This window comes from Globicephala melas, chromosome 10, assembly GCF_963455315.2.
Source record: "Globicephala melas chromosome 10, mGloMel1.2, whole genome shotgun sequence".
NCBI lineage: Eukaryota > Metazoa > Chordata > Mammalia > Artiodactyla > Delphinidae > Globicephala > Globicephala melas.
In genome coordinates this window covers 16283627-16427805 of record NC_083323.1, presented here as the reverse complement: position 1 = coordinate 16427805, position 144179 = coordinate 16283627, and the positions used below count along the sequence as shown (strand labels likewise).

The following is a 144179-nucleotide window of genomic DNA, read 5'->3' as shown; positions in this document are numbered from 1 at the left end:
ATCGGATGGGCCGAATTCTGGGACATTGCCCAGGCTGTGTCTGCTGATGAACCTGGTCATTATATTTTAAATGTCAAGTAGTTTTCTCCTCCCTTTGCTGCTGCCTGCTGCTGTTTCGCTGTGATATCCCTAAGCTGAGCCCAGATCCCTCAGTGTCTGACTACCGTATCCTGCCTTTTGTTTTCTTGGCATGCCTTCCTAAAAGTTGTCACGAAAACCCTGGTCCCCTGGATCATCCGGCCCATCCAGAAGGTGATTAATACCCATAATACCCAAAAGTTGCAGTTGGGAGGCAGGAGCCTTTGTAAGCAATTAGACCAGTTTGCTTACCAGAGTGCCACATGCTGGAGCATCAGATACTGATCCCAATAAAAATGAAGTTTTACCTTGTATACATCTGGTCTTGTTTCCTGTGTGTATAGCACCTTCAGGACCAATAGCTAGCATTTATTGAGTGCATACTAGGTGCCACACAGCGAGTGTTTTGAATAAAGTAGTTCATTTTATTTTCGTAACAACCCTGCGAGAAGGTACTATTATTATCCATTTTTTTTCCTAGGTGAAAAAGTTGCCTGACGTTTTCTCACTGGTGAGTGAGCAAGATTTAAACCTAGGCCACCTACCTCATGCATCCTACTCTACCCTGACCATACTTTATCACCTTAGGAAATCCCTGGGGGACGGGATGGGTGAGCAAGATAGAAGGTTGGAATTCTTGGGTCCCCTGGATATATACCATCTTAATATCATCCAAGATCTGCCTAGAACTCCTAGTAGAGGGCAACTCAAAGGCGAAAGGACACAGGAATGCAAAGACATGATCTGGCTAATTAGAACCAAAACTCTATTTTGAGTTGCATTAACTAGACAGATTTTTTCAATAGCTTGCTGTCTTTCTGTTGAATGAGTACGTAACTCTGGCCTCTCTTAGCTGCTGTTGAAATTTCTATAACCTCAGTGGTTCTGGGATCAACGGATGACAAAACTTTTTAGCAGATTCATTTTCTCTGAGCCAGTTGACAAGAACAGGGCTGGTATTCCCTATCTTAGAACAAACTATAATCAGAAAGAAAGGCTGCAACCATAAATCGACATGAATTGGGTACGATCGTCCCCGAATGACTTTGCCCTGCCAAGAGTGTTCTTAGCTTTATAACATTGGTCGACACTGGCCCTAGCCCAGCGGTTTCCAGTTTTTCTTTATGGAGGTAAATAGACTAAACTCAGCACTTTCTCCGTCTCTCAAATAAGTGCACTGACATCATTTGGAAATTATAAGAATCCACATATCAAGCCAAATTCCACCCTGGGTTCAACATCCGCTGCCCCCCTCCCCCGAATCAACCCCCGAGAGTATGGTTAAGTGAGGGCAGAAGTTGGCCGGAAGCTTGTTATTTCTGCAGTTTTAATTACACATACCTCAGCCATTTGCCCAAATTAGGAGAAAAGGTTCACAGAGGGAACCTTCGCCTATTGGCTTGCTTCAACGTCTGGTTCTTCTATCACCTAACTTGGGAATTTTAAGAAAACAGTCAAGAATTGACATTTTACATTTTTAGGGATGGAAAGAACTTGGATCATGAGTATCTAGGCCCATGGTTATCTAAACCCCATGGTTTTACAGACCAAAAAACAAAAACAAAAAACTTCCTGAGATTCAGAGAAGCAAAGTGCTCAGAGTCATAGGAGAGGTATGGTGAGCCAGGCTCCCCAGAAAAACAAAAAAAAAGCTGGCATCGGTCTCTCTTCTTTAGTGTGCTTTCTACACATCCCACCAGAAAGGGTAATTTTTCATAGAAATTTGCTCCTGTTGCGTTCAGTAGTGGAAAGGACCTAGGTTTTTAGAGGTAGAAAGAGATAGGAGTAGATCCAACTTCAACTACTTCCTAGTCGTGTGTGCCTAGTTTCTTAACTTCTCTGGGTCTTTGTTTGCCTATTTATCACATGGGGAAGACTAATACATACTTCCTGCAATTAAGTGAAGTGATACTCCCTCCCCAGGCAAGTGGGACACAGAAACTGTTTGGTCCCCTTCCTCTTAGAATTCTTGGGTTGCAAATGATAGAAACTCAAACTGGCTTGAGCGTAAAAGGGAATTTGTCCGGCTACCTGTATGAGTTTGAGTAGATTTTGGTTCAAGAGAGGCTGGTTCTACAGGCCTAAATGTAATCACTAGAAATGCATCAGTGACATTCTCAGTCCATTTCCATCCTGGTGTGATGAGGTGGCTGTCAGCATCTCCAGGCTTCTCCTGCAAGGTTCTAGTCCAGAGAAAAGAAAACTTTCCTTTCTCAGTGTTTCCATTGAAGGTCCTTGAATTAAACCACATTGAGCTAGCTCTGATAAACATAAAACGGAACAAATTAGGTACAGAAAAAATCACTGTGTCATAAAGCTGGGTAGTAGATCAGAAGGTCAGGTGGAGGTCATATGCCCACTCCTGGAACTTGGGGGTGGTGGTGAGTGAGGATGGGGCCAACCTCCAGGAACAGATATAGATTAAGAGTGGGACAGCGTTAGTTCGCCATAAAACCATCCAAATGTTCTTGACAGGATAAAGTCAATGGACACCGAAGTTGGAAAAACAAGATTCTCTTTCCTCTCCCTTCTCCTTGCCCTAGGCTGTTCGTTTTCTCAAAATGTTTGTATGTTCTATCTGTGCAAGGAGGTAGTAGGTATTACTGAAGTTAGCGCCTCCTAGGCTGAGTAATTAGGCTTCCTCGGTTCAGAAGAAAGAATTGGTCAAAGGAAGTATTCTTTTCCATTCAGCTGTGCTTTATCTTTCGTTATGAAAACATCACACTATATTAAAATAGACAAATAAGGCTTGCAAATAGACATATAAAATGCTACCCATTATTAAGCATGTCATCACACTCTATAGCACTATGTCCTATTTAGATGTAATAATGCATATTAAAGCAAAAATTATTTATTAAACATTTACTATGTGCTAGGCACTGCGATGGAGGTAAGTGCTGGGGACACAGCTAGTTTTGATAGTAATCTATCTTAAGATTCAGTTAATGCAAAAGTATTTATTGAGGCCCAGCCATGTGTTGACCATCTTTCCAGGCAGAGCAGGAAGTGAAATATTAAAAGCCAGGAGAACGTGTTGGTTAAGTACATGCAGCTTTGAAGAGGGACAGATAATGTGCTCAAAACTCGGCTTCATCACAGATCCACTGCATGGCCTTGAGGGACTTGCCATTGAACTCAGTTTCTGTAAAAGAAGCATGAGAATTGCATTTCTTTTTCACGGTCATCGTCAAAATTAGCAGTCATCATGTATTTTAAGTTATTTGGCACATGACACAAAGTAGGTTACAAAATGGTAAGTAGTGTACATTGACTTCCTGCCACTCACCTCAAAGCCCTTACATGCATGTGTACACACACACACACACACACACAGCCACTGATGTAATAGAAGCAAAGGCTAAATACACGTGCTGTGAGCAAACTGTGTCAGACCTCATTTCGTAACCCCTAGTTATTAGAGGGTATCTTGCTATCAGTGCATTTGGCCTGCAGCTTCCGCCATGACACACGTGTCCAAGAACATATGAAATGTGAATTGTTGATGATACATGAGAAACCAGGGTCCCCATGTGGTTCATAGCTGTGACTCTCACACCAAAAATAGCTTGTTTGTAGTGAGGGCAGCCCAGCTGCTAATTGTGTGACAAAAAAAGTGAAATAGCAGTGGTAGAACTTCTACCTCTGGTCATGATGGACTAACAGGTACTTTATCCATTAGACCTTTCAGCATATTAATCAAAATTGTTTCAAATTCCTGGTCTGATAATTCCGACACCCATGACCTATTTGACTCTGGTTCTGATGCTTGGTCAGTCCCTTCAAACTGTGTGTTTTGCTTTTTTTTTTTTGGCTCATTTTGATGCCTTTTAGAATGTCTTATAATTTTCTGTTGAAATGCAGACATAATGTACTAGGTGGAAGGAACTAAATGCGGTAGGTAGTGCATTTAATGATGTAGCGGCAGGGCATGGGGAGAGGAGAGAGGGTGATCATTCTATAGCCCGCGGATTAAGTCTCAGTCGTTTGGTGACCTTGTGCCACTGGACTGTGAATCTCACCAGTGCTTCTCAGTTTTTCCTCCTTAGGTGGGACTAGAGGGAAGGAGGGGGCTGGAGTTGAGTATTCCCTCGCCCCAGGTAGGCTAGGCTTTGCTCTAACCATAGCCGGTGAGGCAATGGTAAATAGTTTTTCCTGAGGGCAGACCTTGTTAAGAACAACAAATGTTCTGGCATATTCACAATGGTTCCTTTTTTCCTCCCCCTGCTGGAAGCAAGAAATTTTCTCCAATATTCACTGGGAGGACCAAACAGAGTTCCTGGAGGTAAAACTCACAGAAGGGTGAGGTGCTCCTGTGAGTGAGTTCCCCTGGAATTCCTTCTCTTGGGGTGGGGTCTGTACTAAGCCTCCGGCAGTTCCTCAATTACAGTTCAAGTTTTCGCACTGTTTCCCATGGAAGTTTCTTCTCCAGCAAATTGTGATTCTCTATATCCACCTGTCTGTCTCTAATTTTGGAAGCAGCCGTTTGCCCTGTGACTTCCCTTCTCTGACAGATCTAAGAAGAGTTGTTGATTGTTTCAGTTTGTTCAGGTGTTTATTGATTGTTAGATGGACAGAAGACTTCTAAGTTCCTTACACACCAGACCAGAAACCAGAAGTCTACACTGACTTTTAAATACTTATCCCACACCTGACACATGTCACTTTTACTGCCCAAATATTGGCCACATCCAGTCACGTGACCCAGCCTATGTAAAGAGATCCTTGACGTGTCCTCCAAGCCTCTTCCCAGAAGGGGGAGAAGAGAAACTATTTGGCAAACAGCATTAATGTCTACCACGGAGATCAACATACATTTTTATTACTGATCAACTTGGACTGGTTCTGCCTAGATATAGAGACACAGCAGGAACTCAGTACTCCCCCTGAATTAGATACTTACCAGTAGTCACTCTCTTCCCCCCTACCTCTTCGGAGCCCTCTTTCCCCAGGATGCCAAGGAGACCAGAATGTATTCTCTCTGCAGGCAGATCAGAATAGAGAATCCTAAGAGGCTGAGAGGAGCATGCCCAGTTTCTCCTCTCAGGCTCATCATTAGGTAGACCTGTCCTCCTCCTTGGTGCGAAGTGAGACAGGAGAGCATGACGGGGAAGGGCAGGAATCTTACTCCATTGAGAGTCCCCTCATGGAAAATAACAACCCTGCTTTCTCACCAAGAATCATGGTTTCATGGAAACGGTTATAGAAACTCTGTGTTGTGCTCATGGCGCCTGTGCCCGTGGCTGAATGCCTTTGAATGAAAGCACCAACTAGAACGTGGCAGATCCCACCTCAATGATTCACATTATTCAGAAGACTCTGTTTCCTGGAAGAGTTTGTCAAGCACTGTAACTCTCTCTGGAGTAACCTTCAAATGGCACGTCTGGGCTACCGAGGGGAAGATCATGGTCAGAAGAGTTGCTTTGGAAGAGGGAGGAAGGGAAGCGAACGAACACAATTGGAAGGCCTGTTACGGACCAGGAACTAAGACGGGTACTTTGACATGTGTTTTCATCCAATAACGTAACAATGTTTTATTAAATGCCTGCTATTTTCCAGCTGTCTCTTGTAACCCTCAAAACATGCTGGCAGATCGGGTGGGTGGCTACAGTGTATTGGTTAAAAACATGGGCCAGACCGCCCACTTAGATCCTGGCTCTGACCCTTGTGTGTTAACCTTGGGCAAACCACTTACCTTCTTGTGACTCGGTTTCCATCTGCAGAATGAAGATAGTAATAGCTTCCTCCTCACAGGCTTCTTTGGAGGATGAAATGAACTAATCTGTGGCAAATGCAAAGTGCTCTCTCACTGTCATCTATGACGGCCATTATTACAGGCCAGGAAGCTAAAATTCGAAGAGCTGTGTCCAGGGTCAAGCAGCCAAGAATCTGTCGACTTGAGGTGAAGGAGTGAGCGTTGAAGGACAGTTAGACTTGGATGAGCAGACAGCAGTGGGGAGTGTCACCTACAAACTGGCACTTGCCAGCTACCTCTACAAGGATCAAATCATGAGCCGCTGCAGCTGCTGACCATCAACACCCCCTGAAAGGAGCTCAGGGTGGAGAGCAGAAATGAGGTCCTCTGTGCTCTGGGAAAAACTGGCAGAACAGGTCATCAGATGGTCAGATATTTTCAGAAGATTTTATGAGCCCAATTCTTGCATCTCCTCATATCTAGAAAAGCACTAAAATCCTTCATGGTGACGTTGCGCCTCGTGACTAGCAGTAACCTTCGCGAGAGTAGCAGAAACCTTCTGCGAAGAATGTGTGCCTGATTGCATGTGCTCCGCCTTCACCAAAATCACATGTATACTGACCTGACCCCCACCTCTTCGGAGCAATTTCTCAGAGCTCTCTGAAATGCTGTCTCCTGGACTATAGTCCTCATTTTGCCCCAAATAAAATATTCACGACCCTCAAGTGCATTTTTTTCAGTCGATAGGAGAGTGCTAAAGGATTAGACAAGGATAAGATGATGGAGAATTGCCTGCAGGGAGCTTGGATATTGTAAGGAAGTGCGGTGAAGATGGAGTTTCCAAAAGTGAACTATTTTCCTAATTTTTTTTCCCACGGAGGCGTCCCTGCAGCTTGCTTTTTACTGATAATCATGCAGGATGTGATCTCCTGGGAAGATAAATGGGAAATGGGGTCCCCCAAGCACAAGTGATGAGTCATGGCCTATTTTGGTTCAGGTTAGAAGGGTAACCTGGTGAAATTCCAAGGCTGGTTGGTGGAAAGAGTTTTCTTCTTTGCTTTCCTTACAGAGCTAGATGTCGTAAACAGAGTTTCCCAGACAGGAAGAGGAAACTAGGTTCCAGTAAAAACAAGTCACTCGAGGAGAGCCAGGAAGGAAGCTGTGTAGGTGTTTGGGTCTACTTGCTTTGGTTCTGGGTGGTCTCTTAGATCCTTACATGTGGCCAGGGAATTTCATCAGCCTTGGAATAAAGCTGATAAGGACCCTGCAGGCTTATAGAGCCTCCACCAGTGATGCCTTCTGGGAGGTATCGTGTCACGCCTAAAGCCCCGCATGTTTGCTGTTTATGCCGATTGAGGAGTTTTAAGCCCTTTTTGGTGTCCACATTTTATATAATGTTTCATTTCTTCCAAGTCTTCTGCGACTGTTGTCTCAAGGCTACACAGCTACCATGATGAGGTGGGCAGGATGGGAGTGATTATTCCCATTTTGCAAATGAGAAAGCAGTTTCTAAGAGAATACATTTCCTGCCTGAGGTCCCACAGCTGGCAAGCCGAAACGCTGAGGTTGAACCCAGAGCTTAAGAAGAAGCCCACTGGCCTGAGGCGGGGGGTATGTGTATGTGGGGAGTGGGGCTGGACTACGAGATGTGGAAGTGGAGGCCGTCTTCTGCACCTTTGCACTCTGCTGCCCAACCCTGTGCCAGCCGGTCACAGGAGGTCTCACATATTTCTTTAAATGCATTAAAAGGAAGCCACCGGAAGTCAGGGTTGGCTTGGGACCAGGGCAGGGCTGAGCCTTTTTGTAGCAAGAGCAGGGGTCCTGGCTGGGGAGATGCACAATAAAGTTTTAATAAAAGACTGCCCAAGAGATGTGTTTTTAGACTGTATCGTGCAACAGCAATAAAATATGTTGCTTTCCCTTGTTTTGGTCAGAAAGGAAGTGCCTGAGACCAGCAAGTAGAACGAGACGCCTTTCTCTGCCTCGGTGTTGCCCCAACACGAAACAGCCACCCTTCAGCACCTCCTGTGTGTTTTACATCCCTGCCCCATCCTCCCTTCCCTCCCGCCTGACACCCCAGTGGCTCCAGCACATAGCCATCTTCCCTCATCCCAGGTGAAGCTCTTTGGACCCAGCTTAAGAAGGACAAACGGACCCCTTCATGTTACTGGAGACAGTGTAGGGAGGCAAGGCTTTGCAGGCAGGCAGCCTTGGGGTCTCCCACTCCAGGGTTTCCCGCGTGCATCCCTGGCCTTACGGTAGCTCCCTTCTCCTTTGCCCTCTGCCGCGGCCCAAACCACAGGCCCAGGTGTGCGGTCTGGATGAGTCACATCTGGCTCTTCAGAGAACACGCAGGGGAAACAGCCTGCGCCCGAGAAGCTGAGAGAGCGCCCTGAAGAGCTTATTAGGTGTGGAATCCCAGGGAGTGTCGTGGCGCTGTCAGAGAGGGTGCTTTGTTCTTCCTCCCCTGCTCCTCAGGCCTCACTCACATGCAGGGATGCCAGCTTCTCAGTCGCCCTGTGCGGCTGCCTGCCTTTCACTAAGGGACAGCATTGCTCTTTCTGCAGGTGCAAGTGGCTTGTGTTTCTGGAAGCCTCCTTTCAGTTTTGAATAGTTAGCCCGACTTGGGAAGAGCCTAACCTAGTGAGTCTTTCTGCCATGCTGCATGGACACCAGTGAATAGTACCAGGAGTAACGGTGGTAATAACAAAGGTGAGCTTTAATTGAACATCTGCTGCGTGCCAGACACTGTTGTTGGTGGTTTTTTTTAAACATCGTTATTGGAGTGTAATTGCTTTACAATGGTGTGTTAGTTTCTGCTTTATAACAAAGTGAATCGGTTACACATATACATATGTCCCCGTATCTCTTCCCTCTTGCGTCTCCCTCCCTCCTACCCTCCCTATCCCACCCCTCTAGGTGGTCACAAAGCACCGAGCTGATCTCCCTGTGCTATGCAGCTGCTTCCCACTAGCTAGCTATTTTGTGTTTGGTAGTAGACACTGTTTTAATTGCATTGCACACGTCATTTCTCTTAGTCCTCATGGCAATATGTAGTAGGTACGACAGTCACATTTCAGGATGAAAATATTGACACTCCGAGAGCTTACATCATTTGCCCACGGACAAAGTATGTGACGGTGAGCACCTGACAGAGCCTGGGTTCTGTCACAGGCCTTTTGACTCCCCGGTCCATCCAGCCTTGTAACTGCTACATCACACGGCTTCTCTCAGATGCCGAGCATCTGTGCCTGTGGACGTTATGTGACGGCCTTTGCTGATGTGTCCTTTCACCAGATGGAGTTCAGAGAGGCTGGTTGGAGGGGGCATCATACTCCTCCATCACCCCTGCCACGGCCTTGCCTGCCAAGGCTACAAACCTCATCAACACGCTCCGGACACTTCTGACCTCACATCCCGCTACCCTTCTAGCCCCTCACTCCTGTTCTGCTCTCATTGACCTCCTCACGGTCCCTCAAACATACTAAGCATTCCCCTGTCTCAGGGATTTTGTGCTTCCTGTTCTCTCATTCTGGAATGTTCTTCACCCTGATGACTGCTGGGTTCACACTCTCGTTTCCCTCAGGTCTGCTCAAGTATCACATTAGCTGAGAGGCTGTCTCTATTGTGTATAAAAAAGCATCCTCTTCTTCCCCCACCCCCCTGGGCCTCTACTCCTTTCCACTGCTTCATTCTCCAATCTCACTTTATAACTTAGAGTAAATGTTGACATATCAAGGTAGAAGCTGATAAAAACCCAGAGGGTTGCTGTTAAACACAGTAGCTGAAAATAGCACAAGGGTTTTAAAAGAAAAAATGTGGGTTTTTTAATGATCATATACAGGTTATGTGCTTGTAACTATTGCATGAAAAATTAGACTTTTGGACTTGATCCCAGCTAGAAAAGTATTTGTTATTACCTGTATGAATGTGTGTATTTAGAACTCTGTATAGAAGTTATATGTGCTTTCTCCATGAAGTCTCCTAACTTTCCCAGTAGGAATTAATACCTATGTCCTTGGGAATTCCAGAACACGGTTTTTGTACCTCTCTAATAAATAAGGCAGTTAAGCCAAAGTGATTCAAATAAACGCTGGATTTAAAGTCTAGCAAATACAAGTTCAAATCCTTCTTTTTTGACATTTGCTGGGTAGGTAACTGGATGATCCACATAACCACTCTCAACTTGTTTCTGCATTTGAAAAATGAGGGTGCAATAATGTGGTCAATATTTCATTCATTCAACAGATATTTCTTAAGTATTTTCTATATGCCAGGTGTGTTTGTGATACATTCTCGAACAAAACATACAAGAGATCCCTGAGCTCATGGAGTTTATATTCAAGTGATCATGTGTATAAAAAGGATCTGAATACCATCAAATGCCAAGTTAACATTAAATATTCTAGCAGATGTTGTTGGTTGCCCTCCTGCCGTCTATCCTGTTTCTCCTGAGTTCCAGAATCTCAGTTATGTTTTGGTGTCTGCCTCTCCCACATGTTTCATGTTTCTGAGAACAGTGACCACATCGATAGCCTCAGGAATAAATCCTTACCATGGTGGTCCCAGATGCATTTGCCAGTGGTTGGGGTAGGGATGGGAATGTCACCTGGGTCTGGACAATGAGATGGGAGAGAGGTTTTATGGGAAAGGTCTCCTTTCTTCTGCAAATAAGGCAACAGAAGAGACAGCCTCATTTTTGCCTCTGGAAATTGTCATGTCCAGGTGTCACATCTGGAACTGGCACAGAAGAATTAAGTAACTCCCTAAACTGAGGAAGAAGGCAATATTGAAAATGCAGAGCAGAGAAGTGGAAAGGATCTAGGTACTTGATGTTATTGTCAACCACAAGTTCAGGATTGTCACCCAATTCTAAAACCTATCCCGCCTTTGGACTTGCTGCTGCATTTCCAAATTATCGTAGTCAGTATGAATTAGCATTTCCTATTATTTGCATCCAAAGATACTTTATTATTTGTCACCACTTCCACTGCTTATGAGTAGCATCATTGGGAGTTGTGTCTGTCTCAGGTCTATGTTTGTATTTGTACTCCTTGGCACACAGGGCACCATGTTTGATACAGAGTGGACAGTGAATGCATATCTCAATGAAAATGTATCTACAAGCATATATTTATAGTTTTGTGTGTATATGGTCTTTTAGATTTTTTGCAGGTCTCGGGTTCAATGCTTTATACAATTATATGAGAGGATAATAAATACCACCATACTTGCAAATGTTTGGATATGGCAGATCCAAAATTAAAAAAAAAAAATTTTTAAATCCATGTACTTTAAGTGCAGATTCTCAGATTCAGTGTGTCTAAAGTGGGTTTACTTGAAGCAGTGGCGTGTAAGTCAACACAAATATCTTTTATAAAACACTATCAGCATGGCTGAGACTTGCAATTCCACTGAATAAGCAAGGACGGTCCTGCCCTGATGTCTGCTGCGTGTTCATGCCAGTGAGCTAGAGTGAGGGTGGGGTCTACCCTGCCCCATGATTTTGTTTGATGAGGTCATGGGAACTGGATAAGGTTTGCCCTGGGTTCCAAGCTGACAGCCTGAGGTCTGGTGATGTAGTGTTTGCATGTCATGGGCCAGTTACTCTGCTTTCACAGGTGGAGAAGCTGAAACAAAAGCAGCAGGAAGAAACTGGCCTACTTCAGAAGGACACTGAGAATTTATGGGGAGAGTTCTCACTGCTCCCAAGAGTGTACCCGTCCCTCCACAGAGCAGGCCCTTTAGTTCAGGTCAGCTTCACGTTCAACACCTATTTCATGTTTGGTACTTGTGAGGTGTATAAAGTTGAGAAAAATGCAAGCTTTCCTCAAGGGATGAACCATCTAGTAGAAGAATATGACAAGGATATAATTCTTTCATACATATGCTCATTTGTTCATTCATCCCTTCACTCATTCAGCCAACTTCTAGAAACTTGAAATAAAGCAGTGAATGATGCAGGTGTGGGCTCCGCCTCAGTGGAGCTTGTATTCTAACAGAGAAGACAGATATTCAAGCACGTATTACCTAACCATTGACCTAACTGCATTGGTAGTGTGTGCCACAAAGGAACGGACAGGCTGCCACGAGCTCATTGACAGGGATCTGATGCAAAGTGGGAGGATTATTATCTCCATTTTATAGGTGAGGAGCCACATGAGGAATTAAGTAACTTGCCCAAGATCACCCAGGTAGGTGTGACGGAGCCAGGCTGTCTTATCCAGAGCTCTTAACCACCCTGCTTTTCAGGGAGAGGTCATGAGCCCCAGGTTTGTCATGGAGCGGGCGGTGGGGTGAATAAGGCCGTACCCATGAGGAGGCATCTGGGCAGGGGCTGTGAAACAAAATCCAGTGAACGGCACCAGAGAAGCACAGCAGGCTGCAGGGGGACTTGAGGGAGAGACTGCATCTATCTGAGAGAAACATAAGTGACTTTCCAGGGAGGGTGCCCTTTCCTTCAGACCCTGAAGGAGATATGGAAGAATTTCTGCAGGGAGAGAGAGATCAAGGGCTAAAAAGGGCTTTGCAGGCGGAGAGGAATAAGGAGTCAGCAGAGGCAGAGTGGGTGTTAAAGACCCTGCCAGCCCTTTCTCCTGCCTTGCCTATTTCTTCCTGACATTCTGAACAGCATAGGTGCACTTGCAGGCACGTGGGCACACACAGAACTGTAGCTAGTTGTTCAATACTCCCCAGGGCCTCCGTTTTACAACCACTGAGCAGCAAAGAAACCAAACGCAGCATCTGTCCCGACAAGGGACCCAGAGGTCATCCAGCCCAAAGTTCCGATTTTACTGCCTATGAATTGAAGCTCAAGATGGGAAGTGACCATCCCAAAATCATGCAGCCCTTTGCTCAGGAATTCCATTCCTTCCCCCAGCCTCTTTCTCCCTTCTTCCAACCCCACTGCTTTAGTAAATTACTCTACCCTCAGGCACACTGCACCCATTCATCACCTCACTGCAGGGCTCTGTAATGTACATCTATTCTCCCTACCCTGCCCCCCAGCTATGTTTTTTGTGTGTTTTGCTGTGTTGTATTTTGTTCTCCACCGTTTATGGAGCATTACCATGGGCCAGGGGACTCTGCTAATTGATTTACATGCATCATCTTCTGTAATCCTACAACCCTCCTGTAAGTTATGGGAATTCTGCCCTTTTTACAGATACAAAAACAGAGACACTAAGAGATTGAAGTGCTCTTCTCCAGCTCACAAAGCAGGCGTTTAGTGGAGCCAGGATTTCAGCCCTTTCTGCCTGACTCAGAGCCTGTGCTCCTGTCTAGTCACCCTTGATGCCTCTTCGCCCACAGCTGCCACCTCATGGGAGCCTCATGGCTTTTAGGCTAGAAGCCTAACAGTCTGTATTCTCCTTGAGACGTGGGTGTCCCTACACACAAGGAACAGTTTCCTCTCTTATAAGTGTATTTCCTATGGTTTCTTGGCCATTTGGCTAAGACCAGGTGTAAAAGTGTGTTTTCTCTGTGTGCCATTCATTGTTAACAACTGGTATTTTCAGCCAAGACTGAAATTGAAATTCATGCTACGGTGTAATGGCTTCTTCTCTTCCTCACCCAGGCAAATAGCAATTAGATTTAATATATTTAATAGATTGAATTATTTAATCTGTATTACATAGAGTTTTAATATTAATTTTTGATGATTTCTTATCTAAAAACATCTGATCCTCAGAACTTTGAAGGAGGGGGATAGCATTACTAACCTTGACTGTCTTAATTTTGGATAAACACTTAATTTCCATAGTCCATATATACCTCCTTAGGAAAGATAGAATAAATTTGATCTGGTACCCAAAAAGATACAATACTGCATCTCGCTGTGTTCCATGTCTCTCTGATGGAGTGTCAGCAATGGCTCTTTTCCTGGCCTCATTTAGCCTGGCCTGGAACCAGAGAACATTATCTCCATTCCCAGAATGCTCGTGGATGAGGCTCCATGTCAAATTTCCAGGCATTACCCAGGAATGCCAGGACTCTTGGCCGCTCACTGTGAATTTACAGTTCTTCTTCCTCTTCCAAACTCCTAGCATTTCTTTTGATGTGAAAAAGCAATTTAAAAATGTACCATATCTAATATAACACATGGACGTATTCACCACACACACTCTTTTAATGAAAAGGATCGGTACCCTGCCTTTTGCTGACAGTTAACACCAGTGCTTTAATGCCATTTTCTATTATGGATTTATGAGGTGCATACTCAAAGCAAATTAGGGAATAAATCATTGATGACATTGATTGCTTACCAGCTCTCCAGTAAATGTGTGTAATTAATTGTGGGTGTGCTACCTGTCTCTGCTAGTTGAGACCTTCCCACAGCTTGTGGCCTCTCCTCTTTGTTACACTGCTGGGCTTAATGGAGAAGGATTGGTAGCATCCCTGAGGGAGTAGTGCAGCTAAGAGCTTAATCCACCAATGCAGCTGATACTCGGAGGTGGAAAAGGAATTTTTGCAGGAAAGGTGGTGAGGAGACGGGTGGGGAGGGAGTTTCTGCCTGAGTGAGGCAGCTCATTATTTCAAAGGGCTTACCTGGGTCTCAGTAACACCTCTGGAACTGGTCATTTCTCAACCAGCTTGGCTGTAGACCCAAGTGGTTTTTACTCTGGTGGTCATGCTGGGAAAAGGGCTTGGTCTGCAGGCGTCAGGTAGAGGAACAAGCAGCCCCTGCTCTTGACTGATTGGTCGAAGGGTCTGCTCTTGTAAGAGCAAGTGTCTCCTCTGGATGCCGGTGGGGTGTTCAGTACCCCTCCAGGAGGCGGGGTCTTGAGAGGCCGCAGGGTGTGGTAGGTGGCTGTACTTTAGTCTCTAGAGCCAGCTTGGTTTGAATCCCAGCAATGTCACTTTACTCTCACATTTTAGTGTGACCTCTGGCAAGTTATTTAACTCCTCACTCTCAGCTTCCTTGTTTATAAAGGAGGAAATAATAGCAGTAGCTACCTCTTAGGGTTGCTATAAGGATTAAATGAGATAAGTTGTGTGAAGTTCTTAGGCTAGAGCCTGGAACACAACTGCGCCAGCATTATATGGTCACCATTATTATTTATTATTCTGGAATCCTTGGGTGGGCTTTTGTGCAAACTTTGTGTGTATGTACATGTTTCGGGGGGGTGGGTCCATAATATTCATTAGAGTCTCAGAGCGGTCCCAGGCCTCCTAAGAGTTCAAGGCTCTCTGCCAGAGGAGAGCTCTTTCCTATTTTTAGAGCACTCCTAACTTTCCTCCCTGCTTTGAACATACTTTTCCACCTGGAATTCTGTGTGGAATACACTGCCCCCAACCGCTCTCCCTCCTTTTCAGTAATAATAATAATATACTAACAATGACAGTAAAAGCAGCTAATGTTTATAGAGCATCTACTATAGGGCAGATGTCAACTTGAGTTCATTACTAATTTTTCTCTGAGCTCAGTTTCCCATCTTGTATGGCTGTTGTAGAAATTAAATGAGATAGTGTGGGCAGACGAGCTGACATTTTATTGGTATGTAGGATATAATCAATATATCCCCTTTATTTTCCTGCTTTCACATATCATTTTGCAATCCACAATGGATAAGAAGCATGGGGAGAATAAGTCTTTGTTGTTTTAAGACATTATGTTCTTGGGATTGTTTGTTACTGCAACATAACAGAGCCCATCCTGACAGATACATCGCTATATTCTCCAGTGCCCCAGGATAACCAGGTACATGACTAAATACTCAGTGATTATATGTTGACCAATTGAATAAGGGAAAGAAGAAAAGAAGGGTGGGAAGAAGGGGGGAGGAAAAAAGTTGGAGAGAGTTACGATGAGGCTAACTGAAATGACTCACATGGGTCATCTTTTCTAGAGTCATCTTAAAACAATAAAAGTTCTTCCATCTAGAAAAATAAGGACTTTCCAAAGCCTCCAAAAGACTGAGATATAATTATAAACGGCAGGCATATTTGGGTTTGTGATGGGATCCAGGAGTCTTGGGGTATCCTACTCTTTTATAGGTGGTTATCGGGTTAATCACTGGGTGTGGTATCACCAGTCCTCTTCGGTGCCTGTGATCTCCTAAGAAAAACAGACTATAGGGATGCTCTGCAGGAAGACTCCTTTGCATGTAGGCCTTGATCCAGTATTGCGTTCCTGGTCTTTAACAAAAAGAGCCCTCTCCCCTGCTAGCCCAGTTCTCATTGGAGTGTGACTCGCACCTTTGTGGGCATGTCTGGCCCCAAAGGCTCTAGGTCATGAGGTTCACTTGGTCCTCGGTGCACTCCTGGCTGCATGGTCCCATAGAATAAAGAACGAGACCAATTAAAGCCAGATGCCTCGCCAACCACCAGGTCCTCTCTCTCTTTCTAATCTCCCTGAGCCACACCGTGCTGTTTCTCAGAGCTCAGGAAGACTCTGGCTGGGGATGTGGAGTGTAAAGGACTGCTGAATTATTGGCATTCTTTTGTTCTGAGGAGAATAAACTAGTTTCAGCTAAAATAAGAACCAGATTGCCCCCCAAATGTCTAAGCCTTGGGACTTGCTGGTTAAAAACAATTCCTAGAGTGTTTGAATGAGAACTTTTCCCAAGGATGGCTTTGGCGAAGGAGGAGAGGCTGCCAGATACTGCGCTGTTAGCTGAATACCACAGAAAACGGCTCTCTGTTTTATTGCTGTGTGTGTTAAACTATGGAGAACAAGAAGCTGGAACGCCCAGCCGTAGTCAAAGAATGAAGAACAAATGCCCCAGCTGTTCTGTTCGGGGAAGGATAATTCATAAACACAGAGACAGGCAACACATTTTCTGGATCTGGCTCAGCAGCTACTTGGAAGCCACGATGGGGGCAGAACTCTTCCGGCCACTGAGCAGCATTCCCTACCTTCTCCCCTCAGGTGGGCTGAAGCCATGTCTCAGTCCCACTCAGGACCAAGTCAAGCAGCGCGCACAGCACTGTTCAGCAAGTTGCCTTGGTCCTTTTGGTGACCATTTCTTGCTGATCTGGGCCTTGCAGAGGGATGCACAACCTAACACGAAACCAGGGCAGCTGCTGGTGCTCCTAAGTTCGGGTTAAAAGAGAGAAAAAGGACTAAAGAAAGTGGCAAAACTGTGACCTCCCCACTGTCTACTGTTAGAATCTTATTAGAGCTTCCATTCAAGTCTGGAAAAATTCCTCTGATGACATCTGCTTGACCTCCTGGGCAGTGGAAGAGCGGTGGGGCTCACCAACGAGAGAGCTTCTTCCTTCCCCCACATCCGGCAGCCTCCTGCTCCAGCAGCGCCCATGGCTGCCTTCCAGCTGGGCCTGGCTACTCTTCTATCGTGGACCCCACCCTGCACGTTCGTGTCTGCATCTGGAGGCCCCTCGGCCTCTGGCTGCTGTCCTACTAGAGCAAGACAGACTTTCCCAGCCCAACAAAGGCGTTGGCTCTGGAGACAAGAAGTTAGAGAGGACTTGAGAAGCTGATGGATAAGGAATTCCAAGGTCTTAGAGGAGCTCCCAGTGAAAACTGTGGGTCAATATTCCTGTTTCTGAAAGAGTTCTTCCTTTAGGAGTGTTGGACTCTGTTATTCCCTTTGAGCAAAAGCGTGGACTAAAATAAGGAGAATCCGTTTCATTCCATTTTTGTTTGTGGATTAATTGCCACCATTCAACTGTTTTTGAGCTACGAAACTGGCATTTTCATCTGCTTCCAACTGTATTACTTTAGCACTGTGCTGGGCACTGAGGATAAAAAGGACAGTAAGGACAGGTCCTTCAGAGAACGCAGCATCCAATAAGGGAGATGGATATTACTGGATGGTTACAGAACATCGTGTAGTGTAATTGGAGAGGGCATGGCGAATCCTGCTTGACAGCACTTAGTAACTGCATGCGCGTGAGCTTCTTTGTTTAAGACTACTTGCTGTCAGCTTTTAGAGTGGGGAGAAGGAGGTGTGTAGCATTCCTGTTTAATTCAGCTTTTTATTTTTGAAGAATTTTACGTTTATAGAAAAGTTGCAAAGATAGCACAGAGAATCTTTGTACACCCACCACCCAGTTTCCCCTAGTGTCTCACATTGCCACGCTACATTTGTCAAAACTAAGCAATTAGCTTTGGTATATTACTAGTAACTGAACTGGACTTCATTCAGTTTCACCAGTTTTTCCACTGATGTCCTTTTTCTAACCACGTTGCATTTAAGTGTGGTTTTAAAATGCGTTTGCAAACTTTTTGATGCCTTCCTCTTGGAAAGTGGGGTCTATATCCCTTTACCTTGAAACTGGATAGGCTTTGGTGACAGTTTTGGCTGATAGAGTACAGCGGAAGTGACAATACATAACTTTCCAAGTCTACATCATAAGTAGTGATTCATCGTGAAGCCTCCAGTCTCCACATAAGCAGTCAACTGCCCTGAGCTGCCATGTTGGGAGGAAGCCCAAACTGGCCCACTTAGAGAGACCACACAGAGAGGCCTTGAGACTACATGGAGAAAGATACCCGGCCACACTCCAGCCTCTTCGTTCCCAGCTGCTCCAGCCCCACACTGTTCCAACTTTAATCACTATCGGACTGCAACCAAGTGAGAGACCCTGAGCCAGAGCTTGCCAGCCAAGTATCTCCTGAAGTCCTAACACACAGACACTGTGAGAGGTATTACAGTGATTGGTTATTGTGTTTTTAAGCTGCTGTATGTTGAAGAGTTTTGTATGTAGATTAGTGGGATCAGGTGGCTGCATCAGCAGGTCTTAAATGAGGTATGAGGCTCATTCGCGTGTAATAACCTCCCAGATGTTCCACTGTTTCATTTTTCACACATTCGTTGAACACCTATTATGTGCCATGTGCTGGGGGAACTAGGTGACTAAGATAGTTTCTGACCTTAGAGCATTCACATCAGAAAGAAAAGCAGACAGATGGCCACAGTAAGATATGTTAAGGCAAAGCGTCATGACACGAGAGAAAAGGGACAGCTTTCCTGGAGACCCCGTGCTTGAACCAGGACTTAAAGGATGAATCCGAGTTTTCCCCTGGGGAAGGGGTTGAGAGAGCATGGGGTGTTTGGGGCTGGGAACCCAGAATAGTTCTGTGTAGCTGTAAACACCGAATTTCTTTGCATGAATGTGTTTTGAGGGTTGGGAGTGGAGTCAGGCATGGAATAGGAAGTAAAAGTGAACAGGGAGACAGAGGTTGAGTTTCCAGAGTGTAATCTGGGGTCCGAAGTGGAATATCAGCCATTTTAGCCTGGATCTGATTCTGTTTCCCTGAAACTTCTCAAGAAGGTGATGTTTAAATGTTAGTCGTTGGTGTCCTCGGGAATTTGGACTCAAAATATGCATTCACTGTAGGTAGCTTGACTTTCTGGAAGAATAAACTTCGGAAATATCTGGAGGTTAGGATTCAAAACATCTACGCGAGCCTGTCAAAGTAGTGGTCAAGAGGGTTATGAAGTTTTTATTTCTGTGGTTCGTCTTTTCCGTGGAAACAAGTGTATGCGGAGGGGGGAATGGAATGAAAACAGGCATTTTCAAAAGTAAACAGGTGAAAGGAAATCCACTAAACTCTGTAAAGGCAACAACTGAGGGCTGAAGTGGGAAAAGGGTTGAAGGAGAATGAACTCAATGTGGTGGGAAAAGGAAAGGAGTTAGAGCTGAGAGGAAAGGGGCAGTCGACGGGGTGGAGAGAGAGCCTGCACTTTGGGAACTCAGAGTGTTGTTTGTTCTAAAGTGGTCCCTTTTTGGTTTAATCTGCTTTGAGTCTGTTTCTGTCCTTTTGAAACAGAAGAGTCTTGACTACTTCTCCAGGCTTATATATACTCCCTCATTTGATTCCTCCCCAAATGCAGATTCTCAAGGAGATAAAATAATATGCTCAAAGTCACACAAGTGGTAAATGGCATGGCTGGATTTGACTCCAAAGCTGGCGGTCTTCCCAGAATCTGAGGCAACGCTTCCCCGATTTTACCTGCCTCTCTGACTGCTCACCTTCTTTCTCCGCTCACTCCCTCTGCTAGCGAAAGACGGCTGATGCCCCGGAAGCCACCATGGGCTCTTGTAAACTCTAAGTTACTGGAAGGAATATCACTGTAGAAGGTTACATCACCTGCTCTTGTCTCTCAACTTAGAGAGAGAGGATATACCTCTCAGCTGCCATTCAAGGCAAGGCAAAGTGTATTAGTCTGCTCAGGCTGCTGTAACGAAGTATCATAGGTTGGGTGGTTTATGCAACAGACGTTTGTTTTCTCACAGTTCTGGAGGCTGGAAGTTTGAGATCTGAGTGCCGGCAGGGTTGGGTTCTGGCGAAGGTCTTCCTGGCTTGCAGACTGCTGCCATCTTGCTGCGTCCTCACATGGACTTCTCTTGGTGGGAGCTCTCTCTTCATCTTCTTATGAGGCCACCAGTCCTGTCAGATCAGGGCCTTACCCTTATGACCTCATGTAACTTTCAATTACCTCCTAAAAGCCCCATCTTCAAATATAGTCATATTGAAGGTTAGTGCTTCAACATACGAATTTTGGGGAGATACAGTTCAGTCCATAGCAGCAAGGGAGACAACACTGCTGTCATTTCTCACATTAGGGAGCTGAGGCTCAAAGAAGTTGTCTCACAGTCAGGAAGTATCCAAGGTGGAGTCTGAGACCAGGTCTCTGACTCCAAAATCCGTGATCTCCATTCCCAGAACTTTTGATGCATTCTTATCATTGCTGATGATAATATGGTACAATTACTCAGTATATACATAGTGCTTACTGTGTGCCCGGCACTGTTCTGGTACTTACAGGTATTAACTGATTTAATCTTTGTGGCAGTCCTGTGTTAGACTTCGAAGGTGGTGAGTGCAAAAGTGAATAATTAGAAACGAGTCTTCAGAGCAAGTGAACTTCCACCCTGGCCCCTTCCCTTCCGTCAGCACCTTCTTGGCATCCTGCTTGTGCTTCAGAGGCGCTTGATGGTACTCGTCTGGGTAAGAAGTGGGGGGTTGGGGGAGTCCAGATCCTCTGATTAAGGTCTGTGATTTGCTTACCTGCACCCTTCCAGGCTCAGCGGCTTCTATGCACACCCTCCCCATTTCTTAGAGCTCCTGGTGGGGGCCCTTTCCCATCGAGGTCCTGTTTCTCCATCTCCCCTCCCGTCTCCTTTGGCTAAGTCTGACGGCTGGACACCTGTTGCCAAGAGAAATAATCCCCGTGTGTACAGGGTGTTACGGAAGGGAACAGGGTGGAGAGAGGAGGGAAGGGCTTCCTGCCAGCAGCCCAGTGGGCAGGGGGGAGGAGCAGGAAGGCTGGTTGGGCTGGGAGGGTGGGGCAGATGTGTGCAGGGAGAGGATGTGCCAGGGGAAGGAGTGGGGTCCTGGGGCAGCTGGGAAATAGCAGGGATGGGAGAAGCCCGGAAGCAGAGGGGAAGAGGAGGCAGCTTCCAACGAGCAGGGGAGAGGGGAGCGGCTGGAGCCTGAGGATGCCCACGGGGAGGGGAGTGGCACTGGTGAAGGAGACGGGTGGGTGGTGGTAGCTACTCACAGCTGCACAGCATTTCACGGAACACACAGCACTGCGACCTACGTTGTAATACCAGACTTCCCGAGGCTACCCACTTGGCTGAAAAGTCAGCTGAGGCTCAAATCATGAAGTGCATAGTAATAATGCTTGTTGGGTGCCCACTGTGTGCTGGGTAAGGTAGCAGGTGCTTTTGCACCTGTGAATTGAAGCGGTTCTCAAAAGCCAGTGGCAGGAGGTACTTAGACTTAGCTGCCCTTTTGCAGATGAAGAATGAGGCTCCAGCTAATCCCTGCATCTTTGAAACACCTACTGGCCAGTACTAGTTTCCAGGTGCCATACGAAGCCTGGAGGTGAAATCAGTGCAAACGTTCCCCCTGGGCCAGGATTGTTCCAAGCGTTTTGCGCACATGATTTCCTTACATTTTCACAGCCAATAGATAAGCACACAATTGTCATCATTCCCTTTTGACAGATGAAGAAACTGAGCCACAGACAGGTAAAGTGTCACAGGGTATGTTGTGAATGAGGTTTGAACCTAGGCATTCTGGCTGTAAAGTCTAAGGTTGCATCTACCGTGCTCTACAGCAGTGAGTAAAAAGAAACACAGCAGTGTTCTTAATTTCGACTGAATAACTCCAAATCCTGTGTACTTTCCACTAACCCAGACTGCCTTTCAGGTTAATTAAAGGGTCAACGTGTACGATCTAAACATAGTGAAAAAGGGACAGTCATGCACCACATGCCGAGCTGAGCCAAGCGAGTGGCCCTTTCCCCTGATTGCCAGGGCATAGCCAGACACTAGGACCCCACACCAGGACCTGCAGACCAACCAACAAACCAGTATGTCAAGGAAGAGGCCATGGTCTCTGGTTCCTTGCAGATTAGCCAGGTCTCAGGCACTTGGGCAACATCCAGCTCCAGAATAATCTCTACACATAGGGAAGTAAGGTATTCAGGTGGTTTGAGTGCCAGGCTCAGGTGACAGACCCGGCTTCCGTTCTTGTGCTGCCACTTGCTGGCGTGGGACCTCCAGCTTATTGCCTCACCTTCTTGAGCCTTAGTTTTCTACTGCAAAATGGGTGAAACAGTACCAGTTTGTTCAGGTTTGTTGTCAGAATGCTCAAGGCAGGATCCCTTTATATGGGCTTTGCATCCAGGCCGATCTAGGTTTCACATTTGGGGTAGGCTGCTTTGCCTTCCTGAATTGCCATTTCCTTTTCTGTAAGACAGGGAGAATGATTTTGACCTTGCATGTGCTACAGGATGATTAAAGGAAAGGGCCCAGGACTTTACCTGGCATGTAACAAATATTAAGCAAATGATGATTATTATTCTTGACCATAGGAGTCAGTGTTTTTTTTTTAGAGTATGTAATACTGAATGGAAAAGTTTTCACATTCTTTTGTTAAGAAATATACAATATCATCTTTATATCGTGAATAACTGATTTTTTAGTTGAGGAAGGAAAGGAGGGGTAAAAAGAAGGAAGGAAGCAAAAAGAAGGTAAAAAGAAGGAAGGGAGGGAGGGAGGGAGGGAGGGAGGGAGAGAGGGGTGGATTCAAAGTTAGAGTTACTGTAGGTCCTGCCACAATCTTTTATTTCTTGTACTATACCATCTATCTCTTCCTTTCTCTGCTGCACCCCCCATCCCTTCCTCAAATCCATTTATACATTCTGTTGGACACTTGTTTTGTATAAAGAAGTGGTCTAGTTAAATAGCTTTTATACAGTGAGTGTAAGATTAAAGTGTAACTTAATTACAAATGTATAAATATGGCAACTCATAGTTACAGAGAAAAGGGAGAGTGAGTTTCTACAGAAGAGCTAACTATAACTATATTTACTTTCTCCCCACAACCTTCTGAACTGCTTTTAACGAAGTTGATTTCTGAAAGGTTTCTATTTAAAGGATTCATCTAAGACATCCTCTAAGGACCCAGCTCCTTCCTGGACCCTGCATTACAGGCAGAGGTTTGGGGACAGAAATGTTTGCGTATGGCTGTGCTTATGTTTCAAAAGCCAAATGGAATTTTGTGCCTCTTTTTTTCTGCGCTGAAACCTTACAGTCACTTTGGCTCCTTGAAATGATATTCAATGGTATAGTTCCCTTTCTCACTTTCTTTAATTCTTTTGTTTCTTAACGTCAATCTGTACCAAGGAATCGATGAACTTCTGGTCATGGCAGCTAAAAAAGATACCTAATCTGGGCTTTATCTGGGTCCTCTTTATTATACATCATTCTTTACCTGTGTTGTATTCTGAGCTCCATCAGCATCCATTAGTAGTCTATACCTCATGTTGATCCATTTTTGTGGGCCTGTGCTGAGTTATTCAGCGTCCTCTGTGGGGTCTTTCATAGAGCAAATGTTTTAAATTTTGATGAAGTCCTTATTATCAACTTTTTTCTTTTACGGATCATGCTTTTGGTGTCATGTCTAAGATCTTTTCACCAAGCTGTAAGTCCTGAAGATTTTTTCCTATGTATTCTTCTAAAAGTTTTGTAGTTTTATGTTTTACATTTGAATCTGTGATCCATTTTGAGTTCATTTTTCTATAACCTGTGAGGCTTAGGTTGAGCTTCATTTTTTGCCTATGTGCAATCGCACCATATGTTGAAAAGACTATGTTTCCTCCATTGAATAGTTTTTGTACCTTTGTCAAAAATAAGTTGGCTGGGTATGCAGTTAGGATAGCTTTGTCTTTGTGGAGTAACCCTTTTAGCACTTTGTAATGTCCCTCTCTGTCCCTGCTCATTTTCTTTGCTCCAGAGTCTATTTTATTTGGTATTAATGTAGCTGTTCCTACTTTCTTTTGGTTAATGTTTGCATGGTGTATCTTTTCCCCTCCTTTTACTTTCAGTCTACCTTTTATTTTCAATCTACCTTCATCATTATATTTGAAGTAAGTTTCTTGTAGATGGGACATGATTAGATCATGTTTTTTAATCAATTCTGCCAGTCTCTGTTTTTTAATTGGTGTATTTAGACCTTTTTTATTTAATGTAATTATTGGCTCATTAACCCTGAGCAGTGGTTAAAGTCCTGACTCGCCACTAGGCCTCCTCTGATAGCAGCCCTATGAGTAGGGGATGGGATCCTTGTTGCCTCCAGGTAAGAGTAGAAGCTCATTTCCCTCCCTGTGTTGAAGGGAAGAAGGGAGAAGGACTCTAGCAGTGATACAAATCTTGGCTTCCTATTTGGCCTTCTCTAAAACCACCCCGGTGGGGGTGTTAAGAACCTTGTTACAGCCTGAGTGGAATTCCTCTATTGCTGTACCTAATCCACTATTTTCTTTGCTCCAAAGGAACACCAGAGAGAGTTGCTAGCACTGTTTCTCAGAGTCAATATGCACTGACTCCACAATGACCTGCCTTCCTGTCCTGGGAATGCCTTTCCTTTTTGTCTCATGACAAACTGGTTTGGATCTACCTATTTACTGAGGACTTCTTCTGTGCATTAGACCATGGGTAGGACTCTGAGCCTCAGTCTCTTCTTTGCACACCCAGGATACCCACTGCCTACAAAGGGCTGTTGGGTAATGGAGCAAGTGCTAGAAGATGCCAGATGCACCCTGGGTTAGTCACCTGGCTCCTTGAATGTGCTGAAGTTGAGTCTCCTTGTTCCTCTATGGGTATCGCAATACCTCCTATACTTCCCAGAGTTATTGTAGAAATCTAAGGACATAATGAAGTATAAATGCTAAAACACTGGAGCAAGGGCAGGATTAGTAGTTATTGTGGAATTCAACAGGAATCTTTATTACAACAAGAAAATTATTAGTAGACACTGCTAGTTGTCATTCAATATCTATTCTCTGCTTTTCTAAGAAATATGTATTTCAAATTTGAGCTGAGCTACCCAGAATAAACAATAAAGTTCCCAATGTCTCTTGTAACTAAGCATGGCCAATGGGATGTAAGTAGAAGAGATGTGTGCACCTTCCCATGAGTATTCCTCAAAAGAAAAGAGCATCACCTTCTTTCTTTCTTTCTTCTTTCCGTTGAATGAAATTTGGACATAATGACTAGTGCTCCAGCAGCCATCTAGAATAAGGAACCACACTGTAGGAATTTCAGACTGAGTGGAAGAAGCCTGGTTCTCTGATAGATTCACAAAATTGTAATACCAGCTCTGGACAGTTGATCCAGAATGACTGCATAAGGAAATAAGGCCTTTTGTATTTAAGCAACAGCTAAATTGGATTTTCTCTTTCTTGTAATTGAACCAACCCTAACCCATAAAAATGCACACTCCAGTAAAAAGTACAGATTTCAAATTAATTGCCTATGTTAGAAATGAACATCATTAGCAATTACACAGCCTTAGGAAGATTGGTGTGGGCTAAATACTGATGAAAGCTCTTTTTTTCATTGAAGCTTTACCTGTCAGAACTTACAAACTCTTATATGAGGATTTTTCAAAGCCTAATCTGTGAAACAATTGAATTAGAATCAATTTGTGGGATTATTTTTTAACATGGAGATTTCTGGGCCACTCCCCCAAATTATAAGTAGAAATTCTGAAGAAAGGAATCATGATTCTGCATGATTCCCACATGATTCTTGATTATTCCAAAGCTTGAGAACCAACTTAAATGTTGGCTTTTATTCAAAATTTCATTGAATGTTGTCTATCACAGAACCACAGATGAAGAGTATTGAAGTGATCTTTAAAGACTGCAGCCATATACTGTCAAACTTAATTTATAAACCCACTCATCTTTTTCTCATGAAGAGCAGCTAAAATTTTCTTAAATTTGCTTGTTAAATATTTCCTAACCTTTATTATTAATATTATCAGAAAATTCCATGTGTTTGTGACAATCTGATAATGAAATGCATTATAGGTAATTAAAAAACAAACAAAATCCAAGGAAGTTTTCTCTATTTAACTGACAGGAACCATGGCAGCAAAGACTTAGGCAGCCAGGATCACAGAGAGAAGGAAAGGGAAACACAAAGAAGTGAGGCCTATATTCCAAGTTGATTTTCCCTTTAAGGAATTTGCTGTTCTGAGATTAATAGCCAACAATATAAGCAGCTATGAGCTTGAGTAACTGACAAAGCTACTGGCCAACTCATAGAACTGGGGAGACAAAAATAGTTCAGGACTCACTAAAGAGGAAGATCCCTGATTAAAAGCACAAAGTTTTTTTGTTTGGGTCCTCTGAAAGGCTACACTCTAGGAGTAAGGCTTAACTAGAAATAAATCAATGCGTCCAAACACTCAAATGCAACTTCAGTTTAGCTCAATCCTAAACTGAATTGTGATCCACCTTTATCTTAACTGCCTGATAAAAGAAAAAGTAAATCCTCTCTTGAAGACTATAATATTACCTAGAGCCTTATATTACATCTCAAGTTTTTCATGTGTGAAGTCTGGCATTCAGGAAATAATTATTAGGTACACAAGGAGATTAAATTAACTGATTGAAAGACCAAACCAATAAAAACAGACTCTACAAGTAAACCCACAGGAGATTCTGTTAAAATAACTGTGATTAATAGATTCAAGAGAATAGAGAACAATGAGGACATTTTTATTGCATGTGAAACTTATAAAATAGTAATTTTACATCTAAAAAAGCAATAGGTGACATTAACAAATTGGACATTGGGTTTAGTAGAAAATTAGACTCTGCTGAAGAGAGAATTAGTAAACTAAAAGATGCATCAGAAGAAAATGATCAGAGTAAAGAGTGGATTAAAAAAAGATGCAAAATACAAAAACAAGCATAAGAAACATATGGGACACAGTAAATGGACTTAACATATTTACAATGGATTCTAAGAAGTGAAGGAAGGGGAAAAAAGATGGATCAGAAGAAATATGTTTTTCCCCACAGCATTAAAAAAAGAATGAGTGTGAAGAGAATGTACAGATTTAAGATGGATCAATACAAGGAAAACCAACCCAAGCGAAGAATATTAAAACTGATGAAAATAAAAGACAAAGATGAAACCTTAAAATACGTGAGAGAAAAAGACACATTGCCATCAAAGGAGCAAAAATACACCTGACAGCTGGCCTCTTAATAGAAATGACAGAAATCAAATTCCTTGTCTGCATCTTCTAAAAACAAACAATCAGGCAAAAGAAAGCCAACCTCGAATTTGATACACAATGAAAAAAAATCTTTATACATGCAGGTGAAATAAGGACAAAGACTTTTTCAGATAAATAAGAATAAGAGTGAATTTGTGGGATTCCCTGGTGGTGCAGTGGTTGAGAGTCCGCCTGCCAATGCAGGGGACATGGGTTTGTACCCTGGTCTGGGAGGATCCCACATGCTGCGGAGCGACTGGGCCCGTGAGCCATGGCCGCTGAGCGTGCGCGTCCGGAGCCTGTGCTCCGCAACAGGAGAGGCCACAACAGTGAGAGCCCTGCGTACCGCAAAAAAAAAAAAAAAAAAAAAAGTGAATTTGTTACAACCAGTCCTGCACTAAAAAAATACTTTAGGGAATACTTTAGGTGGAAGGAAGATGATTCCAAATGGAAGCCTGTAGATTCAGGTCTGGATGAAGAACAGTGGAAATGGTAACTAAGAAAAATTAAATATTACTTATTATTTAAAAAAAAATAACTGTTTTGTAGAATTTAAAATGTATTTAGAAATAAAATGCCTAACAACAATAATATAAAATAAGGTGGTATAATGGAATTAGAGTATTCTTAGGTCTTGAAAAATCTAAGTAGTAAAAACACAAATTTATATTTGACTTTGATAGGTTAAAGCTGCATATTATAATCGCTAGAGTAATCACTAAAAGAATAGTGAAATAATAGATAAGAATTTAATAGAGGAATGTCAGCAAGATGGCAGAGTAGATATCCCAGCCTCTGTTCCCCTCATTCCCCCCACAAAAAACAATTAGACAGCTATCCTTAACAAAAATACCTCTGGGAGAGCTCAGGAGCCCACTTAAGAAGTTTCAGAAACATAGAGGAGCAAAAAATCTGAGAAGAACTGCACAAAAAGGGTAGGAAGAATAGTTTCATTTTGCCTACATCATCCCATTGCCCAGGCTGGCACTGCTCAGCACCAAGAGGGAACTCTCTAGCCTGAGACTTGCCCTAGCAAAAAAAAGGAAAGCAGGGTGAGTGACCAGATTTCACAGCCTTTTGGGTCACTGACCAAAGGATCTGCTTCAGTTCTACGCCACCCAGATGGCTGGGGAGACCAACATAGCTGAGATATGTGGAGATGGCTAGGAAAAAAGAAAAAGGGCAGGGGCTATCAGTATCAGCCTAATGGCAGGAGCAACCATGGTACCCAGTGGTCTGATTTGCAGAAGACCTCAGGAGCCTTCATTGCTGAGGACCTCAACAGACCTCATGGTAGCCACGTACACCTACCCTCACTGCAGCTTTAACGTCTGAGAACCCTGCCATGTTCACCGTTGCAGACACCAGCAGCATACCCTGCAGAGGACACAAGGAACTTTGACTTCTGAAGAAACTAACAGCCAGTGCAGTTGCCTCAGACCCCCCACAGGTTTCAGAACCACCTCAGCCAGCACCACTGCAGGAGCCCTGGTCTTGGCAACACAGCCACCACATGTGTGCCTGCAGCCAGCTCCAGCCCTTGCAAGCTCGTTGCATGCACACTGCCAGCCCTGACCACCACCACTGCATGCCCCAGTTCCTTGCCACTGAACTCATCTTTAGCGTTCCAATGGTATTTTTCACAGACATAGAGAAAACAATATTAAAATTCATACAGACTCACAAAAGACCCCCAAATAATTAAAGCAATCTTGAGCAAGAACAAAGCTGGAGGCATCATATTTCCCATTTCAAATTATATTACAAAGCTATAGTAATCAGAAGAGTATGGAACTGGCATAAAAACAGACAAATAGACCAATGCAGCAGAATGGAGGGCCCAAAAATAAACCTATGCATGTATGGTCAACTAATTTTTGACAAAGGTGCCAGGAATACACAGTGGTGAAAGGACTGTCTCTTCAATAAATGGTCTTGGGAAAACTGGACGGCCACATGCAGAAGAATGAAATTGGACCCTTTTTTTTTTTTTTTTTACACCATACACAAAAAGCAACCCAAAATGGATTAAAGACTTAAATGTACTACCTGAAACTCCCAAGAGAAAACATAGGGGAAAATCTCCTTGACATTGTTACTGGCAGTAATTTTTTGAATTTGGCATCAAAAGCACAGCCAACAAAAGTATCAAACTAAAACATTTCTGCACAACAAAGGAAACAACACAATGAAAAGGCAACCTTCAGAATGAGAGAAAATAGTTGTATCTCATCCCTTGGTATCTGTGGGGGATTTGTTCCAGGACGTGCCCCAAATACCAAAACCCGTGGAAGCTCAAGTCTCATATAAAATGATGTAGTACAATCACCCCTCTAGATCTGTGGGGTTTTCATCTGTGGATTCAACCAACCTCTGATCAAATTTTGATGGGCTGTTGGATCTGTGCATGCAGAACCCATGGATACAGGGAGCTGACTGTATTTGCAAACCATATAATTGTTAAGAGATTAATGTCCAGAGTATATAAGGAACTGGTACCACTCAGTATCAAAAAAAACAAAGACAAAATAGAATAACCCAACTAAAAAATGAGCAAAGGATCTGAATGGATATTTTTCCAGAAAAGATCTACAAATGGCCAACAGGCATATGAAAAGATGCTCAATGTCATAATTGTTGGGGGAATGCAAATCAAAATCACAATGAAATATCACCTCACACTTGTTAGAATGACTGTTATCAAAAAGGCAACAAGATGACTGTTATTAAAAGGTAACAAGTAATGGTAAAAATGTAGAGAAAAGAGAACTCTTGGACACAGTTGGTGGGAATGTCAATTGGTACAGTCATTATGGAAAACAGTATGAATCTGGAGGTTCTTCAAAAAGTTAAAAATAGAATTACCATATAATCTAGCAATTCTGCTTCTGGGTATATAGTCAAAAGAAAGTCACTATCTTGAAGAGCTATCTACACTCCCATGTTCATTGCAGTATTATTCACAGTAGCCAAGACATGGAAGCAACCTCAGTGTTGACAGATGAATGAATAAAGAGAATGTGGTATATTGTTCAATCCAAGGGAATATTATTCAGCCTTAAAAACGAAGGAGATCCTGCCATTTGCAACAAAATGGATGAACCTGGAGGACATTACACTAAGTGAAATAAGCCAGACACAGAAAGACAAATACTGCATGAGCTCACCTATATGTGGACTCTATAAAAAAAAAAGTTAAATTCATAATAACAGAGAATTGAATAGTGGTTATTCAGAGGCTGGTAGCTGTGGGGGAAAGGGAGCTATTGATCAAAAGGTGCAAACTTTTAGTTGCAAGATGATTAAGTTCTGGAGACCTAATGTACAGCAAAGTAACTACAGTTAATAATAATGTATTGTATACCTGAAATTTGCTAATAGAGTAGATATAAACACACACACACACACACACACACACACACACTATGTGAGCTGATAGATATGTTAAAAAAAAAAAAAGCGAGGTAATTGCTTCTCAACAACCCCTGCTGGTCCTCAATAGTTTCTTTCTTGCTGAGATTGTAATTAGGGAATCAGTAAAGTTAAATAGAAAAATCTTAAAAAGAGGAAGTTAATACAGGAAAACTGCAGTAATTAATGCATAATTGATTAATGCAAAAGAAAGCAAAGAAGGCAATAAAAAGGAATATTGTGAGAAATAAAACTGAAGTGACATCAGTAATCATATAAAATGTAAGTAGACTACTCCAATTAAAACAGAAAGAAATTGTCAGACTGCTGCTAGAATACAGAAATTATGAAAGTAAAAGGATAGAAAAATATATAGCATCTGAACACTAACCTAAAATAGACCTTAAGGCAAAAAGCATTACTAGATGTAAAAAGGAACATTTTGTAATAACAAAATGTCCATTTCCCTGAAATACATAATAATTCTAACTTTGAGTGTATTTAATAAGAGTATCAAAAAATAAAATGAAAATTCTCAGAACGAGAAGGAGAAATAGATTAACTCACAATTCTATTTAGAGATTTTAACATCTCTCATAGTAAGTGAAAGAAGACCAAAACAAAAAATCAGCAAGAAATAGAAAATTTAAACTTGATTAACAAACATCAGATATAGGATACTGTACTTCAAAACCAAAGAACATACTTTCTTTTCAGATGCAAATGGAATAATTACCATTTGCTGAGCTATAAAGCATGGCTTAACAAATTTGAAAGAATTCCAATAATCCAGAGAACATTTTCTGACCACAGTAGATTTAAGTCTGAAACTTAAAGGTACCCAGAAAATCAGTCCTATGTGTACTTCAAAATAATCCATGAGTCAAATTTTTAAAAATCAGGTTGGAAATTGCAAATTTTTTAAATTGAATAATAATGTATGGGATGTCCACCTGCCCCTTATGTGTTGACTGAACATTTCCCTTACTGACTTGCAATATCTTAAACCCAGGAAAGGACTGCACCAACTAGATCCAGAAAACAAATTTTCATGAATCCCCCTCTCCTCAGAATTTCGGGGAAGGAATAGAGAGGACTGGTGGAACTCTGCAGTAGGGCCTTAGGGGCTATGAGGCCTTGTGAAGCAGAGCTCTGAGAACATTTCCACCATAAAAACACTCCTCTTCACCCTTCTCTCTAAGGAAAAAAAAATGTGGGATGCTGCTAAAGCAGAGAAAACAGAAAAGCTAGAGCCTTAAATACATTTATTATAAAAGAAAGGTCAAAAATCAGTGGTTAACTATCTATCAAAAAGGTTGGCAAAAGAACAGCAAATTAAATCCAAAGAAAGTAGAAGAAGGAAATAATAAAGATAAGGGCAGAAATTAGTGAAATAAAAAATAAACATTGGAAAGAAAATAATCAGCAAAACCAAAACTTGTTTCCTTGGAAAGGACTTTTTCCTTGAAAAGACTAATAAAATTGATAACCTCAGGAAAAAATAATTAAAAGGAAAAAAAGAGAAAGCACAAATAACCAGTATAAACAAAAGAACAGACATTAAAGAGATAATTATAGGTTATTATAAACACTTTTTATGAATAAACTTGTCAACTGAGATAAAATGGATAAATTCCTAGAAAAACACAAGAAGATATAAACATTTAGATAATTCTATATCTATTAAAAACAGTAAATTCATAATTTAAATCTTCCTATGAAGAAAAATCCAGTCCAAATGGTTTCACTGATGAATTCTTCCAAACATTTAAGGAAGAAATAACACTAATCTTAGATCAACTTTCTCAGAGAATAGTAACAAAAAGAATACTCCTCAGCTTTTATTAGGTCTGCAAACCTTGATACCTGACAAGGCTATTACTAGAAAGAATTAAATTTTTCTCATGAATACACATGATGATATTTTAAACAAAATATATATATAACAAGATATACAAAAAAAGTACACATCATGATCAAGTCATGTTTTTTCCCCAACAAAGCAGAGTTGATTTAACAGTAGAAAATCACCACTGTTATTCAGTACATTAATAGAAAAGAGAAGAGAAATCAGGTAATCATGTTCATAGATGTAGAAAAATACTTGATAAAATTCAACATCTGTACATGACTTAAAATAATCATGGCAAACTAGAAATAGAGAGAACTTCCTTAATTTGATAAATATTTATAAAATGTTACAGGAAACTTTATATTTAATGATGAACTATTAAAAAGTTCTTTCTTGAGACTGAGATTTAGGAAGAAATGCTGGAGCTCATCATTGTATAGCACCATTTTATTGCCTCTATTCAACATTGTATTGGAGGGCCTAGCATTTGCAATAAGGCAAGAAAAAGGAATGAAATGCATAAGAATTGAAATGTAGAAATTACCATTACTCACATATAATATGATTATGTACCTAGAAAATCCAAAATAATCTACAAATAATACATTAGAATTAGTAAGTGATTTAAGCAAAACTACACAATATTATTAAGGGAAATTAAGCAAGATCTAAAGAAAAAGAGAAAGATACCATGGTTTCTTCCCAAATTGATCTATAGATTTATTGCAGTTTTAATCAAAGTCCAGTTGTTTTATTGGAAATTATCAAGTTGATTTTAAAATTTATACAGAAATGCAAAAGGCAACCTTGAGGAGGAGGAGCAAGTTTGGACCTCATATACTACTGGCTATTAAGAATTAAATAGCTACAGTAATTAAAAGTGCATGGTATTGTTGACACAAGAATAGACAAACCAATGGAGCAAAATAAAGTCCAGGTAGAGAACCAAACATACATGAACACTTAATTTATGACAAAGGGAGCATAGTAAGGCACTGGAGAGAGGATGGTCTTCTTAATAATATGTTCTGGTCAAGTGTAAAACTGATATTGACCTCTGTCTCACATTGTACTAAAAAAAATTAATTCCAGATGGACTGTGCATCTCAATGTGAAAGAAGAAACAGTGGGGTTTCTGGAAGATAATATAGAGAATATCTTCATGATCTTGGGGTGGAAAGATTTTTTAAATAGGGTATAAAATTACCAAGCATAATGGAATTGGTTGATTTACTGTAATATATTAAAATAAAGAACTTATGTTCCTCAGAGGGCACCTTTCAGTGAGTGAAAATGCAAAGCACACAGTGGGAGATGTTTTGAATATATATAACCAACAAAGGACTCATATCCACTGTTACAAATCAATTTTTATTTATTTATTTTTAAATTTTTATTAGAGTATAGTTGATTTACAGTGTTGCGTTAGTTTCTGCTGTACAGCAAAGTGAAACAGTTATACATACACATATATCCAGTCTTTTTTAGATTCTTTTTCCATGTAGGTCATTACAGACTATTGAGTAGAGTTCCCTGTGCTATACAGTAGGTCCTTATTAGTTACCTATTTTATATATAGTAGTGGGTGTATGCCAATCCCAATCTCCCAATTTATCCCTCCCCTTTCCCCCCACAAATCAATTTTTAAAAAAGACAGACAAACCAACTTAAAAATGGGCAAAATAATGAAGCATTTCACATCTAAATGATCAATAATTACTTAAGAATGTGCTTAAGATCATCTGGAGAAGGCAAATTAAAATCACAATCTGATACCATTACAAACCTACTAGAATGACAATTTCTAATGTCGATGAAGCTGTGGTGCCCCATTGGAATTCATATACTGTGGGTAGGAGTGTAAATTGATACAACCATTTGGAAAAAATGGTTGTGTCCCCTATTACCCAGCAATTCTACTTCCAGGTATGTACCCAAGATAAATGCTTACATCTCTTCATAAAAATGCCTGTAGAAGATGTGATGCCATATGAAATACACAGCATTGCCAGTGAAGAATTTTGCCCCAAATATTTAACCCAAATCTATTTAAGCTTTTAAACCTAATGTCCAGTTTACAGTGAATTCAGGGTAAAGAGGAACCATGATAACTACAATAAAACACTCAGATAAATCCAGAACGTTAGGTACTGCACAAAATGGCCTGAACTCTTTAAAAAGTCACTATCAAGGAGGAAACAAAACAAAGCAAAGGTGAGTCAAAAAATAAAACACCTAGTGGAATGCATGAACCAGGACTGGCTGTTGGTTAAGAAAAAACAATCTATGTGGCAGTCTTGTGACAGCTGGGGAAATGTGAAGGCTAGATATCAGATGTTATTATGAAGCCATCATTATTTGTCATTGTGTGAAAAAATACAGAAGTATGTTCTTATTCTCAGGAGGTACACGCTGTGTATTTAGGGGAACATATTATGGTGTCTGCAACTTATTTTCAAATATTTAGCAAACGTAAGTATAGATAGATGATGAATGAATATAGACGTTGGTCTATATATATTATGAGAAATAAGGCAAATACGTCAATAGGTACAAGTTGTTCAATTTACGCAGTGGGTATTTTGGTGCTTATTATACCACTCTTTCAACTTGCCTACTTAAAATTGCAATAAATTTCTGGAATATATTTTTTAAATGGAATTTTGCACCTAGACGTCATTAGAAGGGCAGTTAAGTTCTGCTCTATTTACGAAAATAGAAACTACAAATCCTAAAATATGTGTTATGGCTGTAATTTATTTTAGAGATAATATTAAAACTCTAATCAGGGAACTTAAAAGTCAAAGAAAATGCCTTGGCTCTACATCAAAAGTCTGGTTCACGAATGTACATTGATATATTTTAGGTTAACATAAAATGCTTAATGTGTGTGTACATCACCTTTTAATGATTCCCAGCTTTAGCCATGTTTTTCCGATGAGCCAACCAATGACTAGTGCCAATTAATGACAGATAAGAGGGCATCCTCTGTGTATTTTGTGTATGGGAAGAATGTAGCACCCCGCAAAGAGTTGGTTCAATGATTATGATCAGAATAACCATCTGTTAGTGCCGTTGGGCTTTCCAAGAGAAAATAGGAAAAGTGAAGAGTGTCTTGGTGTTCTGGGGGGCTGCATGCAGCACAGTACCTCAACAGCCATTCTCCGCACTGTCGTGTGGCATGTGTCCCCCACCCGAGAGCACCAGGACAGTTTTTCTCAACCTATTTTTTTTTTTTTTTTTTTTTTTTTTGGCGGTACGCGGGCCTCTCAATGTTGTGGCCTCTCCCGTTGCGGAGCACAGGCTCCGGACGCGCAGGCTCAGCGGCTCAGCGGCCATGGCTCACGGGCCCAGCTGCTCCGTGGCATGTGGGATCTTCCCGGACCGGGGCACGAACCCGCGTCCCCTGCATCGGCAGGTGGACTCTCAACCACTGCGCCACCAGGGAAGCCCTCAACCTATTTTTTTTTTTTTTGGAAAGCACTAATGGATGGTTATTCCAACCAGAGGGATATGGCATTAAATTCTGGAGATGCATAACCTTGGGAAGGTCATTTAACCAATATGAGTCCAGTTCTTTCACGTGAAAGGCGAGACCTACCTCACCGAGTTTTGGTAGGGGTTGAATGTGCTGATGTCTCTACAGCAACTGTGTAATGCAGATTTACCACAAATGAATTATTGCTGGTGGTGCTATGTGTGTAGGGAGGTCTGGCAGGAGGAAGAGGGTTCTGGTACATCAGCCAAGGCTGTAACTGTTGCTGGAGACATATGGGAAATGGAGGTCCTGCTTTCTCAGAAAATTCTAGAGGGGGAACTAGGTTAAATTTACCAAATATTTTTAAAGTGATCTGATTCTTATAAACCGGCTGAACCAATTTTCTTCAAAGGATGACCAGGCCCTTGGGTATCAGTGTCACCTCTTGCAGTTGTTCAAGATGGAGATTCCTGAGCCAAGCCCTGTACCGACTGATCAGAAGCTCTGGGAGTGGGGGTGGGGTGGGGGAGGGCACGCTGGGAAGCTGCATTTCACATGTTTGAAAGCTACTGAGCCCATCCTGTTCACTGCTGTGTCCCCTGAACCTGGCAGAGCGCCTGGCACACAGAGGTGTTTAGTAAATGCTGATGATTCAGTGGTCGGACAGGTGAATCAACAACATACTGCTCCATGACTCTTACAAAGGGGGTGGAAGGGTAGGACTGATTTCTGCCCTTCCTTACATACCTTTTAGGCTGCAAGTTGCCCTCTCCCTCTTTTCCTTTTTACCACGGCCCCTAGGGCCTTTATAACTTGATTTTGCTGCAGGGACTTGCTTAGGCTAGAAAAAGGAGGGACTCTACCTGTACCGCCTGGTAAGTCCTGTCCAGGGAGCTGCAGACAGCAGTGGTTCTCACTCCTGGCTGCACTTCAGAATGACCTGAGGCTTGGCCCGCACTCTAGACAAATTAAATCAGAATCACTGGAATTAAGGTCTAGATATTGGTATTTTTCAAGAGCTCCCCAGGTGATTCTGTTATGTAGTAGAGTTGAGAGCCACTGGCAAACTGTAATATGGATAGCTCTAAAATTCTCAGTGTTGAGTGCAAAAGGTGGAAAATGATTTATAACACAATACCACTTAAGGGTATTAAAATTTAACATACACATTAATCGAAGCTACATGTTTTTCAAAGATACGTACAAATATAAAGACATACATGAAATCCCAGGAAGGAGGAGAAAGGAGGGCAGTGGGAGCGAGGTTGTGGGATAAATGGTGAAATATAAAATAAAACAAGAGAGAGGCCTTGCATGGGGCTTAAAGCCATGGGCTAAGGAGTATGGCCTCCAAAGATCTCTGTTCATCTTTATAACAATTATGAAGTAGATATTATTACTTAGAGTCATTTTAAAGATGAAAAAAACTAAGGCTTACAGTTTAAGAATATTAACTAAGGTCTTAAAACTAGTAAGTAGCCGAGTTGGCTATAAGCCCTGGCAGCCTGACCAGAGTTGAGCGAGTCTCTCTTTGCTCCATTCATGGCCTCTCTTGGGTCTTCATGAGCATCTGCTGGAAGGGAAGCTTCCTTCTCCCCTCTCCCTCTTTTCATCCCCACCTGCTCTTGCCCAGGATGGGAAAGAGAATGACTTCAATGCTCTGTGCCCACAGCAGAGGAAGGAGGCTACATATAATCTTCCTGACCTGGAAACACCCAGAAAGAAGCCTCCTATGATGGAACAGAGGAAAACAATAGTGGGGTTAAGATGGAGAAGAGGGAAGCTCAGAGCTCATTTAACATATTTAATTTACTTTAATATATTTAATAACAGCAGATATACTTTTTGCCTTATTCAGACCCATCTCATGGAATACTTCTGTGTAACTTCATATCCACTACTCACAACACCTATCTCTGAGGACAGGGTCTTCCCACCAATCTCAGGATCCTTAGAAATTATTTTTATTAATAATATTTATCAAGGCAGGCACAAATATTAGTTCGCATTCTCCACAGAGAAAACTGAGGCACAGAGGGGCCACTTGAACAAGATGTCCCAGCTAGAAAGTGATGAGGCAGGAGAGACAGGAAGCTCATACTCCGCTCATCTGGCTTGGTGCCCTCGGGAGGTGAGTTGACTCTCTGCGGGCCCTTCTCCCTCCCAACGGGATACCCAAGTTTCCAGGTAGAGTTCTTCACTGCAGAATCCAGCCCCTGCCAGTCTCATAAGTGCTCCACCTGTGAGGGGCAGAATAGAGAAGGCTGACCTTTGTTGTAGCTGCACGTGCAGCTGCCTACCTGGGACAAATCGAGAAGCGCTGGAAACCTCTCTTACCCCACTTACTTAAAGGACCTCCTCTGCTGCACTGCCACAGTATCCAAAGTCATCCCATTGGTTTGTGGAACTAAAGGCTTTTGTTCAAATATAAATCTCTAATCTGAGGGGTGGTGGGTGAAAGGATAAGAGAGGTTGCTCAAACGTTACTGTGCCTAAAACTCAACTTGAAAACTTGCTGAACATGCAGAGTCTTCGGTCCCCGTAGCAAAGGTTCTGATTCAACAGGTACAGAGTGGGGCCTGGAAACCTGGACTTTTAGCAGACTCTTCCGGTGATGCTGTGGTGGAGTTCCGCGCACCTCACTTTGAGAAGCACTGTGTTAACATGAACTCTCCGGGTTTCATTAGTTCATCAGGCTCTCGGCCCGAAGGTGAGCTCAGGCGATCCTGGCCACGTCTCTTACGAGGCAGAGGAGAGGTACCCCGCTGCTCCCCCCGCACCCCGACCTGGTCTCTATTGCCGTTCAGAGCTGTGTTCTCAGCTCATGGCTGAGAGGGAACCTTCAAGGCCCTAACCCAGAACTTGAACTCAGCCCTCATCCTGGAGACTGACCAGGTTTTGTCCAGACACACATTTGGGGGGATGACCTGTGCTATGTCAAAATCTCATGCGGTAGTTCTCAGCTTCAGAGGCCCACTCAAGAAGTAAAGGTGGAGAGAGAAAAGTGATAGTTTGAATTGTAGTGACACTGCTTGGACCTATTAGAGCCTTCCACAGTCTTGCGTGGTATTACAACAGAGGGCCACCTGAGGGCGCTCTAGCGAATCACCAGGAGCGGATTGCAGAGGAAATGAGGAGTTGAAGAGATTTCACCTTTTGGTGTGATTGAGCCTCCTCAGCCTGGAAGGATCCGCAGAGCTTCCACCTGCGTGTGCTTGCATGCTCGTGCTCAGCGTGTGGGTGTGTACGTGTGTGCGTTGCACACATGGAGGGGTGAGGAGTAGAGAGGAATGAAATTGATGAAGAACCATAGGGAAAGAAAATTAAAATAATGAGCCTTCAGAGGTCAGCTTCCCTGTGATTAGAGAGACAGTTTTCTGCACTGCCATGAAAATGCTCCCACCCCTTTCCTTCGAGGGAAAAAATACCAGTTCCCAGAGCCCTTGAGGAGGAGGGAGCACAGGGGAAAACGCTCCGGAAGAAAAGGCAGACGGAGGAAGGCTTGTCGGTGCAGGCGCATCTCTCGGGGTCAGCTTTTGCGGGGGCGGGTCAGGCTCCCACCCTATGTCAGCCTCACAGTGCTCTCTCGGCAGCTGCCCCGAGAGGCTCACGCCCCAGAAAGAGCAGCTCCGGTTACACGTTAGTCACAAAAATAATAAAGATCAAAGGGAGCAAAAGGCATGAAACGGCTTCATTTTCCCCATTTAATTATGGGACTTGCAGATCCATTTAGATCTGGAAGAAGTCTGATTTTAACTTGCTATAAAATAGTTGAACAAAGTACTGGGTATTATTTTTATTCCCCACTTTCCCAGCTTTTTCTCCCCTCCCCGCCTTCAGTGCAAGCTTTTAATGGGCTCCTGGGTCCTTGTTATTCCCTCCCCGTAGCCCCAAGATAAGAAACATAAATGGAAAACCGTATTTGCCCCCTATTCACCTGGGAAAGCCTTGCCAAGAGGCTGAAGGGTCCAGTCAGAGGCTGCAGTTAAAGGTCCTTGGAGTGTTCTGGGCCTCCGCCCCTCCCCACCAAAGGACCGACAGCAGGTGCGTAATGAAGGGACTTCCCCCCTCAGGGCAGTGCAGTGGCCTCGTTGTGAAGATACTTGGTCATCGGAAAAAAGGGGCCTTTGGAGGCTGGATCAGGGAACAGGGCTCCAGGTGCACTCGTGGTTACAAGTTGTTTTACTGGGCAGTGGAAGATGCCGATAGAAGCCGTGTTCCAGGTGCACTAGATGGCTTTCCTCTCAACCGCACTCCCTCGGACACACACGTGCACACACCCATATGCACACACACGGACCGTCTTGCCCCAGAGCCAGGCCTTGAGCTTTGAAAGGCTGGCTGAAAGAAATAGACCAGGGGATGTGTCCTCTTAGAGGCTAGTGGGTTTTTTTTTTTTTTTTTGCGGTACACGGGCCTCTCACTGTCGCGGCCGCTCCCATTGTGGAGCACAGGCTCCGGACGCGCAGGCTCAGCGGCTGTGGCTCACGGGCCCAGCCGCTCCGCGGTATGTGGGATCCTCCCGGACCGGGGCACGAACCCGCGTCCCCTGCATCGGCAGGCGGACTCTCAACCACTGCGCCACCAGGGAAGTCCGAGGCTGGTGGGGTTTTATACGTAGGAGTTACAGAGTATGATGACTTTGTTGCTTCGTGAGGATAAGGCCACCAGGTCACTTGGGGAACAGTGATTAGAAAGTCTTTTTGGGTCATGCATTGTCCATAAAGTGTTCGGTTGGGACCCCGTAGTGGGCAAAATCATCTAAAGCTTGGATTGGCAGCACAGAGGCAGCTGGGGTGAGGGGTGCTGAAAATCAGGGGTGCAGTTTGGGGACCAGCTCTGCCACTGACTTGCTGTGGGTGTTTGGGAGGGGCTGCTCTGGGGTTCATGCTCTTCCTCTGTACTAGGCAGTTTCTCTCACTGGATCTTTTGAGCTCCAAGGTTCTGGGAGTCCAACATCTGTGTGCAGCATTTTTAGGGGGCCTCTGTTCTTTCCATGCACATTGCTTTGGGATTTGTTTGGAATTTTACTTATTCTCTACAAGGTTTAACTTTAGTGCAAGGTGAGTCTTTTTCCTACCTCCCAGGAATTAACTCACAATGCGTATTATAGGCAGGAAGTAGATGAGGCAGATAAGCATCGAAAGTTCTGACTTCTCTTTCTTTTCCTTTGGGCCTCTTTCCTTGTCCGTATTAAAGCCCAACTCTGGCTTTCTTCCTGCACATACCTATTACGGGCTACATAGGACAAGGCTGTCTCCACCAGGTTTAATTTGGCTTCTTCTCATTTAAATTTTGAGTGAACTCTTCTTTATGAAATGGGTTCGCCGTTTTTAAAAAAAGTGATGTGGCTAAGGTGAAAAGCAAAAAGGACATACGTGAACAACAAAGCAAAATTACATTGATACCTTCCCTTAGCCAAAAGTGACAGGTTTCTTTACAACTTGTACATGTAACAGATGCCATATGAAAGCAACTTCAAGGCTGATTTCACATTGAAATGTACATACTCCAAACTGATAAGAAGCCACACATAGAGTAACTTACGCCTTATGCCTTATGTGATATACTTGGCAATGTAAATAATCACATCTGAAGGCCCACAATCAGCATTGGCTAACGAGAACGCAGACTCCATGTGTATAGGCAAGGGAGGGTGGAAAGAATTTTAACCTTGGGGTTCCCTGTTTATTGACTATTTAGGATCCTAATCTTAGAGCTGGATACAAGAGGTTTTTTGTTTGGGTTGACTTTAATATTTATGTATTTTTCCAAAAAAGGGCCAAAGAATAAAAGAAAGGTTTAAGTTTTCTAATATCCAGGTTCACTCCTGGTTTAACAAAATGGTGCTTTTACTGGGCATTAAAATCACTGGGAACTTGTTTAAAATGTTGATTCTCAGACTCCAACCCTCAGAGTGTTGGATTCTGTAAGCTGAGTTGGGTGCAAACATCTGTATCTTAGCAGGCACTCCACAATGATTCATATGCCTTTAGGCCAGGGAGATTCCGCTGTATGACACTGATCTCATATATATTCATTTTTGTCCAATTAGAAGGTTTCCATTTTCATTTTGACTATTTTATACACTCAAAGGCATAGGTGTATTATTAATATTATAGCTGAACTTATTTGATAACATTTTATAGATTCTAAGACACACTAGGTAGAGGCTTTAACATCTTTCTAATTCCAGAACTTAGTGCACTGCCTGCCCTGCAGGAGACTCTCAGAATGTGTTCACGCATCTCATGGAACCAAAGGTTCAGCTGTGATTTAAAATCTTGGACCTTCCGGGCACAACCTGGAACTCTGAAGACAAATGTCAACATTATCTGATCTCCAAAGAGGCCAGTTCTTGCATCTTTGCACTAATTCCTGTCCTCAGCCATAGATTTTTAGGTTATCATTTAAGTAGTATCTGTAACAAGCTTGCTTATCTTGCTTCCTAGCTTAAAGGAAATGAAGGGGAATTAGAGGAGGCACCTCAACAGCTTTTTCCTTCACTTGTCATCACCCAGGTAGCACGTTCTCCTGCCAGGGATCCTTCCTCTACCTCTGTTCTTGTCTGAAACCTACTCATCCTCCAAGGCTCAGCTCAGGCCTCAGTGGAAGCTCACCCTAGGTATTCTCACCTTCTCCTTTGGTCTTCCATGTCTAGTCTTCTTTGTGTCTAGCAGCTCTTCCAAACCAGTCCTCACATTGGCCAGGCAAATCTTTATTACCTTTTGGCTCTGCCCATCCCCCCACCCCTCACCTTAGAGATGCTGCTTGGAGCTAGAATCCTAATCCCCTCACTGCCTTTTCTTCCCACATTCCTGAGATCTGCAGTAGAAAATGTAAGTGGTTTCAAAGTCCGCAGCATGGTGTTGAAAACACTGAGTTCATACTGCCCAGTTAGCAGCTCAAACATATCCTGCCTCAGATGCTTATTTGTCTTTTCATATATACCTAATCTATCACAAATCCTTCTACTTTCAGCTCCTAAAAGTCTCACAAAGCCATCCACCTTTCTCCCTCTCCACTGCCACTTATCTAGCTCGGCCAAAGTACCGTCTTTCCTCACTTAGGCGTTTGTCCTAATTTCCTGCTCGGTGTTCCCACATACCATCTGTTCTCCATCCCATGATCAGAGTGATCTCAAAATGCATAATGATCTTATCTCTCTTGAGCTTCAATGCTGTCTAGTTTCCTGTTGCTTTTGAGATAGATAAAGCTTCTGGACATGAACCATAGGGCCCTGTGTGCTGTGGACCCTGCCCACTTCTCCAGCCTCATCCTCCCGCAAGCTCACCCGGTTCTCTCTGCGCCAGCCACCATAGCCTTTCAGTGTCCTGTATTTTCCAGATTCCCTTTTGCCATGGGGTCTTTGCACACACTTCTCCATCTGCTTGATCTTCCCTCACTTCTTCATTCAAGTAACTGCTATTTACAGTGCATAACTCAGCTGAGATGCTTGCCTGATTTCCCTAGCTACGTCAAACCCCGTTCTAAACACACCCCTGCATCTTCCTTCAGGACACTTAGTGCAGTTTTAGATTCACAGGTATCTTTGTACTTGCCTGATGAATACTTGGTTTCTGCAATTGACTGCTAGCTTCGTGAGGACAGAGGTCCTATCTGGTTTTGCTCACCATCATGTCTCAGGTGTTTAGTCCAGCACTTGTCAGATTGGCAAGCACGCGATAAATATTTGTTGAATGATAAATATTGGTTAGATTTATTCAACAACACTGAATGTGTCATTCACTGGGCACGTGAATGTACATTAAATATTGCCCTTTATAGTTAGGATCTCACCATCTAGTGGAGAAAAGGAACTTGAAAGCTCTTAATTTCAAGAGTGTAACATGGAGATGACCGTAGATCTTGGGATCCAAAGGAGAGAGCAAATAAATCTGCCTAGAGGAATTTATAGAGACTTCACAGAGAATGAAATATCTGAACTGTGTCATGAAAGACAAATGGGAGTTTTCCACGTGTAGAAACATCCCAAACAGAAGAAAAGTGTATGCAAATGCCTGAAGGTGTGCAGTAACTGGGTAGAGTTCTGGAGTGGTGTTGGGTTGGGAGGATGGGCATGATGATGAATGGGTGGCAGGTTGAGGTGAAAGGTCTTGCTCAGAACATTAGACTATAAGAAATCAGTGGAAGAATTAGTGGAAGTATAGATAAAATAAATTTAAGGGTGTTTGCATTTTGGGAAAGTCGTTCAGACAAGAGTGAGAAATCATGGGCAGGACAGAGAGAGGAGCTAGGGAAAACAATGAAGAAGCAATTTAGTAGCTCAGATGAGGAAAAAACAGGATCTACACAAGGCAGTGATAGCAGAAAAGGGGGAAGTTAAATTTGAGAGCTGTTTCAGAGGAAGAATCAACAAGACTTGATGATTGATTAGCTGTGGGGCTTGAGAAAGAGGGAGAAGTTTAAGATCAAGTTTACTGGTTTGCAAGGCAGAAATAGAGACACAGATGTAGAGAACAAACACGTGGACACCAAGGCGGGGAGGGGGGTGGGATGAACTGGGAGATTGGGATTGACATATATGCACCAATATGTATAAAATGGGTAACTAATCGGAACCCACTGTGTAGCACGGGGAACTCCACTTCGCTGTACAGCAGAAACTAATACAACATTGTAAAACAACTATACCCCAAGTAAAAAAAAAAAAGATAGTTCAAGTTCAGTAGACTTAGTAAAATGGCAGAATTGTTAATCTGCAGAGAAAACATTCCAGGAAGAACAGTTTGGGGTATAAGGGAAGAGAGAAATAGCTCAGTTTGAACCAGGTTGAGTTTTTGGTACCTGTGGAGCATCTGGGTAGGGAGAAGGTTGGACGATCAATGCAAGTGTGTTCCTATAACTACCTGTTACTCCCTGTTTCTCTCACTTTGGGGGTGACCTATAAAAATACATCAGTCCTGTGTGTCTTTAAAAAGACAGTAGGCAGCATCAGTTGCCATGCCTGGAGCCAGGTATATCATCACTAGAGCCAAGCGCCACTCAAACAATAGCTTAATTGAGGGAAGGTCATCATATATTGTCTGCATAATTGAAAAGGCACCTCTAGTATTTAAGTGGAGCTTTAGTTTGGAATTAGCTATCAACAGATAGGTGCTGGCTAGGCAAGTGAGTAGATGGGAACTCTTTTAAGATTTAATATTACCAGGTAGGGCACAGAAGACACCTACAAAGGATCATTGCATTTGCATTCAGGTTCAGAATCTCTTGGCAAGAGGTGACAAAGCCAACTTTGGTCCTTGTTCTTAGTTAAAACACATGGGCTCCAGAGCCAGAGAACTTTGGGTTCAGATCTTGGCTCTGCCACTTACTGACGGCATGATTAATTTTATTTTCTGCGTCTCAGTTTCATTTTCAATAAAACAAAGAATAATGGTAACTATTTTAGGGATTTTGTGATGATTAAGTGACTCCATACATGTGACCCCCTCAGGGGAATGCCTGGCATTTAGGAAATGCCTAATAAATGTTAGGTTTACTGCTGGATCTTGAAGTTCAAGGATTGCAAACTGGGGTATTTTCTTGATAATCAGCATCTTAAAAAACAAATTTAAATGACTTTAGAGGAGCAGGTACTATCCAGTTTCCCAGGCTCCGCTAATCATCCTAGTTACACATTTTTGTTAACCTGGCCCCTGTATGTTTTGGAGTCTGTACACGCCAGTACGTTCCAATCTAAGAAACTACTTCAGATCATGGCCTAATGATGAGAGGGAGGATAATTTTTCTCATCTCTATAAATAAGAGTAATTTGTCCTATATGAGGGCAGAATAAGCAGTTAACCTGATACGATTAGAAAAAGGTAAGGAAATCTCTTTGATTCTGAAATCCCACCATTGAAGAACAATTTCCTTGGATGAAGTACCACGGGGCTGGGGATGTTCAGAGAAGCAGAGGCTGGTAAGTCCAGCTTCAGATATAAGCAGCATTTTGATGTGTAGAGATTTAAGCCCCTGTGGATTCTGACCCAGATTAAAAAATTGCATTGGTATTTGAACCTGGTAGAAGATGACTCTTGAATTCCAGTTAAATGTGGGTCTCAAATGGGCTCTCGGGCATCTGGGGCTTTCTATTGTGAGTCAGGCAGTGTACATGATGCTTTATCACAGGAGCCCTTTTCTTCTTAAGCTATCTTGTGCTTGCCATGGTTAGCATTGGGAAACATGAGACTCGAGGGTCGCAGAAGTGACAATGAAGGCATTCATTCCTGCCTGCCCCCCACCTCCGTCATTCGCATGTAACCCAAGCTGGTTTATTTCCAGGAAGCAGGAGACAGGGCAAAAATAAATTCATGAATGAAGCTAATTGCATTCAATGGTAAAGCTAGCACCAAGCTGTTCTTAACATAAATTCAGTGACTCAGGTTACACACTGAATTCAGCAGCATGAGCGCAGGGACTTCTCTGAAAGCCGCTCACAGCTGTTACCGTTCATTCCAGCCCCTCCCGGAAAATTCCAAACAGAAGACATATTCCCCTATACTGCCTTGACTTGTATGGTTTTGGTGTTCATCCACGGAGAAAAAACTGGATTGTATTCAATGACAAAGCTGTCACCAAGCTGTTCTAGTTAAACTTCCCTGGTTACGGGACTATTTGTTGCCCGACGCTTCTGAACTTAGAAATCTATGTGGCCCATTACAAATCGGCCTCATTCATCTTTTGCTTTGCTTGTTGCTTTGCCTTGTGTTGTTTTCACTTTCTTATATATATGGATAACCTGGAACAAAATTGGGAAGGAGGGGAAGTGTGCCTTCACCACTCTTTCTCTTTCTCTTTGTACCTTTTTTGCTCTTTTAATGGACCAACATCCAGTGGACCAGATCCTCCGCTACTAATGGTGGTGCAACTAACTGATTGGGCTGGATAACTTTAGGAAAGTTGCTTCTTCTTTTGGGGCCATATCTGTGCCACTGAGAGTTGTTCTTGCTGCTCTAGCATCAACTATTATGTCATTAACCTCTCTGCTGAACCCCTTGCCCTAGAACAGTGTTCGCTAATTCACAGACCTTGATGCAGCCCTTTCCCTTCCTGTGCTCAAGGCAGACATCAGTAATCAATCATACCCCTCTTTCTGACTGAGCCTAGGCTCAGCCTCAACAGCTCCTTTCAACACATCACCTAAGCAGTCAACGGAATGGAGTTGTGCTCAAGTAGAACACCATTTGCCATCCTAGTCTAATCTCTCATTAGAGCATATTTGTTTGTGTTTAAGTAAACATCTTTTCCCTTTGATTTTAAGATGGTGAGATGGGACACACTGATAGACAACACTTCTTTGAGCTTGGGTAGTCTGTGTGCCTATCATTCTAAAGCCGACTTTATATATTCTTATTGAAATAAAGGTATTAATATTAAAACTGACACGTGACAGTATGCCTTCTACATCTGTCACCTTCTTTGTCAGTTCCACAGAGTCCGAGAATTTCTGTGTGCATTGTTCGTGGCCCACTGGACCACACTGGATTTGTAGAGTCCAGATTTGATTACCCAGAGTAGGAAAAATTCAGACACATTTGTCTGAAGGAGGCTTATTTCTATCTGATGTTGCTATGATGTACATAATAAGGTAATCTGAAAAATTATATTGGGGAAAGGATTTGGGAGAACACAGGCTGGGGGGCATGACGTATTGTATGAATAAATAGACTCTTAAGTGTGTGATATAAGCAAAGCAGCAGTTCTACAGAGGGTTTCAAGACTATAGTCAGATCTAAGTAAGATGACAAGAGGAAAAGAAAGAAAAATGTAATGGGCCTCAGAAGTTTATTCTTGTCAAAATGAGCCTTTAGACATGGACTGTTAGTAGGGTGACAACATAATTTATTGTCCAAACCAGGACGTGCTTGAGAGTGAAAGGCCCACTATAAATGGTTACAGTGGGACAACAGGTGTGAGCTGGGCCATGTGATCACTGCAGCCAGAGTCCAACCCTTTGCAGAAACTTCTGAGTGTGTGTCAGTCAGAAGGGAGTACATGAGTGAAATACATTCGACAGAGGAGCAAAGTCTGTGAGCGCTGTCTTCCTTCCCAGGAGGGGCATCAGGCATGGGGGCAAAAGCCAGGTAAAGACACAAGGAAGAGGATTCAAAATATACAGTTTTCCTACCAATGTGCTGTTCATCATGTCTTTTTGTTTCAAAGTAGGGATAAATTGGAAGAAAAAAATTTGATTTAAAAGTAAATCTGTATATTCCTCAAAAAGAGTGAATCTTAAAGAATGAGAAACCTCAACTGTATCATTTTGAAGCCAGCTCTGTAGCTTTAACAACCAGAAGTTTCTGTCTGGCCCAACCGAGAAGTTACATTTCTCTGTTTAGGACACTGCAGAATGTTGCCACGAGGATCACCTGACTTTCTTTGCATCAGCTCAGATTTCCTAGAGGAAAAAACTAACACCATATTATTTAATCTCACAAAAATTCTGAGTATTTTATAGATTCACCATTTTACAAATAAAGAAACAGGGCTCAGAGATGACTTCCCCAGGGTCACCGTGTTTAAGACAGTCAGGGATTCAAATTCATCAGGTCCAACTTTTCCCATAGCGCCTAGGATAAAGGCATCGAACAAAAACAGCAAAACATTCAACTCACTCATTAGTTCTTCAAATCTTTATTGAGCATCTACTGTGTGGTAGACAGTGTTCTATGTATAAAGGGTAAAGAGATGAACCCAAACAGTGCCTTTTTGATGCTTATATTCTAGAGGGAAAGGCAGGAAGAGGATTCTTGGCAAGGGGAACAGCATATGCAAAGGTTGTGAAGAGAAGTTTTCTCGGCCGTGTTAAAGGACCACTAGGGAAATCGATCTGACCATAGAGAAGTGGGTTAGAGAAGCTTGCAGAGAGAACCAGGGGACAGAGTGTGTGGGGTCCTGTCACCCCCGTGTAAGAACTTTGGCTTCTGAATAAGATGGGAAATCAGAGAAATGATGTGATCTTATTATAACTGTGTGGAACCTGGACTATAGGGGGCAAAAAGGAAGCTGAAAGACCAGAGAAGGTGCTACCACAGTCTTCCAGGCTAGAGCGGATGGCGGTTTAGATAAAGCAGCAGCAGCTGAGTGGCGAAAGTGGATGGAACGAGGAAATGCTCTGAAGGCCAAGGGGCAAGGTTGTCTGATGAATCAGATGCTGGCGCTGGAAGCAAGAGAGGCAACTGTTAGTGGAACCACGAATGTAAGGTTGGTGGTGAGGAGAGATGAGGTGGGGAACGTGGGCAGGACTTTATTTTTCTTCCAATGGAAGGATTTGAGATGTTTAGTGGAACTTCAGGCCCTAAAGGGTCTCCTAGGGGATACCTTGGGAAGTTTGGTTTTTTAAAAAAATTTTATTGGAGTATAGTTGATTTACAATGTTGTCCTAGTTTCAGATGTACAGCAAAGTGAGTCAGTTATACATATACATATATCCATTCTTTTTTTTTTTAGATTCCTTTCCCATATAGGCCATTACAGATTATTGAGTAGAGTTCCCTGTGCTATACCGCAGGTTCTTATTAGTTATCTATTTTATGTATAGTGGTGTGTATATGTCAGTCCCAACCTCCCAATTTATCCCTCCCCTCCTTATCCCCGGGTAACCATAGGTTTGTTTTCTACATCCATGACTCTACTTCTGTTTTGTAAATAAGTTCTTTTGTACCCTTTTTTTTTTTTAGATTCCACATATAAGCGCTATCATATGATATATGTCTTTCTGTGTCCGACTTATTTCACTCAGTGTGACAATCTCTGGTTTCATCCATGTTGCTGCACATGGCATTATTTTGTTCTTAAGCAAAGGAGAAAACTCATTCCACTTCCCTTTTGGAAAGACCTCTCTTGTGGCAGTGTTTGGGTGCATTACAGCAAAGGGGAGAGAAGAACAGGGAGAACAATTGGAAAGCTAATTGCTGAGTTAGATAAAGGATTATGAAGGCTTGGATCACGACAAAGAGGATAAAGAGGAGAGCTTATTTTGAGAGATATTTAGGGGCGGGGAGTTAAAAATAGCAGCTTCTTAGGTGTAAGAGGAGAAGGAGAATATTAAAGTAGTTCCCCTTTTCTGAATATTCTGAAGTCTGGGAAGTACAAAAAATTCAACAAATCCATATTTCCTTAAAGGACAAGTATATGTAGATTAATGAACCATTAAAAACTTTTTCCACAGAAAAGTAGACTTTTAGAAGAGAGAGTGAAGAAATTTATTTTTACATTGGATCCAGAATTGAAATAGATACCAGGGATTGGAACTGTAGTGATCTTTTTATCGACTCTGTATACCACAGATAAGCACAGCGTCAGATAATGTGACATTCTAACAGTCCATTCCAACACGTCCTCTCTCAAGGAGTCACCGTGGGAGTTTGTTTAGAGACTTACTGTCATGATGCTGCCCACTGTTGCTGCAAACCTTTCTGTTCTTTTAGGAGAAAGTAATTTTTTAAGTCAGGCTATGAACTGCCCAAGAATGTAAGTCCCATTATTTTGCCACCCCTCATGCTGGCCTTAGGATAGAAACACCCATCTCAATGGCGCAATTTGTTCACATGACTTAGCTCCCAGTGATTCTGGCTGCTTCAGAAAGTCAAATCAGTGCTCAAAGGATGGAAATTTTTTCCACTGAGAATATGTAAGAGGATGTGCTGCAGGTTTTGAAAGCCATATGGAACCACTGTACTGTCGTTTCCCCTGAGACAGCATGGTCCTCTCTGGCCTCTGTGCCTCTGGGGAGACTGCATCTTCCACCCCTGGGGCTCTTCCTCCCTCCCACCTAGATTCACACAACTTGTCTCTGGGAACCAGCTCAGCTATCTCTTCCCCTGGAACGTGTCCTTTGCCCTCCAAGGACAGGTCGTCCCTGCCATCCCTCCTGTGTGCTCCTGGACCTCTGGTGTTTACCTCTGTCTGCCCTGTGCTGTGATGCTCTATTGGCTGCTTCTACGACTTGTCTGTGACCTATTAGAGAATTGGGACCTGCGTTTTTATATTCCCATCACTTAGCATAGGGCTTAGGTGTAAATACATATTTGTGTAATAATTGAATAATAGTCTGCTCTAAGGATTGAAACAACTTTATTTTTTTTTAAGCAGCATCAAAACAGTTGATCTATATTCTCTGCTGGTAACAACTTTGGCAGGTGCATATGAATGCTGACATGTGGGTGTCTGAAATCAGCTGTATTATCCTGTTGTTCGTACGGAAGAATGGGAGTGTGTTTTAAAGACCCATTTTTGTTGACACGTCTCTAACAACAACAACGGCAACAGCGACAGCAACTAACCTTAACTGGGCACTTGCTTCTTGCACCAGGTCCTGTGGCAGAGACTGTTCGTCCCTGCTAACACCCAGGCTCTCTTTCCTTACTAACAGAACCCTTATTTTATTGAGGTAATGAGGTGTAAGTCTATATTTTCCAGTCTCCCTTGGTTTGGGTGTGGCTACGTGACCAGTTCTAGCCAATGATCTGGAACAAAGATGTTGGAAGTGACTGCCAGCAGGGCTTCTTAAAAGGTGGACAGACGTTTGAGGAAAGCCCTTTTCCGCATTCCTGACACTTGCAATGGAGCCATTTTGGACCATGAGATTACCCTGAAGATTCAGTCTATCTCTAAGATGTCAGAGCCAAAAGACATCAGACTCCTAGCTCCCTGTGATGTCATGGGACCAACATATTAGCTGTAGTCGGCTGTCTCCCGACCTCTTTCACATGTGGAAATGAATCCTTGTGCAGTGAAGACGTTCTTATTTCGGATTTTCTGTTGCGGGCAGCTAAACCTATTCCTAATGAGTTTAGGTGTTTTACAGAGACTATTTCAATTAACCTTCACAATATCCCTGTGAGTTAGCTATGATTGTCCCCACTTTATAGATGAGGAAATTGAGGTGGCAAAGTTGGGTTTGAACCCATGGACTGCCTGGCTCCAGACCCTGCTATAATATAAGGATGATCCTTTGTTTTTAATGAGTTTATGCTTTTCCACCCACTCGGGAATTGTGGATTTTATACTTTTCTAAACATTTCTTTAGGTCATTCTTCCTTGTACCTTCTTTTAAGCATGTTTCATGTGATCAAGATTTATGATCGGACAAGAAACCAGGAAGACCTTGTCCCTAAAAATTTTAGCCCAGAGAAGAAGGCCTAATGATAGCCCCTCAACCAGAGGGGATGTCCTATTGCTCTCCTGGTGTCTGTATAGCAGGTGTTTTGCTTTAGAGAAATGCCGACACTTCCTTCATCCTGTTTCGTCCTCGTGATTCTTATTTTTTTTTCATTTAGAAAACAGTTACTTTTTTTTTTAACATCTTTATTGGGGTATAATTGCTTTACAATGGTGTGTTAGTTTCTGCTTTATAATAAAGTGAATCAGTTATACATATACATATGTTCCCATATGTCTTCCCTCTTGCGTCTCCCTCCCTCCCACCCTCCCTATCCCACCCCTCCAGGCTGTCACAAAGCACCGAGCCAATATCCCTGTGCCATGCGGCTGCTTCCCACTAGCTATCTACCTTACTACGTTTGTTAGTGTGTATATGTCCATGACTCTCTCTCGCCCTGTCACAGCTCACCCTTCCCCCTCCCCATATCCTCAAGTCCGTTCTCCAGTAGGTCTGTGTCTTTATTTCTGTCTTACCCCTAGGTTCTTCATGACATTTTTTTTTCTTAAATTCCATATATATGTATTAGCATACGGTATTTGTCTTTTTCTTTCTGACTTCGTCCTCGTGATTCTTGTTACCGAGTCCAAGCTCGCTCTGCTTGCCACACGACAGGCCAGTGAATCAGAGACGAGGTGTTGAGGCAGGGAGTACGACTTTATTCAGAAAGCCGGCAGACTGAGAAGGTGGCGGACTAGTGTCTCCGATAAACCATCTTACGGGGGGTGGGGGTGGGTGGGGAGGGTTAGGATGCCAGTTTCTTTTATATATAGCACAGAGAGGGGGAGGAGATGAGGAAGTAAAGTGAAAAGGCCATAAGTTTTGCAAATGTCCCCTGGAATGGCCGGTCTCGGGGAGGGGATGTGTTAATTTCTTCTTTCTTGTGACCATACACAGGTGGGCGGGGTCAGATTGTCTCCCTGTGAGCTGAACCATTCAGGCAGAGGGCAGGGTTCCCTGAGGCAAGCCATTATGTGTGATTATAATAACAAAAGCAACGAAAAGCAAAGGTTAAATTCAAAGCAGCAGATAAAACATGGAGTCCGATTTAGCTCTTCCCTGTTACACTCTGAGACCTGGGCAGGACTGCCTACGTTTCCATTGTTTAGTGAGTAAGAAGATTGAGGCTCCCAGGGTTAGCTCTGAGCAGAGCCAGTTGGAGGCTGCTGACCACTTTTTACTTGTACTGGGGATTCAGTATTTGAGGCCACTCTGTCCTGCCTGGGGAGTTTGGGGGAAACAATGTAGTAAATAATACCCTGGAGAAATTTTAGAACAACAGAGAAACTGTCTCTAATATCACTCTCTCAATATATCTGTTTCAATTCAATTGCAATTTTCAAACTTATGTACATTTTTGTAGCAAGAATTCTAAAGAACTCTCAAAACAAAACAAAACCCAGTAAAAAGATTCCAAGTATTTGTTCATTTGCTTTTTAGGGGTGTAAAAGAGCAATCATGCAAACATACTTTATCTGGACTTTATCTGCCACATCTTGTGTATCTATAAAAAGATAACTCAATTTCTAATAAATATCTTGGATTCCTTTATAAGACACTAAGCTCAACTGTGTTCTTGCCTTTCATCTAATGAAACTCATTCTGTTAAGAGGATCATGTCATTTTGCACATCAGTGAATAAGCCTCACAACTCCCATTTCAACCCACAGCAAACGCCCTTGAGGTTAGAGCTTGATGGTTAAACACAAAAGGTCCCAATGCCCCAAGATTCCACAGATGCCTGTTGAATTACCAGGATGCCCACAGACTGCAAATACTTAACAAAAGAGGTTTCTCCTCCCTGACACCCCCTGCACTCCCACCCCACCACAACTAAGGGAGAAAGAAAGCCCCCAAACTTCAAACAGTGCACCTGGCTGTATAATCTTTTCTACTTGAACTAATTGCTATTTGCAGTGGCATAAAGTTGCGGACTGGGGGTGTGTGGAGACTCCTCCGGCTAATAGTGAAGTATCAAACCACAAAATGATTTCATACGGTTGGTTGTTCCATTCCAGGACAGCCAACATCTTACATTAATTTTCAGTTGCAGGAACTATAGTTCTCATACAAAGAAATACATTCCTAACAAGGTACAGGAATTAATTTTCAAAATGCCCTTAATGCAAAAGGAGGCAAAGAGTTTCAACTTGTTTCAGGGATTTGGAGTGACCTTTACAGACGTCTAAAAATGACTCAACTTCCGGACTTTTAAAAATGTTCTTAAAAGGGGAAAACCCCAGTATTTATAATTAACCACAGTTTTAATTGGGCTTTCGTGTTTATGATTTTTCATTTAATGTCTGTCTCACCGATTAAATTGCACACGTTACAGTCACCATCACATCCTCAGTATTCTCTAGAGTGGCTGGCATATGGCAGGTGTTCAGTAAATCTTTGTTGATCAAGTGAATGAATCAAATCCCAAGGATAATTCTTTAAATATTTTCAGTAATATCCTGTTGCCAGATAATTAAAAGGGAAGAGATAGAAGGAAGGGAATTTATAAAATTCTGTAAATTGGGTTGTTTATAGAGTGCCTTACCTAACTGGAAATATTTTCACATATAGTAATAATAATGATTACCAGTAGTAGTTGTAGTAGTGATAGCAGTGGCGTGGTGGTAGTGACCTTGAGTGATTACTACGTGCCAGGTGTTGGGCTTAGCTCTCTGCATAAATCATATTTTATTTTTTCAACTTCTCTATGGGGTAGTTATTACCACTATCTTCGTGTGTGAGAAAACTAGGCATAGATACACTAAATAACTTTCCTAAAGTTCTAGCTTTCCCATAGCTAGGAAGTGGCAGAGCTGGGACTAAACTTCAGCCCATCTGTAGCCCACATTTTCTCCCCTCCCGTCCCCTCCCCTCCCCTCCCCTCTCTTCCCCTCACCTCTCCTCCCCTCCTCTCCGTTCCCCTCCCCTTCCCTTTCCTTTCCTCTGTTCTTCAAACAGCATAATGGTGGTATGTCAGCATCATGGTAGACATTGTAGTTTGACGCTTCAGACATCCATCCCCAGGCACCTTCTCCCCAACCCTTCCTCTCCTAAGAGACTGGAAACCTAAGCACCTCATTTCCCAGTATCCTTGGCATCAAGGCTGGACGTGTGACCAAATCTGAGGCAGTGAGTTAGAAGAGGAAGTCAGCAGAGAGGCTGCAAGTGGGGGCCTGGGGAAGCTCTTGATTTCTTTAAAAAATGGACAGGTGCAGCTGGCATTCCCCCATTCCCCATCTGCTCATATCCATTATTAAACATGTTTGTTTCGAGGGACAGCAACCATGTTGTAACCTTGAGGCCAAGAGAATCACAGCGCAGTCAACCCCAGCATTGTGGACCCACTGCACCAACCTCAGTCACCACCTACCTGTGGACTTTGCGTCATGTCAGGAAAACCAGCCTCCATTTTTCTTTAGCTGTTCAAAAGTGATTTGCTGAGCATAAAGTTAGTGATGAAAATAGGTGTTTCATTACTACAGCCCCAAATAATGTTATAAAGGAATAGGACTCAAGTGTATCTGTAAATATGTGTATGTTGGGACAAAGTGGCTATGTGTGCCAATGTGACATGTTTTTGATAGCCTCACCCCTAAATTGTATGCACAGGAAGAATCGAAATGAATATCTGAGGGTACATTTTACTGTAAGCAAATTACACCTAAAGAATCCTGACTTTCAAAATGAACGAATGAATGCATGAATGAGTGAGTGAGTGAATACATGAAAGTTAGATTGTATTACTCTCTAACATGCAGTGTATTATCAATTTTGGAATTTTGTAGAGTAGGAACATAAAGTCAACAACATTTTCATTTCATTTCATTTAAACAAAGCCTAGTGGTATAACTGTTAAGCCCTTGAGTTTGTCCAGAACAAGGACAAAATAAGGCTTTCCAATACAAAATTGGTGATTTAATTAAGGCAGTGAAGCAACCAAGGCTCTTGAAGTATCATCCAAATTCCTACTCCTTGAAGCAAAACATCTTAGTTACACTGTGGCCAAGACCATTATAAGACTAGCCTCAAGTTAAAAAATATGCCCTGGAAGAAATCAGAATGAGGCTTTGGCAAGATTCCCTCATCCAGTGACACTTCTGGATTTCTTATTCATGGTGGTGCACAATGGAGAGATTGCTGTTGCTTTTCTGTTGGTTGACTCTATTGATGTTCAGAGTATGAATGAGCTCTTAGCCTTTTGCAGGACACATATGAGGGGAAAGTGCAAGACAACATCTTGTTCTATTTAATTGTTTAAGGCCCTGACACAGGAGAAGACATTTTCCATGCAGTTAACAGTTATTTTGTGATTCACTTGCAGGCTGCGAAAGGTGGCTAGAATCAGTAATGATGGCAGTGCTCTGCAAATAAAGGAGCTCTCACCCAATGCTGGTTCACACACTGCTTGATTCAAAGGGAACTGGCAGAAACAACTCCAAGAAACAGTACTGACATTGTGCTTGAGGAAGACAGTGGCAGTGTTATCAGCCAGAGTAGTGCAGTGAGGTAGCCCTGATGCTGTACCACCCGTTCCTAAGTCAGGGTTGAAAGAAATGGAGAAAATTCCAAGTCCTAGCAAACCACGTCTAATGAGTGTAGGTCTTTTCTGGGTCTTTGTTAATTAACTGAGCTGTACACATTCTGCATTTTGGCACTAGCATATGCTGGCTCTTGTGGGGGAATGTGTTCTCACAATTTTTTTTTTCAAATGAAGGATGAGGAAAAAAACCACATTTTTCCACGATACGAAAATACCCTTTTAAAAATATTGTTTCAAGTAGCTTGCTCAAGTGGACCATCTCAACAACGTAAACTCCATGTCGGTTCCAAAATGCCACGACTTTTAATATCAAGGATTACATAACGTATTAGGATTACTTACAAAAATCAAACTGGTACAACAAACACTTCCATTGCTGGGAATTTGATTCATTCCCAGTGCTTGATGATTTTCTTCACTTACTGAAGATAATCACTGATGATGTATTACTGGTTATATTTTAAAACCCATCCAAACGTTCCAACATACCACGAAGAAATACTTTTGAGAGCAGAAGGCAACAAAACGGGTGCATTAGGAATTCACTGACCAGTGAAGATCTCCCAAGTTGAAAAAGGCAATTTCCAACATCTGAATAAGATAAACTTATTAACATGATATCCAAAACGACTAAATGCTTGCTGCCAGCCCTGACCACCTTTCTCTGTGTTCAAACAGACATGTAAATTAATATCTGAATAGACACACATATGTTCTCTTCATTCTCATTCTTTTTTTTTTTGCGGTACGTGAGCCTCTCACTGCTGTGACCTCTCCGGGGCACAGGCCCCGCGGCATGTGGGATCTTCCCGAACTGGGGCACGAACCCGTGTCCCCTGCAACAGCAGGCGGACTCTCAACCACTGCGCCACCAGGGAAGCCCTCTCATTCTTTTTATTAACAAAAGGATGACATTTTACCATACATTTTACTCCGCAACTTGCTTTTTATTAACTCAAGAATTTATCATGGTAACTCTCCAAGTCAATAGGGACAAAAATTTATTTAGGCTATTCTAATTTTGTAAGTAAAATAATAAAAAGAAACCAACTAAATGTGAAACTTACCACAGATGAAGAAAAATTGCAAATGAATCCCTCATTAATAGGCCAAAACCTTATTATTCATTTTGAAATTTCATATAACATCTGATCATTTAAAAACTGAAACATATTTTGAACAATTATTGCAGTATCATTTGACATACAATAAACTGCAGGTAGTTAAACTGTAAAGTTTGATGTTTGGACATATGAATATATCTGTGAAACCATCACTACAATCAAGGTAGTGAACACATCATTCACCCCCGAACGTTCTCTCATGCACCTGTGTAATCTCTCCCTCCAGCCACACCTGGCCTCAGGCTGCAGGTAAGGTTCAAGTCTGCTCCAGATATCTCATTCTGGGACCCGTGGTCACGTAAGGTGTACTCCTTCCCTTGTGATGACAGAAGCCCAAGAGGCCAAGCCAAGTCATGCAGATGCATTGAAAACTTTTCCTTGTTTCATGACTACTAACATTGCGTTGGCCAAAGCAAGTCACATGGCAAAGCCTAACGTCAAAGTGGTGGGGAATTATACGCTACCCACTCTAGTGGGATGTCCTGCATAGTTACCTGGCAAAGGACGCAGGTGTGTTGTTCTTTAACTGAGAGGAGGTAAAAGATGGGGAAGAATAACTCGGTTACAATAAATGGGCAGCTGAAAATATGGGATGGGAATTCATGTTTGGTAGCTGAAGCCCCTATGTGTTTGACAGCGTACAGAAGGGAGGGTATTGAATGATAAGACAATGCTGGAACTTTAGGCTGGGCCACAAACAGGGAGTGAGTGCAGGATAAGGGGAACGAGTAGAGTCCTCAGGAGGCTTAGAGGATCCAAAGGGCAAGAGGAAGTGTTGTCAGAAGGCATCTTTCAAACAGCAAAAGGTCCTATAGAAACTCTAATGGTTCTAACCATAGGCATTTTATGATTAATTCCCTCTACTCTCAATCTCCTACTTTCCTTCTCCATTACTTTCCCTTAAACTTTGGTTTTAAATAAGGGACCCAAACTATGTGCTAAATTTTCTGATCTCATTTTTAAAAAATCACTAGATTCCTATCATAACCAAAACACGTATTATAAAGGGGCAGAATAGAGATAATTTCTATTTTCTTTCAAGCGTTTAGAACATACACAGTGAGAGGTTATTCACTGTTCCACAAAACCTTCCATATACAAATGTATATATATATGTCTAAATTTCATATATGTTTGCTACAGATGGTCTGAAGTATAAATATATCGTATGGTCCGGCTTCTGGAATAATGGATGCTCCCTCATTGTTTGTGACTCATCACTTCACGAACACTGGGAGGACCTGACCGCAGCTGTACAGAAACTTCCATAATGGCCATTGCGCAAATTGCCTTTTTTAGATTTGGGGTTTCGTTGCAGTTGGGAATGTTGGACGAATTTCCTTGAGGCTTGGCTTGAGAAACATCCAGTTGCTGTTTGCCCAATCCTGAATCTGGAACATGGTTTTAGGTGGAAAGTATGCTCTAAACTCAGTGCTAGGTGAGGTGGTGGTTTGTTGTTGTGTACAGCAGACTCTATAGAAAATTAAGACCAACAAGTAATTATTTAGGCGAAGAGCTACTTTTCCTTCTTGGGCTTGTATTGAGAAGAGAAAGTGATGTAGTTCATTTAAAATTTTCTGACACGGTATGTCAGTTATCAATTTATGGCCTGTGATTTCCCCTGTTTAACCTACCGTGTGATTTCTGCCTCCTGATCAGATCAACACTGCTTCCCAAGGTGTTTAAGGATTTCACAAACTAGCCCCAGACTTTCCCCCAGCTCTCCTCTCTTATCCCTCCTTTTCTCAGAGTTGATTCTTCAGTCTTAAACCCTCTCTCATCTCTGGCTTGGGTCACCCTTTCCCTGCTTTTCTCTTCCCATACCTTTTGTCATTAAATCCCACTCATCCTTCCCATGTCAGAAAGGAATCATTTCTTCTGGAAAATCGTTTCTGAACCAGTCAACACTGGGTTGAGTGTCTTTCCCAAGTGTTCCCATAACTAAGTTTAGTACCGATCACTCTGTGTTGTCTTTATCAACTTACTTCTCTTTCTGCTCATGAAATAAGCTCCTGGAAAGTGTAGAGTTTACATCTTTCCCTGTGACAACCTTAGCCCCCAGCTGGGCCCAGGCACATGCACCCAATTGGTACCTCATACATGTTTATTGAATGAACACCTGAATGACAAGATACCATTAGGGAAATCATAATCAACCACACAGATTAGTGTACAGAACACTAGAGCAATTTAAAATTTTAATTGTGTTGTTTAGACAGAAAAATCTTGATGGAGAAAGCAGTATTTACACTAATCTTTGAAGGATTTCATGGGCGGAGGGAACAGAATAAACAAATATATAGAAGGGACTCATTTATGTTCTGGGCGCATAGAAAAAAAATCTCCGTCTTTTGGGCTGGGCAGGTGCATGATGGGGAACCTAACTGTGGCGAAGAAGCGTGAGCGAGAGACTTGGGGCCAGGTCCTGAAAAGTCTCACAATATATGCAGGAAGAGTGGTTACGAAAATGTGGTCTAGCAGTATCAGCACCAACTGGGAACTTGTAAGAAATGCAAATTCTCGGCTTCCATCCCACACTTCCTGATTCAGGAGCTCTGGGGATGGGCCCAGCAACCCCGGTTTTCACAAGCCTTCCTGGCCATCCTGGTGTGTGCTAGGGCTTGGGAACTGCTCTCAGATGTTTGGACCTCTGCTTTGAACCCAAGCCACTGTTGCTGTGTTTGTGTTGACTGTAGAACATCTTCCCCAGTCCTCCTGAGGGATGCTGTACTTTGAGGTTAATTTGCCCAGAGAAATAAAATGTGGTGCATTCTGCTGCGTTTTTGGATCATATGTCAGACATCTTCAGAGAAGTCTGACCTCAAAAATCAGCCCCAGTCCATAATTTCCACATTAGCACGTCACATCCTCTCTCCAGCTCCCAAGTTTATCAATGGACCACTCTTCCCCTCCTTACAGAGGTTGTTTGTGGGATATTTCCAAGAGAAGAGGCAAGACTCTCTGGAATGGTTTATGTTCATCTGTTTGGGGGTGAAGTCGTGGCCCACTGCGCCTCCTAAATCTGTTTCCTTAGTGGACAGTAATTCTTACACTGACGCTCGCACTGTCATTTGGAGAAATAGGTATTCTGTCCACAGGATGCACGCTGAGGTCAACTCTACCCCCTTCCCACCCCCACCCCCCTTCTCATGGGGACCGATTAGCAAGAGAACAGTCACGTCTCTCCCATCACAAAATCTCTTAACTACCCAAACTAAGTCTGTTCTCCCAGTTATAAGCACGCCTAAGATCCTGCACCTTACTTTTGCAATGCTCATCATTCTTGTAATTATTCAACATGTCTTTGGATTGTGAATTCCATGAGGTAGGGCACCATTTCTGATTTGTTCAGGGCTACATCCCCATGTTTTAGAGGCAGAGGCTGGATCATGGTAAGTGCTCAGTAACTATTTTTAATTCTATGACTGAAGGAGTGATGCAGTTTTATAATGCAGGTCACAGGAATTTACCTCTTCGTAGCCCCAAGGGCTTGGAGTCATGTGCACAGTGGGTACTAAATAAATTGTTCTTGATACCTTTACATGTACTCTTTCCCTCTACCTGGACTGCCCTCCTTCCTCTTCCGTACCTACCCAAATCCTAGTCCTTCAAGGCTCAAGACACGGTCACCAGGTAAGACCCCACAGGTTGTTCCACTTCACACCTCCGGGGGTGCCGTTGGCATAGACTGTGGTGGGAATGTGCAATACAGAGGCCCCTCCCAGCTCGGATGTCTCCCCTACTGGGAAGCTTTTCTGGATATAGACTGTCATCTCCACGAGGGCACTGATTTTTTTCTCAGCGGCACCTAGAGCAGTGCCTGCCTCATAGCAAGTAGTGTATAAATATTTGTTGAATATGTGAATGTCTTCCTCAGTCATAAAGAGCCCTCTGTGCTCTATGTTTTACACCTTGTTCTTGCTTCTAGTTTGGCAGTTTTTTTATGTGGAATGATATTAATAAGTTCACTCATGATTGTAACCCAGCTCCCTGTGATTCTGAACTGTGTTCTTTATTATACCAGAACATGAGTGTTTCAGAGAGCCTGTAATTATAAGATTGAAGGCCATGTGCCACATCTATAGACAGGTGGGTCAACTCTCCATAGAAATTTCTGGAAGTTGGGCACACCCATGTTTTAATGTGGCCTGGAAGTTTTACCTCAGGGTGTGGTACATGCAGTTTAGGCCACAAACCATGGTTTCTAAGTTCTAAGAAGGACTGTTTTGAGAGTGAAGGCTCTGGAAACTTGGATAGGAAGCATGAATAAGTTCTAATGGAGGACAGTTATACTCAGAGGCTGCCAGCCTAGCCCCAAACATTAGGTACGACTGCCAGACATTGCTACTTGAATTATATGAAAGGGTGGTGCCCCGTGTTCTAAAGAGAGGGGGGAAGGAGGGACCGCACCGTGAGCTTGGATGAAAAGACCTTGTATTTTCGGCAGAGCCATCTGGGGTATATGATTTCATGTTCTGTGTATTTAGGGGTCTTGGACAGATCCTACAGAATCGTGTGTTCTCTTTATACAATGCCCAAGGATCTGTCCACACTTCCCTGGACACACCTCACTTGACAGGACATTTATGCATTGATGTTCTATGTTGGCCTGAAAAAGTGGTCAAGCCATCGTCCAGTGTAGAACGAAGGGTCGGTGTGGGAAAACTATGGTCCCTGGGTCAAATCTGGCTTGCATCCTCTTTTTATCGATAAAGTTTTATTGGAACACAGCTCTGTTCACTGTTTATATATCGTCTATGGCTGCTTTCACTCTACAAGTTGAGAAGTTAAGACAGAGACCATGTGACCCACAAAACTGAAACTATCTACTTCCTGGCCCTTCACAGAAAAAGTTTGCCTACCTCTTACTTAGGAGATGAAGCCTTCCTCTTGTCAGTCGGAGGTGTCCTGTTTTAATTGCTTATTATTATAACTCTTTCCCTCAATAGATTAAGTTCCATGATAGCAGGGAGGCATCTGTCTCACTCACTGTCAGACCCCCAGGAACTGGCCCATGCTAAATACTTGCTAAATATTAGTCAAATTAAGAACTAAGTAGGTGGCTATAGAATATGGGAAATGAAATATACCCTTGAGGGGCAAAAAATGACCAATTTTTTGAAATTCACATCCTTTTTTTTGAGACTTATACTTTAATTTTTGTTGTTTAATTTTTTAAAGATGAAACACTCAAGAAAAAGTTGCATGTAAAGTAGATGTTCGTCTATTGATTCATATGCCCCTAATGAGTTCTATTTTAATTTCAGAAAAGTTTGCATAGAAAATTTTGACCTTTGATATGCAATAAAATGTATACTTAGGAAGTCTAAGTATATGTTTTCAGGGGCACTGTAACATCATTGCACTTATCTATTGTATTAATTTCTAGGGCTGCTGTAACAAAATACTATAGACTGGGTGGCTTAACCAACAAAAACTTACTTTCTCACAGTTCTAGAGGCTAGAAGTTCAAGGTCAAGTTTTCAGCAGGTTTGGTTTCTTCTGCGGCCTCTCTCCTGGGCTTGTAGGTGGCCACCTTCTCCTGTGTCCTCACATGGTTTTCCCTCTGGGTACATCCCTGGTGTTTCTTTTTGTGTCCAAATTTCCTCTTCCTATAAGGACAGCAGTCAGATTGGATTAGGACCCGCCCCCCCCCCCCCCCGCCAATGACCTCTTTTTATCCTAATTATTGACACCTCTTTAAAGACCCTGTCTCCAAATATAGTCACATTCTGAGCTACTGAGGGTTGGGTCTTCAACATATGAATTTCGGGGGGACACAGTTCAGCCTGTTACACATCCATACTCTATGTACTTCTTTTCTGTAAGTCCTAAGTACTTGTGACGTGACTGTCACATCACTGACCAAGGCTGATGTGGCCCATCCAGCTGGTAAGGCAGGTGTCCTCACCTTCTCCACCTTTTCCAACAGAGAAATTTAAATTCCTTGTTTGGTCAAGGGCTTACTAATGACTGTTTCCCCCAGTTCAAGCCTCCAACTGAGTTTTCAAGGTCAAATTTTGCCCAGCATAGATAAATCATTTCAATTACTTTCAGTGCCCTACATATATTTAAAAATGGGGGGAGGGTATGGGGGAACTCAACCTAAATGTTCAACCATAGAGGGTTGGATAAACCCATTATAATAGAGCCATAGTATGGAATATGATGTAGTCTTAAAGAGTGGTATGCTGAAGAATATTTAGTGACCCTGAAGGCTCTGTACAATATTGTTAAAGGGAAAAAATGCAGGTTACCAAAACATGTTTATTCACTCATTTAACCAATATGTATTGAGCACCTATTATGGGCCAGGCATTGTTCCAGGTTGTAGAAATTCAGTAGTGAATGAAAAAACGTTCTTCCTCCAGATACTCTGATGACTAGCTCCCTTGCCTTCGTTGGTTTACTGCTCAATGTCCCTTCCTCCAAGAAGACTCCCTGATCACACAAGCTGTCTTCTTGGAGTTTAAATTGCAGTGGGAAGCACCCATAATAAATAAACGACTCTGTAATAGGGCATCAGGTAATGTAGTGCATTGAAGGAGAATAAAGCAGAGCACGGGAATAGAAGAATGACAAAGCGAAGCAATTATTTCAGCCTGTCTGGGGAAATACACTCCGGGCAGTGTGGCCAGAGTGGAAGAAAACAAAGGCTTTTTTTCTCTCTTTTTTTTTTTACAGGAACAGCATAATTTCAGCTCTATAGAAATGAAAAGCAAATGCAGATAAAAAGGTTAGCAAGAGATATATTAGGATTATGACATTCTAGGTGATCTTTATTCCCTTCCCTTTGAGTATCTTAGTTTTCTAGATTTTCTACTCAATGTATGTATTGTTTTAGAAAGGAAAAAAAATAAATGTTTCAGTATGAAACTTTCCCTGGAGCTCATTATCTTTGCCCTGGAGGCTCTCACTGATCCCACGGCACCTGGGTATTTAGACAGCCACTCCGGATGTGCACTACTCCAGGAGCAGAGGGGTAGAGAGAACCCCGAGCTGGAAAAGCCAGACGGAGGTGTTTTTGCAGATGCTCGCAGACAACTGGAGTGGCCCCTGATTTACTGTTAGCGGTAGAGGTGTTAATGTCTCCTCTCAATGGCATCTCTGCTATCAGTAAGTGTTGGCTGAGTCTAAGGACGACGTAGTTGGCAACAGAGATTGAAACAGATGTCTCATGTAATAAAAAGCCTTTGTGTCCAAGGGCTGACCCCTTTTGGGCTTAGCTGGGCTTTGGTACTGTGAGTGATTCCACTTGGCAATTGTCATTGATCAAACATGCTCAGTGATGGTTGCTTGGTGAGTACCAAGCATCTTGGATAAACCTGGACCCACTGAGCATGCTCAGCCTGGTTTTCCCTGAACTCTGACCTAGCCTTGTCTTCTGTCACCTCATTTAATACACATACAGGTTAGACTCGTCATCCATGCATTCATTCACTCTACGAGTCCTCGGTGGATTTACAATGGATCCTCCACTCCCCAGATGTAGGTAAGTGAAGAGATCATTACTGGTTCTTATCTCTCTCTTTGACAAAGAGGGGCTGTGTGTAGTGTGAAGTGAACTGGCCTGAGTTTCCATCCTGTGGTAGAATTGAGACCAAGGACTTTCTATGCTGGGAGGGAAGGGAAGCAAGTGCCTTGGAGCTTCGATATCCCCTTTACCTCCTTTTGAATGCATACCTGATCAGGTATGGTCAAGATGACGGCTATCAGCTTGCAAAGGCAAAGGCATTTTACCTGTCGAATTTCTGGTTGAATTAAATATATTGATGAATAAAATATACTATTGTTAAGAGAATAGCCTCTTTATGGAGGCCTAAACAACTAGTTAACGGAATTAAGGAATATTAAATTAAGGCCAGATGCCCAGGAGGCAGCATTCAGGACACAAGTAGAGCACTCCCTTGAGAACCAAAACCTTGAAACATTTGTGCTGTAATCCGAATTCCAAAATTCATCAAGTAGTCATAAGAAAAGGAAAAGAAATTTCCATGGTCAAATAAATTTGGGCCTCACTATGTTAGACAAATCTAGACAGGTTGCTTTATCTACAGGACTTATCAGAGCCTTCAGTGTAAATTATAATTAATGGAAGTGTATTATTTCCACTCAACCTTTCTTCCAAAGAGTTGTATTAGGCCAACACTGGTAAGTCATTATACAGAACCTGACATGCCTATCTTTTTTCCAATTTTTATATTTGATATTTCAGAAATTTCTAATATAAGAAGAAAAGTTGAAGTTTTCAAGCTCTCCATTGGTTTCACTAGATATAACAGTTTTCTGAATTCATGAATAGATGGGGAGATGGATAAGATGGGATGGGATGGGATGGGATGAGATGGGCTGGAAAAGCATAGCAGCAAAATATTCTCAAGAGTCTTGTTGCTTCCCCTCCAGCTCTGTTTTTATTATTGTGTGATTTGGGGACACTTCCTGTTATTATTACACGTATTGTGGTCACAGGAAGCCAATTCATTTTAATATTAGCCTGAGCAAAACATAATTAGGAAAAGAATCTGCTACCAAAAAGGAAACATGTAATTTCTGCGTTACATTCCAAACCCCAGTACTCAGATTGAAGAAAACACCCAGAGATTGCTCTCCACACAGTTTCAAAACATCCTGCCCCTGTCCGGCCAGTGAAAAATCCAGTCACTCCGAGGAAACACAGCCGGAGAACCAGATGATCTACCAAGCTTGCCACTATTCCTATTTGTATTTTGGAAGAGGAAGGAGAAGAGGCGAGAGAGAAAGGGACAGAAAAGAAGGGGCGCAGAAAGGGAACAGCGTGGAGCACTGAAAATGTCTCCAGACCCCAGGCTGAAGGCTGAACTGCTGGCCTCCTTTCCTTAGATCTTTCAGCACCTCCAGGGCCACAACTGACATTTCCTCCTGGGAACCGAGAGCTCCTGAGGGCCTGAAAGTCCGTCATCTCTGTGTGCTAAGGCTTCTTTTTCTCCTTTCTCTCTCCTCCTCCTCCCTTACTAACAAAGCATTTCCTCTTAATTGTGTGGGATGTACACTCATCTTGAAAGGAGTGCGATTTCCTGGGCATGCGCGGGAGGTGTGGGAAGATGGAAGAGGAGAAGGGACAGGGACGCAGCATGTGAGGGATCCAGCCCTGTGCCCAGCCGTGCTAAGTCTTTTCACATCATTTATTTCATGCAGTCCTCACAATCACAGTCTGAGGTAGGTGTCATTATCATCCCCATACTACAGGTGAGGAGATCAAGGGCTTGGAGAGGCCAAGGAACATGTCCAAGGTAGCAAGGCTCTGAAGTACTGGAGGCAGGGTTTAAATACAGGTGTTTACTTTAAAAGCCCATGCTTTTAACCACAGTCCTAATGTGCTTCACTTCTTCAAACCTTTGGGTTCTCACTCAGGAAAAGAGTGTCCTTGTTTTTGCCTTTGTCCCCCTTATAGTTCATTCTCTACACCGTGGCTGGGTAAAATTATACCATTGAGGAGTAGGCTCAACTGCCTGCAGCAGAGGCACAAAATCAATGTCTGGAGGTGGCCTGTATGGGCAGGTATGAATCTGCTCCATGGACTCCTTGGGGACTTAAGCTTCTTCCAACTCACTACTATCCCATCCAGAGGGGTGGGCCTTGTCTTCACAGTCCAATGTCTCAGCTAGAGCTCCAGCCATAACATCTGCATTCCAGGCAGAGGATGAAGGACAGAGGAAAAAGAAAAGGGTCAAAAGGTACACATTGCCTGTCTTTTAGGCATGATTTTTTGAAGCACCATACCATACTTCTGCATACCACCCACAGACTTAGTCATGTGGCTATACCTACATGAAGGGGAAGCTAGAAAATATAGTCTTTATTCTGGGATGCCACGTGGCCTGCTAGACATTTGCAAGCCATTATGCAAGAAAGAGGGAATGGATACTGGGGGTAGGGTGCAGTCTCAGACAGAGTAACCCTTTCGAAATGTAAGTCAGGTCATGTTACTCTGCTGAAAATTGTGGAAAGACTTCCCACTCGCTCAGGCAAGAAGCCCAAGCCTTTGCAGTGCCCAACAGAGCCTTACATGTCTTGTCGCTCTTATCTCTCTGACTTCATTTCCTTCTGCTCTCTGCCTTGCTGGTTCTGCTACAGCCACATTGGCCTCCTTGCTGGTTTTCTAACAAGCCAGTCACATTCCTGCCTAAATATTTCTTCTGAGCCCTTGGAAGCCTCTCTCGCCAGGCATGTGCTCATCTCGGATCTCAGTTCCTTGGGTCATGCTCAAATATCCCTTCATCAGAGACCGCCCTATAGAAAACAGTATACCCCTCCCCAGTGACTGTCTGTCTCCCTTACCTTGCCTTACTTTTGTTTTCTTCTTTTATCCCCACCGATTCCATTCTGACATATTCTATATTTGTTCACATTTGCTTACTGTCTTTTTCTCTTCTCTTTTCTCAGAAGATCAATGAGATCAGGAACTTGGTTTGTTTTAGTCAATGCTTTGTATCTTACAGGCCTGGAAGAGTGCCAGGCATCCACTGTAGACATCCAATAAACATGAGTTGAATAGATGAATGATTGATTGAATAAATCCTGCTTTATCCATCTCCCAAAATTTAGGAGAGCATTAAGTGAGGTATCCAATCTAAAAGGGCTTTGAAAAGAGAAAGAGGCAAATATAAATTAGTACCATGCTTCTCTTTGATGTCCTCCCACTTGTAAAAGCACTCTGTTGACTGTGAAGATTAACGCAAATGCTGTTGGCAATTATTATTTTGAAGTAAGGCACAGTGGGATAGAATTTCCAGTCATTTCTTCCCAAAGCACCAGAACTATTTATTCTAAATCCATTTCTTCCCTGCCTTTAGTCTTGAATGAACATGGCTTTGCTGCACATAGTTCCCTAATATATCACTTTGATGGTTTATTTCACCTTAAGTAGCATGGAATTGAAGTCTGAGACTGTATCAGGCTGATTTCGGGTCTCCTTTGCTTCCCTTTGTGCCATCACAGTGGGGGAAAGCTGTCAAGCTGTGCTTGGCCAAGTTAAATGAGGAGACCAGATGATCAGAAGGAAAGGAATTTGGGTCTAGGTTGGGGAGGAGAAAAGCTGAGAGCAAAACTCTCTCTTTTTGTCCAAGAGATCAGAATATGCAGCCCTGGGGGAGGGTTACCGACTGACGGGGCTCTCCAGCGAACGTTTCTGAGACAGGAGTTCCTTTTCGTGTTAATCTCCTAGGACTTTCTGCCAACACTTCAGAATCATCTTGCAGTGCCGGGGGTTTGGTTCTATGTTGCTTTTAGCTTCTAGAGAAAGAGATATTGATTTCTGTGAAACACAACGAAAAGGAAAAGCGAAACAGGAGGTAAAGCAGTCACTTTGTGCTTGTGCACGTAGTAGGCAATTTTAGGAAGAAAAGCAAGCAAAATCCTAAGCTGGGGAAGAAAGGAAGATAGGAAGCACTAGAGTGACATGCAAGGCAATGAAAGAAGATCTCCAGTCCTCTAGACGGAAAAGGCAGGTTCTGCAGGAACCGAAAGGTCGTTCCAGATTGAACTGAGAAGTGGCGTCCTGAGCCGTCTGGTCCTGAAATGGGGTCAGGGGGCAAAAGATAGAAAGTCAAGCAGTAGGAGGTGGCGGGGATCCAGGCAGGAAACGGACCGCGTGTGAACAAGTGTCTTCGTGGTAGGGACAGGTGGAAAAGGAGGCGTGAGAGGGACACTGCGGGCGAGGAAGGGCCTGGCCGCTTTACGGGCTCCGATAAAGCATTTCATTGCTGCTGTGCTCGAAATCAAATGCCAGGGCCTTTGCCCTTTGGCCTCGTAGCTTAAATGTCCCCTAAAAGCCGTAAACATGGGACACAATCCTGGGAGGCCTGTGGCACCCCTTCGCTAGGGCTGCCTGAACTTACCCAGTTTTTGTGCGATTGTCTCTGGCACGCCAGGGTGACCTAGGAACCATGTGCAGTGTCTGTAGCTGAGACCATCAGCCACTTTCCTCTTGGCCCTCTCGTGTGAGCACAGCAACCTTAAGGCATGAATACGGAATGAATCATGGCCACCTTTGCAAAGATGAGAGGACAGATGTTTGGGGATTTGAACGGCTTGCCCACGGTCCCTCAGCAAGGGACTCGTGAAACTGGGACCAGAGCATGGTTCTCTCTCTCCTGACATGTTTCCTTTTCACCACATTATTTATGTGAGTTAGTTACCAGTGCTCACCATGTCTGCACTTTTCTAGACGCCGTGGGGAGAGACCGAAGAGCAAACCAGATGTGACCCTTCTCCTTGGGACTCTCCTGATCTAAAGGGGGAGACAGGACAAAGGCGGCTGAATGAATCTATGTACAAATGCTTCCACAAGCATACATTTAACTAGGTGTTCAGACATAGTCATACATCCAGGGGCGTTGTTGGAAGCTTCTGGAAGTAAATCTCTGAGGATCTGAAGAGACTCAGAAAACTGACTCATTGGCTTGGCTGTGAGGCTATTCCAGATATTAGGAGCTGTGTAAGTGGGGGCTTGGAATTAGGGCCAAAAGATGCAGCTGACTGGAGGGAAGGGATTTGGGATTGAGATTTGAGCAGTTCTTGGGCAGCAAAGATACTAAAGTCTCAGAAAACTTCCCTGGGGTGACTTCTCTGCCTAGATAATGGGACTTTTCACACTCCTTGTCTGAACTGGCATCTAGATAGAGAGAAACGTCTGGAAAAATTTGCCCAGTTCTCATTTGGCTTCCCTTTCATAGTTTTCTTAGTGTGCCATGTGTCAGGCTTTGAGTGTCTGGGACTCTTGGAAATACAAATACCATCTGGGTCTGGATCATCCCCCAGAGCTCAGGGATGCTGAGTAGGGGAAGAGGAGATGGAAGGAGCTGGAACCCTGAGATGAGGGGTTTATCTGTGGGTCACCCCTATCTCTCAGCCTGGATGTGCTCAAATTCCCTGTACAGGAAGTGTCTGTGGGCAGATGCCACAAGACCCATCTTTTCATGACACAGTGACCTCATTATCTGGTGAGAGCATCCTGATTTCTCTTGGGGAAACAATTGCTCTCCCAAGGTATGGTCTTCAGGGTCTGACAACCATTGACTGGATGGAGAGCCTGAAACTTTTAACAGGACCAGTCCCGTCTCCCTGGCTCTGGGTCCTGAGTAGCATGACTCACCAGACTGGAGTGACTGCAGTTCAGTCAAGGAGACGGTGGTTCTCTGCAGAGGTGCCCATTCACATCTGCCAGATCCCCCACTGCCTCTTCTCCAGGTTTACCTTCTATTCTCTGAAGGGCTTCCTAGTCTTCCCCCCAATTCCTCTTTTACTTTGGACAAAGTTTGTTTCAGATGCTTTCAATCAAAGAACCCCAAGGGATGAATTAGCCCCAAGTGAGATCACACACTTTCTTTTAGGTGCTCAGGATGGGTCTGCTTCTGTCTGTCCTCCAGCCCACCTGCCTCAAAAGACCGCTTAGAGCATGCGAGCCCTTCAACTGGGCCAGGGTTCTCAAAAGTGGACTGTGGGGCTTCCCTGGTGGCGCAGTGGTTGAGAGTCCGCCTGCCGATGCAGGGGACACGGGTTCGTGCCCCGGTCCGGGAAGATCCCACATGCCGCGGAGCGGCTGGGCCCGTGAGCCATGGCGGCTAAGCCTGCGCGTCCAGAGCCTGTGCTCCGCAACGGGAGAGGCCACAACAGTGAGAGGCCCGCGTACCGCCAAAAAAAAAAAAAAAAAGTGGACTGTGTAACACCAGGGGGGTTGAAACAATCAGTTGGATACAGTATGATTCAGGATTCTGTTTCAGAAAAATTACTATGAATTAATTGCCCCTTGACCTCCATGTCATTCTGCAAGTATGACACTAATTACAAGGTTAAGTCTCAGCAGTAAAGTTATGTCTTCAAGACTATTTCCAGTTATACGTAGAATTTCTATTTCTATTTCCTTGTGTTAAAAGCCATGTAAAATGTATTCCCAATGTCACTATTAAAACATTTACACCCTGAAAACTTATAATAAATGATCAACATGGTAATGGAATGCCTGGAAATACCCATATTTAATGGTATATAGACTTTAATACCTACAAAGTCTTTGCTAAGAACGTTAGCTTTTTATTTCTATCATGGGGAACCCAAGTTCTCTGACAGTGGTTGGTAGAACATGCCACAAAAAAGGTTGATAATCCTTTACTACAGAATTAAAAGGTGGCCAGAAATGAAGGAGAATTTTACAGCTTTGGAATTGCATGAAAATCTACTATAATTCCAGAGTAATCTAGAACAAGGTGGAATCTGAATGCGATCGTCAAATACTGGCACAGCTGCAATGGGAATGACAGGGAAATTCTTCAGATTCAGGTGGCCCTGCGTTCACCTTCCATTTCTGTGTTCCCTTTGGGTCCAATTCCAGGATGCCTGGCTTTGAAGTCCACAGCTTCACCACTGAATCATGTCTCTGTTGGCATATGTGGGCCATGATTGGCATGTTTTAATATACTGAAAAATGCCAGTGAGAAGGCAAATGCCGGTGGGAGATGAACAGTAATAGAAAACTTTAGTGAAAATAATAATGTTTGAGAGAACTGATACTTCTTTAATGCAAGACTTGAGGGATCAGTCTGTTTCTAGCTACTCTGATCAGCCAGCTTGTCTTCACTTTTCTTCTCTCTGCATTCAGCTCATGCTTTTGATTGCTGACCAGTGCTCAGTTCTGGGCACAGAGATTCAGTAGCGCAAGGGCATCAACTTGCCATAGACTCCTGTGAGGGCTGCCCCTTTGCTGGCCACTGCAAAGGCTGGACCTACCTGGCTTCTCACAGCTCCCCATACATGCCAGCTTGTCCACCTGCACCTGGGCTTCAGGAGGCCTGGGCAGTATCTCCTTCTTTGATCCTTTTATTCCTCTTTTCATACCCTCTGTTTCCCAGCCTCTCTCACACTTGTGAAAGGTCTAATTCCCATAATAAACTCCTTATTCCCCTAATATTAATTGTTACTCTGCATCCCTGATGGAACCCTGACTGATACAACCTGCAACCTAGATGGAGTTACGAACATTATTGCCATGAAAAGAGTCATCTCCCAGTACAAGAATAGTGAGGCTCCCAGGTTAGCAGTGCGAGGCGATAGGTGTTAGCCGCAGGAGGGCAGGAGAGCGAAAACAAGCTGGGACCCACTGAGGACCCTTCATCTCTCCAACGCTGCGTCTGAGGATACACTCTGCATCCACTGAGACCAATGGCCACTGATTTACTTCCACGTTCCAGATATTGAACAAGTTCTTCTTTTGGCCAACTCTAACCTGGAACCATGCAGAACAGGGAGAGGAAGAGAAGGGAATTTTGAGGAAGTTTCCAGCTTAACCAAGTTGACAGTGAAATGCTTGAAAACAGTGCAACCCTTATCAACTTAATACATCTCTCTTTTTTTCTATATTTAACTTTCAAATAAAGACAATGCAAAATCATGCTTTCTATTAACAATACAACTCTCCTTCACACAAATGAAAACAGGCTAACTTTCTCCAAGGCAGTGTACATTTATTCATCTTTTGGTTACATTCACTTCCACTACTAGCTGAATCATAGCCCCCTTTAATATTCTGTAACTTAATGTCAAGATATAAGGCTTACCTCTTTTACCACATCTTTTATTACAGAGTAAAATGAATAGGATAAGGGGAAAAAGAAAGAAAAAGAATATGTAAAACATATATATATATCTCCACATACACAAATATATACATAGATATATATATATGATACAAATATATCAAAGAAAAGAAGAAATGCTCTTAACTATTATAACCATCATTTCTGCAACTGGTCATGTTATCATTGCTGGTATTTATAATTTCTTCCTTCCACTATCCTTTCTATATTTGCTTTGCCCTCAGAAGGTCCTGTAACTGATCATAGTTCCTTGTCTGGTGGAATGATCCAAACTCTAATTCTACTAATAGTCTTGTCTTCACTGAGTTGTAGTTTTCCATTAATTTTTTTTTTTTTTTTGGCTGCATTGGGTCTTCGTTGCTGCGCTCAGGTTTTCTCTAGTTGCGGCCAGTGGGGGCTACTCTTAGTGGCAGTGCATGGGCTTCTCATTGTGGTGGCTTCTCTTATTGTGGAGCACAGGCTCTAGGCACACGGGCTTCAGTAGTTGTGGCTCGCAGGCTCTAGAGCGCAGGCTCAGTAGTTGTGGCACACGGGCTTAGCTGCTCTGCGGCATGTGGGATCTTCCCGGATCAGGGCTCGAATCTGTATCCCCTGCATTGGCAGGCGGATTCTTAACCACTGCGCCACCACGGAAGCTCCTCCATTAATTTTTTTCTATTAATTTTAATCACAGGGCATGGTATTACTAAGTGATGCCCCAAAGATTGTCTGCATTCCAGACATACTCTTCCCTGCCCTCAGAGCATAGTAGCGACTCCGTTTCTCCCGGAGAAGGTCAATCACCCTGGCCAGTATGGTAACCCCCTTCTTTGCTTGTTGGTTCCCTAGCATGAATTTTTCAAAGTAGGCTTGTAGCAGTCTTAGTTCATAGTTAATAGAACTATTTTTAGTCCCTGATAGACAATCCCCTGTCAGGAGCACCTAAAACCTGCTCATGCTTTAGCAAAGCAACAGATATCTTCTTGGGCTCTCCGTTTGAGCAACTTATAAATTCTTAATGAGACATGAGCCTTGAATTCAAAGCAAATTAGATGTTTCCCCAGAAAAGTTCCTCTTGGAAAGTAAAGATAGAAAAAGAAGGAAGAGGAGGAAAAGGAGAAGAAGGAGAAAGAGGGAAAAAGAAAGACTTATCTGTCTCAGGGAAGGTAGGTTTTCCCAGAGAGGATTTTATCACAGTTGTTTCTTGTCGTTGACCCTAAAGCCATCACCATATGTGTTGCATGTGGATCTGAAGCTCTATTTTCTGGTTTGACATATCATGAAAAAAGTAATGTGAAAAATCTGTATTTAAGAGCAGTGAGATCATGTGATACTTGGGACCTGGAGCTGTGTAAATTCAGAAATGTGTAATAATTCTGGAAACAAAAACAGAAAAACTACTTTCCAATCCTGTGCAAGGCTTTTTAAGTTTTAATCATTTTTATGAGGCTAAAAATAACAAAAAGCACGGTTTGACAAAATATTGAACACTTAGTTCAAGACGGAAATTGGTAGGGTGGGGGAAAGGCTTGCGCTGGCTGGATTTTAACCTATAAATCAAGAGAAATCAACAGAGAATTTAATCCAAACATGTGCTGCACATAGTTTCCACTGGCCTTGTGTTACTAAGGTTAGAATTATGGTTGGGTTCACAGTGAAAAAGTGAAAAATTGATGACATCTGCCCTCTGAGGTCTTCTTGCTTTCTTGGTAGCTACTGCAGAGGCCTTGGCATTCTGTGATGAAAGCTTCAGATGTATGATGGGAAATGTCACGTGGGGGTGAACCATTTGAAACCAGAACTCTGTCCATGTTCCTGGGACTCTTGTAAAGCATCTTCCTCTTACTGTGGACAAGATCAGACACCCTGGTTGTGCTGTGGTAGACTTTCCTGAATGATGGAATCTCACTAAGATGGTGGAAGGCCTAGGAGTCAGGAGTCATACCAAACAACGGAAATCAGGGCATCTTTTTGTCCCATCACCTCCATCATCCCATTCGTTCATTCATCTGTCCATTCAACATATGTCTGCTCAGCACTGTCGTAGATGCTCCTGGTGTCTGCCCACACCCTTTGAGCCTTACCACTTGGGTGCCCTCCAACCAGCTTCCTCTCCTGGTACCTCTCCCTCCTCTACCTGAGGGATTTCTCCCAAGCCGCTCTGCCTGTACTCACTGAAAGATGGAGGGATGAAGCATTAATGCTCCCTGGGAGCAGTGCCCTCCATGACTGAGTTTACTTATAAATACCTCTGCACCCTCACTCTTGGGGTGGATAATACTCAGGCACCTTTTCTACACCATTTCCCAGTGTTCCCATGAGGTTGAGCTCCGGCGGCCCTCCCCTTCAGCTTATCTGATGACACACCCCTTTGTAGGCTGCCCTCCCTTCCCTGCCCACCTCCCCAGCTCCTCCCCCTGTTTCCCGCACCACTCTCCCAGATGAACCGCCACCACTAGAATCCCATCTCAGAGTCCACTTCTGGGGAACCCACACACCTGCTCAGCGCCAGGCACTGTGGCAGGGCTTCACTGATGGAAGAACCACCAGATTATAAGATTTCAGTTACAGGCCGGTGGGAAGATGTTTGATAGAAGGTTGAGAGTCTGTTCTAACAACTTACTTCATAAAATTAGTGTGAGGTTTCAACTTACAAAACACTTAAAACAGTGACTGGCAGAGAGAAGCAGTGAAGTAACTATTCGATATTTACTATATTTGTTATTCTGCTGAGCTAAGGCATTGAGTGTTTAGCAGTTCCTTGTTAAAATATAAATTCCCATGCACAGGTGGTGCCCTGGGCTCTTACTGGCCATCCACACTTCAGAAGGAACAGATTTGTCAGAGAAGCTTTAGTCACTTTTCTAGACCTTGAGGGAAGGAGACAAAAGGCAAAGTGCTTTAAAGGCGGTGATGGAGGGGAAGGGAGAGCTGACTGATGGGGCAGCAAGAAGGGGGTGGGCATGGGACCGGCGGGCCCTTCAGCCAGGCAGGGACCAGCCTGGGGCTCTGGAGTGCACAGTCCAGGGCAGGCGAATCCAGCCTTCTCTGAGCCAAAAGCCCTCAAGAGAGAAATGGCAGCGCCGAGATTTGAACCTAGGTCCTGGTCATGCATTTATTCGTTTATTGTTTTGATACATTTGTTCAACATGTAATGATTTAAAATGGCATTTCAAAGGTTGTCAGAGGACTCCCAGTGGGAGAACACATATTTGGAAACCAATGGTGTGCAAGAAACTGTCCTAAGTGCTTTGGTAGAACGTGTGTGTGGATCAGAATCGAGGGACAGGCCCCTTCCACCCTGGGCAGGAAGAGGGAGGCCTGACCTGAATTTGGACAGGCGGCTGACCTTGCATCCCATTCCATCCACCTCACTCCTTTGTCTCCCTAGTGGTGGGTGTGGACAGGTCACTTTTCCCCTCTGCACCTCACTGGAGTTCTTCATCTGTAACGCGGGAGGATCCTGACCCCAACCTCTCAGGTTGCTCTGGGCATTGCAGGAGGGCTGGCTGGGGAAGCAGCAGATCTACAAATGCCAGCTTCCTTCCATCTTTCCTCCAGCTTGAAAGGAGCAAGATGTGAATAGGCAAACCCCTCCTCAACATAAGGACAGACAGGCTTGTTAGCAAACAGTCCTAAGAGCAGAACGAGCTTTCCTGGTCCTGAGGGAGCCCTGACACAGGGGCCATCGGCAGGAGGGCACTGAGAGGGAGGGAGGGGTGAGCCCCTGAGTCAGATGGCCCGGGGCCAAATCCTCGCTTCAACTCCGTACTCAGTGTGGGCGGGTTCCTGGACTCTGTGAGCCTTAGTGACTTCATCTGTGCAATGTGAGTGAAAATATTAATAGTTCTCACCTCCTAGTGTTGTTATAAAAATGAAATGAGATGATTTAGGTGCCTGGCACATCGTAAGTACTTAATAGATGTAGTTCTTTAGAAGGGGTTTCTGGCAGAGGGAGAAGTCGTCTGGCAAGCTTCCTAACTTCTGTATCTCAACGACCATGATTCCGCAGCCTCTAGAGGAGTGGCATGAGGTCTGGATGGTCAGTGCTTTAGATTCAGGGAGCTCTGTGTTTTGACTCATTGGCTGCAGATATTGGCGAAGCGCTGCCCACACACCCTAGATACTCTCTGCAAGCCAAGCTCACCTGTGACTCTCTGCCCAAGAGGACGGAGAGTGTCCTGCCTTCCCAGCAGGCTGAACATGCTCTTGTTGGGCTGTGATTCTGGGGCGTTTTTACAGTGAACTCAGTAGGCTCCCAGGATTGATCTCCAGCTGCCTGCGGTGGGAACAGCTGGACAACACACCCTTGGTTACCCTCTTTCCCTTCTCCGCCTCACTCTTCCAGTTCCCTGCCAGGACACCCTAGGATCACTCCCTAAATGAATTACTTGCACTGAAATCCTTCATTCTGAAGCCATTTCTGGGGGAATCCAAACTGAGACACTCATTGACAGACTCCTTTAAACAAGTTCAGCACAGGCCAAATGAAGTACAAGGTCATACCTCTGTGCAATCACGACCGTCTAGACATCCAGCTCAGGTCCAAGCAAATTTTTGCTTGCTGGAATTATTTGGGTTGGCTTGCCCAGACAGCCCTGGACTCTCTCCAAAACTCCCCCAGTCCCTGCTTTCCTTTGGTCTTGGAAACTTAACCTCTGAAGCTGGCAGGCCTCAGATGGGAAGAGCACAAGATTCTGTGAAAGGCAAATGTGGGCCGCCCCTGTGAGCAAGTATAGGATAGAAACATAGCTTTCCTCTTGTTCTCAAGCTGGAATACCCAAGGCCCTCCTACCTCTCCTGAACCCAGCAATGAGAATTAAACTATTATTTCTCTGGAATCAATGCCATTGTCAAAAGTGAGATATTAACAAAGTGTTGCAGGTATACATGGAAATGGGGGCAGGTTGTCACCAATCGGAAGCACTAATAGCCGACCTGCCTTGGTCTGTAATTCACATCTGGGCTTCTGAGTTACTCTGTTCTTATGACTCTGTTCAGTAGAGCTGGTGTGATTCGTGCATTTAAAAGGGTGTCCAGGCCTTTATAAGAACACAGCCAGCTAAACAGATAGAAAGCACTAAATCAACCCCAAGTTCAACGGTAGGGAACCAATCCCAAGTTCTATAACAGGAGCCCTTTCTCTCTTCTCTAGACTCCGTTGAGAAGAGAAGAGAGTTACTGAGAACTCAGCAGTGCAGATCCAGAAGTGAAAGGGCATGATTTCAAAAGCAGACAGAAGCCTGTGAGGTAGTAATTAAAGGTGAGCATTTATTGAGGGTGTCACATGGGCCAAGCGTTGAGCCAATAAGCACATTACACACACAGTTGTATTCAGTCCCTCCTTTCTCTCTCTCTCCTCCTCTCCCTCGTATATTGTTTAGTTTACTTATGGGGAAATTGACGTTTGTAGAGAATAGTTTTCTGCCCAGTATCACTGGGCTACTACATATGAAAGATGAGACCTGGCCCAGGTGTATCAGACCCCACGTTTGTGTTCATGTTCATTTACGCTCCGAGAGCCTGACTCATTAGAGCAACCATGAATTGTCATCCTCTGGTCTTCCTTATACTGTGATTGGCAATAAGTATTTGTGGTCCTATTATTGTTGGGGTAATGAAAGAGGCAAATAAGTGTTCGTTCATTTTGTTTCTCAAGGGGTGGGTTGTTTTTGTGTTTTGGTAGACATCAGCTCTAGATTTGAATAATAAATGTATTTTGAAATTTTTAGTTGGAACATAATAGGACTAGAATTACTGATATAATAATAATAAATCATGTTGATGTGTCTAGTTGTGGCATACCATTAGGGGGAGGTTCAACTCCCAGTCTTTAACTTAAAGGGTTAACACTATTTAGCTTCTTAATGAATTTATAATATTGATGTGGCGCATCTTACATGCTGAATACTGTTACAGAAGGTACAAAGACAAATAAAACATGGCCCGTCCTACCTGCAATCACTTCACTGTTTTCCTCTTGTCTCTTTAAGCACCACGTTCAACTATTCAACAAGCATCTTTCACAAAGTCTCCCGGACTTCGCCCTTCCTTTTGACTTTCGTAGTCACTGGGGACGTGCGTTCTCTTCACGTCCCTACTATGGTGCCACAGACTTGGCCTCCTGGATGACCTCTGTGCTTTCAGTTTGTTGGGGTGACCTTTTGAAGCAGGACCTTTACAATATCACCTGATTGGCAGAAGGTGACATCCATTCCTTCCACTGTCATTGGGACACGAATGGAGAGAGACCAGGACTATGAAATGGGAGACCCAGAATCTGGACCCAGCGGTCAGAGACTGCTGGGTGACCTTGGGCCAGTGACTCCTCTCTGTCATTGGGCCTCGGGTTCTGATCTGTAAAATGGAAGAACTGGGGTTTAGGGCTTCTTGGAAGTACTTCATGGGCCTCTTCACAGGATTTATTCATTCATCCTTTACTGAGCTCCTGCTGTGTGCCAGGCATTGTTCTAAGCACCAGGGAGAGAGTGGCAAACAAAGCCAGATGAAGATCCTGCTCTGCTGAGCCTTCTTGTTAATAAGGGAGGCGCCAGTAAACAAATAATATGTGATATTTCGGTTAATGGTAAATGCTGAGAAGAAAAATAAACGGAGTAAGGACACAAGGAGGCAGTGACCCTGTGTTACACAGGGTGGCCAGGGAAGGACTCACAATGGGGTAATAAATAAAAAGGAGACTGAAGGATGTGTGGAAGAGAGCCAGGTGGATATTTGGGGTAGAGTTCCCCAGGAACGCGGAAGAGCCAATGTGAAGACCCCGCTGTGGGAGTGAGCTTGGCATATTCAAGTTGCAAGACAGGGCTGGGGCGAGGAATCAGTTGTAGCATGGCAGGAAGTGGAGTTGGAGACTTAGCTGGGCACACAATCGTGGGAGTCTTGCAGGCCTAGGTGGGAATACTAGAAGTCACCAGGGGGTTGGAGAGAAGGAAGGACGGGGTCTGACTTAGATTTTAAAGTAAGGGGAATGGGCTATAGAATGTCAAGGAGACAGTAGGGAGATCAAAAGCCAGGTTATAGCTGGTGGTGACCTGGACCAGGGTGGGAGCAGTGAAAGAGAAGCAGTCAGATGTGGGATAACACTGACAGGATTTGCTGATAGAGTAAACGTGGGGCGAGACCAAAATCAGGCCAAGGCTGATGGCCTGAGAAGCTGGCAAAGTGAAGAGCCATTTATGGAGATGTGGAATCCCGGGGAGAAGGGCGGCTTTGGGAGGGAAGCGGGGAGTTTGGCTTGAACACGTGAAGTTCAGTATCTGGCGGAGACGAGGTGTCAGGCACTGGGTTTAAGAGTCTAGAGCCACGAGGAGCTTTCTGGCCTGGAGGTACATATCAGCGAGTGATGAGCATAAAGATGGGGTTTAGAGACGAGACACTGGATGGGCTCAGGTAGGGAATGCAGGTGTGTGGAGGACAAGAATGGGGCCCTGGGCACGTCAACATTTAATGACAGGAGAGAAAGGGAGAAGCCAGTACGGGAGGCCCAAAGGAGCAACCAGCAGATGGAAGGAGGACTAAGGACGTGGCTTGCCGAAAACTAAGGGGAAAAGTTTTCAAGGAACAGGGAGCGATGAGCTGCGGCCAGTGCTGCTGACAGGATGAGAACGAGGTGGACTGAGAACTGACCGCTGGATGTGGGGATGTGAGGGTGACCTTTGTAACAGTGGTTTCAGAGGATTGGGCAGGTGGTGGAGAAGGCTAGGTGTGCAGGGCTCTGAACTCCTAGATCCCTTCCAACCAGAGCTTGTAAAGACACACACACACACGCACACGCACACGCACACACACACACACTCACCATCCAAAGGAAGATAGAGAAAAAATATTTTAAACTAATTATATTTGTGTTTTGATCCAATACTTCTTTGTATGAAACCATGACTTTGTCCCTAATTAGTCAAAAGCATCCAAATTGCTTCGTGGAATACTGAGAATGTTATAGCAGAAATTAAAAGTTAGAGAAACTGTCAATGTTCATTTTGACTTTAGGATGTCAAAGCCCACGTCAGAAATCTTAATTTAGGAAGTCAAAGCCTTTGCTTTGTGAATCCAAGTTTTATCAAAAGAAAAAAGGATTCTTGATAATCAAGATGTTGGGAGCAGAATGGAGACTTTGTGCAAGAACGTGAGTTGTGGAGGATGGGGGAAGCCCCAGAGCTCTCATCCCACCATCCTCGGGGGACTGGCTGAGGGTCAGCTGGGCTAGAGTAGGGCTGAAGGAAGAGGACAGAGCATGATCATAAAGGGTGTCTTTGAAGTTTCAGACAAGAGGACCAAACCTCGACAGTGAGGGTGGAGGGCACATGGGACTGGAGGTCAATATCCAGAGAGTGGCCAGCACCAAGGAGTTTTGTGCCAGCCAACCAGAGCCTGAGGATCATCTGCCTCCCTCTCATGGGCAATGTGACCCACCATCACATGAAAGAAGCCACAGGAGCTCCTCTTCCCATTACTGTCTGCTGGGGTCCTTCTACCCCCTGTCTGACCATTTCTGTTGGACTTTCTAGCTGAAAAGATTCCTGCCCATGCCCAAAATCTTTCTGAGGCCCATACTTACTTACTTCCCCATATGGACACCCCACTTTTGAATGACCTAGGACACTTGTCAATCTCCTGAAACACAGCATGGGAGAGGAGGGGTGCCTTAGACACCCAACAAGACCATGGAAGTGCAGATGGAAAATACTCCAGCGCTAGGACTTGGATTGGGCTGCACAGTGATGAGACCCACCCAGTTACATAAGAGTTCATTTGAAAAAGGTTTCCAGTCTTAAAAATGTTTGGAAGACTTCTGGTTTAGCTTCAACTAGTGAGGGGCTTAGAAGTCAGCACTCTGATCTTTCCAAATAAGAAAAGAGCTGAATAAACTGAAAATCAATGACTTTTCTTAGACCCATCAGAGAGTTGAGGTTTCAGAGGTAACCACCACCCTAAAATCTGGGAGTTCAGAGGGAAACCCAAACAAGGCTTCAACGGGGACAGAAAACAAGGACAGCAGAGGAATTTTCTTTTTTTAATATTTTACATTTTTTAAAAAAATTATTTATTTATTTTTGGCTGCATTGGGTCTTCGTTGCTGAGCACGGGCTTTCTCTAGTTGCGGTGAGCTGGGGCTACTCTTTGTTGCGGTGTCTTCTTTTGTTGCGGAGCACGGGCTCTAGGTGTGCGGGCTCAGTAGTTGTGGCTCTCGGGCTTTCGAGCGCAAGCTCAGTAGTTGTGTCGCACAGGCTTAGTTGCCCCACGGCATGTGGGATCTTCCTGGACCAGGGCTCGAACCCGTGTCCCCTACATTGGCAGGCGGATTCTTAACCGCTGCACCACCAGGGAAGCCCCAGCAGAGGAACTTGAAGCTTATGGCACTGATATCTCCAGCAAACACTAAACACTGCCCAGTTTGTAGCCAGATTAACATGAATCCGCAGACTAAAGCCCTGTTTACCTCAGTTCCTATTGCCTGATACATCATATCCAGCTTTCTAGAAAAACTTACAAGGCATGCTAAAAGGCAAGGAAAAACACAGTCTGGATAGTCAAAGTAAACATCAAAACCAGACTAAGATATAACACAGATTTGGGGATTATCAGAGAGATGATCAAGGTCAACATCAACAATAGTAAATCATGTTGATAGTATGTCGCCTTGATACGGTGTGATGAAAATGGTGCTTTTCTCTGTGGTCCTCCTCCTAAAAGCATGTAGCTCCAGTCTAACCTGAGGGAAACATTATATATAACCACAGTGAGGGACATTCTACAAAGTACCCTACAAAATCCTCTTCAAAACTCTCAAGGTCAGCAAAAGGAGGAAAAGTCTGAGAAACCCTCACAGTCAGGAAGAGTCTAAGGAGACTTGCCTGTGAAATGTGATGTGGGTCCTGGATGCACTCCGAGAACAGAAAAAGGACCTTACATGAAAACTAAGGAAATTTGAGTAAAGAGTGTACTTTCGTTAATAGTTTATGAGCATTGCTTCATTAATTGTATCAAGTGCACCATACTAATATGTTAAAAAGAGGGGGAACTGGCTATGGGGTATATGGGAACTCTCTGTACCATTTTTACAATTTGTCTGTAAACCTATAACTGTTCTAAAAATAAGGTTTAGGGCATTGCCTGGCTGTCCAGTGGTTAGGACTCAGCGCTTTCACTGCCGTGGCCCAGTTTCGATCCCTGGTCAGGGAACTAAGATCCCGCAAGCTGCACAGCCTGGCCGAGAAATAATAATAGTAATAATAAGGTTTATTAAAAGAAAAGAAATGTTTGGCTATGCCTGGGCTAATGATCACTGAGGTGTCTTCAATTAGTTGAGTTTAGTTTTGTTTTGCCTGTCCTATCTAGGGGACCCAGAGGGCCAGTTTATCCTTGGTCCACTACAGAAAACCCCTGGGTGAAAAAAGATTGCAGGATGCAGGCAGTGGTACCAGGGACAAAAAGGCTGCTTACAGTGCTTACTGTTTACTAGCTGTGTGACCTTGGGAGAGTTATTTAACCTCTCTAGGCCCTAGTTTTTTCATCTGTAAAATAGAGGTAAAAATAAGAGTGCCTCGCTCATAAGATTGGTATCAGAATTAAAAGAATTAGTATTTGTAAGATGCTTACAGCAGTGTCTGGAATATGGTGAGTGCCGCATACATCTATGTTACAAATAAAAGGCAGCTATGTGGAAGCAGCAGGATCTGTGGCCAGCATATGGTAGTTTATGTACTATCTGTTTTTCCATTAAGAAACAAACAACAAAAAAAACAAGCAGTCCCCATGATTTTCCTGATCATTTATTTAACACTGAGCAAATTTTATTGTTTGGCATTGTGTTTGTCACTTCTCATGTATTAAATGCATTTACTTATTAATAGCTTACAGTTTCTGATATTTTCTTTTCCTTTTTTGACAATGCAGAGTGTCTGTTCAGCCCATACTGAACATACCTGGACTTCCCCCTGAGCCTGGACGGCTCTAATATGCCCACCTTTCCCTGGTACACGCAGATCCTGGTGATGACCAGTGAGTCCACTAAAGAAAACTACATTTTCAGCCTCATCCTGTTGCAAACCAGCAGTAGCCCTTTCAGAGGAAAGCTTACTTCCAGGTTCCTGTGTCCTTTCCTATTCTGTTTGAATCCCTTTTGCTTCTCCAATAGCAGCAGTGAAGTGTCACACCGGGGAAGTTGCCTGGATTACATTCTGATGACGTGTGGGGCTCAGGAAGTTGGGGTGAGGAGACTGGCAGGACTGGCTCCAGCATCTCTTCATGACAAGTCTGTTGGCTGTGGCCGTTTCCCCAGCCATGAGCCTCAGCTGAAGCTCTTCTGTCCTCCGATCCCAATTTATTTTCCCAAGTTAAAGGCTTAGTCTTTGTGTCTGGAAAGCAATTTGGATATTCACGGTGGATAAAGCTATCCAGAGGAAAAATAAAAAGTCACCATGAGGTAATGAGGCCAGACTATTGGGTGTCTCATATCCTGGCTCCACATGCAGAGGTAAAAGGGGAGCCCAGAAAGGATTTCAGCAACGGCAGCAATTGTGGGAATAAGTGACAGTTGCCCATGGTGACTTAGAGGCCAACACCCATTTGGATCTGTGAGATCTGGTATTTTCAAAAATCAGTCACATTCTGTATTGTCATCTCTGATACTTTCATTGTGGTGGATGTGGGGAGTTGAGAGGATCACCGTGGCCACAGCCCAGTTAATTTCCTGTGACACTGTTACGTCTCTTCCTAGGTCTGGTTCAACAAAGAGTCCTAAATCCTAATGAAGCCTATTCTTTTTGAAGGAGTAACACTACTGTTTTTAGTGAATGTTATGGACCGGATTAATGGCGGGTCCACTGGATTCTGCATCCTAATTGCTATCATATCTGCCCCTTCTACCTCCATCTCAACAGACCCGTCTCAGACTCTCCACTATTTTTTCTATACTAATGCAATCCTTTCTTTATTGGTCTCTGTGTTTAGTCTCACTGTTCCCAACTCAATCCATTCTTCATACTGCTTCCAAAGTCAGATTTTAAAGATACAATAGAAATAGACACTGACATTCTACTTACATAATTAATATTCCCTGGTGCCTTTCAAGGTGTATGAAGATATGGATGTTGGCAAGTCTTTTTTTTGCTGAGTGAGGTGATGGCAGTGCATGAGAAAGAGGAGGAGAGAGTGAGACAGAGGAGGAGGGGAGTATGATTCTTCAGTAAAGATCTGGGGTCAGGAAACAAAAGGCTTTGGAGGAAAATGGTCCCGAGAGAGATGGGCATTCTGCTGGCAGCCAGTGAGGGACTGGGGGGATGGGGACTCTATGAGATTTTGTGCACCCTTGAATGTGACTCCCTCTGCAGTCTTACACATAAGACCTTCAGTTGTTTTAGAGATGTAGAAATCTCTACATTGTACAAAATCCATATTTGTCCCTAATGTTTTGTGGAGGGGATGGTTCTTTGGGGACAATGTGTGGGAGCACTGAGTTATGCTACAAGAATGGCATGGAGCAAACAAACAAAAAACCAAGGCAGGATGCAGATCAGCCGATTTGCATAATGGACAAATCCAGTCTCCCTGCTTCTCTGATGAAGTCTTCCATGGATCCGCATCCCCCATGGGGTGGTCATGAGGGCCTGGAACACATTTAGCATGGAATACAAGATCCTTCCTGCTCTGGTCTCCACATACCTGTTCAACTATGCCTTCTAAGCAACAATACACACACACACACACATACAAACAACTTACATCCAGAACACTGAGCTGTAATTCTAGCATAGACTGTCATGATGGTATAAGCTATTTCACCCCGTCTACTGTGTTCTTCCCCTGCCCTTGTTTAGCTGGGAAATGCTTCCTTCTCATCCGCAAGCATGCCTAGGATCCCCCTCCTCTGGGCTTCCATTTTGTCTTGAAGATACACACTTTTATTATATCATCACACTGTTTTATAGTTGTGTATTTACACACCTGTCTCCCTGACATGACCATAAGCTCCTTAAATTCAGACTTAGTCGTATCTCTGTAAAGTATTTCTAGCACCTAGCAAAAGGCGGGGCATATAGTCTTATGTGTGATGCATGTTTACCTTCTACGGCTTATAAGTGTCCTATAGAGAAGTTACCATAATAAGTAGCTGGTCAGAGAGGAAGAAAAATTTTCATTGGTTCTCTAAAAACTTGCACAATATGTGTCATTTTGTCTTCATAAAGCCTGTTACTATGGTGATCCTCAATAAACCATGACTCCCAGCACTCAAGTCTCTGTGTCAGCTTTTCCAACAATGACTCTGGGCTTGGCCATGTGACTAGCTTTGGCCTATAGAAAATTGGCAAGCATGACGCAAAAGTGGTTGCTTGGTAAGTGCTTGCACATTGGGTTGGCCAACTTGGAATGCTCTTTCTTGGTACCGGGTACCATATTATGAGGAAGCTCAAGCAGCCATGTGGAGAGGCCCATGTAGAGAAGACCGAAGCCACTGGATGACAGTCTCAGCTGAGCACCCAGCTAGTGACCACCACCCACTGCTAGCCATGTGAATTAGACATCTAGACCTTCTAGCCCTCCCAGTACCCCAGCCATTGCTGCATGAGGCAGAAGAAGCACATGGTTGATCTATAGAATTGTAAGAAGTAGTAAATTGTTGTTGTTTTAAGACACTAAGTTTTTCAATGCCAGACATTTCATATAATTGGAACTATGTGATATGTAGTCTTTTGTGACTTCATCCATGCTATAGCACGTTTTCAAAGTTCATTTATGCTCTAGAACGTTTTTAAGGTCATTTAGCTATAGCATGTACTAGTACTGCATTTCTTTTTATCACTAATATTCCATTGTATGGATATATCACACTTTGTTTATTCATTCTTCAGTTGATGGCATTTGTGTTGTTTCCACCTTTTAGACATTATGAACCATGTTGCTATGAACAATTGTATACAAGATTTTGTGCTCACATGTTTTTATTTCCCTTGGGTATATGAGTAAATACTAGGAGTGGAAATTTTGGGTTAAATGGTAACTCCAAAGTGGCTGCATCACTCACATTCCCAACATCACCCTGTCTTTACAGATGAAGAAACTCATATTACAGAAAAGTGAGGTTGGAATTCTGTGATGATCCTGCATTCAAAGGACAATTTGAATTGCTGACATTGGAAAAAGAGCAATTGGAAGTAGCAGGAGAAGGAAAAACCATCATCATACAACTGGTAGAAAGAAAGAAGGTTAGTGTGAAAATAATCACAGGCAGCAGAAAGGTAAATTACAATAATTATTGAAGAGATGTTTTTAGGAAGATATGTGGTCATTCTTAGAAATCTCAGGGAGAGAGGTGGTGGAAGAAACCAGATTGCAATGGTGACAGGTTAAGAGTGTGTGGGCAGCATGTTTTTGGCATTTGGCTGTGATGAAAAGAGAAGGAATCACCCTTATGGTGAAGGGGACATAAACGTGTCTGTGGAGACAAGAAGCCAGAGTGACTGAGACGCAGATACAGCTGAGAATGTAGTGAAGCACCATATTGGAAAAACTGAGGAAAGCACAGGGTCAGACGGAAGGAAAACCTAGTTCTCTGTGGCCAGGGATGGGAGGAGAGAGAGGCGAGTACAAATGAGAGTGATTTGGGGGATATGTTCAGGTCTGATGACCTTGTCTAGAATTTTCTATGTTGAAAGGCTCAGAAGACCTAAGAAAGTACTAGGACTTAAGCTGCGTTCCCTCCCTCCCTCTCCTCCCTGCACACCTCCATCCCTAGCAAATCACCTGCAGGGGGAAGCTGAACCCTAGGCAGGCCTGTCCCCTTGTCCTCACAGGAGTTTCCAATGCAAATGATAGAAGGATACGGAGGGCATTCAGTCTTTCAGGCTTTCCTTCAAAGAAGATTTCTTGAGCCAACTACATAGAGTTCAAAGTGAGTTTTTTGGGGGCTTTCTGGATTCTGAGTATTCATTATAGTATTCATGGAAGCTAGGTTTTCAGAGGATGCCAGTAAATGCAGATTCCTGGGCTGTGAAGCGTCAGCTTAAAAGAACCTTCTAAACTGCCATTAATCATGCTTGTTCCTTAGCATGTTTATTATACATTACATTTTCCCTTCATAGCCCCCCAGAGCTCTCCTAATTGAAAAGCCAGGAAGTAGTTCATTGTTTCTTAAAAGCGAAAGTGATAGCGCTTACAGTAAGTCTCTGCCATTCCAGTTAATAGCACTGATGTATAAAACCTGCTGGAGCTCTCCTCTCAGGGAGAAAACCCCACTGCATGTACTAGCAGCAAGTCTGCCACAGCACCTGCTGACAGCAGAGGTATTTTAATAAAACCCAGCATAGAAAGGCAGGTTTTGTTACACTGACTCCAACTGATAATTAGCTGCGAAAGTTTGACAATCTCAGGAAAAAGTGACGTGGTTTCAAATCTAGATTACAGATTCTGGGGGTGGTGAGGGGTGGAGAAATCTGGGCTTTCAAGTAGAATGAGAGCCTTTGCTGTGGAATGCTAGGACATCTCCCGGGTCCAGTGAGCGCCACTTCGCAGCAGCTGAAACCATTTAGATCGGCCTGCGTCTTCCCCCTGCAGAAAATGATGGCCTATCCCAGGGTCACTTACCATTCTGCATGTGGCCCCCCAGAGTTCAGGGACAAGAACGTGGACCATAGCATGAATAACTTCCTCCATTTCTACAGCCCGTGCTTGCATCCAAGGAGACTTCTGTTGCTGTCCTTGTGTTGCTTTGTTTTGTTTTCATCACAACTGATGGGAGAGGCAAGACAGGTGTGTTTACCTGAAGTTCAGGGAGGTGAAGGGGTTTTTCCTAAAGTCACATAGGTTCAGCGGGAAGAGAGTTGGTTCCAGGTTTCTTGGCAACATTATCCAGGAATCTGCCCATCAGACCACACCCGGCAAGTAGAGTTTACAAACCAGTAGCCCCATTTTTGTGTGTGCTTTTAAAGATGAAGGACCAACAGAATGGCTTGAGTATCTGTTGGGCAAGAGGGGATTTCATCTGAAAGACACATTTAACGTGGTTAGTGCAACAGTGGGTTAAACCCATTTCACCTACCTTCACTAATCAAGGTCGTCCTAAGACTTGCACATCCTCCACGCATTATGTAGCCTCAGCAGTAAGATATTTGCCCGAGTTGTTTTCTAGATACTTGGAGTCAGCTGAGCCTAGTTTGAGCTGAGCGGGTTAAGAGTGGATAGTGAAGACTGGATAGGACCACCAGTGTTTCAACTGGGCATGCACGAGTGTCCGCTGTATGACCTCTACCCTCAGAAGGTGAGGAGGCCTGTAGCTGAGTTACACTTGCCCAGGACTACAATCAGTGCACCTTTTCCCAATCACCTTGCCCCGTGCTCCTCACACCTCAGGCCACCCTGCTTCCATATTCATTATCCCATAAATACCTGAGTCCCTTGCCTTCTCAGAGGCGGACCTGAGATTTGTTCTCTCCGTTTCCTTGCGCGGCTGCCTTTCAAATAAGCCCTCTCTTGGCTGCAAACCTGGCATCTCAGTGTTCTGGCTCGCTGTGTGTGCCTTGGGGCAAAACAAACCTGGTGACTTGGGGCTTCTGCTGAGTTCCTGACCTCTTGCCAGTATCTCCCTGCCTAGCTGTTCCTCTCTAACCACCACCACCAACTGACCTTTTCCCTTTAGTTTTTCAAAATCCCGTGCATACAAGGAGATTCTGTATAGTATAATTTAAATGAATATTTGGAGGCGATGCCCAAGAGTAAGGACTGTATTCCCAGAAGCGATATAAAATGGAACAGCTCTTTTCAGAATTCCCCTAGCCAGCATAGTCCTGTAGTCCAGATGATGTGTAAATTAGAAAAACAAGCTCGTTTGCCTTGAGACTTTTATTACCATCTGCTGAGAAATTGTTTTATAACTGTATGAACCGGAGGTTGATAACCTCTTCCTAGAGTCGTGCAAGGCACAGTTGTTACAACTGGAAGCAACAGCCGTTCCTGCCATTGGGGGCGTCTCGGTGGACCCTCCTCGGTGCCAAGTCTTTCTGCAACTTGCTGCCTCACTGTCTCCTCCCCCCCTGCCCCCAACCCTGTTGCCTCCTTTAATCTCCCTCAGGTTTCTTCTATTCTAGGCCCCTTTACTCTCTCCTTTTTGAGATTCTTCGGAAACAGTTATAAATCTTACCTTATTTTACAGTAGCAGCACATAAATTCATACTTTATTTTAATAGTTTACTTTTCTTGCCTACTCATCCCACCCCTGGCCCAAGGGTAACCCTTCTTAACTGGGATGGCCCATCATGGTATTTTGCTATTAATTCCCTGAGGATTTCTGCTTTCGGTTTTTACATCAACTTTCTTTCCCCTCCTTTTCACATTAAAAAAAAAAAAGACTTGGTTGATCTCTTTGTTATAATCCCCATAGCACCTCCTAGCTCTCCTTTAAAAATGTACATAGTATAGACCTGGCATGTAGTGGATATGCATTAAGTATTTGCCAATGGAATATTTATGATCAAGTGTATAATAGTGTGTAGTTTTGGTTTTGAGGCTCTATTGGATTGTGAGCTAATATCGGAATTCTTGGTGTGTGCTTAGCAAGGTGCTGAGCTCGCAGTGGATGCTCAAAAGATACTTGTTAAATGAATCTCCATCAACAAAATAACCTGTTTTCTGCTTAACCCAGGAAAATCTGTGGAGCTAAGCACCATGATATTAAAGGGAGACAGTGGAGGGCGTCATTTTAGTTCTTCAGGTTATCATGGTTGATGAGGTCATTCATGAGATGAAATTCTTTATAATGGAAACAACTCTATGTTAGTCCCTTCGGTGGATACATCACAACTTAAAACTCATTTCAAGAACATTATTTTCATATCTTCCCCTCAGAATCCTATGAAATAGATACTACTTGTCCCTGTCCTCTGTCATCCCACTTTACAGATGAGGAAACTAAGGCCCAGGGAGATTTAAGCCACTTGGTTTGGCTCACATACACAGTAATTGATGAACAAGAACGTGAACGGAAATCTACAAACGCCATGTCTTCTACATGTTCTGCTACATCATAGCTTCCCTGGTTCGGAAGCAGAGCAACATGACTCCAAAGTTCTCTTTCCGGTGTAGATGTTTTAAAAATATGTTCTTTGGCAAAAGCATGAAACATATTACTCAATACCAATACCAGTCTTCAGTCTAGAATCCAGACCATGAAGTGTGCACACGACATACTTTGAAAGAGGCCTCATAAAAACACAAAGTCAGAATTGTCTCTAAGGATTTTCGCTAAGTAGACTGAATCTAGGGGGGAAAATGAAATCTTTTCCCAGGGCTTCACAGGAGTGGGGACTAAAAGACTGAGAGCTTGTGAGAAATAACTGATACGTTAAAAAATGTTTGATTCAAAATAGAAGAATGGTAAAGAGTTTAAAAAAAAAAACACAAAAATAAAAATGGTACATTTGGAATATTTTTTAGAATCACGTAATTTTAGGGCTGCAAGGGACCAGAAGAAGCATCTCTAACCGTAACTCCCTTCTTTTGACAAAAAGAAGCAACATTTTGAGTCACAACCAGGATCAGCTTCATAATTTGTGGAGCCCAGGATAAAGTGAAAATGGGGGGGGGGGGCCCTTGTTCAAAAATTATTAAAAATTTCAAAGTGGTGACCGAAGGTTGTGAAACCAACGTGGGGATGCGTATGGCTACAGCACAGGTCACGCACCTATTAAGCCAGTCCTGGTCATGATATTATTAACACCAATACTTTACATTTACATGGCACTTTACAGTTTACACAGCCTTTTCACTGGTAGCTACTTTGAGTTTCATAATAACTCAGTGGAGTAGAGTGAGTTACCTTTATTTTAAAACATTCCCCCACAGGAAAGAATTTACCAACCATGACATTCTGAGTGACTAAAATGATCCTATGCCCTTTGCACCATTTATGTTTCATTTCATGATGTTAGCAGCTTCTTTTAGATTAAACAGGAAGCAGTTAATTTGCTCATGGATATTCATTCAATAAACACTTCAGCACCTACTATGAGCCGAGCACTTTGCTAAGCATTTCAGACAGGTGACGTGAACTTCACAGTAACTCAGTGAAGCGTGACTCATCATTCCCAATGTACTGATGAGCACTGAGAATCAGAGAAGTAAAGTTAGACGTTCAAGGTCACAGATTAGTTAATGACATCATTGGGACTAGAATATTGGTTGCCGAACTGTTCTGTGGTATTAAAGTCTCTAAAATGAGATACAAATGTAAATTTCAAATTGTCTGCTAAAGAGATTAAATTCAAATCAGAGTAAATTGCTATTCTCCTTTGCTACCTCTTTTCTCTCTCTTTCTTCTGCTTCAGTTTCTACTGTAGAAAGTACCGGAGTCTAAAGATGAAAGTTTCATGTGTTTTAGGAGATTGCCTAGTAAATGATTAGAAGTACATTAAACGACTGTTATATACAGGAGGGATAAACAACAAGGTCCTACTGTATAGCGCAGGGAACTGTAATCAATATCCTGTGATAAACCATAATGGAAAAGAATATGAAAAAGAATATATATATGTATAACTGAATCACTTTGCTGTACAGCAGAAATTAATACAACATTGTAAATCAACTATACTTCAATAACATTTTTTAAAAAAGAAGAAGTACGTTAAATGACCTGAGCCCTGGCCTCATTTCAGAGCACTGATTGCTTACTTAATATACATGAGCTCTTCCATACTTTGAAGCAGCCTTGCAAGTTGGGGGCAAAGCCATATGACTATATCTGGCCAATGGACCACAAACTAAAGTCTCATGTATCATTTCCAGGCTGAAGTATCAATAACTCCTTCATGACTCTTTGGCTCTCTCTTTCTCCAACTCAGTGACCCCAGAAGCCATGTGTTGAGATAGTAGAATCTCAAGATAGAAGCATATTGGCTCCCTGGATCGCCACTTGGAAGGGAGTTTCTCTGGAGAACCATGGGTCTTGCAGTGGACTCTATGTGAGCAAAATACATTTTCATGTGCAAGTCACTGAGATCTGGGAGTTTGTTAATGCAGCATAACCTAGCATCACCCTGACTAATGTTCAGTGTTCCTCTCATTCTGTCTTGGTTCCCCTTTCCTGTTTTTGACCCTTAGTGTCTGTAATTAACATATACAAAGCCTTTCAAATTTTCTCCTCAAGCTTCTTTTTGTTTTCCTGGAAGCTTCTGACAGCTGGCCAGTTTCTGTTATTTTCAAAGGTTGAGGCCTCAAGCTGTTTGATTTTACATTAAAAACTAACATGACCCAAAAGGCTGAAGGACTTGAAAGCATCCGTGAGTCAGAGGCTTCAATAATTTCTAGGTCTTTCTAAAACACATTAATTTGGGGAAATTGTGTTTAAACACTAAAATGACGAGCAGATGATTTTCTGTCTTACTAGCCTGGGTACTTGTTTCCAGGGAAATTGTAAAAGGGAAAATGTTTCAGTTTATTTTCTTTAGCCAGGGATGGTATAGGAAAAACTGAGGTTCCCTCGGCATGGTCATAAATCTCACATTTAAATAGCAATACAAACAGTAATTTTTGGAAACAAGATTGTATGACATGTGATCATGACATAAGTAATGAGACTGACTTATACCCAAAACATACAAAGGGCATGAGTTTTCCTCAGGAAAGCGATCGTCCAAAGATATTCCTCCAGACAGCATCTATGATAACTGCTTTCATTCCTTGCTCTGTATGATAATTGTAGCACGTTTTGAGTGGGAAGTATGGGCTTTAGAATCTGAAGAACTACCTGTTGTTAGCGACAGTCCCCAGAGGAAGTAAGCTAACCTCCCTAAGCCTCATTTCTCAGCTGTCAAGTGAAGGTAACAATCATCTGTCTCATAAACTAACGGCGAGGAGTTAGGGAGATAATTTGTGGAAAGCGCTTAGCCTGGCACAGAGGAAGTGCCCCCTAATCAGTAGCTATTATTCTGGGAGACTCTCAGGGATGGAAATTCTTACCTTTTGAGGATGACATTAACGTTTGGAGACAATAAGATGCCGCCTGGTGTTAAAACTGGTGAAACAGGACCAGCCATCAAACTCACCAAACACGAGGCAACTTAAACCAGCAAGAATGTTCTCGTCCTTGGTCTTTCCCTTCCATGGTGTCAAGGTGGCCAGAAGGAAGTCCATCCCTACAGAGTCTGAATTAGTCCTGGGAAAATAGTTGGGTTTCTAACAGGAAAAAAAAAGGTATTCAAGGCAATAGTAGCAGCAGAGCAAATTCAGGAACAGATCAGGCAGGGAATAGGATGTGAAATAGTTTGGCTGGAACAAAGTGGAAATGGGGCCAGAGACTTGGCTTGAGTGATTTTGCAGAGCATCTTGAATTCTGCAGTGAAAAAGTTTTGCTTGATTCACTTGGCAGTGGGGAGCCCCTAAAAGTGTTAGAGTGAGTAAAGGGCTGGGCTGATTAGGTACTAGAGAGGAAGGAAGCAAACAGAGGGCTCCTAAACTGACACGGGTGAGAGGTAAGTGGTCCTGCATTAGGGTGATGGCAGTCAAAGAGGAGATGGATTTGAGATGGAATATTCGTGACTGGGGAACAAAGTGAAAGGAGTATAACATGATCACCAGCTTGGGATCCTGGTGCCTGGGAAAATGTTGGTGCCATTTACCCACACGGAAAAGCCAGAAGAAGGGACTGGGATGGAGAAAAAGAGGAGAGGAGTTTGCTTGACGCCATGCTCACCTTGGGATAACCGCCTGCTTGTGTGGGAATGTTCCAGGAATGCAATATCAGAAATGTCCCTTGTTAAGGAGAGGGCCAGACTTGGGTGGGTGAGGGAAGAAAGGGAATCTGCGTGTGACTAATTTCATGATCTGTCACTTTAACACCAAGCTAAAATTACCTCTGGCTGGACCTAATTCTTGCACTAGCAATTATTTCTAGCTATTAAAGCTTTGCAGTACTTGCAGCAACTATCCACTTACAGGCACAGCTGGCCAGTTGCCCCTTCCCTGGCAAGGACAGATGAAACAGACCTTCTTTACAGCACCACTTGGGCACACGATTACTAATGACAGTAATTTTTGCACGTACACCGAGTATCAGGTATGGAAACTTAACTGCAGGAGGACCAGGGGAAATTGGCTGGAAATTTGGCCCAGGAAAGAAAGAAAATAGAAGAAAAGAAGTAAGAGCTACAAGCAGGAGGTTATAAAGAAGAAAAGAAGGAAGGGGGAAAATGGGAGTGAATCAACATCTATCGAGCTCCCAGCGTAAGTGCTAAAAATACTTGGATGAATAGGACACGATCCCTGAGCTCTCAGTCTAGTGGGAGAAGCGTCTACTGTAGAAATGATTACAAGAAGCTGTGCTGAGTTTCATAGGTGAGCATATTTTGTTTTGGATGCACCCCACTTAAACTGGGGGCACAAGGGTCAAAAAGTCCATTTGTAGGTGAGAAAACTGAGATTCCAAGAAGTTAAATAAGTTGCCTAAAGTCACAGTGTTATCATTAGGGCTCCATTGGTTACAAGAGACAGAAACCAAATTCATACTGGCTCAAGGCAAAAAAAACCAAAAAAACAACATAATGGCTCATGTGATGGAAAAGTACAGGGAAGGTGGAAGGGTTGATGCAGTTTTTTTTCCCTGGATTCAGGTGCCCCATCTGTGCCCTGTCTTTGACCCTGCTTTGTTCTGTGTTGCTTTACTGTCAGAAAGCTTCTCTTCTATGGGGAGGGAAGATGACTCCCAGAAGTCACAGGTTTCTGTGGTCCTTCGAGCTTGTAGCACATATTGGCCCCTAGAAGCATTCTGATTGCCCCTTCTTGGTTGCCTTGGACCAACCACTGAGTCAAGTGGGATTGCATGCTCTGATCATGTGCCCACAGCTGCGGTGGGCTGGCGGTGCCCCTTGATTGACAGAATCACCTTCAGCAGGGGATGGCATTTATGAGTGCCATCCTCAAAGGGAGGGGACAAACACACTCCATGTCCATTGCACTCACTTTAGAAAGTTGCAGGGTTGAGCTGAAAGCCCAGGCTGCATTCCAAAACCTGTGTCTTTCCACCATACAAAATGCCCCCATCTCCCCCCACCCCTGATAAATGAGGACAGGAAGAAGATAAGATGACAGGGCAAATGAAAGGAAAGGCAGAAATCATTTGGGGAGGGCAAAACACCAAAGAAGAAATGAGAAGAGGAAGCAAGAGACGCAGGATGGTGAGAGACTGTGGGAAAAAGGAAAGCAAGGGTTGAGAAAGAGAATGTATGGAGGGGCCATCTTGCAGCCTTCAACCCCGCCCCTGGAATCTCTGCCAGAAGCCGCTGCTGGTTTTCAGAAAGCTTTTTCCCGTCTCCCTTGTTAAGACACAGAGAGCCAAATGCCCCATTAATCTTTCAGAGGCCACTTTGGCTTCTTGTGGCAGAGCCATGCACGTTGGGCTTGGTTCCCCATGGGAGTCTTCCTTCCCAAAGGCAGTGGGTCTTGGCAGACACACCCAATACCCAGTAGGACCACAGGGACCAATGGCTGCTTTCACAACGGCTCTGTTTAACCTGGGGAGATAGTTGGCAGCCCTGTGCCTGAAGGGTTCTCCTACCATTTGCCTTGGCAGGATCTGCTATACCATGTTCTTATTTCTCAGGCCAGTTTTCAGTGTGAGAAACTCAAAAGTCAAAAATAAACCCAGAGCCCAATTTGCCACCCCCATCAGGCAGCTGCTGTGGGCCTGGGACAATGCAGGGTGTAGTCAGGAGACTGGGAAAGCCTTTTTCCTAGCTGAGCAGACAGTTGGGATGGAGTAGGCAGAAAATAGACAGATGGGCTAAAGAGTAACATGACGTAATAGTAGTAACCAAACCAAAAAAATAAAGAAAGAAAACCAGTACAATGTAAGAAAAGTCACGAAAGAGACCATTTGTCTTACTGAATGTCCCCGTGAACCCAATCCATGTGACCCTTGGAAAGGTTGCAGGGGCTGGTGATCAGTCAATTTGGAAAGAGTGCCACGTGACTAGTGCACTTGTCGAGACTCTCATGGGTCGTGCTTGTCTCAGCGCCTCCCTTTTGGCTGTTTGGAGTTGCATTGCCAACTCAGAAGCTTGCTGTAACGGGCTGAATCACATCTGCCTCCCACCCCCAGTATCATATGTTGAAATCCTAACTCCTGGTATCTTGGAATGTGACTGTATTTGGAGATGAGGCTTTTAGAGGAGTAACTAAGTTTAAATGAGGTCATTGGGGTGAGCCCTAATTCATTATGACTGGTGTCCTTATAAGAAGAGGAGATCAGGATACAGACATGCATAGAGGGAAGACCAGATGAACATACAGGTAGATCGCCATCTACAAGCCAAGGAGAGATGCTTTGGAGGAAACTAACCCTCCTGACACCTTTGATCTTGGACTTGTGGGCTCCAGATCTGCGAGAAAAGAATTTTTGGTTTTTTTTTAAGCCACACAGTCTGTGGTACTTGTTGCAGAAGTCCTAGCAAACTAATACACCTCCTCTAACTGGGCTAGAACACATGTCCCGATAAAACTGTGAGCCTTGGCCCATCAGGCATACCCAACCCGCCATCACACCCTTCATGGGAGGATGGCTTCATTCCAGTGTTCTCTGGATTAAATGAGGAACAAGCTAAGAGTTTCGCCTCCATCTACCTTTCTTTTCATCTTATTTCTCAATTTGTTCAGATGTCAGGTAAAGAAGTAAGGATACTTTTTATTGGTCTTCCTCAAAAAATCCAGATTAGACAATAGCAGCCAGCATGAGCCAATTTATATTGTGGTAACAAGTAACCTCCGAATCACAGCAGCTGCACAAAACGGTCGATTCTTCCTCGCTCACATTCTGTTAGCCGTCTGCCTCGGGGAAACTAGAGTCTTCGTGCTCAGCACAGCTCTGCAGGGAGACTCCCCACCCAGCCACCCAGTCACCCAGAGGTCCCCTCTCATGAGGATCCGTGGTCACCACAGTGCGAGGAAACAAGTGTGGTGGTTTGCACGCTGGCTCTTACGCATCCCCCAGAAATGACACACATCACCTCCAATCGTATTTCATTGGCCAAAGCAAGTCATTGGATTCCGGCTAATGTCAAAGGGGCGGGAAAATGTAATCCTAGCCTATGTCCAGAATAAAAAGACCTGGAAATACTTGTGAACAGCCCTGATGACCCCATATGGACCATTGTCCCTGCCCCCGAGGAGGTTACAGTTTAGAGACAGAGAATGAGGATTTGCACCCAGATTGTCATTCCTATGTGAGGACATTGCCCTTGTGTGTGCGCGTGACTCACTTGAAAGTTACTCCCTAAGAAGGGAGGCCCTAGAAAGGGAAATGACAGGCATGCTTCTGCTCAGTCCATACACAGACTTGTTAAATATCTGTTAATATGCCAGGGACAGGCACTACCCTGAACCTCGCAGGATTTGGCTGGGGGGGTCCCTGACCTCCCACTTCCTTAATGCCAGTGGGCTCCCCCAGTCACTGTGAAAACAAAAACATCTCCAGAGATTTCCAGACTAAAGCAGGGTAGAATTATGGCAGAAGTGTCTTTTGTGTCCATTCTCATGATAGAAAAATCCATGGTATTTTGGGATGGGAAGCATTTATTTTACAGCAGGTTTGGTGGGGGAAGTGTTTGGGACAGAGGAAAAGCAATAGGTTTCCATCTTGATGATCCAAAAGTGGGTCGTGGAATGTTGATGGAATGATCTCCTCAGAGCTGGTGGGAACCTCAGAGACCCTCAAGTTCAAGTTCCTTATTTTAAAGACAGATAATCGGGACCTGATTACTCTGAAGACTCTTTTGATCAGGACTTAAGTGAGGGAGAAAAGGCACCCTCTCTTCTTTACTGCCCTGATCACACTGTCCTCCTTCCATCACTGCCCCACAACTCCTATACTACGCCTGTCTGTCCGCGACTTTGGACTTGGGCGAGTGGGGGCAGGAGGGAGTGGAGGGAACAGAGGATAAGAGAGGATAAGAAAAGGCGGAGCTGAAAGAGCAGACCAGGTGGCTTCCCTTGCCATGTGGTGAAGGGGAATTCAAGCCACCGCAAAAGAAGACCTGAAGCATGGCAGAGATGTAGGCCAACCGAAGCATCAGGAGAACGAGTCAGGCAATTCCGAAAGCACATGGTGATCGCCGTTGAGGAGGGGCTCTGATGTAAATACCAAGCAGTATCATTATCACTGTTCATTGTTATAGTGTAGCTTCTGAAACTAGCAGCCTAAGAGGTCAGCAGAACTAGAAATTGACTTGTAAGCATCATCAGAACTCGGTTGGCTTCCTCTTCCTCTTTCAGGCTGACAGCATGGTTTTAGAGAGGATGAGAAAGCACTTGGTTGGTTGTAGCGGTCAGGTATCCAGATGTTAGATCACCTGCTTCCAGATTTCAGCTGAGACTTGCAAATTCGTTTCATCGAAGTCCGTAGCTAGTTTCAAGCCTTGGTCCCCGAAGCAAAATTGGAGGTTATAAAAATAACCCCCTGGTACAGCTCCTAGGCCATAAGACATGTGCTGCAGGCCTAAGCTGTTCCCAGGGTTGGGATTGCTTCTACTTTGGGGCCGCCCCAGAATTTTCAGAAATGACTGCAAGGGCCCAAGGGAACCACAGAGCTTCATTAGGAGCAGTTTGCTTCATCTCCCTGAAGGATCTTATGGGGATGTTTGTAGGTTACGGGAAGGGCTTGTGGACTGGTTGCCAATGGCACCAGGAAGCAGGAAGTCAACTCATAAGTTAGTGCCAGAGGCCACAACAGTGAGAGGCCCGCATACTGCAAAAAAAAAAAAAAAGTTCCTTGGTTCACTTCTGCAGAGACCACCAGCCTGTGGCTAAGTGGACAGCAAAGAGGGGGAAGGCTGCTGTTCCCTCCCCCCACTCTCTGCAAGCAGGCTCACACGTGCAGCGGAGGAAGGAAGTCCAGTGGATGTTCCCATGTTCCTCGGGTGGCAAGTTTTCATGTCCCGCGTGCAGCTGTAATCAGCAAGTACGTCAAGAGGTGTGTGTGTGTGTGTGTGTGTGTGTGTGTGTGTAATAGGAGAGAGAGCTCATGTTATCTGAGGACATTCTGTTCTAACTCTGGCCTACCTTTGTTCCTGTGCCAAAAAGGATTGTCTAGGACCCCGAAATACCAGCCAGTGCAGAGCCCTTCATTTCCTTTGGTCTAGGAAGCAGAGGATAGAGAGCAAATACCCCAAATCTATTACAAACTTTCTGACAGCCAGAAGCGAGAGAGACCATCCTTCTCTCTTATCTCTGTGCTGCAATAATTAGCAGAAAGGGAGACATCAGCCTTTATGAGATGGAAGCAGATTGTCTTCATTTAGAGCAGCTGGTTCCCAAAGCCTTACCTGTGGGTCCTGCCAGCTTCTGACACAGACATGAACTTGAATCCTGGCTGTGCTACTTCCTAGTCACATAGCCTTGGGCAGGTTACTTTAGCCTTTTTCCCTCATCTGAAAAGGAGAAAAAGGACCCCAGCTTATTTGATAGTATTGCTGTGGGGTAACATGAAGTGATGCTTGTGCAGCACTGTGCCCTGGGTTCCATAAGTGGCCTTGCTCCCAGGAGGGACTGTGCCATTAATCAGATTCTCCTGCTCTTGTGAGCACCTGAGCCCCGGCCCAGGCAGGGTGGGTTGCAGGGCTTCGGTGAGACTGGCCAAGAAGCAGCATATAAGGCAGGGCTGAAGCACACAGTCAGGACCCTGGTCCAAGGGAAAGATCAACCCAAAGGACCAAGAGGGAGGTAGGACATGGTTATGAGGCAGTGAGTTAGGAAAATAAATCAGTCAAGTCTGAACAGATGGATTCCCAGTAGTTGGTAGGAAATAAAGCCTGTAGAGTAGTTCCTGCAGCCCAGAAATGCAGCAGAAAGGCTTCTTATAGAGTGTCTGCAGACCAGATTCCAGTGAGGAGGCCATCATAGAGGACGCGAGTCTTCTGGGGCAGTGGCACAGGCTCTATGGTTAGTGGTCCTTCCCATGCCCATCCACAGGAACATGGCGAAATCGTTCAGAAAACCTGGCCCTGGAAAGAGCCAAGGTTCTTGTCATCTTGTCACAGATGTCCAAGGCTTCTGTCAAGAGCTAGCTCAAGAAAACCTCACGAGGAATTTGATCCCCCATCTCACCAGGCTCGGGCCACATCTGGCTTCACATTTTTGTAACACCTTCAGTACAGGATGAAACAGGGGTGTGTCTGCCCTATTTGCCAGGACCTCCACTGAGGATAGAAAATCACTATCCACATGGAAAAATGCACAGGTGTTGCAACGCCTGGCCCACCAGTCACAGCAGCTCAGAATTACTGCTTAGGACACGAAGGGAGAACAACTTGGTGGACATACATTTATAGTGCCTGTAACCGGGGAGGTGCTACCCGTACATGTTCATCACTTACCTTACAGAAACACCTTGGTTGTTTCCAGGGTGTGTGGTTCTTAAGTCTTTAAAGGGCAGTCAGTGTCCAAGGACATCCACTAGGGCACAGTGCCAAGTTCAAAGTGGACACTTGAATTTAGTCCAGCGCTTGGCTTATCCCCCAGGCAGCTAGGAGTATCCTCAGTTATTGCTGATGCTGATGGTGACGGCGCTTTTTGTAAAGCAGGAATGAGTTTTTTTAAATACCTTTTGTGATTGGATAGCTCCAAGATCATATTCCTTTCTTTGTTGATCCAAATGAGGAGTTCCCCAACTAGGGGACCATGGTACCGGTGACACCATTCCCTCTCTTGCCTCCTAGCTCACCAGCCCCTTCCTGTAGGACACCCACTCTCTCCCTTCTCCGCCCTGCTCTGGGTGTACAACACCCATGGGCTTCTTTGCCCTTCATTCGTGCCCTTTTGGCTTCCTGTTGAGTTGAGCCACGAGGAGGCACCGGCAGGAGACAGGAGAGAGGGAAATGAGGGCAGGGCATTTTCCCCCAGCATCCTCCCAGCAAGTCACCTTGGGCTGGCCACAGCCCTCTAGAGCTTTCCTTTTCCTGCCAAACTTTACCTTGCTCAAGGATCCACACTCTCTCCGTGCCTAGGAGTGATGGCAGAGCCTTATTGTTGCTAGTCCCTGAGAGAATTCATTGTCCTTTGTGATTTCCGCTACCTGATTTTATTAAAATTCCCTTTATTTGACCCCTCCTGGTTCTAATACCAGCACCATCTCTGAACCTCAGAGACCTTCATTAAAGTAAAAAATTAGCAATGTGCTGAAAAATGTTGTGAGCCTCGAAAGAGAGCAGAGGTCCAACACTTTCTTGTTAGCGTGTTCTTTCTCTCCTCCAGTAGCTTGCTGCTGGCTCACCGATGTCGCCCACTTGCAGGCCACTCAGTCACTGTCTGGGTCTTGTACGTGGGCCTGGGCACATCCAGCAGAGAGGCTGCCCCTGGGGCTCTGTGCTGAAATTAAGATATCCAGGCTCAGCTGGGGCAAAGGAAAGAGGTGTAGCCAGGCAGAGAGTCTGAACTGTACTGATCTGGGAAGCAAAAGAGGAAACTGAAGAGGGGCAGCAGGCATCAAGCCTGCAGGAAGAGGTGAGGCATCAGCAGGGAGGTGACTCAGCAGGGAAGGAGGGAAGCGCAGAATTCAAGGCAGCTTGAGGCAAGCTGATCAGAATGGGATGTGCCGTGTCTGCGGGGGAAACCTGTGCAGGTAGCTGAGGACCGTTGCTACTTGATGGAGACAAACCCTGAAGGAGGTGGGTGGAAGCAGGCAGTTCATAAACCAGTTCCTCTAGTAAGAGGCTGCCTCAGTATCCTCCATTTCCCCCCTTGTGGGGCTTGGAATTGAGTCAGGCTCCCAGTCCTGGGATTTGAGGGCGTGACCGGGACACTCAGTCTTCATGGGGACCCTGTGATCCTCCTGGCTGCTGAGACGATCAAGGACTTCTCTGCTGGGGGGAAGCCCTGATGTCCAAATCTCAGCTTTTCCGGTCCCCAGGTGGACCCAGGCCACAGGATTCTCTTCTATCAAAACCTGCTGCATAGCACAGGGAGCTCAGCTTGGTGCTCTGTGACGACCTAGATGGGAGGGTTGGGGGGGTGGGAGGGAGGTCCAAGAAGGAGGGGTTATAGGTATACATATAGCCGATTCACTTCACTGTACAGCAGAAACTAACACAGCATTGTAAAGCAATTTTACTCCAATAATAATAATAAAAAAAACACCCTCACTAAAACTGAGCCTCTGTGCTACTTAGTTTCCAGCTACCCAGCGGCCTCTACAGGGGCTCTGCTCAGCTGTCTTCTCTCCCCATCCCTGGGGGCTGGATTCTTCTTTGATGATCCCACTTCTGCTAAGTGTCTTTCAGTATAATTTCAGGTGGAGAGTCTCAGGCCCCATCTCTCTGGCTCCTGAGTAGAGAACAGGGATTTACTTCAACTTCCTCACCCTTCTGTTGGGCGATATCCACAATGACAGCCCCAGAACTTGAATGAGATCATTATGTAGTAATCCGCAAGTCCTGAGTATCCCCCAGAGGTCGGCCTTTCGTAGTAGGGTTAGCAGCCCCACTCCACGCTGGATTTATGGGGTGGATTTTCCTCTAGTCTCCTCCATCCCGGTGTTGCTGAAAATTTAGGATGTCTTGGGCCCAAGCCCATCCAGGTGAAAGTGATTTATAGCCTCCTTCCATCTACTCCTTCTTTAAGGCTCTTCAAGCCTTCCGAGGGCTATATGGGGTGTTTTAAATATTTCATGGAGAGTAAAGGAATAACGTTCTAGCTCCTGGGGTTTCTTCTCGGTGGGATCCAGCTGTTCCAGGTGTGGAGTACAGGGAGGGTATCAACTTGCATTACATTTTAAGCACTAACCACAGTCCAGCACCTGGAGAGTCTGCCAGCAGCTACTCTCTTGCCTTAAAATACAGAGCAGTCGTAGAATATCTATTATGCTACCTATTCAACACGTCCTTTTACAGGACCCAGGAGCAAAGTCCATAGGATGGGTAACACTCACATCCCAAATCCAAAGAGTCCTGCAAGAATCTCCGTAAAGAGAAAGTTGTCCAAGGAACAAAGCACGTATATATCTGCCTCTGTCCGGTACGTGGAAGACCGCAGCAGGCTTGGAGGTTATCTGCCTGCTGTGGCCGCCCCATAGGCATGTTCTGATGGCTCATAATCCACACCATCTACTGTGGCAGAATTTGGGGGATGGTTAATGGGGTAGCTCTGGCTGGACACTTGCCTTTCTCTCTGCTCTCTCCATTATGTAGGAAAGGACTACCTGGCAACCTCAGTCGTTCAGAACATGGCCCCAAACAAAGATAGATGTGTAATCACTTGACCTCTATGTATTCTAGTTCCCCTGTGAGAGTTTTGTTTCCTTACAGGATAGGTAAGAATCTTATTTTTATTTACGTCATCTAGAGACACACCTGCCATGTTGTCCAATGCACAGCTGGCAGGAAATAGAGATTTTCTGGATGATGTTGGTAGAGTCAAAACCTGCCTTTTGATGATGTCCACTTACCAGATGTCATTGGTCCACTTACTGGAGCCATCCAGAAAAAGCTTTCTCCCTCCCACAGAAGAGTCTCTGCTTTTTAAAAATAATGCTTTTTCCCCTTCAGTTTACAGACAGCATAATTGCTTTTGAAATATCTGAAAGCAGCAATCATGTGGACTTCAGAGGAAAATAGGCCAGAATTGAATCCCAGTTTTGCTTCTCTGTGGCCAGAGACCCCTCAGTCCATTAACCTTCTTTTAATTGTCATTAAAATTGAGATGAACCAGAAAGCCATAAGGTTTCTTGAGACGTGATAACACAGGTAATCTGGCTCTCAGGAGGACTCAGTGACCGATTGTTGAATTTAAACAGAGTAACCCAGATCTTAATCCCAGTGCATTTTCACTCCAAGTTTGGTTTGTTTCCACTCTGCTGAGTTACCACCAAGCCCAATCAAATTGACATAAAATGCTTTTTGGTTACTTATTCTCCAACTATCTTTTTTTTCTCTTTAGAAAAACATAATAACACATCTGGGACCTATTATATGGTGGTATATATTTCAGTATATGTTTCTGCTAATGCTTTAGTAAACAGAAACCGCATGCATGTTGCCTCCTCGAATACAGTAGCCGCTAGTCTGCCTTGAGCGAGGCTCAATATAAAGTTAAACATTGCAGGATTTTAAAAAAGTGTCTCCATCAAAAGTAGAACTCTAGCCCCAGTTGTATCTGCATCGCTTTTTATACTTAAGATAATGCTTTTAACTACTTCCTACTGCTTAGAATGAGGAAAATTTTAAAAGTCTGTGATGTCCTTATTTATATCAAAGACAAGTGTATCAGGAACATTTCTGGTTGTTTATATCTGAATACTTAACCAATGGTGGATTGAACACATAGAGGTATATTTTGTCATTAGTTTCATATTTTCTCAAACAGCAACCTTGGTTCAGGGACAGTATCTCTATGATTCTTTTATTTTCCTCATGGTTGTAAGATGGCTACCCTGACACCAGACATCAAGTCCACATCCACTTGAAGAGGTAGGAGTGAGGAAGTAGAACCAGCCACATGTACATGTGTCCAGAAAAGCAAGACACTTCCCAGAAGCACTGAAAAGACTTACATCTTGTGGTGTCATAAGGCTACCTCTATCTGCATGGGAGACTGGGAAAGTGAGATTTTCCTATTCCAACCTCTGTAGTGGAGGTAGACAAGAGAGAAGGAGATAGAGATGGGTGTTAGATTAGCCAATCCCCAGTGTCTGTCATCATGAACTTCATAAAAGCGTTTGTGAGCTGAGGCCTACTGCATATCTCCCCAAACTAACCCTGAAAAACAACAGAGATATCAGGCTATGGAGCAAAGAAGAAGAACTTTGGAATCAGACTCACCAAATTTTATGTCCTGGCTCTGTCACTTATTGAGAAGGATGGCCCTGGAGAAGTCACTTCTCTTTGAACCTCTCTTTCCTCACTTATAATAATACTGTGTCCTAGGGCTAGTGTAGAGATCAAATGAAAGACTATGAAAGCACGTTTTGTGCTGATTACTCCTCTGCACATGTACATTATTATGGTAAAGATAATGGTGGTGGTAAACAAATAAGTAAAAGAAGAATGTAAGAGCCTGTTCTGTACTACACAGAAAAGCCAGGCCTGTAGGTCTGTGATAACCCAAGGCTTCCTTTCTTTGGTCCTTCCTTCAAGCAGATCATTATTTTATAGGCCTAGACTGAGATCTCAATTTGTCATGTTCAGTTTTGCATCCCCAGTGCCTAGTGCACAGTGATAGATGCTCACAGAAAAGTTTAATGAATGAATGAATCCCCCCAGAAGCATGAACTAGTTGGAAAAAGAGGACATTGTAATCCAATCAAACAATAAAGACAAGTTTCAATAAAGACAAGTTTCTCAGGGAATTATTCAGCAGCTATTTAAGAATAAATAGGCAAGAAATTCTAACAAAAAGGTGGTGGCAGTGGAAGTATAGTTTTCAGATCTCAAATTTCCACAAAGCTGCTAGACACAAGAACCAAAACCCATGGACTACATTTGCAAACATAACTGGGTGACAAATTATATCCTCAAACCTGCAACTATAGTGTAGTGGGTGATGGAAAAATGCCAGTAACCATAAGATTTGCATTGTCTCAACATCTGTGCTGGAAGAGCAAAGGAAGCAAGAGAATGACTGAAGGACCTGAGAACAGAACTTCAAATAGCCGACAGGTATTCACCGAGAAGGTAATTTGACAGGTAATTTGAGAACAACAGCTAAAACAGAGATTCCAGTAGGATTTTGCTCACTGGAAAAGGGTTGAGGTCACAGTAAGAACTGAAAATCTGGGGCAGTCTAGCCCCTATGAAATCTTGAAACTGACAGCCTTTTTTCCTTTTCAGAATAAGACCCCACAGTAAGAAAAAAAATGCTAGGAGTGGAATCAAATTTAGCAGGTCAGAGACAATAGTGATGAGGAAAGAGAAGGTTCAGATAAAAGTAGAGGAGAAAGGGAGAAAAACCAGGAAATTTTAGAAAGAAAACCTTTATGTTTTTAACAGTATATAAAAACCACAGAATGAGCTCTATGATGTTAAATATGTTATCTGAAGAAAGTCATCTTCTTCTAAAAATTAGCAGAAACCAATTTCACATAAAAATGAGCAGTAGAATGGGAACATGTATATGTATAACTGATTCACTTTGTTATAAAGCAGAAACTAACACACCACCGTAAAGCAATTATACTCCAATAAAGATGTAAAAAAAAAAAAAATGAGCAGTAGGAAACTATGGAGGTCAAGTTCCATAAAACGTTAAGTAAAGGAGACAAAGACATATGCAGTATCCCTATGGAAAATGAAACCATGCCAGAAAGACATGTCCATAAAACTGATCAAAATTTCAATTTATTATTTCAAAATGACTAAAAGACATTAAGAAAGTGATATAAGGTATGAAAGAACAAAATAAATCATAACTAGAAAAAAACTCAAACAGAAATGAAATAATTTAAAATGAAAGAATAAATCATTTTAGAAATGAGGTCTAAACTATAAGGAGCACAGAACAAATAAACACAACAAATGATGCTTCAAGAGAAATAGAGGTGAAAGGAGAAACATTTTTTTAAATCAAAAATAAATGAAGAGGGCTTTCCTGGTGGCGCAGTGGTTGAGAGTCTGCCTGCCGATGTAGGGGACACGGTTTCATGCCCTGGTCCAGGAAGATCCCACATGCCGCAGAGCGGCTAGGCCCGTGAGCCATGGCCGCTAAGCCTGCGCGTCCGGAGCCTGTGCTCCGCAACGGGAGAGGCCACAACAGTGAGAGGCCCACGTGCCGCAAAATAAATAAATAAATAAATAAAAATAAATGAGCTGAAAAGCATTCAAGAGAATACTTTTTGTCTATATATGTTATTACATATATATTACATATATTATATATATATATTTTATATATGTACGTAGTTTTGAAGATAGTAAAGAAGATCCAACATATAAGTAATTAGAGTTCCCTGAGAAGAAAACTAAAACAAGGGAACAGAACAAATTCTAAAAACTAATACAAGAAACTTTTCTGAAATTAAACAACATTTGAAACTTCATATTGAACATATTGTGTACCTGCAAATATTAACACAGACCAAGCAATAACAAGAAATATTACTAGATTTAAAAGAAAAAGAATGAAATCCCTTAGGCATCCAGGCAAAAACAGTAACTTACCAAGAAAAGTTACCTTCAGAATTTGGGGCCATATTTTATAGCAGAATACAATAGAATAACATTTAAAATAGTAAGTTTAGATTCAACGATTTTTATAATTACATTAAATGTAAATGGTCTAAAAACTTTTTTTAAGTTTAAACTTTTTCAGTATTCCTGCAGCACACCCACCCCCACCCTGCCATGTTGCATTCAAACTCTGCCTTGTGATGGCAGAGGGTCTGGGATGAGAGTGAGCTTCTTGCTCCTTCTCCAGCAGCAGAGAGGTTTTCCTAATTTCAGTACAGCCAATGAGGGCTTGTTTTCTACCTCTTCTGTTGCAGGCAACCTTTGCCTTGAAGTAGGGGAGAAGGACTCACAGGAGAGCTTTCTGTTTGTCTCTCAGTGGCAGCCAATCACCACCAGGCACTAATGAGGGCTCAGAATGTTGGATGGGCTACTCCAAGAAGTCCCGCTCTACCTTCAAACTTTGACAAAGCCTGTTTACCCTCACTGTAGAGGAGAACACTCTCAGGTCTCCTTTCCTGCCCTCGATCTTTTTCATAAGCACTCTGTGAAGGCTCATGGGAAAGAGCTGTTGGTGTGGGCTCCCCTGTGTCTGGGACCCCTACGCTGTCACAATAGCCCACACTTAATATGTAAGAAGTTGTTAAAATTTTAGTTGTTCTTACCCACTTTTATGGCTACCACTTCTTCCTCCCACATTCTGCCAAAGATAAAATATGTTGTGTGTCTCATATCTTCTCAGAGGGATTTGTCAATCTTTGGAATTCTTTTTTTATTCTGTTGTGTTGAGACCTCAGATCTCTGATGGAAGAAAGAGAATAAGATTTCATAAGTTATATGGCTTTGATGTTCTCTTGTGGCTTTCTACATCCTAAGTAAAAGGGAAGCTCCAATTTTTAAAAAATGATTTTTAGTAATTATAATTAGTAGTGGCAGTATTAGTATTGTTATTTTGACTATTGTGTGTGTTATTGTATATTGTGGGATAAAGCAAATGAATAATGATGGGATATTTTAATTCTCTCATTCACTGTGTCCTTGAGAACCAAGGTTTTTGGTATGGAAGAAAGGACATACATACATGGTATGGAAGGAATTAAGTAAAAATTGTGCAACTCTGAATTTGAATTTGAAACACTATTATGAATTTATAAGATATTTTATATTTAAATACATGTTTATTTCCCAATTCCATTCACCAAAAATGTCTAGCAATGTGACTCTCTAGTTGCAGAAAGTATCTGTAGTGCCCAGATTGTGATCTTCAAGTATCATTTCCTACCATAAGAAACCAGGGTTTCTTAGAGAAATAGCTGATTCAAATTTGGTGTAGGAACTATGCAAGATGAACCTAGACCCTCTTATCCCACCAAATAGAAAGGATACTGTCAAAGACTAATAGGGTCATGTCAAAAGGACTCAGCTGCCAATCTTAGGAGATTTCCACTGGCCAAAAATGGGACAACTTGAGTTTAAATAAAGATAAGAAATGCAGTGTACTTAAACCCGTTTAAATACATTGCATTTAAATTAATGATTTCATAATTATATATATATATATAGACATATTTTAAATCAAATCAGTCGCTTTTAGAGGATCATAGAGAACCAATTCATGATCTTTAAAACATAAATAAAGGAAAGAGTCACGCATTTATCCTTTCATATACAAACTATGCAACTGGGTAACCAAATAATAGATGAGAGAAGCATCTCTTTATAAATTATACCAAGTAAAAAAATGAGATGTAGAATTAGAATGTCACCATTTTTCAATCTCCAATTAATTTATGGGTCTAGGCCATGAGCCTCCATGGCTGTTGACATTACAAAAAGAGAGACAACCAAACATATGCTATCTAAAGAAATAACATGCCACTTCCTATGGTCTTGCCAAAATGACTGCGTTCAAGTTTTATCCGTCTCTGAATCCAGCTTCTGATTTGTAGATAATGCAGGGGACAGAGAAACATGTTGGATGGGACCATGAGTACACAATCAGCAAAATCCAGAGAAGAGGGAAATTCCATAGGTCAAACCACCAGGGCTCTTTAACAGATAAATTATAAGCAAAAGGAAGGGATGGAGGGAAAACCAGCAGTTTCAAAGAAAGGTTAAAACTTGTTAGATTTTTGAGAGTGAGTGAGAATAAACTATAGTGCTAAGAATGTACACTTGGGTAACAAAATCATAAAGAAACATAGGGAAGTGATTACTCTAAAAGTCAAGATAGCGGTTATTTTTGGAAAGAGGAAGGGGACACATGTGAAAGGCTTCTGGAATATCTGGAAAATTTCTATTTCTTGATCTGAGTGAGTGTTAGCCCTATAATTCACTAAGCCCTATGTTTGTTTTATATGGGTTTCTGTATCTGTGTTTTATTTTACAATAAAAGTTTTTTTAAAAAACCTGTTTCACTTCAGAACAACCTCTTGATCTCATCCCCCAAACAGTGAATTGCATATCCCTATGTGTACAAGTGAAATACATTATAAATTTTTTAAAAGAATAAATAGGCAGGGAGGATATGTTTAAGAATATATTTTAGATCAAGTTATATTTCCCTAAGTGCCTTTATTAGAACCTACTTCACAAAATCCTTCCCTTCCTTAAAAAATCCTTTCAGAAGAGTCTGTGCACCATTTTTTTCTAGACTCGCCAAGTTAAATAGCTAGAAAGTATTTCCTTTTCAAAGTCCAATGAACATGCAATCCTCTATATAATAAAAAAAAAGATGTGTTAAGGTTTCTAATCCCCGACCCCTTCCTTCCATTTTAGAGGGGAAAATATATGTGTATACATATGCACACACGTACGTATGAAAGCAACTAAATGCTGTAGTGTAAACGTAGAAGTGGCATTCAAAAGAGAGACCTCCTCTACGAGAAAGATGAATACCTTTTACAGGAAGAGTTAGAGGATGAAACAGTTTCCTCAAAAGTTTAAATACAGTAAAGAATGTTATTTGCCATCTGAGCTGCAATTTCAAAGCCAAAATGTGAGCCCAATGTGGGAATTTTAGCAACAACTGAACTTGCTAGGGGATTTGGGTCTTCCTAAGTCTTTTGAAGTTCCATTTTGCTTTGTCTTCAGATGCCTTGACATAATCAGCCCATTGATGCCTTGTGCTGTCTTGTACATGCAAGCAATTGCTCACAATTCCATATCAGGGCTGGAGACAAGGAGAGGTTCAGATCCCTTTGACACCGGGGCGCCTGGTCAGGAAGTTCTCAAATGTGCAGCAACGTGAACTTTTAGCTGAACCGCTGCCCAGTGGGGCACCCGTCCTTTCAACCTCCATTGGCTCAGGTCTTCAAAGGCTCGGGGCATCTGTACCCAGTGACCTGCATGGCTGGCCTGACACATCTCTTTCCCATGGAGTGGTGGGGGTCGAGGGGGATTGAAATGACTTATTCACCTTTATTTCAAATTTGAGCCAGAGCATGTGTGAAATCCCCCCCACCCCCCCCGAGATCAAACAACCCGCCAGTTGCCCCCTAGTTGCACTGGTCACTGAAGGAGCATCTGTTTGACCTGCTTTAAGAAGCTTGCTTCCCACACTTTGGGATTACCACTGATTATGACAATAATGCTGGCCCACACTTACATGAGTGTGGACACTGTCCTTCTTTAATCATTGCAATAACCACACAGGCAATTTAAGATGAGGGCACTGAGGGAATTCACCCAAGAACACATATATAATTAGCCAGAGAGCTGGCATTGGAACTCAGGCACCTGTGGCTCCCAAGTCCATTACTTAAACCACCATGCTATGGTACCTATGGCTAGAGAATAAACACCATCATAGACATAGCTAGCTATATAGAGTACTGCTGATGCTAGCTCCCTCCATGTATCAGGCACTATACCAAGTTCACAAACACTTAATTTAATTATATTAGATAGATATAGATATAAAGGACATAGATACATGAAGACCTAAAAATTAAGAGCAAGCCTTCAACCAGGTTGCCTAAATTTAATCCCAGCTCCACAGTTTACCAGCTGTGTGACCTTGAGCAAATGATTTAGTATCCCTGGGCCTCAATCTGTTCATCCAAAAACATCCCCCTCATAGGATACTGCAAGAATTAAATGAACAATTTATGCAAAGCACATAATATATTTCCCAGCACAGCATAGGTACCCAAGAAGTTAGATATTATTATTTATATATATATGATATATGACATCATACAGTGTTATTATTAATTATGCTTCATATAATTAACAATATGAATACTATTGTGTAATAACGGTATTTATTATTACTATTACATATACATAGATGGACTATTTTCTCAGACAATCCAGAAAGCTCGGTAAAGAGGAATAACATTCTTCGAAACTTATCAGGGTCAACGATTACCAAAAAAAATTATGCCGAGCTGAATCATTTTTCTCAAGGAGATCAATTTTTGAGATACAAACCAGCAAAGTAGATTGATGAGGGTACAGCTGAAACTAAGTCTTAGGATTATAGACCACCCACACTACACAAAAAGCATTGTTCTGAGCAAGACAGGCTGCCAACAGTCTAGACAGGACAGTTAGCATTTAACTCTCATCCCATAGCTGGTGCTGTTCGTCTCAAGATGCATAAAGGCCAGGTGACCATCTGATCACAATCCCCACCTTGCCAATCTTTCATCACCTAGATTCTGGTCCTTCTAATATCAAGTCTATTTCTATCCTCATGGATGCTGTGTGAGCATCTAGTATCCAAATCCTATTTGATGTTTAAATAATACATTCCTGTGCAAAGTAGATATGAGGAAATGATAATACAAGCACAGGTAGAGGGTACTGAGGAGATACTTTGAACTGGGTGCTGTTCAAACACAAGCATTCTCTCTTTGGCTCTCATGGCTCCATATGGTAGCATTAGATCATCTTCTGGTCCCATATCCATATTTACTGAATGGCAGAGGTGTCCTCAAGCCCAAGTTCATCTACCTCCAGGGCTCATGCCATTAAATCCTGCACTCTAAGCTGCCCTCATTCCTTTCTGAACTCTTGTTCACTTTCTCTCTGTTTCACCACCATCCACATACTACTTAAGGAAAGTTACCAAAGAAGTTCCTTCGCTGGGCATTAATTACTGGAAAAATAGCTGATGTCTCCGTTTTTCTCCTCTGAGCACCCCTAGTACTTGATACATAGCTTCAATTCAGCAGCGTGCTGAACATGGCCTTTCTCCATCACTAGGCAGTGACTCTTTGAAGGCAAAAACCTTGTCTTAATTCATCTTTCTGACCTTAGCACTTAGCACAGGACCTGGCATATTGCAGGATTTCAGTAAGTATTTGTAGAGAGCATAAACAGTTGGTGGGATGGTTAGATGCATACATGAAGGGATGCCTCAAATTCCTCTTTTTCGCTGAGACGTCACTACTAACCCCTATGTTGTTGATCACCAAGAAGTGATTCAGTTGCTACAGCACTTAGCACGATGTCACATGTATGGTTGGTGCCCAATAAGTTTTAGTGAATGAAAAAATAAACACATAATTCAGACCTTAAGGCAGCATAAATCACCTGGGAGATCTATTTAAACACTACTTGTTCTTCCACTTCTGAAATCTGTGACAAATGAAACCAGATCAGCAGGATACTGGTAACGTGGGCTACAGCCCGTGAGGGCCTGACCTGTGCTGAGCTGGCGTCAGCCTATAGTGAAGCCACAGGCTTATGACATTTTCCATCACGTCCCCTGTCAGGCTGCTGTGGATGACCTCGTTCATTACATCCAGAGTTGGGGTCCTGTCTGGTTCAATGCTAAGAATTGTTCTACTGCTGAGAAACTGGTCAGTTTTTATATTATATACTTGGTAAATTGTGTAATTGTCTTTATTTCCCCCCTTTTTTTGGCCAATAAAAAATTGGAGCTAAATTTGTAGCTACTCATAGCAATGGAAAGATCTTTTAATAACACACTTCTTCAATATCAGTTTTGATTCTCTTTTATTTCCTTACTACAAACCCCTTCCTTCCTTCCTTTTGCTTTTACTTCTACTAATTTTATGCATTCTCATTTCTTAATGAATGATGGTAAACCATCCAGCGATCATAAATGAAACTAGATTTAAAACAGCTTACTTTATTGTATAACTATAGACAAAGAAAATGTATTCAACAAATATATTGTTATTTGGATACACAATGATTTTTACCTCCCCCTGACTAAAATCTTCTCTAGAAAGAGAATAAAGGAATAAAATATTAAACAAAAGAGCATACTTTAACAAATCTGCTCGTATCACTCCTTGTGCATTGGGAGGCTGAATTCCTGGGAGGATGATCTTAGCTCATGAAAGGGAGTCACCAAGAGGAGGAAAAGAAAGGGAGGCAAGGAATATGCAGGAAGAGATGAAGTGATAAGAGGGAGAAAGGAAAGAGGGAAATGGAGAGAGAAGAGGGGGGGACCTGCAGATGGTCCTAGTTCATCAAAAGATGAACTGACAGTGGAGTTGACCTTATCAGCTAAGGTTGTTGCTTGGATCTCAGTTGTCTTCAAGAGGCTGGTGGCCAGAAGCAAGAGGAACATCAGAAGTTACATCATTATCTGCACTTCAGCCTTCTGCTAAAGAAGATAATAACCTACCCTATTCCATTTTAATACTGAACTAAGGCGAGAAGTCACAACCAAATTTTAGAACCACCAACTCAGACCTTCAGCTCAGAATCAACTGTCTCACCCCCACCCCCACTATTTCCTGCCCTGAGAAATACAAGCCAAAGCGTTTCTATTTCTCCTTGTGTTAAAAAATTTAGCCGAGTGTTCTAAGAAGGAAACTTATATCTTCACCATTTCTTTTTACATCCATATTATATTAATTTTTTTGTGAGAATAAAAGTAAACAAATCCACTGTAACCAATAAGGAGACAAAATTATATTAAAATAATACAAAAGTGGCTTTTAATCTATCACCAGGGAATAACCATTTTGTTTTCAATTATTTCCTTCTAGTCTTATCTATTTTCATACACTTGAGGTGGACATGTGTAGCTGAATGTACACTCAGTCCTGTATCCTTTTAATATTTTAACTTAATATGTCCCTATGTCAAGAGATTTCCTTCAAATTTTGATTTTTTGAATGTGTGCATTATATTAGATTTATGGAACTATCTTTATTTTATCTTGTTATTGAATCTTTAGATAGCTTCCAAGGGGTGAATATTCTATATTTTCTTTGAGTTCCTCTAATTGCAAGGCACTAAAGTAATGGGGTTTTGGTGTGAGCATTGACAAGAGGATTGAAAATCAGGTGGGAATCCAGAGAGACAGGGGCCACAGTATGGTTGGAATTAGAGACCAGAATTGGATTCAGGATGGCTCTTGTGGTCGAGATTAAAGCTGGTTATCAATATCTATGGCTCTTCTCCTTGCAGGAACTCTGTGTAGATTGTACTTCTGTACTTTTCTACCTCTTGAGTTTAGACAATGACCACATGACTTGCTTTGGCCAATGAAATGTGAGAGGAATGAAATATGCCACATCCACGTGGAAGTATTCATGGGCAGTGTGTGATTCTCCACGTGCTCTTCCCATGCTGGAGTGAATGTGGTCGATACCCTGCCCCTTTCTCTCTTCCGAGGCTGGTGCTGTGTTGATCACTGAGTTACAGCTCCCTTCCTCTCCAGAGAATTGCCCTAAATCCCAGAGGAATTATTACACAGTCTCTCCTCCCTGAGGGACAGCCAGCTGTGAATGATCAGTTCATACTCACGAGCTCCTCATGGGACCAGGTGGAAGCTAGTCTCCACCACAGTCCATATCTTTGTTTAATTTGCTTTCCCTGCCTTATCCTGTTCCCTCACTCCCCTTGTCCAGAGAGAACTCTCTCAATAAATCACTTTCACAAGAATCCACAACTCAGGCTCAGGTTCTAGGCACCCACCCCAAGACACATTTCCCAGGTGACAGGTTGTGCAGCGTTGCAACCTCAGGTGAAGGACAGCACCCTGGAGAGTAGCCTGGACCCTCAGTGGACAGGTGTAAGTGAAGAGCAAGCCTTGTGACGTTAACACACCAAGATCTTGGGAATTATGTCTCTCCTGATTAATAGAGCATTTGAGATGGACCTTAGTAGCAGAAGTTTCTTGATCTTCCTCCTGGAGCTCATCAGCTGATGTGACTCAGCTACAGTCTCCATCTCTGCTTCCTTTTGTGTGTCTCGCTTCACTCACTGCAAACTAACTACCTCTTCCTCTTCTCTACCCTCTGCCTCCTCTTTCTCAATCTTCATGTCAGATGCCCCTTAGATGTGGCTTGGTTATTAATTCTCATGCTTCCTGGTCTACCTCATAGATGCTAGCTATTGCATTGGCTTCAGCTCCATTTCCAACCTAATTTTCTCTGTGTTTTCCAATTCTGGTTCCCAAGAGTGAGAGTCTGATTGGCCAACCTCATTCCTGGGCTTCTGGTAAGTCTCTGTCCTGGCTACCTTTTGGGTGGGGTCAGCCAAAGCATAGGCCCTGAGGTACATGGCATGGTTGTTTAGTGTTACCTCAGATTTCCCAGAAATGGAGACATTCTGACGTGGGTCTGTGACGTGAAACCGGACTGTGGTTCCAACAGGAAGATCAATAGCTTTTGATCTTACATTGAAGCACTTTCCTCTTTGGATTGCTTCTTTGTCACGGGAGTCATCCTCAAATTGGCAGGTAGAGGCAGAAGGGGCTAGAGACTCCTCTCTTGCCTGAGGGCGTTACCTCCTCCCACGAAAAGCCAACTGGGAACCAGGCATACTGGGACCCATAAGCACACCATGTGTCCTGTGCAAGCAGAAGTAGTCCTTACAGCTCACATGATAAAACGAGCCCAGATAAGGGTTTTGGAATAATGCCCAAGTGTCCAAATTGTGCTTAGAGCATCTCTTCTAGGAAGTGGGCACCTGAGAAAGCATTCCAAGGTTAGGGACTTTGTCCACGTGCCTTTTACCAGCAATATCGCTAACAATCATGGTCATGTACCTGCCTGCACCCATCCGTCCATTGAATCATTGATTATACAAATATTGGTGAGCGTCAACCATGTGCCTGGTGCTATTTTAGTTCCTGAGGGTATAGCAATTAACAAGGCAGACAAAAATCTCTGCTGTCATGGAGCTTACCTTTTTTTTTTTTTAACATCTTTATTGGAGTATAATTGCTTTACAATGGTGTGTTAGTTTCTGCTTTACAACAAAGTGAATCAGCTATACATATACATATACATATATCCCCATATCTCCTCCCTCTTGCGTCTCCCTCCCACCCTCCCTTTCCCACCCCTCTAGGTTGTCACAAAGCACCGAGCTGATCTCCCTGTCCTATGCAGCTGCTTCCCACTAGCTGTCTATTTTACATTTGGTAGTGTATATATGTCCATGCCACTCTCTCACTTCGTCCCAGCTTACCCTTCCCCCTCCCCGTGTCCTCAAGTCCATTCTCTACATCTGCATCTTTATTCCTGTCCTGCCCCTAGGTTCTTCAGAACCATTTTTTGTTTTTAGATTCCATATATATGTGTTACCATATGGTATTTGTTTTTGTCTTTCTGACTTACTTCACTCTGTATGACAGACTCTGGGTCCATCCACCTCACTACAAATAACTCAATTTCGTTTCTTTTTATGGCTGAGTAATATTCCATTGTATATATGTGCCACATCTTCTTTATCCACTCATCTGTTGATGGACACTTAGGTTGCTTCCATGTGCTGGCTATTGTAAATAGAGCTGCAGTGAACATGTGGTACCTGACTCTTTGAATTGTGGTTTTCTCAGGGTACATGCCCAGTAGTGGGATTGCTGGGTCGTATGGTAGTTCTATTTGTAGTTTTTTAAGGAACCTCCATACTATGCTCCATAGTGGCTGTATCAATTTACATTCCCACCAACAGTGCAAGAGGGTCCCCTTTTCTCACGGAGCTTACCTTTAATTTAAGAGACAGTCAGTCAGCAAACATGCAAACGATATGTCAGTTTCTGATAATGACTCCATGAAAAACTATGCAGGGTCAGGGGGCTAAGAGCAATGGAATTAGGGGTGATCTCTTAGATAGGATAGTCAGGGAAGGCCTCACTGAGAAAGTAAGATCTGAGCAGGCCTAAACAAAGTGAGGGAGGATCCAGTGAAAGACCTGGGATAGAAGAATACAGGGGAACAAAAGGTACAAATGCCCTGAATCGAGCATGCCTGGAGAAATACCCTGACACAGGAGCATGCCTTTAAAACCAAGGGGGTGGGGGGAGGGGGAGCACACAAGGCAGAGTGAGCAGCCTGTGTGAAGGCCCTGAGGCAGGAAGATACTTGGCATATTCAAGGATCCCGGCAGCTCCTCTTGGTGCAGTTCAGAGAGGCAAAGGAATAGTGAGTGAGTTATAGGCAGGCCCTGCGTAGCCCATGCTATGGATTTTATATTTTATTCTACTTGAAATAGAAACCGTTAAGGTCCATCAAACATTATTTTTTTTTTGTAGTTGCGTTGAGGGTTAGTGATGGCTCGGTGGGCTTGGGAGGGGTGATAGAAATGGAGAGAAGTACTTAGGACCAAGGTCCATTTTGGAAGTAGGATGGACAAGACTTGGTGATTGCTTGAACGTAGGAAGTAAGAGAGGGGTGACAAAAATGGTTCCTAGGGGTCTTTGGATAGCTAGTTGGGAGAGGTCATTTACCAAGAAGGGGCACTGTCATGGGGAAACAGCTTTGAGAGAGGAAAAGGACCTTAGTCAGGTTTGTAAACCACTACAATAGAGTGTTATTATTATTCCTAGTTGATGACAAGTAAACAGACTCGGGAAAGTTATTTCACTCGCTCAAGATCACATAACTAGCAAGCAAAGGAGTCTGGTTTCACATCCAAGTTCCTCTGATTAATACCCCAAATTGTGTTGTTTCCCTTAAAATTCTCACACAACCTCTTGAAAGAAAAGATCAGAGCATTCCCTGGAGCATAATAGAAACAGTGACAGCCAGAGAGGGCAGCCAGAGAAATGACACAAGCATCCCCTGTGTGGGCTGAAAAGGCCACACCAGAATAACCTGTAAACACCCAACTTGTGCAGCCAGGCCCTCCAAGACCAGGACACTGGAAGTCAACCACCAGACACAGCGATCCTGGCCAAGACGGCTTCTTCTCTCAAAACATTATTGGGGACCAAAGACTGTTGATTTAGAGCTGTGGTCTCCACACACGGTCCCTGGACCAGCTGCATCAGCAAAGGTTGGAAATGAAAATTCTCAGGCACCACCTCAGACCTACTGACCAGAAACTCTGGGATTGGAACCCAGCTCTCTGTGTTTTAACAAGCCTCCAGGAGATTTTGACAGATACTCAAGCTCGAGAGTCACTGAATTAAAGCATCTGGTTTCAACTGCTGTAAGTTTTCTCCTGTGAGCTGTCCTTGCCTGAATGAGTGCAGTATAATCCCATTAACAGGCCGAGTTTGGACGAACACAGAAGCTACTGCTGAAGCTGGATGGAAGCTCTCTTTTCCCCATCTGATTCTTGTACATAAATCCTCAGCCAGAAAGGAAATAGCCCTTTTTTTTTTTTTTTAACGGTACTGTTGTTTTGTGGCAAAGGAATGCTTTGCTAATTTTAGGAAGATGGCTTCAGTTATGGACAGGAAGTCTTGAGGGGAGGGGAAACTTTGTCTTGAATTTTTTTAAGTTGTGTTTCTTTTAGAAAAGAAAAAAACATTCCCAGAAAAGAAAACACCATTAACAAACCTCAGCTGACTGAGAAGAGGAGCCCTTGGGGGCCATTTGCCGAGTCCCCTGAGCTGCAGTTGAATCAGCCTGGAAGGCAATGGGCCTCAAGATTTCACTTTAGAAAGAGAATCTTTGCAGCTTCAATTGGCTTTGGGAGGAAGCATCTGGCTTCTTGGTGAGACTGATCCTTGAGAACATCCCTCATCCCCTGCCTCACCCAGGGTGTGGGGGCTCCTTGGATTTGGTCACTCCAAGTGTCATCCTGGTGACCAAGTACTCAGGACGGCCCCAAGCTTTACCGTTTCCAAAAGACTTCCACATGCCTCATCTTGTGTACTCTACAGAAAGTCAGGGAGAGCATACAATTTTCATTTCTCAAGTAAGAAGACAGAGACTTACAGAGGAAGAAAGTAGGCCTCTCAGATGACTAAAACACGTGAACCGTAGTTTTAGATATTGTACCTCGTTGAATTCTTGAAGTGAGAAGGAGTCTTGTTTTCGTTTTGCCGCTGAGGAAATTGAAGGCTTAGAAAGTAACAGTAACTTACCTAAAGTCCCAAAGTTAGGAAGTAGGGGAACATGACACAAACTCAAGGCTTCTGACACCCAGCCCTCTCCTCTGGGTCAGAGCTGAGTGCTTTAAAGTGGTCAGTCCGGGAGCTTATATGAACCTCATATTGATCTCCAGAAAAGCGAACATTTCAAAATAATTTCTTAAAATTCTGTTTATCCCGACAGGTGGCCTAGCTAAGAAAACATAGTTGGGCGAGTCCTCTCATTAGGAACGTTTGCTATAATAAGTACAGCACTCAGCAGCTTACTGAGGTAGATGTGGGTATGGAGAGAACAGGCTGAGAGGTGGGGTAGGGACATGAGGGAGAAGTTTTTCCCAAGGGCCTGAATCACCTGCACAGCCTCTGGCCTGCACTGGCCAGAGATTGTCAAACCCTAAAAAATCCCCTGAAAGGTGTAAGAGAAGTATCCCCTTTCCTTTCGGCACAGAAGCATTACCTGTGGCCATCCCTGCCATCGCACTGTGTGAGTCTCTAATGGTGTCGTCAGAGGAGGCTGCTGGGCCCAGGGAGAGGGTGGTTGGCCAAGAGGGTGGCACCTTCAGGCCACTTTTGGCAAGCCTGGATCAGCCCACACGTCCAGGTCTGGCAGGCAGGCCTGTTCAAGACCATCTGCCTTACATGGATTCAAACTGCCCACCCCTGAGGGTGTCTTCATTACTCTGGCTTCATGTGGGTTAGATCTGACCCACATGAGTCATTGGAATATAAGTGAGACCCTGTATATCACCTTCTGTTTATAAATGTTTGATGACATCCCATTGCCTTCAGGGTGAAGTCCACAATGGAATGGAAATGAGAAATTTCGAAATTCTAGCAGCAAGAAAGCTATCACTCAGTCATCATGGATTCTCTTTCCTTCATGATTGATTTGTTTAAAACATCCACCTTCCAGATGAAGAAAAAGAAGGAGGAGGAGGGGGAGGGGAGGAGGGAGGGGGAGAAGAGAGTGGGGGTGGTGGAGGATCAATTGAATAAATGCCCTGGCAGAAATCTGAAAATGAAAATGGCTTTTACTAGCAAGTTCTGGCTTTTTTGGTTGCAAGGAAAAGATTTTTTTTTTTTTTTGAGGAAATTAAGTCTGTATCAATCATCTTATACTATCTCTCAGCCTATGGGATTGGCTCAGAAATGAAACCGTGTCCCAAGTTGGGCCAATGAGATCTGAGGACATATTTTGTTGAGGCTTCTGGGAATGGAAAACTTTTGCTTGTAAGGGAGAGCTACTGAGAGAGCCGCTCCCTTGTCCCCTGGGAGTTGTCACATGTGGATTGGGGTAGTCATCTTTCTAGCTGGGGGACAGCGCCAGGCCACAGAGAAGGGCAAAGTCCAGTGAGTCACGCAGAAATGACCCAAGACCACTCTGGGTCTAATGATGTGACTCCTTCCCCGGCTCAGTGGTGAGGGCCCCGCGGGCGGGAGCTGGGTGGGCGTCACTCACATCGTCCAGCACGGTCGGCCTGGCCCAGCACCTGGCATGGAGGAGTGGCTTAGCTCAGGAGGTAGAGAATGAGCTGATGGATGGCAACTGAACCTAGGGTTTTCCCGGTGCCATCAGCTGGATTGCAAGCTTAATCTCGTGCAGGCAATACACGTCCCCAGCCGAAATTCAGGGACATGCAAATCAAATTTTGATGAAGAGACTTGGGTGTTGGGGAGGAAGATGGCAGGAAAGGACGGGGGTGGGTGAGTGCAAAGGGTCCCGGCTTCTGTGCAGTGCCCCAGACGGAATCACATGTATGAGGCTGTCCCTGCTAAGGACACGGTGTTCTCCTGTGGGCATGTGCACGCTGAGCCAGCGAGGCGCTTGGAAGGAGTCTACAAGACGCGTTAGACCTTTATTAGCTTAAGTACTTTACCAGAGTGCAGATTACATCCAAACCTGGAAGTTTTCAACAGCAAACTTGCAGTGGCTTTCCAAAAGCTTGAGGCTAGCCTTTCCTTCAGTCAAAAAGCAGCCTGTGCCAGTTAAAGCTGAGAACCAGAAAACAACCGTGTAGATTGTGAAACTTGTATTTGATGAGATTTTCATGCCTTTCTGCTATGCAGACATTCAGCAAGGCTATAGAGATAGGTCAAATACAAGCCACAGGCTCTGGCTCTTTCTGAATTAGTGGCTGCCTTATCTTAAAGGAACTTCAAGGTCCAATTGAAGACAACACTGAGCTAGATTTCACCTGAGCACTAATTTAACTTGGCCAAGATGCTTGGCCTCTCTGGGCCTATAGCCTCTCATGTATAAAGTGAGGGGTAGACCTAAACCAACACTGAGTTTCTCTGTATTGAGAAAAAGCATTACCTGAAATGAAAATCCAAGTAGCATTTAGAGAAAAAAGAGCATGGGATCTGGAGACAGCCTAGGATTCGAGACCCGGCTCTCCCACTCTCTAAATACATGAACTCAGTTTACTCACTGAATCTCAGTTTCATTATCTAGAAAACAGAAATAATCTCATTTTCATTATCTATGTTATGGGGATTTGGGGAAGGCTTCAAAGAGATGATGTACGCAAAGCAACTGACATGGAGTAGTCATTTAATAAAAGAATTAATTCAGCAAATATTTATTGAGCATATGCTATGTGCCAAGTAGCATGTGCTACTTAGCATGGTGAACAAACTAGGCATCGCCCTTACCCTCCTGGGCAGTCAGACAAAAACTTAGAAATCACATTTATGAATGTATAATTGCCATATTAGATAAGACCTAAGGAGAGTATTAGGGGGCTATGACACAGACAACTCTTTTTTTTATTTAGCAATGCCACGAAAGCCATCATTCACCAAAGGTCTCCCTCACAGCCCTTTTAATGGCTCATCAGGGAGAATGCATCACCCCAAACTAGATTTCCCATAGGTTAGTTTTCTTTGGGAAATGAGCTAATTTCACATGCAAACCATGCATAAAATAATGCAAGACTGTTCATGGGAGTGGGAGGCCAATCTTGGAACTGACGTTGCCAACCTCGTGTTCTTTCTGTCAAGGCTGCGTGACTGCTCATCTCAGCTGAGGTAGATTTGGTTAGTCAACACATCCTGCTACAGTCATCATCGATGAAGCTGTCTAACTACAAAGAATGAGGGCTTTCTGCCCAGTCTGACACCCACCTGGCACCAGGTGGATGCGGGGGCCCCAGGAGAGCCAGCCAGCTGGTGTTGATCCTGTCTGAGAGCTAAGGAATGGGAGAAACCCCACTCCGGTAGCACAGGAGTTTAGCTTTGTTAGGTGGGGAGTGTTTGGCATCCGAGAGCAGCTTGGACATGTTACCTCTAACCTCTGTGCCACTGTTTTCTCATTCACAGCCAAGAACAATCACAGCCGACCTGTGCATCACGCAGAGTTTTCAGTCACATCATGTGAGATGAACGTCTGCTGACTTCTTTCAAATCCGTCACTTCGCTTACACACATCTATAATCGTTCAAATCTTACCATCTCACATCTGGATTATTGAGGTAACCTGCTCACAAGTCTCTCTACTCTCAGTCTTGTTCCCAAATTCCTTCTAATCCAGTTATGGGATTGCTTCTAAGTTTAAAATATAAGTGATAGCCTATCGCTTTCTGCTTAAAAATATTTGATGATATCCTGCCGCTTTCAGGATGAGGTCCAAAATCTTCAGCATGGCATTTATGGCATACACTGTGAGTTGCCCACCCACAAGCCATTCTTCTCCTCCTCCATACCAGCAAAATCCAATTTGAGGTCTGGTTACAAGGTATTCAAACCAAGGGGATAAACTACGATTGTTCTAAGACAACTATGGTGATGTCATTTCTCTTCGGACTAAAGTAGGCATGTGACCAGTTCTGGTCAGGGAGATATAAAGGAAAGTTGACTGGGGCTTTAGTGAAAGACTATTTTCTTCTTGATCAGAGAGAATCATGTGAAAAGATGGCCCATTTTCTGTGTGACACTTGGGGCTATGGCAGCCATCTTGTGACTGAGCGGAGAGATGTTAAGATAACTAACTTATCCCAGGTTGCCTGGGATTTTCCCACGTTTAGCACTAAAAGTCCCATCTCCTGGGAAACCCCTCAGTCCCAGGATAACTGGGACAGTTGCTCACCCTAGGCCGTGTCACTGACATTCTGAGAAAGAAAAAACAAAATAATGTGAATACCTTAATGACCATCATTGAGCTGCTGAACCAACTCTGAGGTTACCTTTCTCAAGTCCTCTTGTGCAAGTTACCTAAATGCCTTCATCGTGTGTCTTGTAACTTGCAGCTGAAACTTGCAGCTTGAACATTTAAGGTCCTCATCATATGGCCCAGGCTGCCTTTCAAATGTGACTTCCTACCGTTCCTACCCTTCCCCAATACACTCCCAGTGTGGACTACTCACAATTCCCTGAGCTTACCATGAATCTGCACACCTCTGTGCCTTTGTTAATGTCATTTCCTTTTTCTGAAATTCCTTCTCTTCCTTCCATGTCTGAAAATTTCCTAAACTTCCTCCAAGGCCCATTTTACCAAGTTCCTTTTTTTTTTTTTTTTAAAAAATGCCTTTCCCTCCCCTACTCCATCCTCTGTGCTCTCATGGTTTTAGCAAGCAGAGAAACTCTTGGTTTATGTGTCTCTCATCTTATACTTTGAGTGTTTCAAGGGCAGGGATTATAACTTAATTTGTTTTATATCTATAATCCTTAACCTAGTATCTGCCACCCCTATCATGCTTGTCTACAGAATGAACGATAATGTTTATGAGATGAATAATTATATGGAATGATACGTTTGTTTTGAAAAAGCAAAGTCTTATGGAAAATGCAAAGTATTGCCCTTGTTTTCTAATGGGCTCTTCCCAAGAAACCTTCCCTGGAAAATGCTTATTCATATCGAGATTCCTCTTCCTTTGAATTCCCTTAACAACCACATTGTTACCAAGTCCACACAAGATGCCACTATGTACATTTTCAAAATATTGCTGACAATCATAGATGACTGGTTCCTGTATAACTCTTTATCTCCCTAATAAAAGAGTAAGGAAAGTGGCTTCCATCTGCTATGAAGGCCACCTAATTCTGAGCCTACTGCTCTAAACGAAGAAGTTTGGACCCTATAAATGTTGGCTGAGTAAATGCAATAAATGCTATATTCTGTTATTACATTAGGAATGATTTGGCTGCAAGTAATAGAAAAATCTACTAAGAGTAATTGTGGCAGAGAGAGCTAGCTGACCATTAAAGATTTGGATTTCCCTTCCATAGTAAAGAGTTGTTAAGCAGCTTTCTAGACAGGGACTTGGTTTCTCAGTTGCCTTGCATTGAGGTGGAGCTATATTTCTACCTATAAGCCATTGGAATATGACCTGAAAGATGGGTATCACTTTCCAGCCAAGAAGGTTAGGGAGGGTTTACCCACATTCTCATCTCCTTCAGCAATGACTTTGGAGGCCACAAGCTGAAGGTGGTAGCATCCTAAGCAGGAAGGAGCCTGAATTCCTGAGTTACCAGTTGAAGAACAACCCAACTAGGAAGAGCCTCATTGGATTTCGTTTGAGCAAGATATCAACCATGATTGTATTAAGACACTGAGATTTATGGAGTTGTTTTTACAGTATTTATATTTGTATTTATATTTATAGCATACACGGTCCTGATAAATACAGTGGCCTAAACAAATAGTATATCATTTTCTCAATAATAGAATGTCTAAAGATAGTTAGTTCCTTAGTTCTTTGCTTTTCATCTTGTGGCTCTTGCCTCATGGTCACAAGATAGTAATGGCTGCTCCAGGCTTTACATCATTGCACCAGCAGGGAAAGAGTCAAAGGGCTAGACTTTATGATTTTAATTCAAGTGGAAACTCCTAGCCAACTTCTCTTCCTGTGCCGCTTGCCAGAACTAGGTCATGTTGTCAACCCTAACTGCCGTAGAGGCTGGTCAAGGGACTATGTACCTTTGCCCATTTCTCTAGATGAAGACAGTAGGAGCGACTGTGGTAGGGAAGGGCTCTTTGGGCCAACTAACAACATCTGCCACAGTTTTTATTCCAATTTCCAATCATTTTATTTATAAAACTTGGCTGTATCTTCTAAGAATTCCTATTAACAAGGTAAGATTTATTGGCCAACCTGTTAGTGGAGGTGGTTTTAAGTTACTAAGTAAATTCAGAATACAGTTAGGTCCATAGCATTAATATGTCGTAAGGGCAAATTCATCCAGAGTGTGTGACAGGCATGAGAAAATACCACCTTGTGAATCAAAGCTGAGCTCCAGGAGGTCCTTGGGTTCCATAAACTCCAGTGCAATAGTACTATCACCCAGTCTCACTGTGCACCTCGCTACCTTCATACCTCTCTTTTTTTCATGCAGTTCCTCCATCCTGCAAGTGCCATTTTACTGGGCTCCAGAGGCCCACAATCCATGTAGACAAATCATTTCTCCTCTCTGGACGTCAGTGGACTCCTCCATTAAATAAGAGTTTGCATTGTCAAGATCCTTAAGGTTTCTTCCATCTCAAGCCTATGGTCCTTAGATTCCTTCAAAGATACTCATCCTTCAAGGCCAAGTTCAAAGGCTGCCTCCTCCACGAAGCATTCCTTGACTTCCAGCAACCAACTGCTGGAAGTCAACTGCTCTTTCTATGCTCTCTCAGTGCAACTAATTATACCATTTACTCTCCCATCATTTTACAATGGATGATTATTCATATGTCTGGCTTCCAATCAGATTGTAAACACTTTGAGAGGGGACTCCTCTCTTTAATTCCCAGTACTGCCTAGCAGAGCGACTTCCAAGTAGTAATTGCTGAATAAAAGACAACTGAATTGATTAATTAACTAATAAGTCAATTACAAAATATGGGGAATCACAAAATGCACTGATGCATTTAATGTTTCTTTAACGGATGAACTTTTTTTCAAACAAATTCTTAAGCAAAAGCTCGAAAGGAGAAGAGGAAGAGGAGCTGTTTGTTGGCTGAAGTGGACACGAGAGTCTAGGAGCCCAAGTGGACCAGCCTCCACCCTCTAGAGACCCCTGAGGCACCTCACTGTAGAGCACCCATAGGGCTCCGTGAAGCATAGTCTAGAAATGACTGCACTAGGAGACAGAGACCCGAGGAATCGGAGGATAAGGGTCCCAGCCGGAGTTTGGCTTCAATTTCATCATCAAATTATTGCTCTTGGCCTCAGTCTCCTAACCTGCAAAATAACAGGAATGGCAAATAAGTGACACCCACGTGACCATTTCTCTCTTGCCTTTTCCTGGCCTTTCTCTAGGATTCTTCAGAAGCGTTCTCAATGCATCACTGCTGGGACTCCCTAGCTAGCCATCTGAGTTGGTTTCACGTGAAACTGATTTGCCACCTTTGGGCTAACTCTATGATGCTTCAATTCTCTTTCAGGTCTAACATTGTCTAATTCTCATTTTTTAAAAAATCAGTTACTCCACTGGTGTTCCTGCTCTGTTATCAATGACACTGTTAAGCAAATTAAGCCCTGAAGGTATGTGTCTAGAGATTCCGTCCCCCAAATCAGAATGGGTAATTTAAGGCCAAACAAACTGGATCAGGCAATTTGAATCTGGTCTTGAGCAAGTGGTACCTTACAAATATGGACATAAGTGGATGACTACTAATTTCTTCTGATAGTCTAGGTTGAAGGATCCTGGGTCCAAGGAGATGGTGATGTGGATGGAAATTTTGACAAAAAGGGAAATAAAAATTTGCTGATGATTTTTACTCTGGTGATGAAAATACCTAGAGAGGCTATAGAGATGACTTTGAATCTCTGAAGGCCCATCTTACAGGGCTGGGAGTGGATTGTTTCCATCTGGTCACCAAGGGTAGAACTAAGATGGAGGGTGGCAGCTCTGTGATAGCAGAGGTTGCAGGCTGGTGGTCCATGGGCCACATTCACCTCCCCAAGAATATCTTGTCTGGTTCATACAGCCTTTATGAAATGTTTAACATAAAGCTAACTTTAAAACCTTGAAAATTGACGTAAAAATAAAATTTCCATCGGCTCTTAAAAATTCAAGGGATCTGGAAATACCATCCCTTGGGTGAGCACTTGGGGCTGCCGCCCTAGGTTCTGCACTTGGGGTGGAGGAGAGGCACCCCGTGGGGGGAGATGTCTCCACCTTACTCTTTGCTGAGAACTGAAAATGTATTAAAGTTATTAAGATGCAAATTCAGTTTGTAGTTTTGATATTTAACGAGTACAGCCTCCCTTCCAGTGGGACGCTTTGGACACTCCACATGAGTTAAGCTACCCCAGCCCCAAACGGAGCCCCAGGTCTGGCAAGTCTGGACCCATATTCCTGCAGGTCCAGTAGAAATCATCTGCTGGTGTGGGGGAGCAGCCGTCTGCTTTTGAAGGGCACCTCTTTTCCAGTTAATCAGCATCTTCCATGACCCCTTGTCTTTACCAGCACCATCTCCTTCATTTATCTTACCTGCCTCTGTAAACGTCTCAGTTTTTGAGCTCTGCTACAAGGAAATAGATTTGGGCTTCATATAAAGAAAAATGAATTGTTAACTATTTGTAAAATTTTAAAGTGGAACTTTAAGAATGAGATAGTGAGTTTCCCCATTCCCAGGGGCATGCAAGGACCACCCATAAAAGGGAAACCAACATGGTTGGAAGCTGGTTTAGAAGATGCTCTTTGAGGCCTCCTCACCCTTAAAAGGCACAACTCTGTGAGCAGCTGGTGGCAAACAGGACTTGTTCAAGGCTGAGCACGCAGGAAGAGGCCTGAGAGCTACAAAAAAATAATTGTCACATTAATTCAAGGTTGGGTCCAAAACCATCTGGCAACTTTCTCCAAAGCAGGAAGAAAAATTTTAAGTGTTCACTAGACTTGAAAAATAATCAGCATTTATTCCAGGAAAAATAATATCTTTCACTTGCTCAGTGACGTGTGGTTTGAAGTGCACCTTGACATACATTATCCGAGTCCCTCTTCATAAAGCTACCAGAGGAGAGTTGTGTGGATAAGAGTAATCCAATTATACAGATGGAAGTGGAGGTCCAGGAAAATAGTATCTTATACTCAAGAAGTAAACAGCAATCAGGACCTATATCTAGGTCTCAGCACTCCTTGGCTTTTACTGTCCCAATTTTATCTCACAGCAGCAAATCTCAGAGTCAGGAAACCAAAAAAAAGCATCTAAGGCTCACCAGCCAACCTCCCTTCCTCATGAGCTTCCACTGGAGGGATTCTACTGATAATCTACAGAAGCAGGGCCGCTCAATGCTGCAGCCCAACAGCTTTTCCATTGGCCTCACTTAGACCTTCTTCCCTTGACAAAAGCCCGATTCTTCTTCTGCTTTGGAGAGGATGGACAGGTGGCCGCCATCTTCCCCAAAACTGCTTCTCATAGACCTGAAGTCTGTTATTAAGCTGACGCTCCATCTTTTTCATCTCCAGACAAAATAATTGACTTAACCTTTCCCCCAAATGACAAATACCCTCTTGAGTATTAAACACCCTTTTCGTATAAATGGAAAATTCCAGAGCGCCCACTTAACGAAACCCTCTTCTTTAAAAGCTCCCCCTTTCTAAAAGCAGTAGGGCTTTTAGCCAGCGAGCTCTTTAAGTAGTCCATTAGTATTCTGAAAGAATCAGCAGGAAATACAATTAAACCTTTGACCTCAGGTCTGAGTGAGAGCTTTGAAGAGAAGAGAGTGGCCAGGCCATGAAGTCAGGTCAGTCTGTTTCTCTCACTCCTCGGCCCCAGGCATGGGATCCCAGCCCTAGGGATCCTAGGGCTGTCTTGGGACCCCCTCCTCCTGCCTCTGGCCTCATCTGACTTCACATCCTGAAGTCCATTGCTGGCAATATCTCAAGGAAGTTACATTTGCTTGACGATAATTCTTGGACCACAGACACGTCGCTTCTTTATTTACCACAAAAGGGACTTACAAAGTATTTAAACTATTGTGACTCAAACCATTTTTTCATCCGGCTTATGGTAGTTAAACTACATTTCCTTCAATATAAAAGAGAATAAACATTACTATATATTTTTGAATGGTTATTGTGAGACTTACATGAAATGAAGCTTATGAAAGTCCTTTAGAAACTATGAGGTGCTTTGTGAATGTCCAAGAATATTAACATTGCCATCTCAGCCACTCTTACGATGGTCCCCTAGCCAGCAGGTCCCCACGGGGATGAGAAGGACAATGTCTGCGTTAAACCTGGTCCAAACTAGGACACTGGTGACATGGGCGGAGCTTCCTGCGTCTCGCTTTTGTTTGTGCACACCTGCCGTCTCAGACATCTGACATCAGTGTAAATAGGCCTCTCGTAGGAATTGCCTTTGTCACTGCACCTGCCGGTTCCAATTTACTTGCTGTGATCAGAGCCCACGGCTCTTGACGGCTGTTCAGAGTCTGAAGGCACAAAAGAAAGCCTCTCCCTGGGGCCCATTTGTTTCTGTGCTGAGATGCCCCAGTGGGTGCTTATTCATAAATGGGGCATTTGGAGACCCCCAGCTTGCTTTTCCATCTCGCGCCTTTGCCAAGGTCCTTGGAGTCTGATGTCTGAACAAGAAGCTGCTTTTTTTTTCCTTTAATTACTTGGTCTGGAACTGGATGTTTCCCTTTGTGCAATATTTAGGGAAGATCCTCTATCAATTTGTAATATACCATTTGAAAGAAAAAAGACAATTTTTTGCTGATAAGCCAAGCCAGATGTAAATAGACATCTCTTTGTAAATATAAGTAAAGAGATAAAAATCTATTCTTACCTATAATAGACTGATTGCATTATTGAGCCCAATTCTTTATTCTTCCTTCCTGCGACTTTGGAGCCCCTCCAGTAAAGACAGAGTATATTTCTCTATCCCTGGTGACACGGTTAAACGAATAAGGGAGAAGGGAAGGTGGACCTACATCTTCAGGGGCCTTGTGTGTTTCAATTAGCCCTTGAGCTTCTACCGCTGCCAGGTGAAGAACATGCCTGAGCTGTCTGGATCCCAGGAGGGGTATGAGAGACATGTGGAGCAGAGCTGCCCCAGCTTAGCAGCAAACTCTGATCCACGGAGCCCGCCACTCCATCTGCAGACACATGAGAGAGCCCAGCCAAGATCATCTCACCCCCAGACGACCCACAGACACACAAAGTATAATAATACATGACTGTTGTCTTAAGCTACTGGGTTTTAGGCTGATTTGTCACATAGCAATTGCTAATTTCAACATTGTCAATGACAAAATCTCCGGAGAATTCAAAAAATTCAGCTCTTCCTAAAATAAACTTAATGTTAAAAAAAAGAAATGTTAGGAAATACATTAAAGTTTCCCTCATTACAGGAAAAAATCAAGTCATTACAGAATACTTAGAAAATATAAGAAAAAGAGAGAAAAAAGAACAATCAACCATTCTTTAATCCTGAGAAAATCAACAGCTATTCACATTTTGCTATCATCTTTTAAAACCCAAAATGGTTTTGTTACTAAGTTTAAAAACAATAGCAATAAATCACAAAGGAAAATATCAATAGATTTGAGTGAATAAAAATATAATATGTCCGCATGTTTAAAGGGAATACTAGAAAATGAAGAGCAAGAGAAATGGGAGAAAATATTTATAAGACATATGACAAAAGTGTTAATATCTTTGGCGCATAAAGAGTTCATCTACATTGAAAAGAAGAACGTGTGATCCTAAAAGCTAGATAGCCAAAGGGCCCAACTAAAACACTGACAGAAAGATGCTTATGAGTAAACATAATGTGGGAAAATATCCAACTTTATATGCAAACAATGAAATAGAAATTTAAATGACGCTGAAACGTTACTTTCCTATGACATTAGAAAGCAAAATTTATACTTATGGTGGGAGGTAGTAGGGTGTAATAAATACACGTATTATTGGTGAAATGGTAAATATATACAATCCTTAGGGAAATAAATGTCTTATAAGCCTAAAAATATGCATGTTTTTGACCCAGTAATTTCACTTATGGGGATCTATACTAAAGGCGTAATACTAAATACAGTTAAAGCTTTCTGCATAACTGGCCAATTGTAAGGCAATCTTTAAGTAAATTGTGATACCCCCAATGATAGTATAGTATGCAGCTACTAAAATAGGGAGCATGAGACAGTTTAATAACTTAGTAAAAATGCTTACATTTAATATCAAGTGAAAAATCACCACTAAATTATACATGGAATGTAATTAAAATTGCGTGCAGTAAAAATCTCGAAAGAAATACACCAAAATGCTCATAGCAGTTTGTTTTGTTTTGTTTTGGATCATGGGACAATGAGCCACTTGTAATTTGTTTCCATCTTTGTTCAGTCCAACTTAAACATTTTATCAACCCAGGGCAGACCTCACATTGGCCCTTTGAGCCTGTGCCCCAGAAGAGTGGCTCTTGATGCCATGTTCAGGAGAAGTCCAGAAAAACACTAGCAATTCTAGCAATTCTTGCTCCATGACACAGTGACACCTGCAATTAAATTATTTTCCTAAAAATGTATCTTCCACTTTGACCCCAGATTTGGTCCTTAGCTGTTCGGTGCCTGTCGTAGTGAGAATTCTCTAGAAGTGGATCCTAAGATAAGGATTCTTGTGAAAGCAATGTATTGAGGGAATGTTCTTGGGAGGAAGGAGTAAGTAGGTTAGGGCAGGGGAAGGAAGCTGGAGCGAGGGATGGGCTTCAGCCTGGTGCCGGGAGCTCTGGAACAGGACTTACAGCCCCGCATCTCCGTGCCCAGCAGTCACGACGTTCTGGCTCTCCTCCCCTCTCCACCCTCATCTTCAGAGTGGATGTCACCTGTTTAGCGAGGCCCTCTCCCTGGAGAAGGAGGCAGCTGAGGCATGTCAGCAGCAGAGGAGTGGGTACGGGGGCCCTGGGATGGACACCAACCTCAATCCGACAGCACCTCTCTCCCATCTTTCCTGTTGCCCACTCATTGTTGACCTTGGCCTTTTGGGATCTGGACCACATTGAGGGCTGAAATTCCTTTGTCTCTTGGCTTCCAATCGTCTCTGCCAAGTCTCTCTGACGCAAAGTATGATAATAAGGACATCTTACAAGAAGCCAGGCTTAGAAAAACCTGGGACTGTGTAATTCAGGAGGGCAGTGCAGCACGGTCTCCCCATGGAGAGGCCCTAACCCAAACCTGTGGCAGCATGGGCCAGGGTCCTCAGTCCAGCCTGTGTGTCCTTACTTAGACCTGAGCTCAGGGCATGGGCCTTCTAGAGGCTAGGACCATCTAACCGGGGACGTGATGGTGACCACATTGGCTAAACAGAAAGAATCGGGAAATGTTATTTTCGAAAGCATGCAAGGAGTAGGAAAAAAAACTGGTGACTCAGATCTACTGATCCTGCTGGTGAGTTTTCCAGCCATCTGTTATCTCTTCCAGGAGCCACCATTGAATGATCTGTAAATATTTCCCGAGGACCAGAAGGGTAGGGGAGAGGAGAGTTTTCTAGGTCAATCAGTCACGAGTAAAGGTGAAATCACAGATGTACACAGAGTGTCTGCAGGCGGTGAGAGGTGGAGCTGCCTGGGAGAGCAGAGCGCTCAGTCAGCAGGGAGTATTGTTGATGGAATCTCCTTAAGCTTGGATTTATCCTGCAATGAGCTGGAAACGATGCTTCCGTGGACAAGACCATGCGAGACAAAGCATTATAAATGCAGTATAAATGTATTCCTGGGAATGCGTTTATCAAATTTTTAAAATCAAAACATTTTCAACTTATGCCTTTGCCCGTCAATATCTGATGCCCCTTTCTCTATTCTCCAAGTATGTAGCTCATTTTATATTGTATTAGTTGACCTCATTAGGGAAATATGTCCCCAGTCAGATTGGAAGTTACGAGAATGATCTTCTTTAGATTCCAAAAAACTGGCAATATATGTTTAATTCATTAATTAAATGAAACCTCGTTTTCCTTCTATAACACCTCTGCCAGAAAATCGTTCAGTGTCTGATTGCGTTATACCTTACCCTACGAATGCATCCTGCATTTCACAAGCCCATTCCTGCTGTTTTATCCTTCCTCCTCCTCTGTGTTCCAAGGGGCTGAATTCACTTGATGTTTTGGTCTTGAATTCTAAAAAAGTCTAGCTACTGCTCTTCCGGCCAGGGAAGACTATTGAAAGTGTTACTCACAAGGGTCTTTGCTGAATTACGGGACCCTGGACCTGCAATTTTCCGGGCAGAGTTTCTGTAACCATGGCAACTATGCAATTACTAATGCCGTTAATCGTGATGATACTGGTTATTGGTCATTTACTCTCTGACTGGCATTGTGCTAAGCGCTTCACGTATATTTTCTCATTTAATTTTTCAGCCACGCTACAAGCAAAGTGTTATCATTGTTCCTATTTCCCAGAAAAGGAAACTGAGACTGAGAGAGGTTTGGTGATTTGCTCAAGGTCACAATGTTAGTCAGGGAAAGGAGACAGAGGCTAGTCAAAAGACAGCGCAAACATTTGAATCCAAGTCCGAGTGACTCCAATCGCTACGTAGTGTTTGGTCCCACCATCACAGGCACTCACAGTTACTGAAAGTTTATGACGTCCGGGCATTGGGCTCAGTGCTAATGTAAGTTATCTCATTTAACCCCCAAAGGAAGCACAACCGGAGGGAACGGCTGGATTGTGATGCAGGAAGGAGGATGCAGGAGAAACGGAGCCGAGTGTCAGGTACGAGGGGACTTCGGGGGCCACCAGAGGAAGATGCGACCATAGTATCAGGGACTGGGGGAGTGGAGTAGGCTGGGATGTGAGGCACGAAATGAGTCGGAGTGAGTAGTTTGGGATGAGGATGGAGAAGACTCCCGAGCGTGCTGGAGCCCACTTTCATGTGCTACTGAGGGCAAACGGAAGCAAGATGGATCCATTCAAAGGGCGGGGCTGTAGCAGCCCCACGGCGACATCCCCTGCTAGCTGCAGCCCTCACGCTCTCTCCTTTCAAGGACTGGCTGGATGCCACACACCTTCACAGTACGCTCTTCACTTCATGAGACTGTGCATGGGAGGGGTGTCAGGGTAGAGCAGAGCCAACACTAATTTGGAGTCCAGAGACCCTAAGTTCCTCTCCTGGTTCAGTCTCCTACCAGCTGTGGCGTGTTTAGGAAACTAATTTATCCTCTCTGAACCCTGGCTTTTCAATGGAAAAAATGATGCCTACAACCGTAGGGTACTTGAGTGACTAAATGAGGTACCATACAGGAAGCATTTAGCCCAATGTGCACTTAGAAGGCATTTAATAAATATTAACCTCCTTCTCCATCTGTCCTTCTACAACTCCCTTTTTCTTTCTGTCCTTCCGTTGTTTCATACACTTGATTCTATATCTCCAACTAAATTGTGAATTCCTTCAGGGCAAGGACTAAGTCTTTTATTGTCTTGGTTTTTTCATTCATTCATTTATTCATTCATGCAACATGTACTCTGTGTGAAGCACAGTTTACCCAGAGTTGATATTATGGCTTCGATCACTTGTTAAAAATATGAATAATACATGATCGATATTTTTTTAAATAAAAGATCCTTCACAGGCAACCGAAGTGTGAGGCTATGTCAAACTCAGTTTATACATCAGAAAAATGTTACATGGGAAGGGCTACTGAGTGTGTGACATTGTCAAACATTGGATCAGCACAGTGAACAGTGAAAAGGAACAATTCCCAGAAGGTTTCTCATTTCCCTCAGTTATTGAAGACATTGCCTTAACCTCCACCCTTGGCATCAATCACGCCTGCCTTTCACACATTTTGGAGGAGTAAATAGTTCAATCAGTGCCATATATCAGCTTGTCAAATTTTTAAATTAAAAAAATATTTTCCAATTACAAGAGCAGTTCATGTTCACTTACACAAATATTTTAATACAAATAAGAAAAAAGAAGATGCATTTAAAACATTTCTAATCATTCCACATAGAGGTACCTATTGTTAACACTTTGATATAAATCCTTCTAGATTTTTGAAATGTGCGTGGGATCGTATTACATATGCCTAAAATAGGATTATACTATGTAATATTAGTTTGTCTTTCATCACTTTAATTTCCACTTTGGATTGCACCAATCTCTATTTGTTTATCAAAAAGAAGAAAGAAGGATTTTCATATTAAAGTGAAGTCAAGCATGGCAGTGTTTATGTGACTTGAGTTCTTGGCTAAAGCTTCTGTCAGCAAGAGTCTGTCCTCAGGCAGAGAGAGGAAGGTGTGTGTGTACTTTAAACCTCCCTCCAGGTGTGGTCCCATTGCCCATACTATTTCTCTGACATCCTAGTTCATTCTAACTTGTTTTCTCCCTCTCTCCCCCATTGTTGAACTTTCTTCTCTCTGGGCCTGCTAAGGGTTACAAGGATGTTAGCAGTGTCACCTCAAGAAGAGGTCAAGTCTATCGAGATCCCTGTTGTCCAAGCACGCCGCCTGCAGCCCTTGGCTGACACGTACCGCAGATGGCCCGGCAGGGGTGGATGGCGTACTGTACAAGAGAAGGGGCCAAGCCAAGGACATTGGGTTCTGCCTAGAATCAAATCCCATTTAATGGCGAATTCTGCAGTTTGAAAGTTTGAATAGGATGGTACTTTAAAAAGAACTCCGGCTGGTTAAATTTAGAGCCTGAAAAAAAATTCCAGTCTAATAACATGTTCTGGCTTGGGGCCAACCACATCCTTTAGACTGGGCAGCTGGATGAGTTTTCATTCGCTCTGGGCTGCCGCTCCATGCTGACTCGGAGGCAGGCCATAAGCATCTTCACTTGAGTTGGCCTGGGTGGGACAGGGCCACTTAACGAGATGAGCAGCTTCCTTTGTGTCTCTGGCTGTTAAAGCAGCCTCGTGCTCGCTGATGCATTTTCAGAGGTGGATTGTGCAAGAAAGAGTGCTATTTTTGTAAATGGTTTGGCCTCTTCAGTCACTAGCCTGGCATTTCTCCTCATGCCCCACCACATCCATCCACCCCTTCTTTTGTTTGTAAACTGTTTGCAAAAGAAAGTCCGAAGAAGGGTCCGTGCTCCCGGCATCTTGTGTTATTGCCGACAAGGAATTTCTTTTGTTTATGTTTATCGACTCTACTAATAGGTATTTTCAGACTCTTAGCAGTATCTTCCTAATTCTCCCTAGTCTCTTAACTCATCAGAGCACATGGCCAGTTCCAGACCCTTTTATAGCTTAGTTCTATTCAAAGTACAAGTCAGCCAGTGTTTCAGAGTGCCTTCTATGGGCAAGACCCTCTGCCAGGTACCTGGGTGAAGGAGAGTAGGAGAAACTCCCAATCTCAGGGATTCACAAGCTGACTACACCAAGCCCTTTGCATATCCTTCCAGGCTGAACTAGTTGCCCCTTCTACACCTGCGCCAAGATTGCTATACTTCCTGATCAACTGCAGTGACTGGGCACTGCAGGCTTTGCACGTAGTAATTCCAAGTTTCCCAGCATCCTTGAGGTGGAAACATTATCAATCCCATTTCATAGATGAGCACACTGGGGCTCAGAGAGTGAGAAATGTAACCAAGAGAACACAGTTAATAAGCGGCAGAGCCAGATCAAACACAGGTAAACTGACCCCAAGGTCAATGCTCTTTACCATGACATTATAGCCCCTGCTAGCGCAGAAGAGAAGAGGGAGAGAGAAATGAACTCTAAAGTGTGTGAGTGTGTGTGTGTGTGTGTGTGTGTGTGTGTACAGAGTGGGTGGTAGTGGGGGGAGCTGGACAGCCTAGTAAAGGAGATAAGATTGTTTATTTTTTTATTTTTCTAAGGTTCTCCCTTCTCCCCTGACCCCAGGGATTTTATTCAACCTCCCAGATCAGCCGACCATTGGGACAGTCAGTGCTGTATGCTGGGGGAAGGCCTTGGGAAGGCCTTGTCCTCTAGAAGTACTGCCTAGCCTGGCTGCTCCAGGATTTCCCAAGCTCGGGCTGCGGCAAGATGTCCACACACATGCCCACACCTTTGCCTTCCGTGAGTGTGGGTCTGCCTAACTTGTGTTGGGGGGTGTCCCTTCACAGAGGCACTTGCTCCAGGTAGTTTGGCTCCTTACGGAATCTGGACCCCTTCGTAGGATCACTGTTCAGTAGTGGTTAGGAGGAGACAGTACCTGGCTAAGCCAACCAGGCTAGAATGTTCTGGAAGGTAAGAATTGGTGGAGGGAGAAGGAAGGAACATTGAACTTTCCACATTATGCCCGCGTGTATCATCTGAATTTTTAAAAAATTGAAATGTAGTTGATTAACAATCTTGTGTTAGATTCAGGTATATAGTAAAGTGATTCAGTTATATTTTTTCAGATTATTTTCCATTATAGGTTATTACAAGATACTGAATTTAGTTCTCCGTGCTATACAGTAAATCCTTGCTGCTTATCTATTTTATGTATAGTAGTGTGTATTTGTTCATCTCTTACTCCTAATTTATCCCTCCCTGACTTTCCCCTTCAAAAACCATAAGTTTGTTTTCTATGTCTATGAGTTTGTTTCTGTTTTGTATATAGATCCATTTGTATTATTTTTTAGATTCCACATGTAATATTTGTCTTTCTCTCTTACTTACTTCACTCAGTATGATAATCTTTAGGTCCATCCATGCTGCTGCAAGTGGCATTATTTCATTCTTTTTTATGGCTGAGTAATATTCTAGTGCGTGTGCGTGTGTGTGCGTGCGTGCGCGTGTGTATACACCACATCGTCTTTACCCATTAATCTGTCGATGGACACGTAGGTTGCTTCCACGTCTTGGCTATTGCAAATAGTGATTCTATGAACATTGGGGTTCATGTATCTTTTTGAAGTAGAGTTATCATTTTTTTGGAATATATGCCCAGGATTGGGATTGCAGGATCATATGGTAACTCCATTTTTAGTTTTTTTTAAGGAACCTCCATACTGTTCTCCATAGTGGCTGCACCAATTTACATTCCCACCAACAGCGTAGGAAGGTTCCCTTCCTCCACACCCGCTCCAGCATTTGTTAATTGTAGACTTTTCAATGATGGCCATTCTGACCAGTGTGAGATGATACCTTAATTGTGATTTTGATTTGCATTTCTCTAATAATTAGTGATGTATCGTCTGAATTTTAACAACAAAACATTACATTTGTAGTATGTGGGGAGCAGTTTAATGCAGTGACTACACACCCAGAGCCCAGAGTCGAAATGCATAGGTTCAAATACGAGTTCCACTACTTGTGCCAGTTACTAAAACTTGCTGTACCTCAGTTATCCTGTATCTGTAAGTACACTAGCAACACCTACGTCGTAAGGTGGTTGTGAGGATTAAATGCAATAAAGAATGTAAGGCCTCAGTGTACTTCAGGCACAAAGAACACACTTAACCAATTTTACTATTTATTATTATTGTTGTTGTTAGTAATATTTGAAAACAATGACATTTAATGAATCTTGGGGATTTCAGAGCAGGGAGGCAGCCTGCTGCTCCCCCAGCCACAGGAGCCCCTGGAGGCCGGCCGGGGGTTAAGAATGCAGCTGAAATGAAAACCAATGGTCCCTTTTCTGCCCCTACATCCTTTGGCTTTTTCTCTGCCTCTTCTCATTTTCCTAAAACCTCCACCACCTGAGTAATGGGACAGTGAAGGAGACAAGAGGTGGGAAGAGGGACGGGCCGTGGGGACCCCAGGTTGAAAGGAAGGATGTTCATGGAAACAGGCTGTGCAGGCGGAGTCTGCAAAGCTAAGTGATTTTTTTATGAACTCCGTGAAAGCTCCAAAGTCAGCTTGTCATGACATGGCTGGTGCTCCTGGAGAAGGGGGCTTTCCTAACGCTGCTATGATCTGGGCACTTACAGCAGGGTCAGGAACACTGACAATGGAAGCTTGCCCGTCACTCAGCCCCTGGCCGGGCCAGCAGGCCTTTCTTACCAGCACTTCCTCTTTCACAGCGCACCACAGAGAGGAAAATCGAATCAGATCAGATCGCTGCCTTTCAAAATTTGCTCAGCAGCGATAAAAATAAACTCCAAACATCCACATATTTGATCAATTTACTTTTATCCCTTAATCGAATAAGCCCCACAATCAGAAAGAAAAACATTCTGCTAAGCGTTTCATTTCTCCAATGATTCATCTAGCCACGGTCTCAAAGATGACATGATGGGAATGAGGTATATTGAATGCTGAAATAATTTTTATGACCACATCACAAGAGGCTGGAATGGCTTTTAAGGTACATCATATTTTAATCACAAGCACATATAAAGCATCCATTGCTTGAAAACTTAGGAGAAGTTTGAATTGGAATGCCAGAGTCATAATACCATTATCAAGAAAGGGAAGACTGGCTTTTCTTTTTTTTTTCAGTCCTTAACTCCTTCTGTGGTTGTTGGCTACTCTGATAGGCTTGAAAGAAAAGTGTTTTAGAAAGAAAGTAAAAAGAAGTACACACAAAAGGAGATTTCAAACCAGCAGACACCCAAGGACTCTAAAATGGGTGACCTAACTATCTTGGGTTACTCACTAGCTGGAGGGTAGGTCTCCTTTGAAAGATGAGAAAGTTTCCTGGAAGCCAGGGCGTCTGCAGCATTTCCAGGGACTGTATTCCTGGCCAGTGCATCCTGCTGGTCTGCTCCAGGCTCGGCATCTCTGTCCTCCATGGAAGGAGGGAAATTAAACCATCACTGTGGTCCCTAATGCTAGGGCTCAAGTCACCCTCTCTTCAGCCTGTTGTCACTTAGGTCTAGGGAAACAGGAGGAAAAAGGCAAAGGGAAGTGTGTCAGGGAAGAAGGAAAACAGGCACAAGGAAGAGGAGGGACTATTTTTTAAGGAGGCAGGATGATGTGATGGGAAGAAAAACGTGCTTTGGAACCGGACAAAACTGGGTTCACATCCTAGATCTGCCATTTTTCAACAGTGTGATCTTGGATCAATGACTTAACCTGTCTGAGCTTTATCTTCTCAATCGTAAAACAAGGGGAAGTATCTGGTGTACTGGGTTGGCGTGAGAATGAATGAGAAGACTTATGTAAAGATTTTAGGTCAGTGCCTGAAATGTAATAGATACATGACAAGTATTCGTTTGTATATTTTCTCTCGTCTTCCAGCCTCTTCAGAGGTGAGAAAATAGAATAAAATAGAAAAGTGTCATTCAGTTCAAATCTTGTCCCTCGACTCTGCACCATGGTCTACAGAATAAAGCCCCAGCTTCCTGGCAAAGCAGCCCAGTTCTGCACAGTCCAGCCCCAGGCTGGCATAATTATCCATCTCTCCTGCGACACGCATCTGGGCGCCTTACACTCCATCCCTGCCAGACCATTCCGTCCTCTCACTTTGCCACTGTTTTTGCTCATGTGTTACTCTCAGCTTGGTATTCGTGTCTCTCCTTATTTACTCAGGGAAATCCTATGGTTCTCCCCTCTTTCCCTTCTCATTTATTGGGCAACAGCCGGGTACCAGATACTCTGCTGGGAGGCAGAGACACAGAGAGAAAGATGACTGACCGCGATCTGAGTAGGGAGGCCGGGGTGGAGGTGTGGGAGATAGCCTGTCCAACCAAAGCTTTAATACAAGCAAGGGAACCATGAATTCTGCTGGGAGAGATGGTACGGAGAACAGCTACAGGAAGGAGGTAGCCACTGAGCTGGGCTCTGAAGGTTATGTAGGAGTGTTTCAAGAAGGAAGAAGGAAGAGGGGCAGTGGTAGCAAAGGCAATGACATGGACACTATTTTGAGGGACTGTAAATCCGAAATCAGACTCTGTAGCTAGAGGAAAATAGAGTCAGGCAGTATAGGTGGGGTAAGCAACTCCAAGTCACAGGACGTGGCACAAATCTTACCCCACCACTTCCTGGCCGGGCCTCCCTGGGCGATTCCCTCACGTCTCTAACTCCAGTTTGCTCATCTGGAAAGTGGGGAGGTAAAAGCAGTGCCTCGCCAGTAATACGTGTGAGGATAAAGGAAGGTGATCTGTGTAATATCCTCGCAGGGACTCTGGCAACATAGGACGTGATGAGCAAGCATTGGTGCTTCTTATTTTTGTTGAAGTCTAGCTAAACTGTCAGCTCCTAGTCAGCTTTTCCTAACACTCTGAATCAACTCCAACTCCTTTGTCCTCCGTGCTTTCAGGGCACTTTTATAAACCTTAGCGTTTATTTCACGGCCTCTTGCGTGACCCTGTATTTGTTTTTCTGCTTCTTTCTCTAGCAGAGGAACCCTGTGCCTTGTTCATCTGTGGCACATCCTACAGCACCAAACACGGTTCTCTGGACGTGGTGGTTCATCACTGGACGATTGTTACTGAATGAATGAAACTTCTCGCTAAACAACTTAAAATGAATACTTTTAAGAAATTTTAGAGCAAACAGAAATCCTCTAATGAAGTGTTTTTCAAACTTTGCCTACCCAATCCTCAGTAAAAAATGTATTTTACAAGACCCAGTGTGTGTCTACATATATATTTATGGTTAAGGGAAACAAAAATTTCATGAAACAATAATTATCCTCACTACTGCAGCACATCCCAATATGTTCCAATCTATTCTTTTTTAACATTTTTTTTCTTTTAGAAGAGTTTTAGATTTAAAAAACTTGTTGTGAAGATATTACGAAGGTTTCCATATACCTCACACCCAATTTCCTTTATTAATATCTTAACATCAGTATGATATGTTCTTCACGATGAATGAACCAATACGAATGCATTCTCAACTGAAGTCCATACTTTATTCAGATTCCCTTACTTTTTACCTAAAGTCCTTTCTCTGTTCCAGGATCCCATCCAGGATCCATATTACAGTCATCCCGTCTCCTTGGGTACCTCTTGGGTGTGATAATCTCTCCGACTGTCCTTCTTTCTGATGACCTTAACCATTTTGAGGAGTACTGGTCAGATATTTGTAGAATGTCCCTCAGTTGGGACTTGTCTGACATTTTTCTCATGATTAGACTGGGGCTATGAGTTTGGGGGAGGAAGACCACAGAGGTAAAGGGCCATTCTCATCACACACTGTCAAAAGTGCATATTGTACTATCAATATCACTTATCAATGTTGACGTTAACCTTGAAACCTGGATTGAGGTGGTATTTGTCCAGGCTTCTCCACTGTAAAGTTACTCTTTCTTTCCCTTGTCCATACTGTACTCTTTGGAAGAGAGTCACTGTGTGCAACCCACACTTAAGGAGGAAGGAGTTATGCTCCATCACCTTGAGGATGGAGTATCTACAAAAATTATTTGGGATTCTTCTGCATAGGATTCGTCTCTTCTTCTCCCATTTACTTATTTATTCATTCATTTATTTCTATCAGTATGAACTTATGGATTCTTTTTATACTTTGGGTTGTAATTCAATACTACCTTAAGTATTTTGCTGCTCAGGACAACTGTGGTTGAGCTGTTGTCAGCTCCTGTACGCCTCTAACA

At 43.3% G+C, this 144179-nt stretch overlaps 1 long non-coding RNA gene across 1 annotated transcript; it reads left to right on the top strand.

The window, feature by feature from the left end:
• Positions 1-87593: 87593 nt before the first annotated feature.
• LOC138842823 (uncharacterized) lies at positions 87594-135484 on the top strand. The gene is made up of 3 exons (XR_011377750.1): positions 87594-87672; positions 124181-124332; positions 135424-135484. It is a non-coding gene; the product is annotated as an uncharacterized lncRNA (long non-coding RNA).
• Positions 135485-144179: the final 8695 nt, after the last annotated feature.